Source organism: Harpia harpyja, chromosome 1 (assembly GCF_026419915.1).
Source record: "Harpia harpyja isolate bHarHar1 chromosome 1, bHarHar1 primary haplotype, whole genome shotgun sequence".
Lineage (NCBI taxonomy): Eukaryota > Metazoa > Chordata > Aves > Accipitriformes > Accipitridae > Harpia > Harpia harpyja.
The window spans coordinates 86,496,356-86,619,976 of NC_068940.1; the positions used below are offsets into that span (position 1 = coordinate 86,496,356).

Below are 123,621 nucleotides of genomic sequence, written 5' to 3' on the forward strand. Positions count from 1 at the left end.
TTCTCCTTCCTAAAACATTTTATTATATTTTGTTTTTAGAAATCAGAAGCCTCAAAATCAATTTTTGAATAACATTTCAGAGAAATCTGATTTGCATAAAAAGGAAATATTAACTTTGCTAATTTGTATTTTTTTTCCCCTACTCAATGTCTTGTTTATGTAGCTTCTTAATATAGTATAGGTAGTGCGGTAATAGTGAGGATACAAATGATGCCCATTTTGTTCTTGAGTATGTGTTTATTACGTATGACTATGCAAACATTAGAAATGTATAGAAAACTACTGAATGCCATCTGAGAGGTACAGGTTCCCATGTGAAACATCAAAAACTAGCTTGGATGCAAATGTGAAAAAACGGATAATAATCCAGTTGTTTTGCTTCAACACAAACAAAATAGGCATATAATGTTTCGGGTCTGGATATGATTTCATTTAGACTGAACTTTCCATCTTGTTGACTACCAAAGACAAGGGCCACTGTGACTTCAGGATTTCAGGGTATTTTGCCAGTGCCAGAATCAGAGAGGGTCCGACCTGTTTCAGAGGAATTTAGGCCTTTCTGTTCCAAGTGTAAATGGCAGCTGGCTTGCTACCCACAGAGAGAGTTGAAAACATATGTCTATCTAGGGCACGTATCCTGTCATTAGTTATTTAGCAGATTGGACTTCTGGTAACTATTTCCCTACAAATCACTATAGCCTGAGACTTTGCTGAATCCTTTTGTCTCAAAAGTCAGAAAATCTTTCCCTTGGACTGTATCAGATCAGAATATATGATTCATGTATTTGCGTGATAATTCCCAAAGAGCAAGCCAGATCCAGACATAATTGTTGAGGAGTATGCTGCAGACGAGACATGGAGGCTACGTGAATAATCTCATCGAGACCTGTCCTGCTCTAGACAGTGTGTGTGTGTATATATATATATATATATATACACCCCCCCCGCCCCCCAAATGGCTTTGAAGTGGTAGTGTCTCCAGTGTGTGCAGGGGAAAATGAGAAAAAGGCAGTTTTCAGATCAGGAAGGGAGCTAATTTGGTGAGGCACAGATGCCAAGAAAGAATGGAATACTCGTTTTGGAAGTTGCTCTTCTGAGGTCTGATTTCGGTTGGAAGGGACCTCTGGAAGTCATCTAGTATGACCCTCTCCCCAAAGCAGGGCTAACTTGAAACTTAGATCAGGTTGCTTAGCTCCTTGTCCAGTTCAAAGAATGGCCTAATGCAGTTCCTTCTGTCACTTCAGAGTATAGCTCATTCTTGGTGCAGCCACTGACTGCTGAACAGGTATAACTACTCATCTACTTCCATTTTTCTGCCTATTTGTGTGACACACATATGCAATTAAGGTATGTGCAGTCCTTTGATACTTGAATCATCTCGGTTTAATCTAAAGACCTTTGTGGCAGTTGTACTTATATTGAGACAACTTCACACAGTGTCTTCCCTTCTCTGTTTATCTTGGGCCAAAAGAATACCATGAATTCCCAAACTTTCAGTGATGGTCTTACAAATAACATTATTCTGTTGGGGCAGCAGCATTATTCTCCATCTTCTGACTTGTTCCTTCTAGCACTAGATGCTTTCCTGGTCTTCCAGGTGTTGCTAACTGCTAGTGAAATAAATATGTAAACAAATATTAAGGTGACTTAGGAAAATATTTTTTCTTCCATCTCTAAAAACACTTTTCATACATGCTTTGAATGCCTAAATCTTTTGAAAGTGGTAGTGCTAGAATATGGAGGAATTCTTAATTTCTGAATTATAATTATGATTGTTTGAATTAGCTATAATCTTAGTGTAAGCACTCAGACCTTCTGGTTGTTTGGCATAAAGGCCAGTGCAAATAGTTAGCGAATAATAAATATCTGCCATATGCTGCAGCAAGAGATGAAGTTTCCCAGATGAGAATTCATCAACATAACAATACAGAACATTGCCGATTATGGCCGAAATACTTCCCACCTCCTGTCCCTGGGCCAGGCTGTGCCTGACCTTTACACAGGTCCGCAGATGTCATGAGAAATTATGAAGCACTTCCTCTTCACTCCCTGCACGTAGTCCACAGGAGGGCCCAGCACAGCTGAAGTGCCTCCTGGAATCCCTTCCGATGTTAATGGGAGTTTCATCATTGACTTCAAATGAGCTTGGACTTCATATCCATTGTTTCTTCTCCTCTAATAATATTGCCAAATTACCTTCTCACTCTGCCCTGCCTCCTTCCACATTAATCTCACACTGGTGTTTCCCTGGACATGTTCTACTCTTCCACCCAGACCTTCCAGCAAGGAGGCTTTTGAAGATGTTCAATACTTACCAGAGATTTCCGAGTGCATGACAGTACAGGGATAGCTGCTGTACAACGTGCTTCACACACACAGTGGGTTTGATGCTTTGCAAATTCATGTATGCTGTATCACAATGCTCAGTAAGTCCCATATGTTACAAATGCCTCTATATGTAAAACAGCAGTAAGACTGATGTTTAAAATCCATTTGGGACCCTTCAGACTGTATATTGGTAACAGCCTCTGAGGAATAACATGCTGCTCCCCACAAAAAAGCACACGGGGAGGTATCATACCCAGCACAGCAAGAAGCCATAAAAACCTCAAGGGTCTAAAGGTGCTCTAAAGGCACCTTCCTTTTCAGAAGGATTATTTAATTCCACGTAGGTGCTTCAGTTTGTGAAAACCCAGCTAGCAAGCAAGGTTCTGTTTTTCTCACACTCTGATTCACGAGCAAGATTTGAATCCTGTTAACAGCAGATATAGCCACCACAGTCAGAAGAATAAATAAATAATTTCATTTATTGGAGCTCAGAAAAGTGCCTCGTTAAGAGTTTTTAAGCCCGTGCGTCCCCTCAGGCTCTTCCTTTCCGCCCCCCCCGCCCCGAGGGCCAGGCTGTGCCTCCCGCCCCGGCCCCGCGTTCCGCTCCCCGCCGGTCGTTGGAGCAACCTGCTCGCACGTGGGGGAGGAGTGATGGGGACGGGCGGGGGGGGGGTAACCCAAATCCTGGTTTCCCAAAAGTAGGTCTCTGCTACTCCCGCAGTCCTCGCTCTCGAGAGAAACCCGGTCGTTCGAGCGGGGGTTTTGTTTGAGGCTTGAGTTCACCTCAGAAAGAGAGGAGGAGGAAGGATGTCCTGCTCCCTCGGTGCGGGTTTGGCTAATTTTCTTGGAAAACAAACCAGTGACACACATGCGACGCTGACAAGGTAGCAAAGGGCATTAAAAAAAAAAAGAACCAGCACCACAACGACAACAACAAAGAAACCCCAGCCCTCCTCTCAGCTATCACCACTTTATCACCTGCATGTGCCTGGAAGGAGGCTCTTCCCTCCGCTGAGGGGAAAAAAAAAAAAATCAGCTTAGGAAAGCAAAGTTTGAACAGCGAATTCCTGTTATTTCAAAACGCCCCATGTGACAGGATATTTCCTTATCATTTCGAGCCCAGAGCTTTCCCCTGATCTGCCAGCCCTTCACAAGTGCGGAGGACCTGCCCGGCGGGAAACCCTCTCCTCACAGCGGCGGGGCGCCACGGGCGAAGCCGCGGCGATGGCTCCTTCCCCGCTCCTGCTTCTCCTTGCACTTCTCCCCCGGGTTTTTCCGCTGCTGGGTAAGTGCCCGCAGGGGCTGTGCGGGATAAGACGTGCCGAGAAAGGAGCGGGGCCGTGGCGGGCACCGAGCCCAGCCAGACCATGGAGGGGGGTAGGTAGAAAACGTCCGCGCAGGTAGACAAGCCCGCGGCCATTTTAACCCCCTCGGTGCTGCCTGAGAAGAGCCTCGATGCGGTGGGGCGGGCGGCTGAGGGAGGGCCCGAGGGGAGGCGGTAGCCACCACAGTGTGGTGGGTGAAGAAAAATGAAAGCCCGGGAGAAAAATTCTATTATGATCTACTTGGGACATTTGAGGGAAAAGATGCTAGATCTCCCTGTATGGGTTATAATGGTGAGGTAAGTTGGTTCCTGTGCCTGGCATGTTCCTATGCATTTTAAAGAACCTCCTTTCAGGGCTAAGTTTCAAAATATGGATTACTCTGTTAGAAATTGGTGTAATCCAAAGTACCAAGACTGTGGTACTCATGATCGTGCTGTGGTGGACCTTTAAGCGTACCACCTACAGCTCATCTATAGTGAAGAATTGCACCCTGCTATGGGAGCTCTATAACAAATGTTGCTACAGAACATTGAAACACAGTTAATGGTTATATAAGTAATTCTGCTCAGCCCATTTTACAGATACAACTCACCATGTTGACAGGAATGGTATCAAATGTTTACAGAGGAGAGTTGGCAGGGCATAGAAAGTGTTGCACAAATACCTGGCTTGTTTCGTATTCTTCTAGACTATCTAATAACTCACACAGAAAGTGTTGTATGGGAATCTCCTTTGGTGTCCCAGCAGGCAGAGCAAACACAGAAATAAAGCTGTAAACTAGAGCAATACAGGACCGTGCTACAAATCTGCTGTATGGTCATGGATGAGACAGGAGCAACTCTGGGGGGAAGGAAATCCTGCAACTACAGTCTCAGCCACAGTTGCTCCTGCATCCTGCTACCTCCTGTTCTGTCCTCCTGTTTTGTTGCCAACTTCAATGTCTGCTTGGCTGTGTTGGCCCTTTAGCTGCTTACCTATGTATTATTCCCTGTCAGAGCCCTGTGTGTGCTGGGGCACTTGTACAAGCAGCCGTGCTGTGTTTACACACTGCTAACGCTTTGTAAAGGTGCAGTCAGAATAGCAGAGGGCCAAAGATTTGTCTCTTTTTTTTTTTTTCCCCCACTGGCCAGACCTCTTTGTTCAGCTTTCTATCCTTGTTTCTGAAGCCAAAACTCTGCACCCTTTCAGGCTTGGGTGAAACAATCCAGGCTTTTGACTTTGGGGTACCTTTTTCACATATGTAGCATCCTGTCTTTAACACCATAAGCTGCATAAAATAAGGAATGTTATTTTAGGTCACAAATACAATTGTAGCAGTTTGAAAGATCAGGCAGTGTTTTCCACACATGTGAAAGTGTCTGACATGTCTTTTACCCAGAAACTTTAAATAAGATTTCAGGAAAAGGAGAGTTGCAAGCATTGCATATATCAGTTTACAATAACATTGTGCTAAATGCTAGTAGAAAAGCAGAATAAAAAAAGTTATCACCAGCAGTGATAATTATACATTTCCTTGTATTGTCTGTGAGTAAAACAGATTGGCAAAAGGCAACAATTTCTGTCTCCAGTGCTCATCAGTTTTACACTACTTCCCAGTGAGTTGGAAGCCAAAGGACAGGAGAAGGAAACTGAACCATGGATGAGATAAGTCTAGGTCAGCTCTTTCTCTGAGAGAGAGGTTATTTGTTCCCAGCTTGTTCTTCTGCAGAAAAGTACGATCATTTCCACATTGGAGCCTCAGCAGAGAAGGGAAAATTTTCTGTGGTTAACCTGTTTTCCTCTTAAATATTTCTCCATTATAGAATTTGTTTAATTTGGTAATCATACACTAAAATAAATAATGTTTTAATTAGCTTCAATCCCCAGAGTCACATATATTAGTATTTCTCTTTCCTAGCTTGTAGCCCAGTTAAAATATAGTTTTAAGACCTCGTGCATCCTGTTACGTTATGTGATCCAATATCAGAGAGAACTATTAAGTTACCATGCTAAAATGTATCTCAAGGGGATCAGAGAGGAGAAATTCTCAGTCCCTGGGCAAGACCAGCTCAGAAATGTTGCACTCCATAGTACATCCAAGTGTAAGAGATGCTAAAAACTTTTCTAGTGGTTAGGATTTTGAAATAAACCTTGAATACATGAAAATGCATGCTGTAAAGCACTATTTGCTAAGAGGGAGAAATAACATTGGGAGCTATGAAGAGCCTTGTAGATTTTCATGAGTCATTAAGAGACATAACTGATGATGGCAAATCCCACTGTTGTCAGTATTTTAAGAAAGGAGAAAGAAATCACTGATTACTCTAGTTGAGTGAAAAATGAATATGCTGTTCTAGGCCTACAAGTAGCTTGTGTATAAAGCTTAAAAAAAATATCCTTCCCCTCAGTTAAGACTTAAAGGATCTTAGCAGAGCTTATGGGAGCAGAACTCCCTGGTGTGGGGAAATGGAGCCTGAAGAAATTAGTGGCTATTGTCATCTCCTCACACCTGGAAGCCAGGATCAAGGAGCCAGTGCTGCTGGAGTGCTCAGTGTCAGGTTCTGCAGTGTGTGGTGTGCGTGCTCCCTTGCTTCAGTAACTCCCATGGGTGCAGTTTGGAATAATAACATGAGTGTGTTTTTTCTCTTCAGTTTCACACATGCTATAAAGTTACAGGAGACACTAGAGCTGCACCTATGCTGCCTTGTGCTTTTGCATGTAGATGCTTTCACTGACACAAATAGTTGAAATGTCCTCACATCTGAACTAGTTGCATTCTACGGTCACTTTAACAGGTGTATGCCATAGGAGTACCGCACCTTCTTTTGCTGAACAGATTATGAGATTTTAACCCCAAGAATAGTGTCTAGATTAATATTTCATTTAGATAGTATGTAAGATTACTTCAAACCAAATTATTCCAGTGTTTTTTGTCTTACAGATACTAGCATCTTCTTAATATATAATGAAGATCACAAGCGCTGTGTACTGGCTCAAAGTTCTAATTCAGTGACTACTGCTCCTTGCGTTCAAGAAAATGAGTCACAAAAATTCAGGTGGGTCTCAGATCACCAGCTTATGAGCATAGGATTCAAATTGTGCTTGGGAGTGCCTTCGAAGAAAGACTGGGTTCCGATCACTCTGTATCCTTGTGACAAGGCTAGTGAACTTCAGCGATGGGAATGCAGAAATGAGACTCTCTTTGCAATCCAAGGGGAAGATTTGTTTTTCAACTATGGAAACAGACAGGAAAGGAATATTATGCTGTACAAGGGATCTGGTTTATGGAGTAGGTGGAAAGTCTACGGAACCACAGACGATCTGTGTTCTCGAGGCTATGAAGGTAAAGTTCTGTAAATTAATTTCTGTATTTCAAACTCATTTCTATGTGTATCTAATTAAAATATTTAGAAGTGTAGGAGAATTTCCTTCATCTCGTTAATGATCAGTGAGTGTGACTTCTGGTGAAATCAGGAATACTTCAGTGTGTGTTTTATGTTTTTTGAGCGGTTCATTTTGCTTTTTTGTCAAAGTTGTCAAAGTTCTGACAGATAATTAACCGTGCATGGTAGTGATTCATTTGAAGAGGGGAAAAAAAGTCTATTGTTATTCAGAACGTGTATAACTATTACACAACAGTTAATGATAGCTTTTACTCTTTACATGTGTATGGAAAGACCTAGTGTAAGTGTATAGTCATGTTGATTATGTTTTTTTCTTTTTCCTTGAGGAGAAAATATTAATTATGCTGTAAGGATTTAGTTAACTCTTGACATCTTAAGCTCCAGTATGTTGTAGATGCATTCCTAGGTGTTTGAAGTGAGTCTCAGAGTTGGTGCTGAAGTGTTAGACAAAGAAATAAGATATTTTAAATAGTTAAATTTGAAAAAGTTATGTATGATACATACATACAAACACACACATATATATATTTATGATAAGTATCTGGGAATATGTTTGGCTCCCATTTAGTATTCTTTAATAAAAAGAAATGGTCACAGAGGGATGTATGGATGCATTTTCCATGATTTACACAATGGCAGATTACAGTACTAGTCCTTGGTCTAAAGCCAGAATAAAAGAACCTTAGCAAAGCAAATTATGTGAAAGGAGGCGGGGGGAGATGGCGTGGTGGCCTGCCATTCCATCCTCCTTTGTTTTCTAGCAGCTCTGTGAGACAGTGACCTTGGTATGTCACCTCTCTAGCAGTCCCTGTCAAGTAGTGTTCCTCTGTATGTCCTCCCATCAATGCATGTACATTATATGTGCACTCACAGAAAACTGCTTTAGTTACTTTGATAAGTTTCATCGAGTCAGGCTTCCGATGAAACAAAAATTACCTTTAGATGCCAGTGGAGATTTTATTTGGGTGTAGTATATTGGAGTCACCTGTGGTATATATATTTCAATTTTATATGTACATGCTCTTCCCTGTGTAAAATGGTCCGCAATTGAGTGGGTTATTGACAGAAGAATCAGCAGTTGTTTGTGCTTAAAAAGAAAATTGCTTAGCTGTGTGGATTTTATACTTTTGATTGTTATACATGTAAAATTTAGCACAGGAATGTACTTGTCTTGGATCAGTCAGTTCTGGTCAGTGGTCTGCTTAACCAATAAAAAATTGTCTCATTGTGGACATGGTTGTCAGCTTAGACCCAGAGAGTAAAATTATCGATGTCCCATTTCTAGTACAGTTAAGCATTGCTTTCTATAATTTCCTATAATATGATCATAAAGCTGAACTGATGTATATCCCATGCTTATGACTGTTTATACATTTTTAAATTCTTGTGTCTCCTTAGATACCTACACAGTGAAAGGAAATGCCAATGGAGCACCTTGTGTATTCCCTTTTAAGTTTGGTGATAAATGGTATGCTGACTGCACAGATGCTGGCAGATCAGATGGCTGGTTCTGGTGTGGAACCACTTCAGACTTCGATGTTGACAAGATATATGGATTTTGCCCATTGAAATGTAAGTTTTGTATGTTCATGATTCTGTTGAACTGTTATTCAGCTGACTGGAAATATTGGTGTCTTCATCATGTGCTTTACTGTACAAAATACAGTCTGAAATGGTGCATTTTTCTGTCTTTACTCAGCCTGCTATCCTTTTAGGAACTACTTAAATACATAAATATAGGGCTCAGCATAAAAAAAAATTGACCAACTACATCCAGGTGAAAGTGTGTTAATCATATGCTGGAATCTGTAATTACACCATTTACTTAAATAGGCAGTTAATTAGATGTAAAGACATTACATTAGTATATGCAAAAGGCTGTGTAGAAATTTGTGCAGCAGAACTGGAAGCTAGAATATAGCTTAATTGAAAATTAAGACTACTTTGTAGAATGAGTTGCCTTTTAAACATGAAGGAGCTTACATGAACTTTTTACTAAATCCCAGTATTTCCCAAATCTGTGTGCTATGTTGTAGTTCTGTATTTAAAATCAATGAGAAATATTTATATTCTAAATTCCCTGGTTTGAGTACAGTTAGAGTTTCAACCGTAGTATTATGAATATAAAGATCTTTATTAAGAAATGTTGATATTACTTTAAGTAAATTGGAGTAATATGTCTGTATGTATTTGAATTCTTTTAAATTTGAATACAGTTTCTCTGAACTTCTGTGAAACATGTACTAAGCATTTTGTCTGCAAGCTGCTGCTTCTTCTGTCATGCTGAGAGAGGTAGCACTTCTCCCTCCCTTCTTCTTTTTTATCATGTTTTGCTGTAAAGCTCCAGCTGACCACAGTCAGAGCTAAAGAGAAAAGTATGTCTTTCCTTTGATGTGAAGAAAACAGTTTGGGTTGATCTTAACTGGTTTGGTGATGAAATATTAGTGTCCTTGCCTGATTTCCATGAATGTTGCATTCATTATTTCAGACAAATAAAAATTGCATGTTTGTTTGGTTGTTTTTTTTTTTTTTCCTATACCAGTATTATTTTCAAGATATTAAAACATGTTGGGAATATCAATCCCATCAATACAGCACATGCAAGGTCAACTTAAGAATGCTACCTGTCTCGTGTTCTCTGAGTATAGCAAATAGGAGGTATCATTAAAATTTCGTTTAATTCTTTGGCATAATGCAAGGAAATCCATTCAGATGGCTGTGATTGCTTTTGGAAAAAGCTGCTTCATGCTGATTGCCTGCATGTTTCCTTCCTGATTCTTCAGTACTGGCTATAAAATATTCAAGTTTGGGTCATGTATTTTAATGAGAGACAGGCTGTGCTAGCAGAAGTTTTAGTCAGCCCTATGAAAGAGGAATGCACTGCATGAAAGAGTGATAAGTTAATAAACTTCAACAGCACCTTTAAAAATAGAATGTTTAAGTCTTTTTATGTTAAAGTTTATTTAATAAGAGTGAAATGTTTGTTTTTTCTTAAACTGGCTGGGGGAGCAAAGGTGCGATATGAAAATATGTGATGCAACCTATTACAGCTGTTCATACTGAGGCCTGGACATAAGTGAAATTATCATGACTGAACCAGTCACTTTTTTTCATTGTGAGCAAAACCAGCTCAAATGTTCTCCAAAATAAAGAGGGCATAAGACTATAATTATAACAGTTATTATACTCAATAGAGGTGTAGAAATTTGACCAGTGAGGTAATGTAATTGTGAGTATGACCCTTTATTTGGTGCTTTAAAAAGAGATGCTGATACAGTGACAATAGAAACTTAAATGCCACAGGAAGAATCAGAAGTGTTGCTATATCAGACAATTTTTAGTAGCTTAGGAAATACCGGTTCTTTACAGGTTACACTCTGTCTTTTTGAGCTGTATGTTGCACTGCAATATAGAAGTAGGTGCTGGGGAAGAAAACAGGTTGTACAGTGTAAGACCATCAGGAGAGTGAGTCATGAGGTGTGCCTATAGCTGTATTCAAGTGAGCAAAAGTCTATTGAGGCCCCTTTCTTGACAGATGAAAGAGCTAGAATTTCTGTGAAGAATTTAGAAAGCCTTATAAGTGATGCATAAAACTTGCAGCTGACTAGGAAGGAAACAAAAAGTGCAGAGAATGAGGAAATATTTAAATAGTCATAGCCTGGTATGTTAATTATTGGGCAAATCTACATCTTTGTATTCATTCACAAATACTGAATTTATTTTTTTATGACAGGCTTTTTCCCCATGCTGGTGTTTCAAGATATTTTGCAGGGGTTTTCATTGTGGTTCTATGGCTGGTTCAAAATGCCTGGTGAATTGGTCAACTAAGTTATATGGGGTTAATTGCGTTGTTTCTTCTGATTTATCTGGAACTCATAACCTGACTTTGGACCTCACAATTTTGTCTAGGAAAGAGAAAGAGAGGAGCACTTTGGGAAAAGATATCTAAGTGAAGATAAGCATGTGAAGGAAGTTTAGTATAATTCGGACTTTTTTACTATTGACAGCATTGTATCTTTATATACTATATTATAAATTCACATAAACTGTAATGTCTTTATTATGAGATTCCTTCCCTGCTATATGCTCAGAGAGGAAGTGATGGCAGTTATTTTATAGATTGTCTAACACGATTTATATTCAGTTTTTGTTTGCCATGATTTTATTCATGCGGTTTCCAAGGATATTGGACTAAGACTCCTACTTGCTTTGGATGGATAACTAAACAAACAAGAACACTTTATTGTTACTGCTAGTCAAAGGCCAGATTTCAGCTTGCAATTTTGAAATTAAAATCTCTCAAGATTCTTCCATTTCCTAATTCAGGAGAAAGACCGTATTTTGATATGGTAATCATGTTGACTTTTTTTTAATTATAAATGTCATAAATGTCTGCATTGGTCAAGACTTTGTGCCTTTCCTGTAAGTTTGAACTTGTCTGTCAAGGGCTATAGCAGAAATTCAATGCATTTTTGGTCTGCTTTGCTTTGTTTTAAAGACTGAGAACTTTCAAAGACACAAGTGAAATTTTCCAATTTACTATATCATACTTCTGGGGTTTTGATAGTAATCATAGCGGAAATAGCTAGTTCTCACTAATTTCAGTGTATACAAAAAGCATGCTGAATTCATCTGTGTAGGGATAAAGTTCAGCTTTCTAATTCTTTTTCCAGTTATGTACTAAAGACAGGTGGGGTTTAACATTAATTTAGTTTAGATGCTAAAATATATCATTCCAGAAAAATGATTCATCTTCTGGTTTCTTGGGATACTAAACTTTAAACAATAGTATATAGATTTTCCAAAATCCTGCTCTGTGAAGGTATTTGACCTCACAGAACTCAAAAATCTTAAAAACAAATTTGCCAAGGATCATAAATGAACTTTATTTTTGTGAAAGACAAAAGTTCTACAGGAGAGCACCATATGCAAGTCAGCTATAAATTATGAGACTGGGAGTGTGAGGCGGAAGGTTGGATGAATGCCTGAGACTTGTTTACCTCTTCCTCTGTAATAATTGTAGAAGATTTATAAAACCCTTTCTATCAAGTCAGAGGCAGTTTTATTTACTGAATTATAGATTGTACTATTTTTGCAATCTCCATTTTATCCTAGGCTTGTGCTTGTGCACAGGAATTTATGTTCTTGTAGAACACAGTGTAGCGAAGAAATTTTGCCTTCTGATAGTCATAAAATATTTTGGACAGAAGTTGGTTTGTGGATAATGATAATGGGATGAAAGTTCCCATTTTTAGTCAAGTGTCATTATTACAGTAGGTTATATTAGATTTTTTTTAATAAGGATAATTTGAAAAGAAGCACTTCATTTTATCTATAGACTTTCAGATTTAATACAGGAAAAAGTGGAACTAGTTACTGACCTGCTGACATTTAACATGTATCATCCTTTGTCTTGAGTTTTGTTTATTGTACTGTTTTCCTCTTATTTGCACACTTAAGTTTTCTGAGCTCTCTGAATTCGGAAAAGGAAAAGACCTCTTTCTCAAATTTTTCACAGCTTGCAACTTCAGAAACTTTGATACAGGCTACAGGATTTTCAGTCATTTTCCCATTGTCAGCAGACATACAGTGACCTCTGCTATACTCTGCTTTTGTCATGCAACTTTAATCTCTTTATGTGATATGTTGCTCAGTATTGGGGCCTCCTGTAGGTTCCATTTTTGGCAGAGCAAGATCATACTTGTGGGGATTCAACTGAGACAAGCCAGGAGAGACTGCACCAATGTAAGGAGTGTGGTACCTTCTGGGGCCACTTCTAATGTTGGGCCCTGCTGGATGATGTTTTCACTGGTTTAGCATTGCCTAAATGTGCCAAGTTCAGGTATTCAAGGAGATCACAGTCAGGTCACATGGCAGAGAAGAAAGCGTGATGGTATGTCAGATATATGTATAAGACAAATCAGGAATTGAAGAAAAATGTGAAATGGATGCTAGTAATGTAAGTTTTGCCTTCAGCGCTTGGGTCTGATTACCTCTGTCACAGTAAGAAAATACATAGTCACTTTACATAGTGCCCAAAATTAGTAAAAAATTGGGGTTTCTAATCTCAGAAAAGTGGTCAGCTTGATATACACTTTAGCTAGCATAAATCTGGAATTTTTTAGTCTTTTTCTCCACAGTGACAATCAACTCTTTTAGCATGACTTTAGCCACTCAACTTCCACCTTAAACAGCAATTTTGTTATACCGGAGAAAATGGTGACCTTGTTTCATTACCTGTGTACTGTCCAACACAGCTGTCATGGTTTAGCTCTGCTCTGGATTTACTAACACATTAGAGAGCCTCAAGACTCCTTTCAAACCAGTTGTCTATAGCAGTGTTTAGGTTTTGTGTATTTTTGCTATGCAATTTATTATGTATTTTACCTGGCTCCGTCTTCATGATCAGTAACAGCATTTCTTTTTCTCCCTACAGTTAATAGTATTGATTTGTTGTGGAATACAGATCCTTTAACAAATGTCCAGTATCAGATAAACTCTGAGGCAGCTCTGAAATGGCACCAGGCAAGAAAAAGCTGTCAACAACAGAAGGCAGAGTTATTAAGCATCACAGAGTTGCATGAACAAACATACCTGACAGGTAGGGTAGTATTATCCATCAGGCTTTTTTAAAAGAGCATTATTGTAACAGTGACACTTATATAGCATGTTACATTTTGAAAATTGCTATTTGTTCAATTCTAGTAATTAGTAAATTTAAATTGTTATCTTGAATGATTCAGCTGGGAAAATCGGACAGATAATGATTATTTTATCTTGATTAAATATTGCCAGAAGCTTAGAGTAATATAAAAAATACAGCAATTAAGTAATGCAAACAATGAAGAATGAATGTTGGAATGCAGAAAAATGCAAAATAGTTTGTAAACCAAAAATGTAGATACCAAGATTGCATCCTTTTTGTGCTCTACTTGTGTGCACTAGTCAGCATTTTTGGCCTATCTCATTGAAGCTGTTGTATCATCAGTATGTGCTAAAATATGAAAAGAAAGAAAAAGAAGTAATAAACAAAAGGACTCACAAATAGCTTGTTTTATTTTTGATCTCCTTCAGTGTTTTTTGAAGTAATTTCCAAACTTCTCTGAGAAAATTCTCTTCTGAATTTGTACTTGAATATATTTACATTCTACAGTGAGACAGTCTCCTCTTTATTACCTTCTTAGCTTGTGTACACACATGAAATAGTCCACTAATTCATCTATTAAATAGATTAGAAAATATTTTGAGTATGTTACATCAGTTGGAAGATAAACTATTCTATGCCATAAGCTATATGTTGTACTATGTAAGTTCACAGAATCAGAGAATTAGAGAATGGTTTGGGTTGGAAGGGACACTTAAAGATCATCTAGTCCACCCTCCCTGCCATGGGCAGGGACATATTGCACTAGATCAGGTTGCTCAAAGCCCCATCCAACCTGACCTTGAACACTTCCAGGGATGGAGCATCCACAACCTCTCTGGGCAACCTGTTCCAGTGTCTCACCACCCTCATCGTAAAAAATTTCTTCATTATGTCTGACCTAAATCTACGCTCTTTCATTTTAAAACCGTTGCACCTTGTCCTGTCACTACAGGCCCTTGTAAAAAGTCTCCCTCCATCTTTCTTATAAGTGCCCTTTAAATATTGAAAGGCTGTGATAAGGTCTCCCCAGAGCCTTCTCTTCTCCAGGCTGAACAACCCCAGCTCTCAGCCATTCTTCATAGGAGGGGTGTTCCAGCCCTCTGATGAATTTCCATGCCCTCCTCTGGACCTGCTCTAACAGGTCCATGTCTGTCTTGTACTGGGGACCTAAGAACTGGATGCAGTACTCCAGGGGGGTCTCACCAGAGCAGAGTAGAGGGGCAGAATCACCTCCCTTGACCTGCTGGTCACACTTCTTTTGATGCAGCCCAGGATACAGTTGGCTTTGTGGGCTGCAAGCACACATCGCCAGGTCATGTCCAGCTTTTCATCCACCGGTACCCCCAAGTCCTTCTCCACAGGGCTGCTCTCAGTCCATTCACCTCCCAGTCTGTATTGATATTGGGGATTGCCCTGACCTAGGTGCAGGGCCTTGCACTTGGTCTTGCTGAACTTAGTGAGGTTCACATGGGCCTACTCCTCGAGCCTGTCAAGGGCCTGCTGGATGCCATCCTCTCCCTCAAGCGAATCAACCACAGCACTCAGCTTGGTGTCATCTGCAAACTTGCTGAGGGTGCACTCATTCCCACTGTCTATGTCATTGATGAAGACATTTAACAGTATTGGTCCCAATGCAGACCTTAGAGGGATACCACCTCTTATTGGTTTCCACTTGGATATTGAGCTGTTGTCTGTAACTCTTTGGATGCAGACATTCAGCCAATTCCTTATCCATCTAATAGTCCATCCATCAAATCCATATTTCTCCAATTTAGAGGAATGATAAATGTATTTTTAATGCTATGAACAGTCTGTTCTGTCTAAACTTTTGTTTTCAATTTAAGGATTTGGTCAAGACATGGGTCTTTTTTTTTTTTTACTGAGTGTGATGAAATTATTGTTGAAATTAGTGCTCAAGGGCCCAATCTGGCACTAACATATAGAAGTGAGTTATTAGTAGGTGTGTTTTAATTGCAAACTAGTAGATATAGCTGCCAAATATATGTGAAAATCAGTTTTTCATTCTGCAGCTACCCTGGCACTACCAGGATTTCCTGTCATACTCAGTTCTTGATTGTTTTAACCACAACTTGTTTGTATAGAAGTAGTACTGGAATGCATTAATATGTTGGTGCCAAATCAGGCTCTGGTATGACATTCCAGTCCTTTCCAGTGCTTAACTACCCCACCTTTTAACCTTGCCATGTTTCAAGTGCTGCCCATAATCATGGTGTCAAAGACAACTAAAATACGTAGAGCAAAATTACATACTGGCATGATGCCATGGTAGAAGCAGAAATGAATAAAATATATAGCACAATGATTTTCTGTGAGCTATGCACAAATACATTTAATTAAAAAAAATCAGCAGCCATCTAGCTGGGCTTCCAAGTCTTATATGAAATGCAGAGGTAGACAATTGATTAATAATGACTATAAATAATGCTAGAGAATTCAGCAGGGCCATACATGAGCATGATATTTCTAGGTGCTTTTCAAAACTAGAGCAATAAGTTGGAACTGGTTTTGGAAGCCTGACTTATCATTGGCTAAAAGAAGTGAAATCAGATGAGTCTGAAAAATGTACAAGATGTGCTGTTAAAAAGACGATGTTTGGAATGATGGCATTTTAGTGTACTTTGATAAAATGTGAACAGATTTTTTGCTTTACAATATTTTGTAAATTTGAAACTCACGCTTGTTAATTTTATTGGAAGAGAAAATCCACAATAGGAAACTATTCACGTTTCATTTTAGAATACTGATTTTTGGTTTTGTGAACTTTTGTGCAACTTTATCAATTTAATATTTTATAATTCTGGAAAAAAATGATTTGTTTAATATTTATGATCATTGGTTTACCAAGAGCATGCAGAAGTGTTTGTTTTCTATTGTAATAAAATTCTCCACACCTAAAAATGTGAAAACTCTAAAACTGAAGTGACCCATGTAAAATGACATGTTTTGCAGGTTTAGCATAGCCACCTTAACTAAAAGGCTAAAAGTTGTTAAAATTTGTACTGGGAAAAAGGAGAAGCAGATGGTTTAGCTAGAATTCATCTGTCATGTTTTGAGAAAGTGTTTGCTCTTGCTGTGCACTTCCAGTATCGCTTTGTCTCTGTTACCTAGGTTTGACTGGCAGACTGAGTTCTGCTCTCTGGTTTGGTCTTAACAGTTTGAATTTCAACAGTGGATGGCAATGGGTTGGTGGTGCTCCTTTTCGATACTTAAACTGGGTTCCAGGTAAGGTTAAATATGTTGCTACTCAGTTAAAAGGGCAAAAATTTTGTCATTGTGTAACATATTTCTTTTCTAGTACTCTGTTCTCCTGCAATTATTGAGCTTGTTTTGATGTTGAAAGATTCTGATTGTAGCTATAAACCCTGTGAGTAATGGCCCTTATGCTAGGGATACACACTGGTGTTAATTTATTATTCACAATGGAAATGGTAGCCTCAAAATCCAGAGGAAAGTTTTAAAATTAATCTATTTACACTTCATATGTATATCTTCTTAATTTACTTTATTTCTATATGAATACAGAATAAATCTGATGCTACGTCTTCATTTGTGAGATTAGACTGCTCAGTGTATGGTCTGGGTTGGTTTTTTTTTTTTTTTTTTTAAAAATTCTTTTCCTTTCCAATTTGTTTTGGTTATTTACTTAAAGATTAGATTTTCATTTTCATCTGAGATGAACCTACCCATGGTAGTAACATGTATCAGACTGAACATGTTAGGCTAGTCTACTTTGAAGCAAACTCAGCTACTTCACACCTGTAGTTGCAATGTTGAACTCTGGTGCCATTATTAAAAAGCTAGTCTCTATGCCATCTGTACACACGGTGAAGAAGAGGTGCTTTTCTGGTTTACCACTCAGAGTGCCTATATTAAGGTGTCTTTTTGCAGGACCCTTGTACCCTTGCACTGGCTATTCAGGAAGCCTTTGGATACTAAAGTAGATGTCTGAAGTTATGCAGTGTAAACATTCTTCTTTATCTTCATTGAACATGTCACATGTATTTAATCTGCAGTAATTATAAATGCATGCTCCATCATATCACCTAGTGGCTTGCTTGTGTAGTTAAGGCCAAAAGTACATTTTAGGTGGACAAAATTCTTGAGTAGGTAAGCTTTGACGAGTGAATTGAACTACTTTATTGAATAAATAGCTCTCCAATGGAGTGAGCACACAAGGCAAACAGATGGGCTGAACTGCAAGTTGCTGTGAAGGTATTTATAGGTCTGTCATCCAAGTGTACTGATGAGGATCTGCATGTAATGAAGAGCGGGGGAAAACTGATTGTGATGTAAAGCCAAAGCAGCAAGGGGAGCTGTTCATGACTGTTAAAACTACAGACAACTCTCAGCTGTCCTGTAAAGAATTAGATGGGGTTTGGTGTAACCAAAATGGGCTCCATTTGTCTTTAACTCCTTATTTTCCTTAATTTCATTCAAAGATAATACTCTTAAATCCATATAATATATTTTATATTTGTGCTAGCTCCTTCATGACTTTGCTTTAGTCAGCCTACCTCTATCTCATCCCCATTACCCTGGATGTTCAAGAGCTGTCTGTTCTTCCACTAGTATATTTTAAAAGAATTTGTGGAAGCTTCGTATTCTTCCATCTCACTAGCCCTAAATAAATAACAAAAAAAACCATGGGAACTAAGTTATCAACATTTAAACCAGAATTATGCTCGTTAGGCATTTGGGAGAGCTAACTGCCAACAGCTGAACATTTTTGTGCATTAAAACAATTTAAATTTGTATTTTTGAAGTAAGCATTTCTTTTTCTCCTATGGGAAGAAGATATAACATGACCTCAAATATAAGACTAACTGTAATCTAAGGTAATGAAATTGTAGTGTTATAAGAAAATTTTCAGTGAACAATCTTGCATACTAAAAAATATTGTTTTGCTGTGTTTATTGCTGAGCAGTACTGACACTTGCTTGTTATGTAGTATAGTGGTATGTGTTCAGAAATGAAAGAAAATCGATGTGAAGCTTAATCACATTAGACCAGATCTTGAAAAGTTCATCCGGTTTATTGCAGAAATTTGTTCTCCTCTACAGGTTCTACTTTTCTTCTAGATGTTTCTGTCAGTGCTAATGCTAATCTTCAGCTGAAAACATCCAAATATCCTGCAATTGTTGTATTGTTTAGATATGTGGACAAGAAGTTCACCTTAGCAAAATAATTACTTATTATTTTTCTGCCTTTACTGTTATACTTAGTACAGAATTTGACTAGCTTACTGAACAGTTTTTTCACCTAAAGATTTTGCTGTGGAGTTTAGACATTCTTAATTTAGAAAGGGAAAGTACTCAAACAAAATAAATAGGTGCACTGTAATACTTTCCATCAAGACTTTGACCCTGTGAAGAGGCTGTTAAATTGTAAACTGGATAAATATCTCAACTCCTGGTTGCTGTGAAAAAATATCTCTTAAGGGAATGAACTGCCCTGTTCAGTCTAAACGACTGTGGAGTATCACAATTGTCTATATGTTAATGTATCTTATAATTAAAGCATGGAGCAGATTAGAATGTGAGAGTAATTGGGAGGGTAATCGTGATGTGCTTATACTTTGTTGTTGTTGATGTTTTGTTTTGGTTTTTTTTAAAGGACACCCTTCTCCAGAACCTGGAAAAATCTGTGCAGCATTAAATCCTGGCAAAGGTGCTAAGTGGGAGAATCGGGAATGTGATCAGAAACTTGGCTATATTTGTAAACGAGGAAATGCTACTTTAGAATCTTTCATTATTCCTACAGGTAGGTTTGGTAATAAACCCTCAACAAATTAGTAATGACCAGTGTTTTTTATCTGTAATTCTAATAGGTATTTGTTATTGCACATGGTAAAACCACACAAAGGTCTCTGCAGACTGTGGCTTGACCAAGATTCCCTGTAAAAGTGAACAGTGTGTACTTCCTTTTTGTTCTGGCCTCCCTAATTCCTCTGTAGTAATCTTTCTTTGGTAGCATTGAGTTCTAAATTGCAGAAATGGTGGAGTTCTCTTTTCCAAAACCAAGCAGAACTATCAGATTTTTTTCATAAAATAAAAAGAGAAATAAAGATGTAATTATCTAAAGCCCCATGTACTCACTGAAACTAATCTATTTCTTCTTGCTGTCATTTTTACTACTTATGAAAGTAAGAAAAGAAAGTTTGCCAGTACAGGTTGGTACTGGACTAGAGGAATTTTTTAAATTCTTTTGAGAGGGTTAAATAATTTATATATATATGTTTATGAATAAATATATATAGAGATATATTAAAAATATTTAACTTTTAAATGGAATTATTTAAATTATATATATACAGACACTTTTTCAGAAGAAATGTAATTCTGGCACTTGCCTAATATATATAGGAAAGACAAAACAGGGATAAGTTTTCATAGCTTTATTTAGACTTGTTTCCTTGTTATTATCTCTCTGTGTACTATAAAAACCTTGTAACTTATTCCTTTGTTTCATCACTCCTTCTTTCTGTTCTTTCCAAGTTTCTTTCTCTTTCCAGGACATACAGGTATCTCCTAAATCCACTGACATGATTTTGTATAGGTTTTAGAAGCAGAAAGCTAAACCATTAATGGATTTCCACTCCATTTATTAATATGCATTATTGGCAAACCAGATGTTTTGGAAACTCAGTGTTTGACATTTGGCTTAAAAAACATGTTTTTGAATGTTTTTCCTGCTTTTGCCAATATGTAACCAGTCCAGTCAAAAACACTTAGGACAGAGACTTCTGCCTAATTGTTTGGCTTTATTGCTAAGAGAAAAAAAACCACAAGAATGAGCTAGTGTCTGGTTAATTAAATATTGAAATCAATATTTAATACTTAAATTAATTAAATTAATACTTCAGTATTGAAATCAAGCATATTTGTTGCCTTAGCTGAGAAGGACTTCAGTGCATATTTTAATTATTTCCTAAATTAAGATGTAAAGTTTTGTAAGGATTTGTATACTGCTGATAACCAGACAGCTAATTTATATAGGTTGTCTTAGATTGTTCAGTTGGCTACTGCTCAGCTTTTCAGGTTTCATACATCGGTTCTTAAACACTGATGCCTATAAATATACTATCAATTCAATACTGGCTGCTGTCTTATTTAGATTTAAATTCAGTTTTGGGGGGTCTAATGGCCATTTCTTTCTTATGCTTTAGGCTTTTGATTCTTCCCCCTGCCCCCTCCAGCCTCCCATTTTCCTAGTAATTTGGAGGAAGAACAGAAATGAGACAAAAGTTTTCAATTGTACAGAAATTGCTGAGTAAACATGGTGACAGATTAACCAGAAATTGGCAGTGATTCTCTTCATAAAATATTTTCCAAAATGTCCCATGGGGGGAAGTCATAAAAGGAATAAGCATGCAATCATGCAAGGTGTTAAGTGCCCTCAGCTTCTAATGATGTAAAGGAAAACTCATGGCAGATGATGTTTTCCTGACTAGGGCTCCTGAGTCAAGAAATAAATTAATCACAAATTCATACATACACTTAGTTGTGCATTTAACATTAAATACAGAGGCAAGCCTTTGAAATTTTAACCCTAGAAGTTACAATTAAGTCTAACAAGGCAGTATGCAAGGACTGTGTGACAGAAGAACACTTTACAACAGAATATAATCATGCTTGTGTCCAAAACAAAGTAGAGAAAAATTGTTACACAATATTTATTTTTGTTGCAGATGAAGATTTTCACAAAGCCAACAGCTGTACATTTTTTTGTAGCAGAAGTGTTTTTTCCAGCAGGGGGCCACATCATTGTATACATCTGAGTAATGCAGACTCTTAGGGCTTCAAAGCATTTGCCCTGTAATACAGCAAAGTGGATTAATAGGAACCTGTTACTTTCACCTGCAAAACTTGCTTATTTTTTAACTTAATTGTCGAAGGAAAGGCTGTCTGTCTGTCTACCTCCACCAAGTGACTTCCAAAATAGATTTCATTCCAATCCAACAGGGTGTAGCGACCTTAAAGTATTGTTTCTAAATGTTTCATGAAACATTCAGTTAGAGGAAATAAATGCTCTTAGCGTCACTGTTGTGACTGCTGTGTGAGGTGTCTCTTATCAAGCCACAGAAGATGGGTGCGAGAGGTAGAAATTTGAATCCCTGAATTACAAGACAAACTTCAGCTAGTGCTTTCACCCTTTTAGATGCCCAAGGCAATCACTGTGAGATCTTCAGACTTCAGGAAGCCAAGCTTACAGTTTACAAAAGTATTTGCTCTCTATTTGCGAAATAATCATTCTATGCTTGCATACATCATTTCTGTATCTTGATCTATTCCACAGTAAATTAATCAGCTAGACATTTGGGATAACATTTTTTACACATCAATGTGATTTCCTTTGTTACATCTTACCTGTAATTTGCATTGCTTCTTTTGCTTAAGTCAAATGAAGTTCAGGGAGTAGTACTTATTTCCATTAGGACGAAAAAATAGATTGTATGGCTTTGTGTTCTCATGTATTGTCTTTAAAGAAAGAATAGGGAAGCACAGACTTCATTTTTGCTAAATACTGGAAATGAAGAACTGAAGACTTTCTCTTACTGAGAAATCCCCAGCTATGTCATTCAATAAGACTTGCACCAAAGAAACTAGACTGTCAGCTGCTTTTCTTGTTTTGTGGCCTGCAACAAATTCCCTGCTGTTACTGGATTTACAGACAAAAGATTCTCCCACCTTGCCATAGCTGTTTTAGTGTTTACAGTAATAGTCTCAGTCTCCTTTGGTCTGAAAAAGAGACTCTCATGGACTCACTCGGGAATAAATACCTTTGTGACTGTCTTTGTAGCTATGTCTGAACTGCTGATGTCTGTTCTATTCAGTGTTTACAGTTAGCAGAAGGGTGCACTAAGTGTGTTGGAGGTGGATATATGCCTAGATTTTTTTTCAGAGCTGTTCTCTGACTGTTATAGCAAAGTGTCATGACCCAGACTGGACAGACCAGGGAGTTGTGTTTAATTCAAAATTCCCTCGGGCTAAATCAAGGTGGAATGACACCAAACAATCAGTTAAAGATTTTATTCATGACAGAAGCAAACTGAACTGGGGAGGCGTGGTAGTAGGTGGCAGGGTTTCTCACAACAGGAATTGGCATAAGACTACTTCCGTAAACCGTGTAACCCAGGGTAACCATATACATCAATTCAGGGAGTAAGGAGATCCCACCCATCAAGTCATGAGGCTCAGAGCAGACCCCCTTTCTTTCTAGACTCCTCATCAGAGAAGGGCCCAGGTGTGGCTGGATCCACTCTTAGTCTCAGACTTGGTCAACAGTTTATATCTTGAAACGGATGAGGTGTAGGGATTGTGGAAAAGGAAAAAGAAAGAGAGAAGAAGACAGAGAAAAAGGAAGAGAGAAAGATTTTACCGGTCCTGGGTCCAGCATTGGTTCAGTCAGCTGAGGGGTCCAGTTCTGGTGGGCTTGCACACCTGGGGCTTCAGTTTGTGTCCTTTTTGATAAAAGGACAACCTTGCCCCTCCTTCGGGCGGGCACTCGAATTTATTAGGCTAATGAGCAGTTTGTGAGCCTTTGGGCTTGAGGGTAGTTTGGGGAGTAACTTCTCCTTCCTTGCAGACGTGGCCGTTGTTTGATATTTGTATCAGAACAGCTTATCAGAACAGGGAGCTGTGCACCCTCCAGCACGCCCTCCCCCTCCTGTGAACTTGCCCCACCACAATTTTTGAGTCATTAACTCAGTCTCTCACACAAAGCACTGTAAAATGCATACGTTCAGAGCTGAGACCAGACATAGGACAAATTAGGCAGCTGTCTGAAGCATCAGACTAACCTCTTTTACCTTAACAGAGGTTAAAACCTTAACAGCATTTGCCACCTCTGTCCTCTCTCACTTCTCTCACCACCACTACATCCATAGAGTTTGTTTTTCCAGGGTTCCCCCACTCACTATTCCAGTTCTTCCTCTCCTGTGGCAGGATTGACAGGACTCTGACCAAGCACTGAGCCCCTTCTCATGGGCTGACAAAGTTCAGTTTTACTTAAACTTTGTGAGAACATGCTAGCACTTTTTTGAGGCAGGTCTGCAAACTGCAGCAGACACTGTTTATAGCTGTGCTAGAAATCTGCATTGTGACACCAAGTATCTACTAATCATCAACATATTCCAGTTGAAACAGGATATGTGCTTGCAATGTGGGCCTGACTGGTCATGACTTTGGATGCCTACTTAAATATTTCTACAGAATGTATCCCACTGTTATACACAAACACATTGCTTCTCCTTCCCCGACATACACAAATTTTTTTTGCCAACAGAATTTCTGCAAAACTGCTGTCCTTGTTCTACTCTATGTGTTGGTGTTTGCTAAACCCATCTGCTGATTATAAATAAAGTGCGGCAAGAATCAGAATTTGTTTCTGCAACAGCAATATTCTGTTTATTTTATGTTCGGGTGGCACTCCTTGCAAGGCTGAATTGTTTGCTGAACAGCAATGTGGTTGTTGGCAGTACTCTGGTGTTGTTCTGCTGAACTTTTAAAAGCGAGTTTTAAGCATAAATCATTTACTTTGACAGTATAATTTTCTCAATGAAGCTTTTAAAAAGGATTCCTAAAAGCAGTATTCTTATTCAGGTTCTCTTGTGATCTTGTAGAACCAGTTGTTTTTCCTTTGCTAGTCTAGCAAATGGGGCTAACCCGTAAAATGCCTAAGGTTTGTGGAAAAAAATTACCCTCATAAATATGTTTTGTAAGCCTAGGTTCTTAACATATAGCTATACAGCATGGAGGAGAAAGAGTAATGCTGACATGAGTGCAGAAAAATGATAAAGCACAGCTCTGCAAACCTTACCTTTTAGTATGTATGTATGCATGCATATAAAAGTAAAAACTGTGTTTTATGGTAATTTTTAATTCTGTCTTTTCACAAGATGCAAGCACTTGTTTGCAACTGTAGTAGTGTTTGAAAATCTGAAAGTTTCAACTTTTAATCATGCATGCAGATTATTATCCCTGTACATATTTTTCAGCTGTGCTGTTCTTCATGAAGAAAATATATAATTAATTTTTGTGTTAAATCTTTCCTTATGAGCTTTTCAGTCTTTAGTTAAGAATAGAATTCTGAAACCCTTCATGGTAATTTTTCTTTTCAGAGACTAATGTCCCTATTAGATGTCCTGATCAATGGATGTCATATGCTGGTCACTGCTACATAATTCACAGGGACCCCAAAATATGGAAAGATGCCTTAACATCTTGCAGGAAAGAGGATGGGGATCTGGCGAGCATCCATAATGTTGAAGAGTACAGCTTTATTATTTCTCAGCTTGGGTACCGTGAGTATTTTTTTACTATAACTTATATATATGTATACTAAGAAAATAAAGAGTTTTGAATATGTCTTACCTATCAGAAAAAGGAGGAGACTGTTTAAAAAAAATAATTTTCCTGATCACAGGGTGAAGAAGGAGATAAATTTTAAATTTAAAAAAATCTTTGGAAGAAAAGAAACACAATAAGAGCACAAAACCCAAACTCTACTGTCACAGAAAAGCTGTGGTCAATGTTGTGGATTGCATCAACCCCAAACTCTATTTCTTAGGGTCTGCTTCTACCTCCTTTTATACAGATTAAAACAATTTTCAACCTTTTCAGAAGCTGGAAGGATTTTTACTATTGGTCTGCAAAGATAGATGAGGGGAAGCAAAGTCTGTTGGTCAAAGACAGTTTGGGAAGATCTGGGTCCTACTACCAGCACTGTCATGTCCTTATTTTTCAAGTCACGCTGCTTGGGTTTCTTTTGAAAAAGGAAGCTGTTTGTCCCAGTATGTGGATTCAGATGTGCCCCAAATTAAACATGGTACTTAGGTGCTTGGTTTCTGAGCACACATTCGAGTTGTTGCAAGGCAAGTTATGCTACAGATGCTGTGTGTTCATTAGGGGAGATGCAACCATGCTGATGCTGAGGCAATTTTGTGGTTGGTATTGCTTTACATGAACTTGATTTTGCATGTAGGATCAGTTACTGCTTTTTGTTGGGAGGAGCATGTTCGCACCTATGTATGCTTCTTTGCAGTAACTGATCCTGTGCATGCTTTTAGTGCCAGATAAGTGTGAGTTAGTTTATCCTTCACTGAAAGTGCAGTAAGCTGCTTTGAGCTGCAGTGTAACAGCAATCTTGGTGTGGCAATCATAAAATAGCTTTAGTTTTGTATCCTAGCCAACTCCATGGCAACTTGTGCTTGTCCTCACACTCCTGAAAGAGTGATTTGTTGTTCTTTCATGAACAATATGAAACTTTTACTCTTTTTCAAAGGACATTATTAGGAAAGGTGGGACCTCTTGACGAGACATTAGGACATGTGAAAGAAATTAGGCTTTAAAGGAATTTTTCTGTATTTTCACCTTACTCCTTCAAAGTAGACTATTTCATAGTTTAATGCATTCTCCAGAGACCCTTCCTGAACTGACTACGCTGCACTGTTTTTGTAGAAGTGAATGTTTCTGAAAGGCAAATAGTCCTGAAGGAAACCAGGCTTCTCACATATGGCACACTCACTGCAACAGGCTATTTTGAAAGCATTCTTTTCAGAGGAGTAAAACTGGAACAAGTAAAGAAGTCTTTTAAGGGAGTTTATGACAGTATCAGATCACCCTTGTTCACCACTGAGATGAGAACACCATGTATTGCAGTGCCTAGAAAATCTTGTCTGCATCAGAACTCTGCTGCAATAAGTGCTGTACAGAAAGAACAAATATCTATCTTTGTGCCAAACAATTCACAGTCCCATGATAAAACAAAGGAAGAAGGGGTACAATAAAATGAGTATTGTCATAGTAGCTGAGCTTTTGTTGGCATCACCCACAAGGAGAACTTTAGAGAGGAACATGAAGAAGAATAAAGAAGTGCATTCTGGATATTTACACAGAAGTCCAGCATGTGATATAGCACAAAAGTGGCCCAGTGCATGTCTGAGAGAGTGGGAAACAGCTTATTTACAAGTGGCTGGGAAAAAAACCCCTTGGTATTTAGTCACCCAGCTTTAGAGATGAGTGCAATACTCTATGACAGCATTTCTTCTTCAGAGGAGAAAATGTTATGTAGGAGGAAGGTCCACAGAACCAGAAATGGCTCTTGGCCATTTCTGATTTGCATGGCTTATTTAGATGACTTTGATGTAATCATTTTGTTAAAGAATGCTGTTCATATAACCATGGTGTGAGCCCACCACAGTAGGAGGTCTGGCCATGGATGAGGCCTTTGCTATGCTAGGTGCTCAATAAACACAGTCAGAAAAATTTTAACAAATAACTAAACAAAAAAGAAATTAGAGAGCATGGATGGAGGTAGCTAAGGAGGGAATGAGAGCATGATGGGCAGTGGAATTGGAACAGGTTACAATTTTGGTTGCAGAGGAGAGTTTAAAGGAGGATACTGAGATGTGATGTTAATGAAAATGGAGCCTGATGTCCTGTGAATCTGAGCCCTTCTTATTGGGGGAGGGATGGTAAGGACAGTATGGATGACCGATGAGGGCTGATCATACTTAGGTATAATAAAGATGGGAGAGACAAGGGAGGGAAAGAGAAAGGAGAGAGAGTTGACTCCATTAAACTGACAGGCTGGGAGGGTGACTTTTGTAGCAGCTTGGTTGGTCAAAATGGGAAGCCTCCATGTTCCTGTAACTAGCAGATGGGAGAAATGTCACAAGAGTTTTAAGTTGTGGGAGTATCTAGGAAAACCTCCATCTGAAGTGTGTTAATCAGAAAGGATTGCCTTGACGGCAATGACTTTTAACTCTTTTACAGTCACTTCTGTGTCTAGTGACAGCAGCAACAGAAAAGAAATAATTATAGTTCCATTGAGAGACCCACTCCTGCAGCTGATGTCTTTTCCCGGTGGGCTCACAATCCCATTTTTAATTTCCTGGGTGACTTCATTATCAGGTTGTCTGTGGTCAGTCTGGATATAGGATGTTAGAGGAAGACTTATGGAAGAAGGCAAAAACTATGACAACAAACTGAACAGGAGAAACCTCTGAGGGCTGTAGATGGGTTGTAGAAATGCAAGGTCATAAGTGGTGGAAAAATGTTAAAAAGTAAAGTAGTCTCCCTATCATTCATGAAAAATACTCATGAGTAAGTTCTAGGAACCAAGTAGTTCATACTCTGCTTGGAAAGACTGCTATCTAAGGAAAGGACTGTGCATGTAGTTGGTCAGTGTGATCTGAGCCATGGTGTTGTAAAAAAAAGGAAAACCTGCTGCCTTTAGCATAGGCTGGATGACAGACTATAAATAAATAATTAAATAATAATTAAAGAAATGCCAATTGCACTGAACAAAGTCATAAAATCAGTTCTAGAGAGGAATACTCTTTGATGATGATGGAGTTCAGACTGATTATAAATGCCCAAATTTTAATCCTCCTTATTCAAATAGTCTATTCAGAACAAAACTAGGTATGAACATTATAGTAGCAATAGAGTCGAGAATTTTAAGCACAGGCAAATAAACCGCTAAGAAACAGCTGCCATAAAGTAACATCCTTGATCAGTCCTGCACTTTCATTCCAGCCAAAAACCAGCAGTTAACTCCATTAACTGTAAACTGAAAATTCCAACAACTACATGAATTTCATTTTGCTCTGAAATGAAATAAAATATGGGAACACCTGTAATGGGAAAACTTGCAGGTACTCTAGTTGTCAGCTGTAAAAGTCAACACTGGGTGTCTGAGCATTAGAAAAGAAGGCACTTCTTTCTTCACTATACTAAAGGTAGGAGGCAAAGGGGAGGTAGCATTTTATTTAAGTGTTTATTCATCCCGTTACAAGAGTTGTGAACTGGAAAAAAGGAATGAACCTAGTTGTATTGTAATATAATTCAACAAAGAGAGTATTTTTGCTGTTTTATACAAAGTTAAACACTCGTATTGCCACTATAATGAGTGGCCTTTCCTCATAACTGGAGTGGGTATATGAGGAACAGTCTGCCCTCTTTATGAAACAGGGAGCCTTAATTTCCTTTGACTGCCTTTTAAACTTCCTGAGAATAAATTATTTTCTGTTCCGTGAAGATAAGGGTTCACATCATATAAAAGGACTGTTATCAACCTTGTTAATTGTATGTTTTAGAGCCAGCTGATGAGCTGTGGATTGGGTTGAATGACCTCAAAGTTCAGATGTATTTTGAATGGAGCGATGGGACACCCGTCACCTATGCCAAGTGGCTTCGTGGAGAACCCACTCATGCAAACAACAGGCAAGAGGACTGTGTTGTTATGAAGGGAAAGGTAAAGTCATGTGGCTATTGACTTAATTATCTTATCATTTCATTTATCATTTGGGCTTTTTTCTATGCCAGAGCAAAAAGGTAGGGGATATTACTGTTTGAAGCAGCCTATTTTAGAGTCTTACAGGTGTTACTTTTTTGAGAAAGGACCCCTGTTCAAGGTCGCCAGAAAGTTGTTTTTATTGTCTTGCCTGAGAAGCAGGCAAGTGGTGGCTTTCCTTGGAGGGAACTGCTCCCCAAGATCCATATTTCTGGATTTCAGTTTGTGCATGTGGGCTTTTTTGAAGAAGCTTTTAATTACACTGTGAACCACATGAACATGTAAATGCTTTTCTTCAGGAAGCTACAAAGACATTTTGGATATGTTTGGATTTTTTCTGCTTTGTCTGAGTATGGGATATACACCTACCTTAAAAAATTGCACTAGCAATTTTTAATGATGTTAGAGAGAAATACTATCTTTAGAAGAAAATAGAAGCTTTCATTTTCTTTTTCTCGGCAAAGTTATAAATCTCAGATCTAGGTGGATTAGATGTTATGCTTGTATCTGCACTGCACATGAAGAGCTGTGAGAAAAGTAGTTAGCAGTGGCATTAGTGGAAGCCTTTACTGAGTGACTGTATATCTACAATTAAAAGGTTGCTTTGAAAAGGCTGCCTTTTGGAATATGGCAATGATCGATGATGTAGGTGTACTACAGGAACTGAGATAATACCTGGTATAAAAGTCAGTCTGTGTGTGATGTTGCAAAATGGTATTTTTCATCTTTCTGATAATTAAAAATATTGAACTTACCACTTCCTTCAGGGTTTACCTATTTTATCAGGAGGAAAAAAAGTATTTACCCATACCAAAAGCATTTCATTATTTTGCAAAATTAAAACTTGAGGGTTGTACTTTTGGTGAGTGCACTTATAAATTGAAAAGGAGAACTAAAAATTTTTTCCCAGTTGGCCTGAACACTATACAGAGCTTTCCTCATAGGGCAAGTCTGCACTCAAGCCCCAATAGACCTAGTTTTCTAACTTGCTTCACTTAGGTGCAATCATCAACAACAGTGGCATGTATGCATGCAGCTCGTTCATGTGCCTCCATCATTCTGGTGCAAAACCACTCAAGTTCAGAAATTAAGATTGAGTGCAGCGGGAGAGTGCTGAGCCAGCTCTGCAGCAGGAAGAAGCTGTAGAGGACATAGAGGAGTTAGCAGGTGCAGCACTAGCAGAAAAAGGGACCACGTCATCAGTTCCAGAAAGGAATGAGGAAGAGAAGTAGAACAGCATCCTTGGGAGAGCAAAACCACAGTAGTATCCATGGAAGAGGCAAGCCTGTGCAGGGTATAGCATATTAATCTCCCCAAATTGAGCGGAGCTATGTGTGTTTGTGGAGGTGTTCTCTGGCTGGGCCAAAGTTCATGACTATAGTTTCATTGCTGTATGAACTGAGCAGGGAGAAGAAACTTAATGTACAGTCAGATGTGTCCAGAAGGTTAGAATTTGATCTCTATTTTAGTGAAGAATTTTGCACTGGTCAGAAGCATGAGTAAGATTATAATCTATTAAAAATTCCTCTCCATTGTATTAGTGGACACGCTCTGGTGAGAAGACCATAAATGTATACTTCTTCCATGGCAACCAGGCCATGGTACACATGGTAATTGAACAGACAGATTTTTAAGGGTGTGAGGATTTTTGTGCTCCATTGTCTGTGCAGTGGCTATGCCAGTGCTGGTTGAGGATGTAGTAGATGCTTTGTCTAACAGAAATATAGGGTCAGACAGTGGAAGGAAGCTGAATGCTCAAATGTGAGGATCAGTCAATTGAGGTTGTAAATAGCAGTTGCTTCAAGGACTTGTATAATGGTCAAGGCTGGAGAACGTGCTCAGGAATGAGAGGTTTGCAAGGTAGCCAGTCTTGGTGCATGTGGGTGGTGCAAGGAACACATAGCTGAGATTTTGTCTCATCTACCATCCTGTGCCCTTTAGCCACCTTCACCTGTTGGTGTGAACTTTGGGGTTTTATGGTACTGTACATGGAAGTATTGGTGCAGGAAGTATTAGAGGAGGTTAGAGGCTGACAAGCATTTAATAATTTGGCTAGTACTTTAAAAAAAGTGCTAAGATTGCTCTTGATATTCATAGTTTCTTGATGCAATTTTTTTTTTTTAAATCTTTTTTTAGTCTTTTGGAACATACAGGGCAGCTTAAATGCATTGGTAAACCCATGATTTTTATCAGAACAACTTGACTGCCTTCAAACCAAGAGTTTCAAGAAAAAACAACAAGGGGAAGAATTTGTTTTGTGGCTCTCTGAGGATCTGGATGACATTTTCTGGCCAAGCCAAGTGTTATAGCATTTTGGGGAACTTGGATTCAGGTTAAAAATCTCTATTTGTGTACAGAAGCTGAGATCCGCTAGCTTCTAATTTTCTGCAAACCTAAGCAAATCGCTTCTTGTGATACTTTGAATTCTACCACCTGTTGCATTTCTCTAGGAAAGAGACAGCTACCTCAGTTTCTCTTGCAAGATTAGAGGAAAGGCACATCTGGTTAATTACATAAGACTTTAGGAGAAAGGTGAAGCAGGGAGAGATTGCAACTAACCCTAGCAGTATCCTCTGGTGGAGGGCAGGAACAGCATGGTCCAGAATAAATTCATGCCACTCTGCAATGCCAAGCCCTGAAAGAACCACTGTTGGTCTATCTAATGTTTCCCCCCCTCCATGTGGCCATTCATTGAAACCTACTGGATAAGGAAATGGATGGAAAAATAGGAGTCGTTGCTATTTATATCCTCACCCTCACTTTGTATGGTCTGTAAAGTCCTGAAGTGTCCGCCCAGACTGAACCACTGGAACACACAAACAGTTAAATTACAAAGAGGCAAGAATAGTTACAGATATATGCAGTGGCGTATGATTGCTTGTATGTGTCCAGGCAGATCTGTTGATACAAGATGACCTAAGATTATAAAAGGGTTCTAACATATGGTTGGGTATTAAAATAAAATTAATTCAATGGCTGGGGTCTCAAAGCATTAAGATTTCAATTCACTGGTCATGTCTTATGTGCCATGCTAAAAGTGGCAGCATTCAGTGCAGTCAGATGACCCATGATCATTCCTCAGAAGTAGAGTTTCTGATGGCAGGCTGGCATGCTTAATACTATGGTCAAGAACCAGCTGAAAATACCAGTGCAGGCTGCTGGGTCTTGACTTTGGGAGGGGAGGAAGCAGAAGACTCCATCCTCTGGTAGACCAAGTCTTCTCTTCCTTCACCTAACACAGTGTCTGTCAGTACAGAAGGATCTTGGGGTCCTCCAGCACTGAATATGTATTAAGTGAGACTTGTATCTAAACCCTAGAGGCCCTTTTAATTCCAACAGCAGTAGAAAGTTAGATATATCTGTGGCTGTAGCTATAAATAAAAGTAGCAGCCTGCTGTTCCATTCTGCTGCTTTAGAAAAGCTGTCATCCTTTTGCTTGTATCAGCACTCAAAAGCAATACAGAAAGCATGTAGTTTTTGGCTGAAGAAATAAAGGGGGTTTTGATTTGTGAAAGAGAAATCTGAAAAAGCAAAAGTCTTCAAGTATACACAGCTTGTTACAGAGGTTGCAATCAATTCTTCCAGTTGTTTATTTAGTAAAAAAGCAGAACGAGCTACTCTAGGGTGGGGTTTTTTTGTGTAGAACAGGTTAGCTGGAAGCCAGCAGGGATATTAAAATTAAATTAAAATTGAGAGGAGCCGCAAGCCAAGCCTAATAGACCAGCTTGCAGGGACGGAGCCTGTCCAGTTAGACCCTGTCCCACTGTCCCCAGAGAGGGAGCAGGGCAGGTGGGGTAGGCAGCTGGTGGCAGACCAGAGCCCACATTTGGGATGATGAGGCAGGTCCAAGGTCAAGCCAAGTAGCTGAGTCAGGATCAGGTCTGGAGAGAGTAACCAGGGTCAGACACAATCCAGTCATTGCTGGGCAAGTGCATAGTGAGTGACAAGGTGAGTCCAAGATCAAGCCAGGAAGACAGTCCAAAGGTCAGGGTCTGGATCAACAAGGCCCATAACCAGGTAGAGACATTGGGGCAACTGGAAACAAGTACTTCTGTTACAGCATGGACAGGGATTGAAGGCCTTGATTTTAAGGATTGAAGCTTAAGTGGAGCCCCAGGGCCCATGGGCAGGCAGGTGGGTGGAGGCCCCAATTGAAGGTGGTGGGGGTCATTTAGGTCTATTGGTGTTCTCAGCCTGCTAATGGAAGGTTAGAAATGAATTATAAAGTAAGGCATGCAACAATGCCATCAAAAAGGACTTCTATTTATAACATGCTTGTTCATTGTGTTACGATTTTTGTCTATTTTTCATTGAATTTGGTGGTTGTAGATGCGGTTTTATTTTAACTCCTCCTTCATAGAATCATAGAATCATAGAATCCTTTCAGTTGGAAAAGACCTTCAAGATCATCAAGTCCAACCATTAACCATGCCCCCTAAACCATGCCCTGGAGTACCCTGTCCACTCGCTTTTTGAATACCTCCAGGGATGGTGACTCAACCACTTCCCTGGGCAGCCCATTCCAATGTTTGACAACCCTCTCAGTAAAAAAATTTTTCCTACTATCTAACCTAAATCTCCCTTGCCTCAACTTGAGGCCATTTCCTCTTGTCCTATGTCCAGACACCTGACAGAAGAGACCAGCACCCACCTCACTACAACCCCCTTTCAGGTAGTTGTAGAGAGCGATAAGGTCTCCCCTCAGCCTCCTCTTTTCTAGACTGAACAACCCCAGATCCCTCAGCCGCTCCTCATAAGACTTGTGCTCAAGGCCCCTCACCAACTTGGTTGCCTTCATTACATTGTTTTTACTTTTCATTTTAATTTGACTCTATACCTTTTGGACAGTGATCCAAATTAATGTGTTACAAATTTTCTACAATGTAAAGAAGCTACCATTGGTCCAGTTTAACATTTTGAAAGGGTAGCTGTTGACATATGCTATGCTTTAGTTTTTCCACCATTTATTTGATGGGAAGACTCTTTTGCTTTCTATACCAAGTAGTAAGTAAGACTGGTAAATGTTTCTTTCAAGGCTAAATTTTAAGGGCTTGATGCTTGCCATCAGACCAGGTTTTCCCTTGGGTTCAAAAGTCAGTAACTAGAGAGCCAAAGCTTCAGGGTAAGTTTTCCTGTGTTAAAGAACTCTAAAAGTTGTGAAAGTTGTGCTGATTTCTTCCAGGCTGTGACGGTCAGAGTTTTGGGTGGTTATCTGAAGTGCCTACCAGTCTAGTGAGGCTGAGGAAGAAATGGTAGGAGATTATGAGACACCCACCAATAGACTTGCCTTGTGGTCAGCATAGGACAGAGAAGAGACAAGCATGAGCTGAACATCCTAGGGTTCTTCATTGTTGTAGGCAGTAGTATTGAGCTTTGGGAGTTTTTGCTGGAAGTGGGGTTTGTTTAGGCTCTTGAGGACTTGGCATATTGTGGCACAAGGGACTGTGTATTACCATGATGATTATTTTACATTTCGGGGCGGGGGGGGAGAAAGAAATTGCCACCAACTGCTATGATTTTACTTTTACAAAAGTGGAGTCTTTAAGGCACAGGCGAGAAAGTGTTTTGCACAGGTGTTTCTCCTCATCTCCCAATACCTTAGTTCATCTGTTGAACCAAAATGTATGTAAAATATAGTGGGAACATGGTGTGAGGTTCCTTACTTTCAGTACAGCTCCCACTGAATGTCATTGTTTCTTCTGAGAATCTGTAGTAAGAGGAGTAACAATGTTAATTCTAACTTTGACAAGGAACTTTTTGCATCTTCAAAGTTTTATATAGGTACTAACTAAGAAATGTAGTCTTCTGGTTTTTTTTCTGTTGCAACTGGATTTCTGCGGGGAGAGATGACACCTCCCTTTCCTCCTGCATGCTTATTAAATCAGTAGTTGTAGAGATGGTGTATTACTGTCACCTCCAAGGGTTCGCTTTTCAGAAGGCTAAATAATTGAAGAAGGTGTAAGTCAATGGTGAATCAGCCCCAGTAGAAGTGAGGTTGGAATGAGGTTGGAATTAAGTACTGAACTTAGATGTAGGTTTTGCTTCTTTTAAAGCTGCAAAAAATAATTGAATACTTAAAAGCATAAAGTGCCTTTTTTGAAGACTAAATCCCACTTGACTGTGATGTTCTGTTCTTATGTTCAGGATGGATTTTGGGCAGACCATTCTTGTGAAAAGAAAATTGGCTACATCTGTAAAAGGAAACCCATGTCAGAAGCTCCTACAGAAGAGGAAACTATTGACATGGGCTGCCAGAGAGTAAGTGAAGAAAAAGCTGTCTGATCTGAATAGGCTTCTAGGAATGATTAAGAGGAGAAAATGCCACCTAGGTGACAGATAAAACAGGAAAAATGGGTTCTGTGTTGTCATCATCAGAACAGTTGGCCTTCTCATTTCTATGGCAGACAGGATAGGTGGTACATATGAATAAATCTAAGCTCTGACTGTCATTTGGCTCTTGATGCTCCCTTTCTTTTTCCAGAACTTAAACCAAAACTCAAACCTGTAGTCCCTGCAGCAGGCCATTTTTCCTTGATCGGCATTCAAGCTGTCCTAAGGAATTTGCCTGTGCCAGCAGTTGCTCTTCAGCTCTGCCTACAATTTTCTTCAAAATTATTCACAGCAGGAAGGGTGTGCTTCTCTACATACTATTCTCAAGGCTTTGCTGTGGTCTCTGGCAGTGCTCTCTACTTTGAAGAATTTGTAGGAGTGCCTGAACAAAATGAATCCATTGTGCTCCTTCTGAACTGCCAGCAGATCTATTGTTTATTTGGTAATGCTGGCCTTCTGGTAACATAACACTCAGTAATTCCGAAAAGCCTACTGTAATTTGTTATGTCATAGGGAATCTTACTGGGTTTTTGTCTTCCATGAAGAAATTGCCTTTTCCCCCCAAGTCTGCTTTACACAGCTGCAGAGGAAGTCTTTGATGTTTATTCCCAGTATTCGTAAAAGAGTACCTGGGAACCTTACAAGTATTCAACTGTTGCAGAAGATAAAGGGATCCTAATGCTTATGGATATTATCCTTGCCTAGAGAACTAAGTGCATGGTTGCAGAAAAAAAGTCTCTCATAGGTGAGAAATTGAAAATCATCAGAAGAAAATTTGTTTGAATTGGGGCTGGTCACAGCAAACTCTCCCTCTGTAAGCATATTCCTGCGTTAATGGCACTTGAATGACAAAACATTAGAAGAGAGTGTTAATGTTAGTTAATAATAAACAAACTTGTCTGAAGTGTCATTCCCTTTCTGAAAAGCCAAGCTGAAATTTGCTTCTCAAGACCATTCTCATGATTGCACAATGCCTATGTGCTAGTTATAATCCTATACTGAGCACTAAAGGTGTACAGCAAAGTCTCTCATGCCTTTATAAGTGGAATGCACTGGTTAAAAATTCATTATATGTGAAAAATTGTTCTATGAAACAAAATTTTAAAAAACTTTGATCCTGCCTGTTTCCAGTCTGGCTTTTTTCAGTTCGGTTGTTCCTTTGTCTAATGGTTAGGTGACAGTGGGATAAATCAGTTTGGTTTTGTTGGGTTTCTTTTCTTTTCTTTTCTTTTCTTTTCTTTTCTTTTCTTTTCTTTTCTTTTCTTTTCTTTTCTTTTCTTTTCTTTTCTTTTCTTTTCTTTTCTTTTCTTTTCTTTTCTTTTCTTTTCTCTTCTCTTCTCTTCTCTTTTCTCTTCTCTTCTCTTCTCTTCTCTTCTCTTCTCTTCTCTTCTCTATCTCTTCTTTTCTTTTCTTTTCTTTTCTTTCTTTTCTTTTCTTTTCTTTTCTTTTCTTTTCTTTTCTTTTCTTTTCTTCTCTTCTCTTCTCTTCTCTTCTCTTCTCTTCTCTTCTCTTCTTTTCTTTTCTTTTCTTCTCTTTTCTTCTCTTTTCTCTTTTCTCCTTTCCTTTCCTTTCCTTTCCTTTCCTTTCCTTTCCTTTCCTTTCCTTTCCTTTCCTTTCCTTTCCTTTCCTTTCCTTTCCTTTCCTTTCCTTTCCTTTCCTTTCCTTTCCTTTCCTTTCCTTTCCTTTCTTTCCTTTCCTTTCCTTTCCTTTCCTTTCCTTTCCTAAAAGCTGCAACATACATGATCACTTAATGTTTATTTTGACAGGGTTGGAAAAGACATGGTTTTTATTGTTACTTCATTGGAAATACATTTGTATCTTTTTCTCAAGCAAATCAAACCTGTGGAAGGCATCAGGCCTTTTTAGCAACTATTGAAGACAGGTATGTAAAAGACTACATGCATGAGGGGATCACATAAGGATTTAACATCTAGCGTCATCTGAATATCAAAATAAACACTCTGATCTGGACAAAAATCTTGCTTTAGAGGACAGCTATCTGTAGATACAGAACTTCTCACAGTTTTTGCATTATATTCAAATCCAGGAATTCAGTTTATAATAAAAGTAGGTGATGGCTGTGAAATCAGTATTGATATAGATGGTTATGTCAAGGAAAAAAATAGAATTATGTTTTCTATTTCCTTAATTGTAGTGGCTTGAGGATGGGTTTTACTTGAGTGAGGGATGCAGAATCCAATTTTGATTATTAAGGGAAGAGATACAACTCTGAATTCCTTTCAAAAGGTACTTCAAATGAGCAAGAGGATGTAATTTTCACCCACCTGGTCTTCTCAGAATTGAGCTACTTTTAAAAAAATTAAATAAAAAACCAAATGATGATAGAAGTGCTTGGTATCTGAAAATCCATCACAGTTCAGCCAGGGTTCAGTGTGTGCTAAATTTCCGAACAGCTTTTGCACATTATTAAATATGGAATATTGGGAAAATGAAAGTTAGGGTTAAGAAACAAAGCTTATTTTGCTTGCAGTTGACTCGATGCTTTACACTTTCTTACTTGTTTCTATATAATCTAAATAGATATGTTCTAGTGTGAAAGCTCTAGCTGTCATGAATGGTAGCTCTCTAAATGTAGGTAGCACTGTAGCTGTCATACAAATGGTTTAACATTAATGTGGTCTTCAGACTATACCTTGTTAAGGGGAGACTTCTTTTATTTGCTTTGATTTCTTGAGCTGTTTGTTTAAACACCATAATGAACTATGACAGGCTTTACCTCTACATAGGTTTGTTTCCCAAACATAATTTTTCTTGCATGATCATTGGATCTAATTTGCGGTGTTCCTTATTTTGATAATTTAGTATCATACTACTTTAGCCTTTATTTTTGTATATCTCTTCAATAATGCTGAGATTCCTTTTCCAGTTTTGGATTTACCTGAAACAAGAAGTCATTAAAATAGAAGGATACTAGGAACTCTCAAAAAATACAGTGGTATAACACATAAGTCATGTCAGGGTTATTCTTTTCCACCAATTTCATTTTAGTCCACGATTATGTCACTTTCTTTACCGGACATCCGAAGAGAAGGCAGAATACTCTGGTACTGAAGCTTACAAAATATCTATTATGTAATGTTTTGTTATGTGCTTTGTTCAAGTAAATTCATCCAAGCTATGCTTTCAAGAAGGTACAGTGGCAATTCTGAGAAAATAACAAGCCTTTTACAACTTTAAAAAATAAATTTAACAATATTAATGTAACAGTTGTGTTCTTTTAAACAGATATGAACAAGCCTATCTGACTAGCCTGGTTGGGCTGAGAACAGAAAGATACTTTTGGATTGGACTTTCAGATGTAGAAGAAAAGGGAACGTTCAAGTGGGCTAATGGCGAATCTGTCTTATTTACACATTGGAATTCTGAAATGCCTGGTGGGTACGGCTCTATACTGTTTAATGAGTCCAGTGCCCAGAATACTTTGCTCACTACTTTAATTTTATTTCATTCCTTAGCCCTTACTTGATGGTATAATGACTAATTGATCTCAAATATATCTGGCTGCTTTCTCAGGCATGTAGTGCTGTTGCTAACTTCCTGCTTAGTGCTGAAATGAGTTTTTAATATGAGTTTGGGAAGAAACTTTAAATTGAGATCAAGTTTCTGATTTGTGTCTGTTCTGGGAACGTCTGTGTCTGTACTACTCTGGAGGAGCAATATCTGCAGGCATATTGCGCCCTGCTTGCAAGTCCTGCCTGTTCAGCCATATGTCATAGTGCACTTGCTCACTGCATGTTCTGAGGTGTGTGAGATCACAGCATGCATGAAGCACCTCTGGTCCTAGAAAAAATGGAATTGTAGGGAAGGACAAGAGGCCCAAGGGAAGATTTGTGTTTAATCTTCTTTTAGTTGATATATTTGCTAGATTAATTGTGATTTCTTTATTTACTAAGTTTTGTTAATGAAAACATTGCTGGTTTTTTCTGTTCTGATAAAATTATGGGGGTGCGAGGTCATTTCACCTCTGACATGATCACATCAGAAAGGGGATGGTCATCAGCCTTCAAGGTTCTGGTGTGTTGCATTTGCCTTTCGGGAGATCCTCTGATTCATTTTAGTTTCAGTGTCTAAATGTTGATTTGAATGTGTCAGGTGGAGTGGTAAGGCTATGTAGACCATGAAGCCAATACTAGGCCTATATATAGTAAGTCCATTTTTTCTAAATCATAGTCAAATTAGACAAATTTGAGAAACTAGCTCTAACCACAACTTCAGTTTTAGGGAAGAATATATTGGATCACAGGTTATGATGTTGCTAGAGTCAGCCACTGGAGGTGATTTGATGTGAGGCACAATTCAGTATCTCAGGTGTGGATGAACCACAGATTTTTTTGCTTGTTTTTTTTCCTTCATGAATTAAAATCATAGAATCATAGAATCACAGAATGGTTTGGGTTGGAAGGGACACTTAAAGATCATCTAGTCCTACCTGCCCTGCCATTGGCAGGGACATCTTGCACTAGATGAAGTGGTTCAAAGTCCCATCCAACCTGACCTCAAACATTTCCAATGATGAGGCATCCACAACTTCTCTGGGCAACCTGCTCCAGTGTCTCACCACCCTCATAGTAAAAAAAATTCCTCATTATGTCCAATCTAAACCTACTCTCTTTCATTTTAAAACCATTGCCCCTTGTCCTGTCACTACAGGCCCTGGTAAAAAGTCTTTCTCCATCTTCCTTATAAACCCCCATTATGTATTGAATGGACGTGATAATGTTCTCCAGGCTGAACAACCCCACTCCCTCAGCCTTTCTTCATAGCAGAGGTGTTCCAGCCCTCTGATGATTTTTGTGGCCCTCCTCTGGACCTACTCTAACGTTAGAAACATTTTTGGCTCTGTACAAAGACTTAATTTCCATCAATATAGAATATGAAGTTTTCTAAATTCTTATGACCCCCTAAACATTGCTTTTGTGCATTCCTGTTTTCAACCAGGAAGAAAGCCAGGCTGCGTTGCCATGAGGACTGGAATTGCAGGTGGATTATGGGATTTAATAAAATGTGAAGAAAAGGCAAAGTTCCTATGCAAAGTGTGGGCAGAGGGAGTGACACTTCCACCTCTTCCTACAACAACTCCTATTCCTCGGTGTCCAGAAGGTTGGGACTCAAACAATCGTATTAGCTTCTGTTTCAAAGTAAGTATGTTGCTTATTTCTGCATTAAGGTAGTTTGTATTTGCTGCACATACATGCAATAAAAATTGGTATACATATATCTTACTGTTTCATAAGCTTATTTACAGATTATATGTAGAGGTCTTGTTCCCTTCTATTGAAATGCTCATGGTTTTGTTTATTCTGTTAAAGTCTGATCTTCAGGTCTGATCTTCTGAACTTAATTTCCAACTCTTTTAAGACTGAATTTCCCATTCTTTTAACATTAAAAGTGCCTTTCTCCTAGTTGTTTTGCAGCAGATACTCCTGTCAGCAATGCAGTTTGCTAACTTGGCTTAAAGACATTTATACTAAGCCTGTGTTTCACGGAGGTGAACACTCATAAACCCTGTATTCAAAGTTTCTGTAATCCTCCCAGAACAAATTAACTGTAAATAAATTGCTTTTGGGTAGCTGATGTTTCTTGATCTTGTCATCAATATGGTCTATTTTGTCTGATTGCAAAATGCTCTCTTTAGCCTTTTTCAAGAGGAGAGCAAAAGAAAACATGGCTTGAATCTCAAGAGTTTTGTCGAGCTATAGGAGGAGATCTGGCATCCATTAATGGTAAAGAAGAACAGTATGTGATATGGCGTTCTATTGCGTGAGTATCTGTAGTGTCATTGTCCATTTACTTTAATTAGCCTTTTGATCTTTCTGAAATATTTAATTTTAGGTGTAAGTTTTTACTTCAGTATAAGCCAGTCTGGATTCATTGTCTGCATCTGTATCAAACACATAGCAAAAAAAGTAGAGCTGATGAAATAGCAGAGTTGTATGACTAGCAGCAATCACTCCAGAAGCTAATGCTAAAATGAGATTGGCAAGATATCTAGTTGAGGCTACATTTATCATGATGTAAAAATATTTACTGTGGTTTGGGGATATTATAAAATTACCACAGATGCCAGTTGTTTTCACATAAGCACATGTACAAGACATAAATCTGGTCAATATGTTGATTGTTTGTCATTTTTATGAACTAATCAGAAAGCAGAAGCAACTTCAGAGTAATTTTTTCCTACACAGGGAATGTAAATAAGGTTAGTAAATCCCTGAACTGTAAAAATCACATGTGGGTTTTCTGAATGAGATCAAATACTCTTAAAAAGGTAACACTTGCCATATGACCTGAATAGACCGGGCTCAATGAACTTGTACATCCCTGTCTAACTAGGAAGCAAGACTGAAACGTGGCAGCCTTGCAAAATGCTACAACCGTACTAGAATCCCAGCTACGTACTTACAGTAAGGAAGAAGTCTCAGATGCTGCATTACCACAAATTGACTCAATAAATTCAGATAAATCAGTAAAGTGTGTCTGCTTGCAGACAAGAATTAGCTTAAGGTGCTATTTTTCCAATGTGATTCAACTGCAGCAAGTAACTTTGTGTTTGGAAACCGTAAATGCCTTTACAGAGAAGACGGAGAGTTGATAAATGGAGCAACAGTAGCTATTGACCTATTATACAAAAGTATTAAGCCACTTTATTTTCAGGAGCTGGATTGGATCTGGACATTTTCTTGGTCAGTATTTCAATCTGTCTGAGTTAATGTGTAGTGGTAACACCTAGAAGTGGTTGCATTTTAATTAATTTCCACCCTGGTTGTTATTGTTTCTAACAGCTTTAAGGATTATTTTTAAAGAAGCTTATTAACTGTTGTGAATGATAGATTATTAAAAATATTGTAATGCCCTTATTAGTTTTGGTTTTATGTTTAAACTACTTATAAATGGGACACTTATTTTGGGGTGGGGTTTTTTGGTTTTTTTTAGGAACAATGGCTATTACCACCAGCATTTCTGGATGGGGTTATATTACTTGAATCCTGATGATGGCTTTGTCTGGAGTGATGGATCTCCAGTGAGTGATTTAATTTTCCACAGCTGTTTGCATTCCCTGTGCTTATCAAGTGTGTGTGGTGTATGTGTTTCTGTGTAATTTTATGCTTAATCATAACCCTCTACTGTATCATGCTCTTTTTAGGAAAGCTTATGAATAGCAATTTCATGGCTTGATTTTTTGGCTAAAACATACTGATTTTTGATAAGAAAATGTGCATTGAAACAACAAGAAAATTAAATCCATGTGGACTAAAAGGATGCTATTATAAATGCAAGGATTTTTTAAGGAAAAAAAATCCATCTTTAGTATTTCTCTTCCTTACTAATTTGATCTTTATCTGAAATGGCCTACATTCCATAGAGCTGAATGAAAACAATTGTTTTATGTCAGTGTGACTTGACTGTACTTTAGACTAAGACATAAAAATGTACGAAAAAAAGTGGTTTTGGAGGTGTGAGTGTATTTCATGCAAGGTTGGTCAAAATATATTGATGGAAGTTTACCATACAGAAAACTGAAATTGGAATTTATACAGGAAAATTAGAATAGCAGTAATATTTTTCTAAGAAAAATGTCAACATTTTTGTTGTACCTCAATAATGTCCTACTATTTTACTCATACAGGATATTTACTTAAATTAATATCAACATGTAGCATGCCCCATCATTGTTATTAGATGAATTTTACAGAATTTAGGTCCTATAAAAAGTCAATATTCTTCCAAGTGCGATCGAAACCAACTGTTATTTAAGCTGCAGTCCAGTTGCAATCTGAAAAAAAGTTTGAAATGTCAGCATTTGCACAGGGAGATTCTGGTTTCCTTTTATCTAAGTTTTTAAACTGTCAGTAGGAAGAAGTTGTGGGTCTGTGGTTTAATGCTGTCTCCTCCCTCTCTCCATTGTTTTCTTTCTATATAACAGAATTTCACAAAACCTTTTCTGTCGTAGGTAAGGTATGAAAACTGGGGCTTTGGAGAACCCAATAATTATCAAGGAATTGAACTTTGTGCAGAGATCAGTGGTGATTCCAGCATGCTTTGGAATGACAGGCACTGTGATTATCTATATGGATGGATTTGCCAGATAAAAAAAGGTATCACTTCTGTGTATTAGTAAAATCAGAAAAGATTCTGAGTTGATTTTTTCCTTAACTTTAAGAAATAAAAAATTTCAAAACCTGTTTATCAGAATAGTTCTGGTGGAATGTGAAATATCTAAGTGGTATAAGGGTTTCCATGTGTTCGATGCATTTAAAGATACAGAGCCTTTGGTGCTCTGCTGGGACTTCTCACTGATCTTTCTCTATGATTTCAGAAAGGGAAATGTGATACTTGAAAAATAGGAAATGTTACTTTGAATATTCACATTCACTTTTGACTTTTCATTTAGAGAAGTTCATGCCTTCTCCAACAAATCCTATTTTGGAATTTTTTTTCTGAGTTGAGTTTCAAGTTATTAGAAAATAGTTTGCAAATCAGTTCATATACCTGAATTTTTATGTGTGAAAACTCCCTCCTTACAGCTCAGGTACTGTTTTGTCAACTAACTGAATCTGTAGTTGCAAGATGGGGCCTGGTTTTGAGATACTTTATTTTGCTTTGGCTGGGTTTTATATTCACATGTCGGTTTCTTGCTAAATGCTTTTGAGATCTGAGTTCAGATGCTTTTTATTTTCTGAAGACATCAAGACTAAATTTATGATTTAGAGAAATCTTGAGTTCCACGCAGTGCATCTACCTAAGTTTGAGTATTTTAGAAAGTGCTTATTTAAACATTTTACTATATTCTTATATTGGGAGGGAGGGGAGCAAAATAAAGATGCTGCATTAGATTATTGACAATAAAGTATCAGCTCTGCTTCATATTGGTAAAAGAATTTCTTAGGCAGAGAATTTCTTATTAAATGCTGGTATCTGTGAGATCATAATTTAGCACAGAGACAGCATAAAGACAGAGATCTCCTGTGTTAGAAATTGTTTTGCTGAGATGCTAATGATGCCATCCAGGATGCTATCTCCATGATGCCATAGCAAAAATAAACTGGGGAATTCTTTAGCTTGAGGTCTTCTTTTCAGAAAGGACCAGTTAATTTCTTGGGATCTTTTCCAGTGAGATTTTATCTGGGGACTTTTTAAAGATCCAGATAGCAGTTCTTCTCAACCAGGGAAAGATGGAAAGAACCTCACTCTGTAGTAGCTAGGGCACCACAGAAGAAGATAACCCAGCCTGCATTCCTGCTGTCTGTGGTTTAAGCCAGAATTCTTGTATCAGTGACCTGGGGAAAGGAAGGAACGGGACATGCAGGACTGTCTTAATAGAGTTAATGCTTTGGGACATAAGGTTTTCTGTATCCAGTGGATACCAAAAATAATTACTTAATTCAGGTAAATGTTTTTTATAATACCTTGCACATAAGGAATAGCTTCAGGGAACAAGAATATTTATTTAAAATCAAATAGTGTAACCAAATTAAGAGATTAAGGCTATTTAGTTCCTTCTAGGTTTTGGTGTTAAATCTGTTGCTAGCTGTAGAATTCAATGTCAATAGAAAAACATGCCTATCAATTATGGTAAATATTTTCTCTTACAGCAGAAAGTGTACAATCATAATAAATATTTTTTTCTTACAGGGGCAAGTGTAAAGCCTGAACCAACAGAATCTCCTGCACCCAGTAAGTGTTATTGCTATTACTATGTGTGTGTGTGTGTTTAAAAGCATTTTTTAAATTTCACTAATGAGAATGTCTTATATCTCAGGAACAATGTAATTAGCTTAGCATTTATCTTACAGAGTACAAGACTACTGAGGATGGATGGATTATACATGAAGACAAACAATATTATTTCAGCACAGAGAGTGTTCCTATGGAAAAAGGTCGGGAGTTCTGCAAAAGGAACTTTGGAGACCTTGCCGTCATTGAGAATGAAAGTGAAAGAAAGTTCCTCTGGCGATATGTAAGAAAAATCATTAATACTATGGAATAAATCATCCAAAATAAGTGAGCATGGTCACAAATCCTTTTCACTCTGGTGTTTTATGGTAGTTATGTATGGTAGTACAAGTTTTATGGTAGTGAAATTGCAGTAGCATTAAGCCAGATTAATACAAAGAACAAACTCAAGTCTTTTTTTAGATTGTTTCATAGCTGAGATGAGGACAATTTAGTTTCGTATTTTGTATAGAAATAAGCACAGTGAACATTAAACAGATCATTATCTGCTTTTCCTGTTCAGTGTGGCAGTTCCACCACATTGTATCTATCTGCAACTGGTAATGTGCTAAGGTAAATCTTAATGCTTACTTTTAATTGATCTGTGGCTTCATTTTAGCAACAAGTCTTGTACTTGTGAGCTATGATTCTGTAAGGCAGGTGAGTTAACTGAAAGTAAAGTTTATCAACAGATAAGATAGCTTAAGTAGTGGATCAAAAGAGATACTGGTTTACATGCAACACTCAGAACATTGGCTTTTGATCTTGTCAGTGTATCTTGCATGTAGTCTACCTAGCAGCCTCTTTTTGGTCCTCAAGTTTGCTCCTTTGCCTCCTTCTTCTTGTGGGGAAAATATAATTATGCAGGAAGAACAACTTGAGGCATGGATTATGCCATGAGAAAGAGCTTTTAAATGATATTTCCTAGGTGGCTGGGGTTGTTTGCCTGTTTATACTGTATTGAGACCAACTTCTTTCAATCAGGAATGTGCTCAAAAGTCAGATTTGAACTACAGAGAACTTTTCCTGAGCTAGCTGAAGAGTGGCTGTGAATTGACACAAAGGCCTATATCAATTTATATCCAAATTGTAGGAAGGCTTGTCCCTTGCAAAAAATGTGTCAGATGATGTCCACTGCAGAGACTGTGCAAGAGGTGCTGATTTCAGTGGCTTTCAAGTAAGACTGTGAGAAATGTTGATATAGTGACCACACCTTTTGGCCAATGGTGAAGTTTGACTGTGGACTGTCAGTTGTGAGCTGATTTAACTTAAATGTTGCAGCTAGAGAATATAGCAGTTCATATCCTCTGTCAGACATATATTACTCATTATTAACATAACAGATTTCTATGATAAAAAGAGGACATCTATACAATTTTAATCTTTACATTCTAGATCTTGAAAAATGGCAGAGAGGATTCCTATTTCATTGGTTTACAACTGAGTGTTGACCAACGGACAAGGTAGGCCAACTAGAACCATCAAGCTTGCATTGTGCTTTAAAATAAAGAAATCTACAGAGCAGAGCAAAAATAATGAAGTGCTTGAATGAAATTGTGGCCTGTCAAAGCAAGTGAGAATGTTTTTCCCCTGAATTCACCCAAAGCTATCAGAAAAATTACACTGCAGATAATGTATTTTGAATTTTTATTCAGGAATTCTAGTTTCCTTTTTTCCGTGATTTATATTGAAAATATAAATAGATGCCCCAACTCAAAATATGTAGGATTTTTGGTAGGTAAAAACATTCTTTTTCCCTGTCCTTAACTGTTGGGAACAGACTGTAATAAAGAAAAAAATGCAACATATTTTCTTTTTGTAGAACAGAGATAGCTCTTGCCATTATATGGCTTCAGGTGCACTTTGAGGATAAGCAGGTTTTCTGTAAGCCTTTCTGGATGTCAGTATGCAGCACCATATTGATTTTTACATGTGATGTTAATTTAGGCCTGGATTCAGTTCAGTCTGGGTCTTGAAGTGCCTGGATAGATGCCTAGTAGTTCTTGGTTCTCCTCATAGTCTGCAGTAACAATGAGGAACCTCCACGATGTTAGGTGAACCAGATCACCTTCTGAAAATGAGGTGTCTGAGCTATTCCATTGTTTTTGTATGGACCCTAAGATGGATATGCTTTTAAGTGAAGTACCTTGTGTATGAGCATCTCTGTCACTTGCAGTCCAGTAGGAACATGTCTCCTAATAAGTGTTTGGTTGCCTGGTTATGATTTTTTTCTTTATTGTTTAGTCTACATGGATGTACAAGTTTTTCGATATTTGTATTTTACCTTATGGTAAGGCACATTGTCACAGGAATTTCCTTGTAGGTGGTTTGTCATGCCTTTTTCCTCTGCATGGGGGAAAGATCAAGCATTTTGCCAGTGTTACAAATAAAATCTCTTATCTCTGTAATAGGCACAGGGAATGTATGACTTGGGGGAAATGGTGAGCAACTGGGGTCTCTCATGCTGAAATGATGTCTGGCTTTCACATTGGCCCGAATGGTTATTTTGAGTATTGTCCTATCAGTTGCAAAAGTGTCAGCATATTGCTTAAATGTAAACACAACTTCAACACATACACCTACATCTTTGTGCAGAGAGGAAGGTTAGTGCAATTAGCAAAGAGGCAAATTGGTCAAAAAACCTTGTACACCTTAAGCTATGAATGGTTATATTAAACATATTGCAAAATTACTTTTTGTAGCATGGAAGCAATTCTGTTTGTATGTTAAAGAAGTGTTTTGTTGGATTGTTTTTCTTAAGCTGGATGGATGGCACTCCAGTGAATTATTTGGCATGGGCACCACATGAACCTAACTTTGCAAATAATGATGAAAACTGTGTTGTTATGTATAAGAATTTAGGTGAGTTTTGTATGTTTGTTCCTGAATTTAGTTATGTCTGTGTTTGTGTCACAACTTTTTTTTCTTCTGAGAGGCACCCCTTCCCCCTTTTTTTTGCTCTTTCGCAAAATGTCATAGAAGTAGACCATAGTATTGTTTTCAGGACTTAACAGTTTTGTGGTCTTGTGTTTGCCTTAAGCCTAGCATGGGGAAGCTCAGATAGAGGTCTGTGGTTGTGATTGCTATACAACTGGTTTATATTTTTTATTAAAATTGGCCTAATGTACCACTAAGAAATTGATATTTCTAGTACCTGGTTCTACACTGTTTTTAACATTCTGTAATCACAGTGTTTATAAAGTGATATATTTCTCCTGGATGCTGATATAGAATGATAATAAACTGAGATACTCTAAGGATTTGATCTTGCCTTTCAACTAAAAGCACTTTGTATAAGAACGAGTGAAACTGATCTCCATTTAACCAGCTCTGGATGTGGTGTCATACAGTTCCCTATTTATCTTACATTCAGGATTTTGGAATGATATAAACTGTGGTTATCCAAATCCCTACATATGTGAAAGGCACAACAGTTCCATTAATTCAACTGTTCCTCCAACAACATTTTCAACTCCAAGAGGATGTCATCCAACTTGGCTTTCCTTTCATAATAAGGTACTAGAACAAATACAGTGCGTGTTGGATGTTTGGCAGCATTAAATAGAAAACAGGGAATTATTTAATAATATTGTTTCTTATTAAAGTAAAATATTATTATTTTTTGCAAAGCCCTGGTTGACGCCTGCATGCTTTTTTTTGTTTGCCCATCCACTGTTTTGCAGGAAAGGTGCTTTTTTGATGCTTCTAATGAAGTGGCAGATGAACATATTCAGTTGCAGTTGACGAAAGTAATTCTCTAGTCATCTCTTCAAACCTTTGGATATGCATTTCCTAAAGAGTTTAGACAGAGTTCCTGAAGTATTGATGCTTTGACCTTGATGTTTTTTAACCAAACCATAATGCTTTGTCAGTACTGAATACATTTTGCCTTCCTTAACTTTACTAACATAGTATGCTTTGTAGAGTCAAATAAATAAACAGGCAGACTAATATCAGTCATGCAGAACTTACCACTGTTAGTTGACTGTCTATAAAAAGTCAGTTTTTGCTCATTTTCTAGGGATTTCAGATCAAATCTAGTATGTGTCTTGTTAAGCAAAACACTTTCTTGAGAACTTTAATTTTATATAGAACAAGGATCAGCACAAAAAGCTCATTTTAAGCTGAAAGTGTTTTTTTTCAGATAAATGCATTATTTTACTGCCTTTTCTCCGTCCTGCTTTGCTTAAAGCAGTGGTTTTCAATCTGTGAGGGATATTGGAGTAAAGATAATATACAGAGAATTTGTTCATGTTTTAGTGTTACAAAATATTTGGATCTACAGAAGATGAACGTGTCACTTGGCATGCTGCACGAACAGCTTGCATGAATTTAGGAGGAAACCTGGCCACTATCCCTAATGAACAAGTGCAAGGTACTGTGTATAGTTTTGTAGCAACTAGATGAGATTACATTTAATCTTTACAGGATGGCTGTTATATTTTTCTGAATATAGATGGGATTTGACTAATGGTTCTATGATCTGATTTTTGTTCCAAAACGTATAATTTTTAGAAATTTACAATGAAGTCTTTACCTGACTGTACCAAATCTTAATATTGTAATGTTGGCTTAGATATATATATACACATGTATATTGTCCTGGCAGCCAAAGTAGTGCTTTTTCTGCTTACACATGATGCCAGCTGGACCCAGCAAGTTCCATTCCAAATGATGTAGTTTCACTAGGTGGCATTAACATGCTGCATGGCTTTCATATTAACTCAAGCAGAACACCTTTAGGATGAGAACTTGCTGTCTCTGGGCAGCTTGGGACAGAGGTTTGACTGCTCATACACTTACCCACAACTCACCACATAGATGTACCATTCTTTTCACTAGAGGAGCTTATTTTAATGAACCTAACAGCTACATCCATGACTGGGGGAGATGAGCAGAGGGAAATTACCTCATGCTTGAATAAACATGGCACACATTCAAATTAAAAATCGGTGAAGATTTTGATAGATGTTAATAACACCCTCTTTTTAGAAATACTGTTTTATACTACAGTGATGAGAAAGAGATGTTGCACAACACATACTGTTTGTGAACTCAAAAGAGCATACTGAAAAATCAACCATAGTAAAACAAGTCCGTGTTGTAGTCTGAACAATTAAATAGTTTAAATTTAGACTGCTGTCATGAACTTAGTACTACTTATGTTTCCACATGTGAAGAGATGAAGAATCAAACTTTCACTTTTCAAACACAGTTAAATTCTTCTCCAGCATAATTTCTGCAGTACAGATTTCAGGTGATTGGTTCATGCACAGGGCTTGAATTCTAGGTAAAAGAGAAATGAGCAATAAAGTTATTAGCACAAAACTATTGTTATTGCTGGCAACGTAGGCATAAAGGCTTGGGTTCCTGCTACAGTTTCTAGCAGAACAGCAATGCTAACATTTGGCAAAGAAATCTACAGGTTTCATTCCTGGAAGTGTAAGTTACATTCATGTTAAAAGACTAAAGGAAGGTGAATGGTTGGTAGAGCAGACAGAAATTCATCTATTGTTTGCAGAGAAAAGTAAGCTCATAACAATGACTGTAGCAGTTGGCAAAAGCCATTATATGTTCATTTTATCACAGTGTTTGATGTATCTTGGATTAGTGGGTTGATGAATGCCAGCTGACCTAGCCTGCTCTATTTGTGAGCTAGCCATGCTAGCTAAGACACATAAGCACCTTCCTGGACTGTGCAAAGCTGTGGTAGTTAATTTACTTGTGATGAACAGTTCTGTTGAGGCTCATTTTAAGCACGTTGCTTGCGCATTCTGCTCCCTGCTAAGACAGTGCAGGCTATTGCTCAGGTTTTCCAGGGAGAGAGGAAACACTCTCGCAGTTCTATAACAGCACTACTTGTGCAGATGCACAAGTGGTAGGTGCTCAGTGGTGTTGTCTGATGCCACGGGGGGGTAACCACTCTGGTGGGATTAACAAAAATGTATGTGATCTACATGGCTGTATATTTCTAAGTCAATTGTGGGACTAGGATTTAAAAATATCTGGAGACATTTCTGTCATGCTTTTGGGAATCATCCCAGTACCAGGTTAGATACTTAGCTGAAGTATTTTGCCCAAAGCCACAGTTATATATGGTTCCTTGTTGATTAAACTCAAAAGTCACCTCCTTTTCATCTAACCTGCTTGTGTTGTCAACAATGAAGTGTTCTGTATTTCAGAAAAAATATTTAATATCACTAATCTCAGTGAGGCCAGACATTTCAATTGTCCTTCATTAAAAGTATTTCTCTTTTTCTTTGCCTTTTTTTACTCTAGCTTTCCTCACCTTCCACATGAAAGATTTTGTTACTGATACATGGATTGGATTAAATGATATAAATCATGAACTGAGGTTCCTCTGGACAGACGGAACAGGAGTTTACTTTACAAACTGGGCCAAAGGCTTCCCATCGGGACATATGGATTTATACTCATATGATGGCCAGGTAAATAGCAATCACAAATTGTTCACTGAAATTTGATTTTAGATTGCATTTATGGATTTGTTGGGATTTGAGACATGTTACTGCTTGACTTACTACTTTCATACTTTTATACATGTCGAATATAAATCCAAGTAGAGTGAATGGTTTTGAGCCCTTGTCAGTTGTTGTATTAGCTGGTGACAGGATCTGTAGAGTACTCATATGAAGTCTGGTTTCAGATTTCAATTCTCTGTGTCCATGAAGGCTACACTGTTTCTGTGTTCACCCCGCGTTCTCTCATAGGCTCTGGTAAAGAGGATAATGGGATTCCTGTCTCATGGCATTTTCCCCAGAAGCACACTGAATGAGCACATCCTCCTAGTCCTCTGACCACCATTGGGCCTGAACTTAGCAGGTTTCTCAGTTGGCATGTAGCTTGCAAGGGCCACTTACAAACATCCACCTCAAACAGCCATGTCTTACATAGAAACAAATTCTGTCAGTCACATTTGCAGAAAGGACATGCTTTATAAAAAGACAGCCATTCAGTTTTTATGAAAAAAAAAAAAAAAAAAAAAGAAAATCACTTCCCCTATTTATTTGTCATACAAACTGATCTGATAGGTCATGGAGTTCCTCTCTCTGATCTTACATGTTTAGATAGTTCTGTTCTATGGAACTACAGCACATTATAGTACTTGCTCTATTTCTCTTGAATGCCATTTTTAATGTAGAAAACTCATTTTTATGTATAATGTCCTTTTTCCTGTTTTTGAAAGTAGCACCTCTCACCTTGTTATTTCTAATGGAGGGAGAAAATTTGAGAGAATTCAGAGTGTAAAAGAGAAAGCATCTTTAAAATGTTACTTTGGGGAGGAACAATATATATTTTTCTCTTTTTATGAAAAGTAGTAGGATTTCTATGAAGTCTTCTGGGAAAACTTATAAAGTCCCTATTTTATAAATTTCAGATTTATTTTTAAGTTTACTTGACCTTAGCAAAAAATAAGTTATCATAGTTAATACAAAATACCATGCAACTGTTCAGTTTGAAAGATTTAAATCTCAATGCATTTCACTCACAAATGAAGTGTTTCTCTGTGAATCTCGTCCTGGACAGCAAAACCAAATAAGTAAATAGAATAAAGTAAATATGGATGCTTCATTGCACAAAACCATTTGTACCCATGCAGTCTTTTGCATTCATCACTGTTTGTTTAATATGTGCTAACATAGGTTCTAGCTATCGTGTCCATGTCAGAGAAGTTGAAATGTCACTGTAAGGGTGGTACTGACAGATCAATGGCTGCCTTTGGGCAGGAGCAGTTCTAATTTTGCTGTGTGTACTATTACAGCTTGCAACAATACATTTGGAGACTGATATGTCAGAAATGTTGCGTTGCCCATTGAGGGTCCAGGGTTTTTTCTGGGGCGAAGTTAACAGGTCTTTTCTACAATAGTTGATTTCACTTCTCTTGTGACATTGTCTGTGGCTTTCCTTCTCTCCATGCTGTATGTCTGGAGATATGACAATACTGGAATTTCTCTGGTCTGCTTATCCACCTCAATGTTGTGCAAGAGAGAGCAACATTAAGAAAGCTATGATGTGCAAGAGGAACAGAACCTCCACATCACAAAGCTTATGCTCTTAAATGTTACAGGGATATGAGACTAAAACTACAGCATTACTTGTGTCTGAAGATGTAAAAGGGGGACAAAAGTTTTGTATTTGCTTCTTCTAGCTATTTGTAACTGATTTTATATCTTTTTGCCTCGAGGCTGATTGTGTTGTCATGAGAAACAATCCTGTTAAGGAAGCAGGGAAGTGGGCTGATGAGAGTTGTGATAACAACAGAGGATATATATGCCAAATTAATGCAGGTACTTGTCTTTTTAGTTAAAACACAATCAAACATTATGGTTTTTCAGGGAATTGCTTGTGTGTGTGGATTTCAACATCATTTCACTTCCAATAAAGATACATCCAGAAATTGTTTTTCAGGCAGGAACATGAGGGTTATATGTGTCAGAGGTCCAGTTAGAGTCACTACTCTCAGCTGACCCTTCCCAGTAACTGCCGTGTTGCTACCTTCCTGAGCTGGAATTTGTATCTGCATCTTTGTGTTTAGTATGACCCTTGACATAATATTTGTTCCATGATTTTGCCTGTCATTTTCTGAACACATTGGCTTTCAAAACATGTTCTGGAAAATACTGGCTTGTAAATGTAACGTGAACTGTCTGGAGTGTAACTGTAACTCACCTGCACTGAACTTGAGCTAATTCACCTCCAAAAAGGAAATTTAAAAGCAATGAAAACCTGGATTTAAATATCTGATTGATTTTTAAGGACCGGTCTGTTGTGTAGTTTTTCTTTTCTCTGGCAAAAAAAATCCCTGGAAAACAACACAGTCTCTGCAAAACATTTCTTTTGATGAAAAAATATTTTATTAAAGAAATTGTGACCTAATCTAACCCTAATTAATTTCAGTAATACTATTCTGGAAGATTATACAGAATGGTCCTTTACTCCTTGTCAGAGGTTGCTTTAAGCAGCTCTTTTCCTTTCTACAGCTTTGTAATTGATTTTTACTACTGATGTTGGCTTAAAGAATAGCACATCTAACCCATGCTGATCAAAAGTCAGGGAATATGAAATCAAGAAAAAAGGCTTTTTGTTGAATTCTATTTGCAACCACAGTGAGATCATAATCCCCTTTTGAACAAGTATGTGAGTCTTTTTTCATCCTTTATTTTACAGATGCTGAGTTTCTGCCTTCTATAAGTTCATCCCCATCTAGCATTATCCGTTATGGTAACAGCAGTTATTTGTTCATCCATACCAAAATGAAATGGGAGGATGCACGAAAGAACTGCAGACGTGATCAATTTGACCTTTCCAGCATCTTAGACCCCTACAGTCATTCGTTCCTGTGGCTAAAGATGTTGAAGTATGGGGTGCCTATGTGGATTGGTCTTAACAGTAATATGGTAAGAACATCAAACTAATTGAACATGATGCTGTTTCTCTTATGGACAAATCAGGAACTGAAAAGTCTTACTATGTCACTTTACTTTAGCCTATTAGTTTTTATCTTGGTCCTAAATACTTTTATGTGCTGTCAGATTTACAGGTAGGAATCCGTCCTCTTCCATTATTCTGATTAAATTGTATATACTACATATCTTTTTCAGACTTTTTCTGTGATATTACACTCTGTGCACTTCCAAACAAGACATTTTAGTCTAGCATCTTGAAATATCTCTTTGCATGTATGGCGTAGTTAAGATAAAATCCACATATTTTAAGATGTACAGTGGAAAGCATTTATGCTAAATAACAATACTTAATTTTCAGAAATAGAATAAGGTGCTGTTGCTATGACTTTTTCAACATTTTTGAGGATAGTTAGCCAAATAATTAATTGGTTTACCTAATTTAATTTTATTTATCTCCCCTCTCCCAGTTCTTTGATATTTTGATACTTTCTGGATGTTAAAATACACAACCCTTTCTTCTTGGCACAGACACTTGTCCCACATTCACTCCATTTGGCTGAGCGCATGAAAGAAATAGAAATGAGTGAACATCCCTAAAACCCAAAAGACTCCCCTAACCTAATCAACAGGATGATTCACTGAGTTCACCAGCTTTGGTGGGAAATTATTAAGTTTTTAAATATGCTTTAAGTTAAAATAATCTACATTTCTTGAAGTTTGGGTGAAACAGATGGTACAAAAGTTAGTCATCAGACTTTCATTCCTACAAATTATTTTAAATGAAATTTTTATTAGTCCCAAATTAACAGTTTTCTGAAGTTCAAAATTAATTCAGTGTCACTTACTCTGCATTTCCTTTTGCTGAAAAGCATTTGTGGCACTGCTGTATTTCTCAATGAATAGCTGCTTGTCACAACATAAATTTAAAAGTTTGAGCCATTTGTATTTGTTACTGATTTCTAAAAAAAACCTTCTAGCACAAAGTGCTGCATAGACAGACATTTGACTGATGAAGGAATGGTTAATTCTTAGAATTTAATCATTTCTGTTGATTTGTTTTGTTCTTAGACCAATGGGCGTTATGAATGGATTGATAACTGGAGAATGAAGTATACTAAATGGGCTGAAGGGGAGCCAAAACAGAAAATAGGCTGTGTCTATCTAGACATTGCTGGAGCCTGGAAGACAGGATCCTGCAATGAAAGTTACTTCTCTGTTTGCAAAAAACCTGATGGTAAGAACTTGAATCTAACCATTGTAATTACAATGATTTTCTCTTTAGAGTTCATTGTGCTGGGTGGTCTGCTGATATATACTTAGATGCTGTTTTTTATTTCAAGACCTAAATAGATGAAACTATTAAAATTTACTTGGTTGAATGGGGCTGCTTTAAAATGAGGGCTAACACATACTAAGAAAGAGCTAGTGTGACTGTGAATAGCCATCACATTAATAATGTTACATATATTTTGCAAAGTTTAGACTAATGTTACTCTGCTATTTATTCTGAGTTTGAGTAAGCATGCAAGACCAAAAACCTCAAAAATGAAAAGGCAGTGGATGTTAGGTAGTAGTCACATGGGTATGGTGTTGAAGGGGGAAGAGCTGAATGACCAGGCCATAAGGTGTCACAAGGAATGTTTACCCCTAACAGCTTTCCAGGTTTTCCTTTTATTACTGAATAACAAACTACAGGTGGTATAGAAATGTTTAAGGATACTTCTTCAGGCTGCCTTCTCTTATGTTTTTGACCTGAAACTCCTGTTACTGTCATCTGATAATGCCTTCTGCCTTCCATGATATTAGAACACAGCCCACATGATCAAGTTCATATGGGCCCTAATTCAGCAAAGCAGTCAGGTGTGAAAATAACGTTTGTGAGTAAAAAGTGTTGAGCTGAACTTAAGAATGTGTTAAAAGATAAAAGTATGCTTGGATTCTTTGCTAAATTAGATTTCTTGAGACTACAGTTGCAGTACTTTCTGTTCATAGATTTAGGACTTTTTTGCATTACTGTGTTGTAGTAAGCAGTACAGACTACCAAGATTACTTTTTTTTTTTTAAACACCTGAGTGAGTTTTCCAACATTCAGTTAGAATAACCTATTCATGATAAAAGAACATATAAGAAGCTGTTTCTTTAAATTTTGTGCTTTCTTTGTTTAAATTTCTTTTTTTAAACAGTTCAAGCTCCCACAGAGCCCCCTCAGCTTCCAGGAAAGTGCCCTGAATCAGAAGGACACAAGTCTTGGATCCCTTTCCGAGGTCATTGCTACTACATTGAATCTTCATCTACAAGAAACTGGGCCCAGGCATCTTTAGAATGTCTTCGACTAGGTAAGTATCCTCCTTAAAAAAAGAGCACATCTTTCTGACTTGTTTTTCCTCTCTGTGGAAAGCTGAACATGTGCTATGTATTTTTGTGATTTCAAGGATGGTCCAAGTGTCCATGGACAGGACAGTTGCATCCAACTGTTGCCTTGATTTGGGAGGAGATGAAAAATAGTTGCCTACATGTCTTTCATGTGGGTGGGACCAGGCATTAGAGGAGCTGTGTGGCCTGGAGTGGAGATCACAAAAGTGGAAACTCTGTCCTTTGACCCTGCTAGGAGGTAGTCAGCCTCATCCACAGCAGTGACTAAATCTTATTTTAATGGCATTTTATATCTTTTGTATTCCTGATCTAATTCACCCCTTGATTATTGCAGTTTTATGTCACTGGAATGACAGTTAGAACTCTCTAGACTGGATAGTATATTAGTAAACTAGGGTTGTTGTGTTGTTTCATTCTTGCAACTTCCTTCTCCGGGAAAGTGATGTAAGATTCATTATGCTAGAATTCATATGTCTATAGCATTGGTGTATATAGCATTGCTGGTAATGTGACTTAGGTGTCTAACCTCCCATTAGAGTATGCAGAGATCTTGCTCATGCGGTCAGTGGAACTGAATACAGATTCATCTTCACTGGAAGTATGTATTGGCATTTGGTCAGGTGAATTGCACCCTAAACTCCACTGACTGGGTTGATTAAGTCTCCACTGATAATAAACCTACCAGTGAAACTGATGTCAAATATAGACACCTAGAGCTGGGTAAGAAGAATCTCACTCTTTCTGCTGGTACTCAGGTTCATTGTTGAGTTCTCATGAGCTAGTATGTTGCCATCTCTCATTTGAGAAACTAGTATTTCTGAGGGAAGGTTCAAGTTTGGTATATGTTGTTTAAATCTCACTATATATTCTCCACATCAACATTTGCATAACATTTGAATGAAGATACTTGATAATATACTTTTAAATATAGAAAACACTCCATAATAGAAGACTTTTGCTGTAGCTCAGTCTTTAAGACTATGACAATTGTTACAGTGTGAGCCATTTCCATACAGTCTTCTGAGTTCTTTTGTTGGCATGACAGATAGTCTTTGAAAGCTGCAATGTATGTTCTTAGTTATGCATAGTCAAAAGAACCTTGACAGCTGTGCACACAACAGCTGTTGTCTGTTATCTGCAGTTCTCTGCTTTAAGTGGAATGGTTATAACTTTGAATAAATAACATTTCTTTTCTTTGGAGGACTGAGTTTCTGAAACAGACTTTCAATAAGAAGAGTGGGGCAAATAAATGGACGAGTTTTAAGGTGAAGTTTGAGAGGAATTGAATGATGATATTGCATGTGATAGCAGGTGCCTCCGCTCACTAACTCAGGTTGTCCACAGCTGTCCCATATCTTTGTTGTTGGAATCTGCAGTTACCTCAGAATTGCCTTTTTCTGTTGAACTAAGATTCCTGAAAAAAGGCACTGACCATTTGTTTCAGCATATGTGGTCAAAGACTGGTGTTATGTGGAATTTAAAATTTGAATGCTAGTATACTTAAGACTTCACATCACTGACAGCCCTTTCCCTTCAGTGCTAACCTTAATCTTTCACAGTAATTGTTAGGGCAGGCTGAATCCAACAGCCCAGCAGAAGCAAGGTTGCCATGGCTCTATGCTCCCAAGTCCAACCAGTGACAAGGCTGAAAATGTGTTTCCTGTAGGTGCACACACACATGTACAACACATCTATACATACGTTCATGGCTGGCCACAGAGTAGTCAATCCCCCATGGTGTCTCCCGTAGATACACACAGGGGCACACACACATACAGATCTAGCTGGAACTCCCCTGTTCCCCCAGTAGCCATCCCCTCCTTGGTCTCACACTTAGAGATGCACGCACACCAGCTGATTCAGCAAAAGAGGAACAATTAGAAAAACATAAAGACTTTAGTGAAAAAAGAGGAACGTTCCATGTTCTCTTATATTCTTCTGTCCCTGCTTGCACTCTGGGTTTTGTTTGCAGTTGGACATTTGCCAATTATATCTTACCCATAGTAGAATTCTGAACCATAGTAGAATTTATCAGTAGCTCAGCAGTGATTCAAATGACTTTTATATTTTCATTCTCTGGAACTGTGCCTTCCTTACCTGAGAAAAAATAACTTCAAAAATTGAACAGCCAAATCAAATGCCAAACACAGGTATTGCTCCATACCTACGGACTGGATTCCAGCCCGACGCTAAAGAGAACTGAAGAGGCACTTTCTCCAGTGTTTAATGCCCCTCCATACAAAGTCACATTGCTCATTCTGTCTTCTGGCTCCATGCTGTGACTTCTTGACTTTGCTAGAGCATCATACAGAATGAATTATGGCAGAATGCCTAGTGTTGTATGTGGATAACTAACAGGGTATTACACTGACTGGGCAAGAGATGACCAAGATGATCATTCTTTCTGATGGCTACAAAGAGAATGTAGGAAAATAAACAAGACCTGGTTAAAGAGTTACACTAAGGACCGTGCTTCAGAAAGTCAGCAAAGTCTGTGCTGTACATGAGCTATAGAAAGGATCAGAAAACATTTAATCATTAATGTGTGAAGTTACATTATGCACAGACTGAAGTCGTGTACTTTTTACTAAAAACCTTTACATTTTTTAGAGTGCTTTTGTTTTCTTTTAAATAGTAACACATCAGTAGAAATTTATGCTAGTTACCATATTAGCCTGTTGTATTTTGCCTAGAGTTGTTTTTCAGTTATGTTGCTATTTCCCAGTGGATGGGGGAACAAATAAAATGCTAGTGCAACGTCATGGAAATGATAAGAAATGCATCAGCAAGAATGCTAGAGTCCTTCATAAGATATTATCCAAAGTTAGTTTCTGTTTTGAACTTCAAACTCTGTTTAGAATTTGGCACAGATAATCAGTGGCAAAAATAAGACTCACATTTGACAGGACAATGAGAATGCTTTCCACTGTGAAACTTATGTCTCTAAGAGAGGTTTTTTTTTTCTTTGTGTCTTCCAGGTGCCTCTTTGGTATCAGTTGAAGACTCAGCTGAAGCCAACTTTCTGGCATACACCATTGAACCACTTGAAGGGAAAACATCAACTTTTTGGACAGGAATGTACAGAAATGTGGATGGTAATTTCTTTACTTTTGACATCTTTTTGTTTGGTGAATAATTGTCACAAGCTGTTTGACATGGGTGTTGAAAATGTCACGTTATACTTCTGTAATACATAAAAAGTGAAATTAGAAAAGGCAATATATTCTCATCATAGGGGAAGCTGGTCAATTGTAATCAAGGAATAACCAGTAATATATAACAGAAAGACCAGGCACAGAAAGTTCATTTTAAAGCAAGAAAAATAATTCACAACAAAATAAGGCACAAAAGTGCATATAGCAGAGTACAGACAGGACCATGCTGGGAGTTGAGCCAAACTCAGATGTTTCTTGTCAAATGTGGAGAGGCCCTGGGTTGATGGGCTTGAGATACTCCAATTTTTGAGCTAGACAATAATATGGCTAACATTACCTCTAGTCTTTGGAATCACCATCCTGGAATGACCAGTCACCCATCTGTAGTTACAGCTGGCCCTCAGAACAGCTTCACCTTGAAGCTGGAATTGTTTGTGTCTTTGGAATTGTGTATCACAAGTTTTTCTATTTTCTCTCTCACTGTGAGGAAGGTAAGGTAAGAGAGAACAGGCAATAGGCTGCTTTAATTAAATCTTAAACTTGCTGATTATTGCTTTTTCATTAATACAATTAGTATTCAATTAAACAGATATTTCTGTTGTTACGATAGACCTAAAAGTTACTTCAGTCTTGTGCTGTTCAGACTAAAGGGTCCAGTATAACAATGTGAAAGGCAGGACTGCGAAATTGTTCAGGTGACTTGGGGTGGGGTTTTCTTGAGTTTTGCAAGGTTTTTTTCGCAACTTCCTGCTCAACCACTTCAATGACAAACTAGTTGGGGAGAAGACAACTGTTCAATTACAGTACTTGAATCTTAACCAGGAAAAGTTTTCAGTAGAGGATGAAAGAATTTGAAGAGAGTAATGATTTATAAGCGTAACACATAAAGAAAAGCTGAAGTTTACTCATGTGGTTAATTGACACATAAAATGTTTTTTGAAGTGGGTCTAAAGCAGGTGCAGAACAATACAGCTCTCAGTGATCACAAACACAAGAGCTGCTTCAGCAAGTACATGTCATTATATTACTAGATAGTGATTATAGTGGTTTCAGCATAACTGCATAACTAGATTTCATATCTTTGGAAAAGCGATTGTATCCAGATGCCATGCCCTGACACAAAGGGTGGCAGGCATTTAAAAAAAAAAAGGCAGCAAAATATGAAGACTCTTATAAGAAAACAAAACATAGCTTTCATGCTGAGTCTAAGAATTTTCTTGTTTGAGTACAATTTAAGAGTCACAAGGGGCACATTTATTCTAAATAAATAATACTATTAAAAGAAAGAAAGAAAAAAAGGAACCGGAAGGAAGAGACAGAAAGTCCCAGCATAGTTGAACAAGAGTGATCACAAGATTTTTGAAGCAGATATTTAAAGAGGAAAATCGTGTGCGTAAAGTCAGTGCAAAGCAGCAGAAACTGAAAACCAAATGGAATAAAATTGGTCTTAGAAGGACTTCAGTGGGGGCTTTGAAAAAAATAATACAAAACCTCCCTACAAATTACTGAAACAAAGGACATTCTGGTGAAGATAAATTAAGTTTTGACATCAGTAATTTCTATAAACTGAATAAATAATTGACACTGCACCATTGCAATAAATTGTGGGAGATACTTCTTTAAACTTTCTTGCTTTTGTAACATCATAAGCCAGATTAGCCTGCCATTTTCCAAAAATTGATGTTGTATCATTTGCATAAAAACTTAAGGGCAACATGATGTATCAGATTAAAAATCTAAATGTCTAGTGGCCTGTCTCCAAGAGTGGCCACAAGTAGATTTCTCAGGAAGGCAATAAATGTGGAGCAGGTGTCAACATGGAAATGAATACGATCTTGTTTTTCCATATTCAATGTTTTTCCAATTAGGAGAATGGTTGTGGTTAGACAACACTGCAGTGAATTTTGTCAACTGGAATGTAGGAGAACCTTCCCCTCAACAAAATGAGCACTGTGTTGAAATGTACGCAAACTCTGGGTACTGGAATAATATCTATTGCTCTTCATACAAAGGCTATGTTTGTAAAAAACCAAAAAGTAAGTGCTGCTTTTATGAATTTGTTTTGTGTATGGAGTATGCTCCTTGTGTGCTAGTATTAGTAGATGGCAATTACACACAGTGCACTTTAACTGGGTGTTTTGAGGTTTTATAAATGCCAAGGAATGCACATTTGCATGCCAACATAAAGACAGAATAACTCTTGTCACAAAGTAGAAGTTCTGGCCTCTGCTCAAGTCCCTTCAGAATTGTTTTAAAAAGATTGTGTTCCTATCTTAACTGTACCTAGTGTATACACTTAATAAGTTTGCCTGTTCTGTATCAATAATTGTTCAGTAATCACAATGTTAGTACTGTGCCTTGCACACACAAATTTATCTCATCTATTTGAAAATATGTTCCTTAGGGTATCCCCTCTGCTCAGCCCAGGGAGTACTCTTTGCTTCTTTCCCTCTGGCAGTCTCACATGCATGCATTTTCTGAGTATGAAGTAGTGTTTCTGTGAACTGAATATTTATGCATTGTGAATTAGTGAACAGTTTTGGACCTTTTGTCTCTGTGTTCTCCTGTTTTGAGAAGATGAATGAATGAAAATCAAAGCAAATAGCATAGTCTGAATATGCTAAACTGAAAGTGTCCTGAAATAGTTGAACATGCGAATTTGACGGTAAGGACTTCTACTGCACAGGTGTTCCTAAGAGCCATCCTAATAATTTCTTCCAGCATGTACTGCAATATCAAAATCTCTTACTAATGTTTACTGAGAAAAGTGAAATGCATGTAGTAGCTGAAATATGCCTACTTCCTCTACAAGACTGGAAATGAGAGAAATTCTGCTATCCTTTCTATAAATTTGCTGTCATGCAAAATTATTCTTACTTACTCAGATGCTTGTAATGATGACTGTATCTTCTACAGGAAATACTGCAGAACTGTCAGATGTAACCATCCATTCACAATCTACTTATCTGTCTTTTTACATTGTGATTGACAAACAAAAAGGCACTTTATTTTCATTCTCTATCCAGAATAGTCATAGATGTAGGTAACAAGTGTTAAAATCAATGGCCACCCTTCCTTTTCAACCATTCAATTCACCTGTTTGTGCTCGTACCGGCATTCACCTGTTTTGATGCTGAGCCATTTCAAGGAGCTGAAGCAGATGAAAGCTAGTTACTTTTTCTAGGATTAGCTTCAGCCAGTCTAGCCTCCTAAGCTGGAATGCCATGGAATCTGCCAAATGCCAGTGTCAATGCAAGGACTATATAGTTGCTCACTCAAGAACAGGACACAATTGAGTCAGTCTGACATTTCTGTCACAGGAATGCAGCTTGGCTTGGCACAGTTCTGCAAAGCTGTCATAATGCTCCCTTTGCAGAATTGAAAAAGATGTATTCAATAGCTATAGGGTAATAAATGGGGTGTTAGAAGCATGATTTTACCTAGTTGCACTTGCTATGGCTTGTTATGTTTGCTGTTTTCTGAAGAGGCTGCAAATGCAAAACTGTGACTGAAATCTTCCTGTAGAATAGGTGTTATTTTCTGTTCCATTTATTGAGGTAATTTTTACCATAGTAATTTGAAATTCTGTAGCAGGTCTATTTCATGAATAATCTAACTTTATTTCGTGAGTAAGGAGGTGGTCTAAAGAACTATTCAGCAGTTCAACAGGTGCTAGTTGATCGTGCTACAAATAGTGACTAGGTATATTATGTTCATGACATCTCACTCTTCAGGAATAGCAGATTCATATCCCTAAATATACTGCTTGTTTAACATGTAGGTAGGTTTAGCATGCAGTCATCTCATACCAAAACCCAACAGTGATGTGCATAATATGCATGATCAGTGCTATACCAAAATTGGTCAGTCAGTTTTGGTGAGGAACAAGGAATAAGTGTCTATGTTATTATATTCCAAAAATTTTCCAGTCAAATGAAGCAGTGCAGCCAGAGGATTATTTTCGAAATTTGCATAATGTAAATTATTCCTCCTATTCCTTGTCACATTTCTGAGACTGTTTCTTTACACTGTGCTTTTGGACATCAGATAGCATTATCTTCACAGAATCACAGAACGATTGAGGTTGGAAGGGATGTCTGGAGGTCATCTGGTCCAATCCCCTGCTCAAGCAGGGCAACCTACAGCCAGGTGCCCAGAACCATGTCCAGATGGGTTTTGAGTATCTCCATGCACGGAGACTCCACAACCTTCCTGGACAACCTGTGCCAGTGCTTAGTCATCCTCATAGTGAAAAAGTGTTTCCTGATGTTCAGAGGAAACCTCCTGTGTTTCAGCTGGTGCCCATTGTCTCTGGTCCTGTCACTGTGCGCCACTGAGAAAAGCCTGGCTCCATCATCTTTACACTCTCCTTTCAGATACTTGTATACATTGATAACATCCCCTGTGAACCTTCTCTTCGAGGCTAAACAGTTCCAGATCTTTCAGCCTTTCCTCACATTAATTGATGCTCAAGTCCCTTCATCATCTTATTGGCCCTTTGCTGGACTCCCTCCAGCAGCGCTCTTATTCTCTTGTACTGGGGAGTCCAGAACTGGACACGACATGTCATGTAGCAAACATGCAATGCCTCCAGAAAGCACTTCATCTTAAATGATGGCCCACTTTTCCCAGCAAGCCAGATTTTGTGGTCCAGAAATTAAATTTTAAATGAGCTACAAACATTTTAGTTTGGATGTGGTATGTGCTAAGACACTTTGGAGTTCATGAGTGATTCCAATTGTCTATGTACGTAGAGAATTAGTCTTCTGACAAACCAAATTTGTTACATTTGCTATGTTTATGTAAGATAACAAGTACTGCAAGAATTTGTAATTATATTGAGGATTGTGTTTGATCATCTCTGTCTTGAAGATGCTGTGTAGATTTTCTTGTGGTTTTACACTGATGTCAGCATCTGTCTCCATGGAGCTCTTTTTGATGTTTCCTCTTTTCTGCTAGGCTATGTAAATAACTACATGTGAGACCAGAATACAATAGACCATTGTGCTATGGCTTTTGATAGGTGTATATAGCTTTGTATGGACTAAACCCAAGTGTTTTCAGTATTTAGTGGTATGTATTACAATATATTTCTCTGAATATAATTGTCAGTATGTTCCAAATATAGAAATAAATAATAAATAATATAGAAATAAATAACAGAATAATGCAATAACATAATTCTTTTTCAATGTTTTGAAATGCCAGCAACCGAAATGCCACCAGAAGCTGAAATGCCACCAGCTGAAATGCCTACAAAGGGTAAAAACATTGTCTTTCAAGTACACAAAACCTAGTCCTGTGTAAGATCATAAACAGAACAAATCATATTCTGTATTATCTCTCCTACATTTTCTGACATACTTGAGTACCATATCTGTTTCCTAGGAGCATATTATTTCCTAGTAGAATGCAATATACTCCATTCAGTGTCCAAATGAAGTTTTAAAAAAATAATAATTTGTGATAGAGCATGCAATGTTAGCATTTTAAAATCAATTAATTTTATGTTGCTACCTTTGTTTCTCATTATTTTGAAACAAATGGAACACTTTTCCCTAAAACATCATGCTTTCTAAAGAGTTTCCAGTAATCAGATAAAGAGTATGTAGCGTCCTCTTGATTTCTTTGTATTTGTTTTCAGCAATGACAAAGGACGAGAAGGCTCCTACACTGAACCATGGTAAAACAGGAGTTGTAGTTATTGTTGTCATCCTCATCCTAATGGGAAGTGGCCTTGCAGGCTATCTCTTCTACAAAAGAAGAAAGAATCGCTTGTCAACAAATGACAGCTTTGAGAACAATTTGTATTTTAATAGTGATGCAGTTCCTGGAACTAGTGACACAAAGGATCTTGTGACCAACATAGAACAGAATGAACATGCGACACTGTAATGTAATAAAATGAAATGTAATGTAATATGTAATGTAAAATGTAATGTAATAAAATGAAATGTGCCTTGTTTTAATAAAATTATGCAATTAGAATTAAGCCAAAGCTATTTTCTCATGTGCAAATACTGTAGCAGCCAGTTTCAGTGTGTGTGTAATGCTATACACAGCAGTTACTTTTATTTTGTAACCATTGTATAATGTGTAAGATTTCAGAACTCAATGATTTGGTGACCCACGCTGGTGAGTGCAGGTCTTAAGAAAAGAGGTGATATTGACTAATTATTAAGTGGAACAATAGAAATGGATGCAATAAGGGAGGTAAAATGTAGATAGATCCACTTGAGAAAGCTCCCAAGATTTGAAGTTTCTGCACCAGAGTTATTTCAAGCCATGCTAATGCACAGATTCCGCAAGCTATTCAGCAAACATATCTCTAATTCTACCACCTTTCAAGTATTCCTAGGGACTTAACTACAGGGCTGGTTGCTAGATGACAAGTCTGTATGTAGGCACATCCTCTTTGAACCACGTGGGGAAAAAATCCTTTTATGATATAATTTCAGTTCCCACAATTTCACACAACACAGAGAACCAAGTATGTAGTTCTTGTAGTTTATGTATTCTAGGATTTAATCGGGTAAAATCTGGGTGCAGGCCTGTGGAATGGGAAAGTGTGGTTGGCGTTAACTGCCAGTGTTCTGGCTGGCCACAAGTGGGTTTGTCTGGGAGAGGTGATGAAGGTCACAGCAAAACTTCCTTCTTATCAGGACAACAGCTACTGAGGAGCGGGAGGAACATTACCTACACATGTTCTGAAAGTTTACAGGAGCACTGGATAGCTGTTATGGTGATCACATATTGGTACTGCTCTCCTACTGCCTCTCAATAAGTACCATAGGTTTGTGGGGTGTGTGCTGGAAGTCAAGAACAATTTATCTTTACCAACCTATTAGTTACTACTGATTTTAATTCCTTTCCAAAATGGCTAGACCAGTTACCATTCATGGAAGTCTTAGATTCCCCAATGTGGAGCTTATATTCCTAATTTTTGTAAATCTTGTAAAATGTAATTCATACATGATTCCTCACTTGCATACAAAGGTTTGCAAGGTTTGGTTTTGTGGTTTCAGATTTTGTTCTGTGAAATAAATAGTAACTAGCTTTGATTTTTTAAATAGTTTTTCATTTTGTAGTCTTGTATATATAAGACTAACAGGATAAAGTTAAAAAGGAGATGATAAAACCATGGAGACACTCCATCCAAAGTTGTGATCAAGTAATATATTGACCATATTTTCCTGAATCGGTCCCAGGATTGTCTGCTCAAAAGCAAGACAAAAATGTCAGCTGATTTATTAAAAATCTTGAATTACATATGCGTGTAGGTAAGATGGGGAAATTCATCCTGGGACTCCTTTTCTCTGGCTCTGCTCCCTTTCTCCCAGTTATTTCCTTGCCTCTGTTCCTACTGCTCTTTCCATTTTTAATGCACAGCTGTTTGAGCATGTCTTTTCAAGGAGTAGTACCTCTAATGGTTCTTCATGCCACCTGATGTGGCTTCTGCCAGAAACCTCCCGACTGACTGATTCATGATGTTAAGGATGACACCGTTTCAATTATATGGAGAAGTGGTGCCAGCTAGAAAGGTATGTGAAAGGGACAGTGAACGGTCAAGAGGCCGAGATTGGAATCTCAGCCTCACTGCACTGGCTGTTGTGCAAACAACAAACAAGTGCGGTTTCTACCCAAAAGAAGTTCAGTCCTGTTCTGGGGGACTGCACAATCTTAAGGCAGTATCTGCACAGTGAGTGATTCTTCCAGATAACTTTTTATCACATGTATCACATATGAAAATGTATGATTGGAAAGAAAAGAAAGATTGAGGGGATGTCTCATTTCTGGTGCTTTGCCATACTTATCAGGTACATCTCTACAGCTGAAAAGTGTCAGGGAGAGAATCCAGGTACTACAGCCTGGATGGTCTTGAACTCATTCACCCATTTATACTGCCTGAAATCCAGCATCATCTTTGAGTTGAAGACAATTAAAAATGCCATGCTAGTTAATAGCTGGCAGTTGGTGTAGCTGCTTCTGTGAAAGGCTGTGTCTGTTCTGCTCTCCTGTTCAAATGGGTACAGAAAAAATAGAGGATCCAAATCAGAAGCTCTACTCTAAAGATGGATCTACTTGGCTTGCTCATTTTAGAAAAAGCGTGAGTGAAAAAGATTTGAAAGATTTTCGGAAGAGGAGGAAATTTAAATTTACTGTCCCTCCTATTGCAATACAATGGGATTGAAGCAAATTTCCCATTAAAAAGAGGAAACATGGAAGCAGTGGCATTTACAGGACAGGAAATCATTACGGTTCCATGTAGTAAGCTGAAGATGAGCACTGATACTTTATACACAAACTCTAACAGGAATTTTTGAATGGAAGGTAGAGAAACAAACAAGCTTGAACACTTTAAACAATACCTCATTAATATAAGAGTAAATTGAAGTCTTTTACCTAGGGAGTTGTAATTATAAAAAGTCAGATTTCTTGGTTTTTTTTTTGTTTTGGTGGTGTTTGCTTGGGTTTGGTTGTTTGGGTTTTTTTGTTTGTTTGGTTTTTTTTGTTGTTTGGGTTTTTTTTTTTCTCCCCCCCCCCCCCCCCCCCCCGCTAGTACCTTTCAGTGATGGCAACCAATTTATTAGACTGTCTGAATACAGAGTCCAGTCCCAGGTTTTTAGCATCATATTTCCTTTGGTCATACTTGTGACAATAATGATCATACAATTTCAAGAAAAATTGAGAGAGTAGTTTCCAAACTAGTATTCCCTTTCCACACCCTCATGTTAATTCCATCTTCTCTGGACTGAGTTGTTGTGTAATGGTTTTACCAAACATCATTTGGTGATCTGGCATTATGTCGTCTTTTTCTGCTACCAAGCTGCAATGCTCCTGACAAGTGATTGACTACATCAAAAAAGTTTTGAAGATTGGGCTGGGAAAATTATACATGCTGCTCTATTTGACTGAAAAAAAGCAGTGTGTCTTCTTGGAAATGATTCATATTCATATGGATGCAATATAATTTGTTACTTAATGTATTCTGATCCTTCACCAATTCTTTCAGCCATTTTCTACTGCCAGCTGCTATTGCTGTCGGGATCGGTCAGTTGCCTTAGAACCCCCCTGTTGCTCTTGTGATCTCTTATTTTGTCTCCTGAGTAGATGCCACTACTTAGGGGAGGTTTCAGGCTGTATGCTGCATAAATATACATTCACAGAGGAATTGGGATCTCGCTTTTCTGAATATTCTTGCTATAAAACCAAGGAAAATATTTTCTTGATAAACAAGATGAAACAGAAGTGATGGATAGAAAAGCAAAGGAAATTTTTAACTGATCACTAGTAATTCATATCCATAATCCTCTGATTCTGCCAAGATTTCTTACGTTTGATCTTGTTGGTTTAGATAAATGAAAGAAAAAATAACATTGATTATGTGGCATGAAAATATAGCATGAAAGCGCGAGGTGCCTTATGTTGCTCTTTCAATATGTTTTGGGCCTGTCTAAAGAAATGGAAAGCTTGTTCAGTATCTGCATTTTTTTAGACTAGAATGTTTCTACTGAGGTTTAGACCATGTCTTTTTTAAAAAAAAAAATGTTTTCAATTAGAAACTGCAATTGTGGTATATGTGGGGATTCTGGGTTGAAATCTTATATCAAGTTATAGCAGGCTAAATGATCACAAAATTCCTTTCAGATTTTAATACCAGTGGTTTTTTGAAAATGAATTATTTAACTTCTGTAGGGAAGCATCTGGCTGAACCTGGATGGACTCACCCATGCATTTCCGCCGGCAGCTGAGGAATGACTTGATGGCAATATTTGATAGCGTGTAAAGGTTTGTCTCTGCACATTGCTACGTTTCTTGATGCCCTTGTGCTTAATTTTCATTTCCCCTTTTCTCCAGAAGAGTTCAGACTTCAGAGAAAAGGTGGCGAATCTGCACACTGTGAGTGTAACTTCCTGCCCACGAGCAGAGATTGCCAAAGGAACAATGCTGACTCAACACAAAACCCAGCAGCCTTTCTTCCTCGCCACTTCTAAACTGTCAGGCTGTGCCTTGCCAAGTGGAAGATGCTGGAGTGCATCTTTGCAATCTTCTGATTTTCTTTCCCACTTTGTGGGCTGTGATGGGGTCTGCTCAGACAACCATACAAACACTAAGGTGAAGGTGACCTTAGTATGTTTTGCTCTCTTTCAGCCTCTCTCAGCAGATCATCAATAGCAGTCCTTCACCAAACACCGATCTTTCTTCAGAACAGAACTAGTTTCTTTTTTCCTGTTGTAATTGTACTTGTTGCCTCCCGGTAGCTTTGGAGATGCTGAGATGTTGTATACAGCAGAACGACAAGACACTACATTCCTCCTGCCTAAATAATGAATAAGAATATTTTTCCATCTACACATCTGGAGCTCCTGAACAAGGAAGCATGGAAAGTTGGAAACTTGAGGTTGCAGAGCCAAGCATTCCTATGTTGGGGAATACCAGAACGCCTTACTTCAGACTCAGTGCAGCCATCCTTGCATACGCATCATACTTACTGAGTAATTGACCATCTGCTGCTTTGTTGAGGCAGCCCTCTCTTTTCTCCCACTTTCCTCAGGTCTCAGTGCCTTTCTCAGGCTCCCATTCTTTCCATGTTTTTGGTCTAGCTGTACCTGCCGGCCTTCAGGTCCCACTATTTTCTCTTACTGTTGTAATTCTTGTTCTGCTGTAATTCCTTGTGTACCTTTTTAGACCTAGTGAGTTGTCCATCTGCATCTGAGTCAGAACAATAGAAGCAGGATCCCACATCTTCATGTAGGCGTCCAGGGTTTTCATTGCCTGCAACAGCAGAAATTTTAACCGAAAGACCCTAAAGAGTATTTGCTGCAAATACAATATTGGGGAAGTTATCCCAAACCAGCCTCTCCTGAAGATATGGGAACTGAAATTTTTCAAAGGCCATAAGCAAAAGGGATGTAAAAATTCCACAGGAGTGCCTTTTCTCTTCCCTACCCTCTACGTTTTTCTAATTCTTTTACCTATCATGAAGGAGAAAGCTTTTTCAAAGCAAACATCAGAATTTTGTCAGAATGCCTGAAGGGTGTGCACTTTAAGGGGTGCAAACTTCTACAGACTAGTGGGATGAAAAATGTGGCAGTATTTCTTATCAGTTTAGTTTTCCTCTCTAGCAATAATTGAAAATCCACTGTTCTCCAATTACAGGTTCTCTTCTTCCTAGAATGGTTGCTTTTCAGAATTTCTTCAACTGTTGCTGTCAGTTTGGGTACATTGCTCCTGCATATAGTCAGGAATGGAGCAAAAGAAGGGACAGGTGCCTTCTGAAGAACACAGGTCCTATTTTATGCAGCTTTTCTCTTTTCTGTGGAACTGCAGACATGGGAAATTGTGGTTCTCTCTGATTCCAAGGTCATAGTTACTTGATTTGCATGGTGTCCCAGCCAATTTTTCACAGTACTGCCTTGCACTTTGGCTTTTTTTTTAATAATTTATTGATACAGACAAATCTTCCTCTTGTTTTTTACCTTTTCCCTTTATTTCTGGTAAAGAGACATTCATGTCACATTTTCATAAAAATAATGATCCTGATTTTTTTGTAAGGTATGTCTCCAAAAATCCTCACTAAAATATTACTTCTTAGATCTCATACTTCCATGAAAGAGAAAACTTTTATCAGTAGAAAAACTAGCTTAGAAAGCAAAGTTTATTCATTAATGTATTATTTCAAAATTACTCATGTGACATGATACAGTTCCTTATTTGCAGCTCAGAACTTCCCTGTATCTGTTGGGTCTTAAAAACCAAAAAGGATTTGCTAATCCAGTTCAGTGCAGAAGAGTTTTCCTGCAAGGCACAGATTTGGTCTTCAGCATCAATTTCAGGTGAAGGGGAGAAGGGACTGAAACATTTGGCAATGGCTGTCTACCTGCTCCTGATTTTTCTCTTTTCCTTTGGTACATCTCTTCAAATGTCTGGTAAGTCTTGGTCCTCTGCTGTGTATGGAGGTTTGCAAGTTGTTTCTCATGCTTTCCTGATGTCCTCCTTGGTGGACAGTGAGTTTAGATCTAGTCAGAGCATGTAATTTGAAACAGTTTTATTCAGCTCTTAAACCTGGTGGTATCTGTATAGGCATTCTGCTTCCTTAACCCGGTTTTCAAAGTGGTGTATGAGTGAAAGAAATATGCCAACAGATGTGGGCATAACCTAGACAGTGTTGATTCTGGAAAATCAGCCAGCTGAATGCAGGCAGAAGTTGATCCAAAATTACTCCATTGGAGGTTAGAACAGCTCAGAAGTACAGGGCAGTGAACTCTCAGCATGCACGGAACCACTGTCTGATGTGTGCTTCGAGTTTCTTAGACAGCCCATACAGACTATGGCATACTGATCGTTGAGTATTGGAGTCCTGTTTCCAAGATGACAGCTTTAGGAAGGGCCTTAAAAGCTTCTGTCTGTTAAATTTCAGACATTGCTACTGCTGAGAGGAAAGCAAATGATGCTGTGTCTGCAGCTCTTTCCTGCAGGAAGCTCCCAACTAGAGAACTGCAGGAGACCAGTGCTATCACTTGAATGGCAGCAGGGACTAGCCAACACTGATCTAATCCACTACATAAGAATTTCTTCTGTTCGTGTTTTTGGGCGAGACCACGCTGGCTCTGACCCAGCCTCTGCTAACCTTCTCAAGAACCACTGCAGCAGGAGAGCAGTGCCAGGGGAAATGCCATCTGGCTTGTTCAGGTCTGCAGCCTTTCAGAGAAACATCACTGAGGCTGCTTGACCACTACCTGGCAACTCTGGGATGGCGGGGGGTCATGAAGCCCCATTTAACTGTCCCACCCCTGGCAAGAAACCTTGGGTGGCAGTAAAGCTCAATGGCAGAGCAGAGCTATTTGGATGATGTTGCTGTCGCATAGCGGGGACCTAAGGGATGCAAGGCAAGCTGCAAAAATGGTCAAGGTTTGGAGCAGGCTGAAGTTGTGCCCCTTTTTTGAAGCTGGTCTTAAGAAACAAAACCCTGTTGTGCAGTATCTCACATTTCTATTTACAAGTGTAGCTATTAATGGCACTTAGGATACTTACTTAGCTTAACTGTGCTCAGAACTGAAGTGATGATGCTGCAAGTTGTGGCTTCCCTCCTTAGAAACTCACAAGTTGAACTTTGTGAAGAAACGACTTTTTGCACAGTTGCCAAAAATTTCCAAAATAATTAACCAAAAATAAAAAATACCCCACTTGCTTGATGAGCTGAAAACCACAATGTCATTCTCGGCCAAATATAAAAATGGTTGAATTTTGAGTATGTATGTAAACCATTTTTGATAGCTCTAAAGCAAAAAGTCCTTTTACTTGCAAAATTGAAGCCTGTTTAATATGCTGCGTGGTGGCGGAACTTTGAAGAACTCATGAAATTTAATGAAGGTCATTTTTGAATGGCATTTTGAGAACAGTGTGCTTTAAGGACGGATGTGAAGAAGAGCAATTTCTCTTGAAAGAGCTATATTTTCAACTTCTGTGTTGCTTGCATCTTAAGAACATTTTGATGAATATCCTTCATACTGATGATTAACCTCCTCTGATTTCTTTCTCTATGGACTCCATATGTTCAATTTTTTGTTGTAGCAGACTGTCAAATAGCAACTGACTGACTTGTCTCCTACAAAATCTCTCCTCAGATGTTTACATTCTCATTTTATTTTATAGATAGCAGAATATTTTCAATCTATAATGAAGACAGCAAGCTTTGCGCCCAAGCTCAAAACTCTAGCTCGGTCATAACCACCACTTGTGACGAGCACAACGAGTTTCAAAAGTTCAGGTGGGTCTCTGCCACGCAGCTGCTGAGCATGGCCCTCAAGCTGTGCCTGGGAGTGCTCACCAAGGACGACGAGGCTGCCATCACGTTGGAATCCTGTAACAGGACGAATGAACTCCAGTGGTGGGAATGTAGAAATGAGACGCTCGCAACCCACAGCAAGGATTTCTTTTTCAACTATGGCAAAGGGAAGGGGAAGAAAATCAGGTTGTCCAAAGGATCAGGCAAAGGGAGCAGGTGGAAAATTCATGGAACTGCAGACAGCCTGTGCTCTCAGCGCTATGAGGGTGAGTACTGAAAATTAATCTCTATTTCTAGGTAACTTGACTGCCCCTATTTACAAAGCATTCCGCTGCTTGCTTGTCATGCAGCAACCCTTTTCTTACACTGATGTCAGTAGGGGAGCTAACCACAAACAGGGTGTAGAAATGCAAGGCAAATATGACTACATATTTCTGTGTAACTCAGAAAGTGCAATTCTTTCAAATGATAGAATAAAATGACAAAGGCCTATGATGTAATCATACGGGATAATGGGAATTTTGTTTGTACAGCAAGAGCAGGAGGAAATCTATGACTGTTTCAAAATATGTCTGATCAATTTGTAGAATAAGTGGTGATTGTGTTGTATTTAAATATTTATTGTTGCTATTACTTGGTTTGACCATGTGCTATTTCTAAGAAGTTAATTTCTAGTTAACATAGACGTAATCCACTTTTAATAGTGTTTACCTGGCTCAGGTATCCCAGGCCCCGCAAGAAGAAAAAGTAGGAAAAAGCAAAAGGAAAAACAGTGCTTAATCATTCAGGATGTAATAAGTCCTAACACCCTGACAAAGGAACACTGGAGAGTCAGATCTCCTTTTCCTGCATTATTATCCCTCTTGGATTATGTAGAGTGGGCATCCAGGCTCAAGTGTTCAACCTCCTTTCTACTGTAACACTGGTAAGGTGGGAAGTTAAATAACAAGGGATGAAATTTTTGCTGTGCCCCACAGCAGGTCCAGATGGAATGAAGTTTGTCATAATTTTGTTCAGATAGCCGCAAATTAGACTGCATAGAGATGGGAGGATCACTTCCCAGCAGAGTCACTTGCAAATTTAGGATATAACTTCCTCTTATGAAGACTAATAAAAATATTCTGATATCTTCTTTCCAAGCTGCTTCAACCATATGGGGAAAAAAAAAAAAAGAACCTAAACATCATCCACTGACAGGAGTATGTATACAATGGGAGCAGCTGAGTCACGAGCACCTCTGACACAGTAGTCCAGATAGAAATGAAAAGAAAAAGATAGACAAAAGTTAGTCTGAGGGCCAGTTAAGGGTTGTTTGAGAGTCTTAATTCTGAATATCTTGCCATAGTCATACCTGATTGGCACAACAGCCTTGGAAGGCTTTGTGGTAATGAAGTACTGATATGTTGAGCTCTTGCACAACTCAACTGTGTCCATGGGGAGCTGGCTACGAGCAAACACTGTGGTGAACATCTGATACCAACTGACCAACTGATACCGATCTATGTTTCTCTCTGTAGATATCTATACACTGGGAGGAAATGCCTTTGGTGCACCTTGTGTGTTCCCTTTTAAGCTCAAAGGTAAATGGTACGCTGAGTGCATCCCTCGGAGTGATGGTGCAGGCTCTCTCTGGTGTGCAACTTCTTCAGATTTTGATAAAGACCAATTTTTTGGCAATTGTCCACTAAAAGGTAATTTATTCATAAAGATTTCAGGAAAGTCATTAAGCAAATTTTCTTCCACTCTCATGGTCAAAATCTCCTTGGGATGTGGAAGTAGCATTGGACAGCGAGCTGGATTCTGGCCAGCCTAGTTCACTGGTGAACGATGCAATGATAAAATGAGGTATCTGCTCTTCACTCTCACTGTTTCTCCAGCAGAGATGAGTAGTGGTCCTACAGTCCTACATATGGGGAGTATTCTGTGGGTGGTGACTGGGACTGATGGAAAAAGGAAGAAAAAACCCCTAGCACCAGGTGAGAAGAAAGTCAGGGCAAATGGAAGGCAGAAAGAAGTGCAATGGATGAGGAAGGTGAGACACAGGGAAGCAGGACAGTTGTGTATCATGGGATGGAGCAGAGAACAGGAGAGCTGCAGTGAATGGAAGGGTGCAGGGACACGGGCAGTGACCTTCACCTGCCTTTGGTGCTCTAGTGCTCCTTACACCTACAAATCATCCAACACAGCTTTCCAATAACCCCAGCACAAATTCCTTACCCCTTCACCCCCACTTCACATCTGGTTGATAGGAAATGATAATTTCCGTCATGTTGAGAGGTCTGGGAGAGCGTAAGAGGGGTCCCAAGGTAAGAAATGGGTGTGGAGACCAAAATTTTCTGTATGGGGAATAGAGAAATGCGTGTGTACATGTAGAATATATCAGCAAGTGGGTTAGTGTAGAGTAAACTGTGAGAGAAGTAGGTGACTCATATAAATAAAAAGGAACAGTGTCAATGTAGAAAAAATCAGGTTTGTAAGGAGAAATAATTCCTTATGTCATTAATGTATTATTAATATTGGAAAAAGTGTATTTAAGTGGGGCAAACTATATGTAAAAAATTAGCAAATCATACAGTTAGATAGTTTTAGTCTGCAATGAAGATTTTATTTCCTGTGTTAGCAAGTATGATTATCTTGTCAAGTTGCTGTTATGTTTTATAGACACCATCCACAACAACCTTTGGAAAACAAATCCTGTGACAGAAACTCACTATCAGATAAACTCAGAATCACTTTTGACATGGCACCAAGCAAGAAAAAGCTGCCAGCAGCAGAATGCAGAATTATTAAGTATCACAGACCTTCATGAAGAAATGTATTTATTAGGTAAAGTAAAAAAAAAAAAAAGTTAATGCATATGTTTAAAATGTACGTCAGCTCCAAGAGCTTTAACATGGTTACTTGTATTTACCTTGTGCAAATAGGTCTTAGTGACATTCTTAAAAAAGCTTGTCCCTTTCTCAAAAAAAAATTATTAAAATAGTGGAAAAAATCTAACCTATGTTAAGAAAAAGATATCTACTATGACACTTTTTCTGTTTCCATGCTTTAAAATTTTATTTCAAGTTTTATTGCATAACTTACAAAATCAGAGGCATTTAATAACTTGACTGTTTCTTTTGACCATTTAGGGCTCACTAGTGACCTGGGTGTCAATGTGAAGCTCTGGACTGGTCTTTTCAGTGCACTTGACAGTGGCTGGCAATGGATTGGGGGCAGTCCTTTGAGATACCTAAACTGGGGTCCAGGTAAGTGCACTTTTCTGAAACGATGATCAGCATCTGGGCCAAAATTCTCTTCTCTTCCCCAAATTACTGTTACCTAATTCCTTTGGTTTCATAGAATTTTCACAGGTTACAGGGATTATGGGGAAGGTAGGATATTACAGTAATAGGGATCACACCCGAGATGGATCATCATTAATTCTGAATTTCCCAGAGAAAGCAGATAGCTCATCCAAGAAAACAGTTAAAACCAAATATGTACACCTCATTCTATTTTTTTTTCCATCCACAATTTTCTCATCAGACATGTTATTCAATCCAAACAAAAAAACCTCATGAAAAATAATATAAAGAGAATTTAAAGAAAAGAGAAAAAAATTAAAGAGAAACATTACAGTAAAAATACTTTCAATTGCTCTCAGTTACTGCTTATGACATTTATCTGATGTACTTTATCTTAATAAGTTTCCACTCTTTTCTTAGGATCTAAGTCACCATCTTGCATGTTGCCATATTAGGTATTTTCACAATAGTTGTTGTGACTACAGGGAATTCCAAAGGGCAAGCACTCCCATGGAATTAAATACGCATTTCATGTCCACTGTTCAGCTGTAAAGGATGTTGAGTTGTTTCCAATACTACCACCCCATAAGGAATTAGATGAACTTTTATAAGGCTTTTTTCTGCATACTGCCATACTTCAAATACACTGAATTTCTTCTTAAGCAGTGCATGGGAGAAAAGGGGCAAGTCTCATGTTTGAAATCTCAGCCCTCTTGACCATCCCAGTGGTGGTCCCTTGTCACCTCTCCTGGGAATTATCACTGTGAAGAATAATACGCCAGTGGCTTTGCAGCTCCAAAAGACCTGCACCTTCCCTCCTGTGATGAGGTGAAAATTTTCAATGTTAACAGAGGGATTCTGTGCCTCTTTCCTAAAGGAAACCCATCTGTGGAATCTGGAAAAATATGTGGGACCTTCCAAGGTAGGAATGGCAAATGGGAAAACCAGGTGTGTGATCGGAAACTGGGATATATCTGCCAAAAGAGAAACTCCTCCTTAGATTCCTCCATTATTGCCTCAGGTAAGCGGTCAAAAAATAAGGCTATTTTTGCAGTGAGTGAGAAATACTGGGAGAATGCCATATATGAAATAAGAATATATTGTCAAAACAAAACGATTACACTTGTTGACCTGGGTCAAATACTGAGAAAACTTTAATTTTCTGGCTCATTTTAAAGTTGATGTCTGGATGTTGTTCATCATTTTGAAAAGATCCCAGGGTACTAAAGAAGGTAGGATTATGTGCTTAGTCATGTTATCCAGACCATGAAATACTGAGGAATATCCTGTGCTCTGAAAAATACACTGAAGATGTGTCCTGCTAAAAGATGTGAGTCAGAGTTCATGCTCCCCCTGCTCTCTCTGACCCTTTTTGTTCTATTCTGAAAGGAAAAATTCAGAATATGGGGCTGGCACCTTTTCCCAATTGAATTCCCTCTCCACCTGAGGCAGACTAGGTCTTATCTATGTAAAGGAAAAGGTGTGCAGTTACTTCACCTGGGAATTCCCAGCATGCAACTAACTCTACAGTAACTCCCTCAACTACATATATACTAGTATTTAAGATTATTCTCTGGCTCAGGGGATGAATGGCACGTCATAGCTGGTATTCTGTACTTTCTGGCACCATCCAGACAGCTCACTGGGAATGGTTTATGATCCATGCTAACCTCCAAACCATGCCTGGATGTTGTTTAAGGGAATGCAAGTTTGCGCAGGTCAAAACCATGTCCAGGGAGCATTGACCAATGTGGCTGATCACACGCCAATGCCAGGCACACATCCTGCCCTCTTCAGTTTACTACATAGGTGCAGACCGTGTGAACCTTCAAAGCAATGGAAGATGGCTGGCCATTCTAAATTCACACCAAGAAATAGCTGCTGAACAAAGTGCCCGGCATTTCTGTGCAGCTGGGATTTCTGACATGTCTGGTATAACATAAATGTGTCTGGGCTCTCTGTTACATGATTTGGGCTGTGCAGGAGCTCCAACTGGCTCCCGAGCACCTGGTGTTTCCAGTGAAAAAATGTACAAAATCTCCAAAATTCAGCAAGATAAAGTCCCTGTGTGGGAAAAGAGGCTCTCTTCTGTAAAACATGGCTGTACTCAGAGCCTTGCTGGGGGGGATTTAGCATGGAGTTGTGCCCTGCAAGTTTGCATACCAAATTACTTAGTATTTATTTAATCCTGTAAAGGAGGTTTTTGGTAGCTCCCAGCACAACTGGGATGGAAAAAACTGTTTCGATTCTTTGTGATCCTCAGACTTGTGCTTCTCTCCTCTGCCAGTATGTGCTCCAATATTTCAAATTCATGTCAGTACACGTCATTTTCTTTTTGGTTAAAAGAAAGTGCTGAACAGGACTGCTCATTAGTTGTTTGAAATATTTTTTTTAGGTGACTTAAAGCCTTTTAAATGCCCCAGGCAATGGGTGGCCTATGCAGGTCATTGTTATAGAATTTACAGAACACCCAAAATATGGAAAGAAGCCCAGTCTTCCTGTAGGAAAGAAGATGGAGAGCTGGCGAGTATTCATAATATTGAGGAATACAGTTTTACAGTGTCTCAGCTTGGGTACAGTGAGTATTCCTGCAGGTCACTTTTTTATCTGGAATTATACTGTTGCTTTTAAAAAGTCCTTCTTCAGTCAAAAATGGCTGTGAGATGTGGTTGTTCCATTTTAAGACATACCCATACCTACAATTACCTTTGTGTTCCCAGAGCCAGACGATGAGCTGTGGATTGGTCTAAATGACTTCAGGGTTCAAATGTATTTTGAATGGAGTGATGGGACACCCGTGACTTATACCAAATGGCATCACGGAGAGCCGACCCACACAGGGAATAAGGCAGACTGCATTGTTATGAAGGGAGAGGTAAAAATCCCTCTCCCACTTTCATCCTTTCTTCTGTCCTTTTTGCCCCCCAAAAGGAAAACATCTGTGACAAAAATAAAATAATAAAAAAGGAAAAAGGGACAAGGGTATTAAAGGTTTTTATGAACTTGGTTTAATTCAGAATATCTTAGTGTGGAGGGAGACTGGAGACCAGATCTAGGAAGGTGGATGGTGGAGCACCAGAAGCAGTGCACTGCGCTGAGACTTGGCCTGCTCTGCAACAGCTAGGATGAATCTCCTATCTAAAATTGGTTGAAGTAATTCATCATCCACATTCAACATGGCTGGTCATAGCTGCATAGCATGATTCTTAGGTTTCCCATAAAGCACCTAAAATACAGGTTTACTGGAGCTACTTTGGAGGCTCATATTACTGGAGACACAAAAAATTAGGTACAAAAAATTCTATCTTGTTTTATACACAGCATAAACAAAGATAATACTATGGAAAAAGACTTAAAAAACACATTTTTCATATTTTATGTTTAGTTTATCCAGCATTTCCTTGCTATTGTCATCTGGTTATATGAACATAATAAATACTATGCTGATGAGAATAGAGTGGAACAGCATATTTCCTTCCTGCTCTCACCAGCCACTGAATGTTTAATACATGCAACCTTCATTCTCACACCTCGGAGGAAATGTGGCCCTTACTGTTGTTATTGTGTTTCCTATTTGAGAGTTTTGGAGAAAGCAGGAAGGCAAGGAAGAGAGCTGAAACAGCCTCATCCATACAAAGAGAGAAGGGCTCTTCTCTAAAAGGGATTTTCTCTAGATTTCACTTCTCTTTGTGGTTTCTTCTTACCATGCTCAGGATGGATCCTGGGCTGACAGTGCTTGTGAAATGAAACTCGGTTACATCTGTAAAAGGAAACCTTTGGCAGAAGAACCAGGGGCAGAAGAGGTTACTTACCCAGGCTGCCAGAAAGTAAGTGTAAAACAAAAGCAGTGAAAGGTCGTTACATCTTACTTTCACACCCATGATGGTAAGAATCACAGAAGCCAATTATTTTGACGTTCTTGGTGGAGCCCTCAAAAACTGTTAATTTTATATGTACTGATACTTCTTAGACTAATGGGGAAGTTTTTTCTTTATTTAACCAAAATAGATTGACTTCTTTTTTGCATTCCTTTACACGTGCACTTCACTCAGGTCTCTTCTAATGCAGAACTGGTCACTGCACCCGTAAAAGACACTGTCTGCAGAGCATGTCAGTATTTTTTCATGCTGTAACTCACTGGTCTTGGGTTGCACACAGCCTTCTCTGTTCAGTCAGTTTGCCACAGGAGGCAGGAACATTTGAGCTGATTGGTTTGCAGATTGCTCATAGCCTTTTGCAACAGCTACACTTACAGAACGAGAAGGCAGAACAGGTTTTACACAAGGAGCTGCAAAGTGCCTGTGAGTGTGCTTGCCAGCTCTGAGTCATAACCACCGCTCGCAAATACTCCTTGCGTGTCCTTTATCAAGGGGCAAGACACAGAGCTGTGGTTATAAAAGCTATGCTTGATTATCCTCTTCATTTCTTCTCATGGCTTCTGAGATTAATTTTGACTTGGGGTGTGGTATTAATGTGGCTTTTGGAAGTGTACTCTGCTGCGCAACCTGACAGCCCCTCTGTGTATCTCTGCTGTTGACACTGACAGGGCTGGATGAAGCACGGCTTTTACTGTTACTCCGTCGGGCAGTTACCAGCAACATTTTCAGAAGCAAAACAGATCTGTAAAGAAAACAAAGGTTTCCTGGCTACTGTGACAGACAGGTACGGAAACATAATTCTTGTCCTTTCATATGTGCAACCGGGATGGAAGGGCCAAACAGAAATCCCTTCTCACTTTACAGTTATTCATAGTGTCTAGTGTGATACCACTCCTTTGCTGGAAAATCTGTGGTAGAACTGAAGAAGTATTGCAAAATACACGTGGGGCTTGCATGTCATCAATACAAACATTCAAGCCATTGCTACTGCACACCTACACTGTTGTTGACTCCAGGAATTAAAAAATTGAGTCAACCCCCCAACAACCCCAAATTGCCAGATTGTTTTAAAACTTATTGAACCAGAGATAAACAGATAAACATGAAACTATTTCTTTCTTCTGCATTTGAGTTTTTCAGCAACAAGCGGATCTGGAAACTTACCCTTTTTAGAATAAAAGTAGATTTTTTTCCCCAGAGTAACAAGAGTTAAAGATCTAGACCTTATCATAAAGCTCAGTAAAACACTGTAGCCCTTATTTATATGAATGAATAACATATATGCATTAACACAAGTATTGTTCGGCTTGCATTGTTCATTGTGCAGTACAAAAGGAGAATAGAATCACTCTGAATTCTAAACATGATTTACATTACCAAAATATAAAATAAAATTTAATTTATATGACAATTAGAACTATAGAAGTGAGACATTACCCTTGCTTCAATCCATCCTTATCTTTTCCCACGTATTAACAAATCACCTTAACTTTACCAGATTTGCTACCATGAGCTGTTTGGAGAAATGAACAAATTAGATAAAATGTGATACATCAGTTTGGTACTTATTCTTCACAGATATGAACAAGCTTTTTTGACTTCTGTAATTGGATTCAATCCAGCAAAGTATTTCTGGATTGGTCTCTCAGACACGGAGGAGCAGGGGACGTTCAGGTGGGCCAGTGGGGATGCGGTCACCTTCACTCACTGGAACACAGGAATGCCTGGTAGGTGCCACAGGGGCCACCGAGCTTCTGCTCTGGGGACCCAAGAAGTGAGGGTTTGAAAGCTAAAAAGTGGTTTAGAAACTCTTCTGTCATAAAGTGGCAGAAACGACAGTGCAACTTTCCACTTGTGTTAAGGAGATTAAATGAGGGATCGTGGTAACTCCTTCCAGTAGACCACCTGGGACTGCATGTGTCTGTTGGTATCATTTGCTCTTTGTTGTCTGATGGTTTTGATAAGTGATTCATAGTATAATGTAAAAGGAATTTGATAAAATTGCTTTTTATGATTTAATTGAAGTGCATGTGAGCTACTGTGAGTTATTGGCATCCAAACACTGGGGGCAGGTGCTCTTAAGTAGCATATGCTTTGGGAAGATGCAGCCATTTATCAATAAGGTTTAAAAATTTTATGTTTCATGAAGGAAGGGAGTCGGGCTGCGTGGCCATGATAACAGGAACTTCAGCTGGATTATGGGATATTTTGAACTGTGAAGAAACAAACATGTTTCTCTGCAAGCAGCTGGTGGAGGGAGTGACCCCCCCTCCTCCTCCAGCGACGACCCCTCTCCCGTCGTGCCCAGAAGGATGGCAGTCCATTCCTCAGAGCAGCTCCTGCTTCAAAGTAGGTGTTTAATTTCTGAATGCAAACGCTTGTCATTTCAAATGAGAATAAGTTTCGTGTATGCATGGAAGGTGCATTTTACCCTGCCTTCCTGATAGGTAGTCTGTGGTAACATGTCTCCAGCCATCCCCAGGTGGTGTGGCTGGGAAGTGCTGGAAAGTGCTGTATGTAGGTTGAACTGAAGTCTGGAGTCACAGGGACTCTGAGATGATAGGAAAAGCGAAGTTGATTTAATAATAATTAAATAATTTAATAATAATTAAATTTGATAGATGACCACAGGCTTGTGGTTGTACAATTAAATAGGAAGTGATAAAACCAGAGACCAGGAGACCAGAAGAAAGATAGAAGCCCAGAATTCTGTTTCTAAAGTTCTGTAATACCCAGTACAGTATTTAATTGTTCGCTTTTTATAGATTTTTCAGGGAGGAAGGGAGAAAATGCAAACGTGGTTTGGTGCAAGAGATTTTTGCAGAGCCATTGGAGGAGATTTGGCATGTATCCACAGTGAAGAAGAACAAAACCTGATAGCTGGCTTGTAAGTATCTGCACAGTCCATTGTTTAGGAGAAAAAAAAACCATTTAAAAATTACCTTTCTGAAAGACATAAGGGATTTCTGGTGATCAGTTTCTACATTGCAAAGATGGTGTATATCTTTGCAAAGTGGCAGAAGGAAATGGGTAGAAATTGGTGAGAAAAGTTTTTTTTGGCAGGTCTCTGGGAAGGTGGTGCTATGCATTGAAGTAACCTGAGCATACACAAAAATGAAAGAAGGATCACCAAAATTGGTTTCAACTGAGTTTAGTTCAAAGAGATAAAACTGATCTTTTTAGCTCATTTGTAGTTGATCAGTAGATGAAATACTCTTGATTAAAGGAATAGTTTGTGCTGCTTTTCTTCCTTAGTTAAGGGGAAAAATTGGGAGACTAAGGAAAACCTGACCTACTGATGTGCTTATATAAATGTTTAAATTAAGCCTATGAGGACAGACAGGTCTGAATTTGGATGCCTAAGCTATTTGGTGGAACCAAGACCTTAAAATATATTTTCATTTAACTTGGTATTTGTGGACTCATGACACCTGTGATCTTTCCCATGAAGCTCTGTGTTTCACTGCTTCCTGCCACATGCAGTGCCAGGGTGTTTCCCCCCACACGGCAATTGAATGATAACTATCTCAAATGATATTTCAAGCATCAAAACACTGAGAATAATGTAATGATATACATTCTCCTTCTCTATTTCACACTGTGTCTGATTGTCTATATTTGTAATAATTCAGAAAAAGAGATTATCTTCACCTATCTTACTGGATGGGTTTAAGTGCCTTGGACTCCGACAGCGGATTTATATGGAGTGATGGCTCACCAGTGAGTAAATAGTTTATTGTTCCAGATTTCTGTCTAATTTTCCATGTATATCTTGGCAGACAGCTGTCACAAGTCCTCCTATACAAGCTGCAAGTGACCTTAAGTCTTTACTACCCAATTACACTCTAGGAATTAGTTTTTATCTTTTGATAGTTCATAGTTATAGATAACAGTATGACATTTAGAGTAATGAAGTAACGCCAAAGGTGATGGAATATCTCTTTTGATCTAAGCAAATCTGGTTGTACTAATCTCTATATTCCCATTTGTCATTTACTGTTAGAAATAATTTTGCGTGTCTACACGAGCTAGGCTTTGTTGCCCTCACCATCTTAAGTAGATCAAGGTCTGCAAGGCCCAAGTCCATACGGCAGCACTGATGGATTATCTTAGGTTGAAACATCAGAGCAGGATAACCAACCCAGGCGTCAGAGCGCGGTACTTAGATACTTCTTTCTAAAGTTGACAGGACAACTTAATCTCTCCTGATAACAAAGAGGGCAATAACTTCTTGGTTTACTAATATGGCTTATAAATACACAGATGAATCATTATGCTATGCAAGGGTCATGTCCTTCTCCTTACAAGGTCTGGCACCAAAGCACAAGACAGACCATGAAATCAAATGAAGTACATTCTTATTTAACAGGATGATGTAAGACAGTTATTTCACTTTAAAAGGAAAATAGTAACAAGGCTGTGTTTCTACTATAGGTAAATTTTGAAAAATGGGCAAATGGAGAACCAAACAATTATGATGGAAATGAAAAATGTGGCGTGTTTAATGGCTACAATAATATGAACTGGAATGATTTATTCTGTGAACATATGCAGGACTATGTTTGCCAAATAAAAAAAGGTAGGATTACTTTCTTCCTTGAGACAGATAAGAACATCCTTTCCAGGTCAGATCGCACTATCTGCATGTATTAGAGCCAGCTGTGCCATCAAGCACAATGAAACACTTAATATATTTTAATTTAAATAAAAGCAGTTGAAAACTATGAATTCATCCATGGGATACACATGTAAGTTTGGGATGTTGATTAAGTGAAATCCAGCAGCCTAAAGTTGTGCATAGCTTCTGTAAACTTAACTTGTGATCAGCTGTAACATTGTATTTTGCTGAGTGTAATACCTTTTTTTCAGATATTCTGAGAAATTCTGTGACAAAAATAAGCATATTGAGTAACCCTTATGATTAATTTTATTCCTTGGAATTAAAATGCTAACAACAACTGTATAAAAATATTTAATTGAGAGATGTCTGAGAAACATAATATACTCAGATGCTGATTTACATTGCAGGAGCGTCACTGAAACCAGAGCCTACTTCCACATTCAGTAAGTCTTGTACTTCCAATAACAGAAATAAATTAACATATAATGATGTTAATTTCTATTACAGACTGCTTAATGTTTTACTTTGCAGATTATGAATATATTGTTAGTGAAGATGACTGGATAATATATAATCACAAGGAATACTACTTCAGCAAGGAACCAATGCCTATGGAAAAAGCCAGGAACTTTTGCAAGAAGAATGGCGGTGATCTTGCTGTCATTGAGAGTGAAAGTGAAAAAAATTTTCTCTGGAAATATGTAAGAAACATGTTTTACTTCAAAAATTCACCGTTCTGTCCTGCACTGAGGCACCTTTTTCAGCTGGCTTGTGAAATATTAGAAAGTAGTCCACATCATAAAAAAAATCAGTGCCACCTTTCATGGGCTTATCTACTTAGGAGCTTTACCATAATCATTATTTTCATACATTGCTACATATAGACAAACCCTCACCTTCTCTTCAAGAACACTCTCAGGGTGCAACTTTTGAAAACCTTGCTCTGTTTAGCTGAAAGCTATGGTTGCTGAGTATGTTTTGTTTTCCAACTCATTCTCTTCACAGAATTCAAGAAAAGATTTTCCCTTTTTTTTGCCAAAACAGATTTCAGATTTTCAGTAAAAGGTTTAAGCCAGAATATTTTCTAATAGGAAGAGAATAACCTCATGGTGATATACTCTTCTGGAAATAGTTTCATACTATTAAAACCAAATGTGATTCCATCCTTTCCTCCACATGACTAAGTACTAAACCCCACCATTTACTTGTAGCCTTTTGGCAAATTCTAACTATGCTTTCCTAAAACTCTTAAAAATACTGCTTTATTTTATACCTTGCTTAAGAGGTTGTTCTTACCTTCTTAACATAGCTTTTTGCTCCATTTCTTTTTCATCCCATTCTCCTTTTTTTTTTGTTTTTAAATTTAAATGCTGGAAATTGGAGGAAAATTTTTCATTTAGCAGTTCAGGCACATAATCCCAGCAACTCCTTGCACGTTGCATACTATGCAATTGTACAACTGCAACTAAAGTGTTTTTTTGAGATCCTGCTTATTTTATTCGAAATCTGTTTTCTTACAGCTCATTAAAATTCTAATTTTTTGTGTTTCAGACTTTCTATAAAGACTGGGGAAATAACTTTTATATTGGCTTAAGTGTGAGCCTTGACAAGACATTCGGGTAAGTAAAAACAAATGAAATTTGTCAGACTCATAAAATGAATATGTGGCATGGCTGTCTAAGAGACTGTTGAAGTTCAATGACTAACAAAATTTGCCTACAGCCATGCCTTGACATAAAGTTTTGAAATATGATTCTGCTCCTCAGGGGAACACTTCTCCTATAATATTTGCACTACCTATTTCCCCTTTTTTTGGTTGTATACTCTGCTTTTGTATTGTGTGGCTGAGATGTTCCCTCACAGTCAGTGCAGTGTCATCCCCTTTTCCTTGTTAGATGAAAGATAAAATCAGTTGGAGGTCTCTAGGATGTTCCAGATGGTACTTGCAGATGTTACTGAATATTAAAATGATCAAAGAAAAAGAACCCTTAAAACCTGCAGTGAGGGGCATCATGGTGGTTTTAAAAGGTGAAATATCAATACTAGAGAGGCCTTGTCTGGAAGGTAATTTCCAGGTGGTTGTACCGTTAGAGGCCAGGGCAGGACAGCTTCAGGCTACATAGAGTCATTACATTTCTACAAATGTCTTTGGAAACAAAGTTCTCTGGGAATGTCCTAAACCTTCCTTGGAGCCTTAGATGAGTTACAGATGTATTTCTCCTGTGGTACTCTTCTCTCCTCCCCACTTTGCTTCCCCCCACACCTTTTCTAGTGCCTTCTCCTGGGATTTGAATCTTGGTCAGATGAGTTTCAGCCTCTTCATCTCAGTCTTTCTTCTCTTGCCTCTGGATGTCTTTCTTGGCCACAAGCCACAGAGACCGGATAGTTTCATCTCCTGGAGCTCCTGCTTTCTGCATCACATCCACTGCTCAGAAAACACTGTTGGTTGTCCAGTTCTCCCTTGCTCCCTCACTAGTTTCATCCTCCTTCCTGTTGGATGGTGCTGCTGCTATTTGTCTTTATATTATTCCTCCTGGTTTATTGTGTACTGTTTTTTCCTATTTGGCTCAGGAAGATTTGCAAGTGGGAACAGCTAGGCATCCTTTTTGAATTCCATATTTGTATTTTACTTGCAAAAACACATATACAGTTGCTTAGTCTCCAAAACACTAAATTGCCCTGGAGCTGATGTCGTCTGAAGGCTCTCAGTCTTGGCAGATTCTCCACTTGACCCTCCTCCTTGCAGCACACTGAGGATTTTTCACTTTTTTCTTGGCTACTTTTTGAGAATAAATTTGTGAATCACCAAACTAGGAAATGGTTGTTGCACAACTGAAAGTAATAGCTGGATAGTATTAAAGACTTTCTTTATTTAACAAAATGGTTCCCAGTGGTCCCCAGTAGGTGGTTCAAGGCTCTCTCTTACCCTATGAGATTTTATATTATTGCTTTTAGACCCAGGAAGTTGCTAAACTAGGCTCATATTTCTGTTTCTGTGCTCCAGGGAAAGCCAGGTCCAGTGTTACACCGGTCTGTTTCCTGTAGGCCATCAATGCTCAGAGACCAAGAAAAGCTGGGACCACCAGTTGAGATGATTAGTTCAGATGTGGTACAGGTCAGCAGAGTAGGCAGTTGACATAATGATATTTTTTACTAATACTGAGTGGAAGCTCTTGTTTTTCTTTTACCAGAGAACATGTGTTTGTCAGCTAGGATATAGGAAACTCTAATATGTCCTTTTCAAAGAAATATTAACTAATTCAAATGCGAATTATTATGCCCCCAAATGACTTCTTTCAGATGGATGGATGGAACTCCAGTGAACTATGTTGCCTGGGCTCCAAATGAACCCAATTTTGCAAATAATGATGAAAACTGTGTGGTCATGTATACCCAAACAGGTGGGTGCTGTGACAACATTCAGTCTGCATGGTGTGGCATAGGCTTGGGAGGGCTGCATGTGCAAGGGTGGGTAAGTTATAATACTGAGCAGGCTGATGTTTGATAGACTGTTTAAAAAGCATAGGAAAATAAATCATGTTGTCTTCTTCCATTTATGAACTTTTTAAAAGTTCAGATCTGTGTAGCTAACACATTGGATTACATCTGCAATTTGATTCCTAGCTTTGTCAGAAAATTTCAACGTGAACAAATCAGTTAAGTATCAGACCATCTGTAGACAGAGTCAGTATTGTTTTGCCTCTAATCTCTGCCCATTTTATGACTACCTCCCAAAGACATCAGCTGTCTGTTATTGCTTGTGCAGTTCCTAAAAATCTAGGGCTTGGGCATGGCTTTGATTATTACTACACAATGTTATACACTATTTTAATTAAAATAAATACAAATATCCTTTAATACAGCGAGTTGGAAATAACTGTGCTTACCCTAGCCGAGCATTTAGTCTCATTTGGAGCAGTTAATCTCTTCTACTTTAAACATTTTTTGTCTCAAAATCTAAAGCTGAGGTGATCTTCGTAGGGTCTGTTAGAGGTCAATGGAAGGAAGTGGACAACTTTGGGGAGTAAATACTATGTCCTGTTTTGGAGATCTTCTTTAAGATAAGATGAATTATGTCCTTAACTTCATTGAATTATAATGACAATATCTCCATTAAACACTATTATTAGCTTTGCTGTAGATAGCTACCTTGTAACTGTCTGCAGCTAATGAAATGAATGCCATTTTCTTATTCATTCCTGATCTGTAAAATAGGGATGGTGATGTTAATGTTACCTTCTTACATCACACTCCTATAGGGAGAAATATACCCAGAAGACTATAAGACTTAGGTAGTAAGGTAACAAGGCCCAAGTACCTTATATAGACAGAGTGATCCTAGAGATCTTAATGATCTGAGAGAGGTGAATTAAGCATTTGAACTAAAACTCCCCTTTGGCAATGCTATGGGTTTTCAATATTGAAATATTTCTGTTCTCAGACAAAATATTTGTATTTTGAATTTTGCTGGAAACCTGAATATTTCCAAGGAACATACATAAAAAATACTCATTATTTCTGGGGAGATAAATACAAATATGGTTTTCAGTTCTACTTCCTGCAATAGATTTGCTTTAGGAAAGGAGACTTTTTATCCCAGTCTCAGTTGCATTTAGTTTTTCTTTTATTCTAATTTGCTTTCAGGTACATGGAATGATCTCAACTGTGGCAGTGTTGAGTTATTCATCTGTGAAAGGCTTAACAATACTGTTCGTCCAACAATTGCTCCCACTTCACCACCACCAAAGGGCGGGTGTCCAGAAGACTGGTTCCTCTTTGATAACAAGGTGCAGTATGAAGTGTCAGTATATTGTATTTTAAGAAGAGCAGAATAACAAGCATTTTTGGTTCAGTTTTTCAGCTGTAGCAGGGTTTTCAGTTATCACAACATATGTTCTGATTGTGCATATTTAAAGACTCTAAAAATACGATTCCTGAAATAGCAGTTACAGCCTCTATTGCGATCACAGCTGTTATGCGAGAGGTCATGAGACATACCAGAAGAAAGCTTTGTCTTATATTTTTGCTAATGTTTAATGTTGCAAAAGATGGCTGAGCAACTTTCCTTGTGTGGAGATGTTATAAGTTCTTGTTTACTGTGCTAGGCTTATCTGGCTGTCACATGTTGCCTGGACAATTATTCATCCCTCACTTGCTATGCACTGGCTCTCAAGCCACAAAGGCACCTTCCCTTGAGCAAATTTATCAGGTTTTTTTATATAATCAAATACCTGTTAAGGTTGTTAAGTAATTCAGTTATAAGCTTCACCACACTTTATTATGGAAGATCACTCTTCGCCTTCTCAAAAGACAAAATTTCAGGATGAGAGAGTGTATGTATTTAAAATCCATAGATTGTCATCAATGAATCTATAAAAGCTATAAAACAAGAGTGTACACTGTTGAGAATACAGCTAGCAATGAAGATAATCCTTGATTACATTGCCTCGTCTAGCTCTGTCTCTCTTTCCGTTGGCTAAGCCAAAATATGACCTCAGTTTGATAGAGCTCCTTTGTTTGAGACACACTGGCTACCTCCTCCTTTTTCCTTCCCTTTCTCAGCCCTGGGGAAAAGAGTCACAAACTCAGAGTTTGTTCCATTTCGTAGTTCTCTCTCAAGCTAAAATGTCTGCCTCTTCCTCACCTCCTGGAAAAGGAGCTTCCAGAGGTTCCATCCTTGACTCCTCTCTGAGTGTTTAGACACCACTTCTGACTGTCACGGAGCTACCTCCCTTTTGCTCAACTTTTTCCCCACATTGCCTGATTAACTGTTCAGTTGCATCCTTTAATCAACACATTTATGTTGCTTGACTCTGGCAAAGCTGTCTAATGACATCTTGGTTAAATCTCATAGATCATATTACACGAAATGGTAAATACCTGGGTTTCTTTGTAGTATCGGAATCATTCTCTTTCGGTGATTATCCTGTGATAATCAAACCTGGTATGACAAACAGGGCAACAGAAGCTGACATGTTTAGCTTCAATAACATGTCTTATCCTTGTTTGTTTTCTGAGGTCTTCTTAGGCATTCCTCCCACAAAGTCACACCTCAGAAGTGTGCTCAGAAGCTTTAACATGATTTCTACTGAAATCATTAGACTGACATATTCCTTCTTCTAAGTGCATGCTAAAATATTGGGGTTTATGCTAGTTTTCTAGTATAGGTCTTCTCTTTCATAAAGACCTAAAGGTAAGCTAGAAAGGGTTATTAAATCAGTTAATCTCCTTTTTTTGCTTAAAATACCCAGTTTATCTTGTTTGGTACAAACAGAGGTGTTTTAATTGGAAATTAAAATGCCATCCAGTTACCAATTTGGCACATTTCTCTTTTTCAGTGTTTCAAAGAATTTGGCTTTAATGAAAATGATACATTGACATGGCATGCTGCACGGAACAATTGTATTAATTTTGGAGGAAACCTGGCTACTATATCAAAAAAGGAAACACAAGGTATAAAATACTAATGTTTTGATGCTGGATGAGACATCAAGTAATTCCTGATAAACAGATTAAAACACATGTTATAACTTCTGCAATATATGCTATTATTTTTGCCATATTAATATCAAGTTATGTCAAATGAGAAATTGCACCTTTTGAAAAATGCAGAGGTTTTAGTGTCTTGATTAACTTCTAAAATCATAGCTCTGGGTCTAATATGGGATGTACAATGGAATTCATACTGTTCAAATATTAAGATTTTGTATTAGGGGCTTGTCATATAATAAAATATCCATATTTTGATTTTTTTAAGTGTACATGTAAAAATAGCACACAAAGGGAGTAACATCCAAACCAAATCACCGTGCACCTAGCTGCTGAGCCAAATGCTGTGGGTGTCAGTGGCGGATGCAACCTCAGGCAGCAGAAGGCTCCAGTGCTGGAGTCCCAACTTCACCCTGTTCCCCTTGCTCTGCTGGACCTCAGCCTGCTGGTCTTGCTGTTCAGCACGTTGCAGTTTTTCTAGTGAGGCCTCATGTTTGTTCAGGAAATGTAGTCGTCCTGAGGGCTGCACACAGACCATTGCCTAGCTCACACCATCAGTGCTTGTGGTTTATGCTTTTTCTATAGCAGAGCAAGGACAGTCAAAGGACAGTCTTTTAGTGGAAAGTCAGTCTAGGCAGGAGCTAAGGGAAACAGCATCTGGCCTTCCAAAAAGCTGAGGTCTCAGGATATATATACTTGGTTAATAAGTATTTTTATTTGTGTTATGCCTGTTTAGAAACCAAGTTAGTAAGTCTGGTTAACAAAGAAGTTACCAAAGAAGAAAATGGAGTGCACAGTCCACAGACTCATTTTCTATGTATGTGCCAAGGTGTAGAGTACTCATGTTAATTTCTGTAATACAATTAAAACATTTTCCTCCCTGTTTCCTCAGATGATCAACAACACAGAAGGGGGTACACATAAATTCCTTAAAAAATGTTGAAAACAATTTTATGTATCAAAATTTGCCCATCTTTCTTTGAGTTTGTAAATACTTTTTCGGACTTTTAAGATCAGATGACTATCTATTCTTTTTATTTTTTATCAGATGATTTTTTATCATCTTATTAAAAAGAGAAAACCAAAACTCATCATCCTGGTTACAGGCACTCTAGAGTCTGCACTCTTGGGGAAAGGTACATTCAGTTTCCCTCCTTGTACAATTTTTTTTTTTTTCCCTTCAGCTTTCCTCATGTCCCTCTTAAAAAATGCTGCAACTGATGCTTGGATTGGACTGAATGACATAAATCAGGAGCACACATACTTATGGACAGATGGAAGCCCAGTTTACTATACAAATTGGGCGAAAGGTTCCCGAAGTTATTATAGTAAGGTAAACATTAATTTCTGATTATCACTCAAACATTATAACTTTGGTAGGTGATTGTATATAGCTACAACTGTATTTTCTGTAAAGTTTGCTTTATGAAGATTTTTAGTGATCTTGTTGCTTTTGAAAGTGGAGTAAATAGGTGGGAGATCTACCTTCACACATTTTTTTCAACTTCTGTGTTTTGTCATAAATCCAGGCAGACATTTGAAAACATTATGAAAAACTTAGGCACATGAGCATTTCGCTCACTTTACAATGACTGACCAGGAGACTCAAACAAACCATAGCATAGCAGTAACTGTGTAATTTTGGGATACAGTGAATGTTATTTAGACTTGAGGAAAATACTTAGATAACTGTATATTTGCATATCTTGGCACTGAGCTTATTAAGATAAATGTGTTGAACAAAATACTCAAAAGAAGGAGACTCTGGATCTTCCTTTCTCATTTTTATCTTCTCCCTCTATACCTTCTATCAAATCTTCCTTTTGAAAGATCTCTTCTGCACGCTTTGAACCTTTCAGCACTGCTATGCCATTTTCTGTTTAATTGCAAGACAAACCTGAATGTTATTCAATAATTGTAAAATGGCTAATGTAGATTACTGTACTTGAGAGTACTAATTCAGTACTCCTGTGCAAGCTTTACCAAGTTTCTCTCTTTTTGATAGCAGAATTGCTTTAAGTCCAGCTAAAATGGGAAAAAGCTATGTGAGGTCCAACCTCTGCTGCCATCGAGGCTAGAGCTGGGTTTTGGGATCTCCGGGACTTCCACATCTCACACATGCATATGCTTTCTGTAGATGCTATGCCCATTTCCCTGCACAAGATGCTCCACATACACCTTCCTTCACTTGCAGCCAAGACCTCGGCTACTGTCCCTGAGGGGTTTGAAGGTAGCATGAGGTCAGGCTGATATGAGGTGGGGAGAGCTGCTCCCTCCTGCTGCAGAAAGTCAAGCAGTGTCTTCGCATGCTGTGGGAGGAAAAGGCAGAAGATAAAGAGCCCACACTGCTGTGGAAAGGGTTTGGGAAGAGTCCCCCCCACTGATCTCTACCTCTATGTTACTGCACTGTGGTGACAGCTTTGGATCCTAGTGCCGGATCAGGGCAGGAGGAGGATTTCAGCTCTCCAGGCAAGCTTCAGTGCTGAGGAGAGTTTCCCTATAACCTCCAGGAAAACGGCAACAGAGCTGAAATGTCCTGTCGGCCAGACCTAGCCCACGCATCTCTACCTGCACGCACACACTCACATATTGTGCGTGCACAGAGATTATGTACATACAGCTAGACCCAGATGCTTCTTCCTGCCTCTGTGCTGTGCTTTACAACTCCATCCATCATCCAAGTACAAACTTTCCTAGGGCTGAATAGTAAATACTTATTGTCATATTACTGCTCCTGACATTGCTTGTATGAGTTCATATATATGACCTTCATATTATCCATCTGTGTGTGCCTGCGTGTGATAGGTGAGTCTGTATATCCAGCAGGAGCAGGAATGTTTCCTATCTATACACATTTTTCTTGTTAATCTCATTTCCCCTGTAGGATGACTGTGTCTTTATGATGAAGAACCCTACTGAACAGGCAGGGAAATGGAAAGATCAAGAATGTAAAACAAGCAAAAGCTACATATGCCAGAAAAATTCTGGTGAGTTTTCTTTCACTGCTTTCTAGTACAGCTGATTTATTGTGGTTGTGTCAAACTGGTGTTAAAAGTGACTTTCCCTATTTTAACTGAAATTAATCTGACAGTATCACATGCACTACAGACCATTTTAACAAAATGACCACACATTTTATTTTTTGGAGAAAAACTCTTAACCTTTCCTATTTTAAGGACCAGACCAGTAAAAAAAAAAAAAAATCTATGGATCATTATGTATTTTACTATTTTTGGCAATCAGGTGAGAGAGGGAGAGAACAGTGCTTTGTCTTTTTATGGGTAAATTCTTCAAAACTGAAATTCTACTGTTATACTTAAAAGCAGTGCAACTTCTTTATTTTGAAAATCTGCCCTGCTTGATTTCCTTTACAGTCTTACTCAGACAGTTTCATCAACAGCAGTTGTATCCCTCTGCTTGCTCATGGCATGCTTACCGTACCCTGTTCCTTGTTAGAAATACAACAGATGCCAATATATCATGGAAAAAGTGGAGAAATTGTTCCCTTTAATGCCCTACATTGTTACAGTGCGCTTTGGAAAAGTCTAGAGCTTGCAAGGCATGTTCCTGGAGGCAATACAGATATTTATGCTAAAAGGTCATTCTGACAAGAATTAGAAAATTTTGTCACAGAACATGAAAACATGACTTTCATCACTGCAGTGATAGTTGGGACACATCTTAATTTGTTATTCCAGCCTCTCTTAATTACTTGACTACTCCAGTACACTAGATCTTCTCCCAGTGTTATATGTCTAGCCAATATAATGCATTTGACTTCTTTTTGTTTGTTTGTTTGTTACAGATGCCAAACTGCAAAACTCCCAACCCATAGTTCCGATGTTTGGCTTTAACAATTATGGTAAAGACCGCTATGCAGTCATCAACTACAAAATGGTCTGGGAAGAAGCAGAGAAGAACTGCAGAGACCAGTTTGCAGAACTTGCCAGCATTTTGGATCCTTATGCTGAATCTTACCTGTGGTTACAAATGTTAAAGCATGGGGAGCCTGTATGGATTGGTCTTAACAGCAACACGGTGAGTCCATCAAATGCTTGTGACAATCATGCCGCTACCCTAGATCGGCATAGATCAGCCATATTTCTTGCTCGGAGGTTGACGGGATCCACTGCTGTGGGCGCTGTTTGCTTCCACGTGAGTGCTATTGGTCAGATCTGTGAATATGTGGCAGGCATCAAAACTTTGCTGAGGTACCTGGCTTCAGGGGTTTTACATGTCTAAATGTTTGGCCATAATGTAAGTGAGAACTGCCATAGTCCACATTTCAAAGGCCACCAAGGATGTAGCTGCAGTAGACAGTGGCTTCAGCGGTAGAAATGGCTATGGAGTTTCCACTTCCTATACCACCATCTACCACACGCTCATGTGGGGGAGCATTGCTCTTTCTGAAGCACACCATGGAAACAACTGGGATTAAAAATAGTTCTTTATTTGTGAGGTTATTTTAAGTTTTGTTTTAATTCACAGCCTAGCACTATAAGAGCTTGTGCTGGACAACAGGGGAAATGCCAAGGTGCAGCACAGAGGTGGGAGCAGGCCTCTGGCAACGGGGACACCTTAGGCTGGTTTTTGGAGCTGAAGCCAGTGCCTTGTGAAAAACTGCCAACAAAGTCAGTCAGCAAAGTGTGTAAAGGTCTGAAAGGCGAAGCATCTATTAGAGACATGTAAAAAACCCATGTAGCTGGATGATGTAGCTGGGTATCTGTGGAACAGGAGCTGTGAGGAAATCAAGAGGAGAGAGGTAGAGTCGGAGCTTGGTGGGACACAGGACTGAGAGAGGGCACAGGTGCTGAGGTGAGAGGAGCTGGAGCTGCACTTCAGTGAGAGCAGGCACTGGGAAACCAGGATTAGATGGGAAGCTGGGATGAAACGTGGTTAAGGACTTAAAAGGAAAAAGGACAGGAAAGGAACTGGCACAAAAAACTGGATGGGAGCCTGCCTCCAAAGATCACAGGAAGAAGGGGCTAGGCTGTGCAGGACGGGTTGACAGGAGCCACGAATATGACTAATGTTGGTCATCCTCTGCAAATACTGGTGAAATCCACTGAAAAAATACATGCTTAGCTCTTCTCTAGTAGCTGGTCCTTGCAAGAACTAGAAACCTATCACAAGCCCTGTTAGCATGGGTGGCAGAAGTCTGTGGTGTGTGCTCCATGAAGAACGTCGTCAGTATTCGTCTCTCCAGTGGAACATCTGCTTTTTCTATTTGCTTTCTGAATATGTAGAGAAGCCTGTGTTAGAAGAATGCTAACAATAGTTTATCTGCAATCTTTATTTGATCTGTGTGTATATGTGGGCTCCTTTGATAAACTCTTCAACTATATCTTCACATTTGTTACCGCAAGGCCCTTTGCCCATTTAGTGCATGAGATAGATGATGTGAATTGAATAATGCAGGTTGCGTACCAAATAAACATCTGTAGGACCACTGCCCTAACTGTTGTGGAGAGTGGAAGTCTGGACCAGGCTGTTATGTAATCATGACAGAGGAAAAATTAATTTTGTGTGAGAAACCATGATTCTAATTTTTCCTAATTTTTACATACCTTCAAGTGCAATCTTAATGTTCTTTCAGTCTAATTCTTGTATGTGACTTAATCTTTATTGTAATTTGCTTTTAGACTCGTGGCCATTACGTATGGTCAGATAGAAGGAGGAGCAGGTATCATAACTGGGCCAGTGGAGAACCAAATAAGAACACAGCCTGTGTCTATTTAGATTTGGATGGTTTTTGGAAGACAGCATCTTGCAACGAAACATTTTTTTCTCTCTGTAAACAATCTGATGGTAAGTTGTGAATGGTGGGAGGCTGGAATTTAAATCAATGGCTTTATTTTAATTTAGCTTTTCCACACATGCAAAGATTGTGATCGATGGTGTATGCCTTGTGATGAGCTATTGCTTTTGTTAAGAAAAAAATCCCAGATCCAGTCTGTCTTGAGTGATTTCCAGACATTTCATGTCACAGGCCAGTCAACACATGCACATCATAAGGACAACTGCAATATTTCATGCCACATGCAATAGTTCTTTTCTGCATCCTTGTTTGTCAAGAACTGCAGAATTGATCAACTTTAGCCTAACTATAAATATATTAATGATATATTTTTACATTTAAAAGTATCTTTTGTAATATTGTAAGATAAGAAACTTCTGTCAGTGTAGCAGCTGAATTGATTAATTTATATTTGCTATAAGTATAAGATCCTGGGAAGCTTCTGCTGAGATACTTTAGAGCTCAAATATTGCACCCAATTTTCAAACATATTTTAAATTAGATATGAAATTTATGATCTCTGCATCATACTTCACAGCAAATTTTATATTCATTTAAGCTCTGCTTTGGCTTTAATCAGGCGATGCAGTAGGCTACTAATTTTACTTTTACATAGTTTAGGATGTGTGTACAAGGGCAGGTACAGACAGCTTCTCTGATTGACCTTGCTACAAACTGGCTGGGCACAAGCCACTGGCTTGTGGTGGTGGTGTCAAGACCCTGTATATATACCAACTCATTCCTCATTCTGTTTCACAAGTTTAAAGTAAAAAATTGCCTTGCCTAAGACAATTGCAGTTAGACTGGTGCAAGTCTTCTTTAGCAGATTGGAGAACCAGCTCCAACCAGTATAATTTATTACTAGCTTACCATGTTTAGTTCACTCTTTTATCATTAGTTAAGTCTATGGGATATTCCTTTTCCTGGAATCACTGTCAGACTGGGAGGGCTGATGTGTGGTGCAGGAGTACACGTTTCCCTTGGCTTTTAAGACCCCACTGAAATGTGTGTGTCTTCTTAATAGAGTTAATTCCTAGTGAACCACCACAGCTTCCTGGGAAGTGTCCTGAACCAAAGCGTGGTAGGTCTTGGATTCCCTTCCGTGGTCATTGCTACTATGTTCACACCAGTTCTGAGGAAAGCTGGCCTGATGCTTCCATGACGTGTATCCAGATGGGTAACTGCCTTTTTTTATTAGGATGTTTTACAGGTTGTTTGTGTGTTTGTTTTTTTAATCCAGAACCAAGAGATAATGCATAGATGTGTGTGTGTATGTATATCAATTATAAGCTACACCTAATGTAAATTTATTATCAAGCATTTCTACTATATGAAAAAGCTGATCATGAAACATGTAATGATTGTTTACTGAGATAATTAATTTCTAATGGAAAATCTTGCTGAAATTATATGTAATATTTAATTGATATTTTTAGGTGCTTCTCTGGTTTCCATAGAAGATTCAGCTGAAATGAACTTTCTCTTACTTTATTTGTCTCCACTTGCAAGTGACTTCAGAAAGTTTTGGATAGGATTGTTCAAAAATATTGATGGTAATTATTTCACAATGCATACTGAGATGAAAGTAAATACTAAATAAACAGAGAGAATACTAAATAACACTAACATGCTGAATACTAATACTAATACACTAAATATTAAATAATCAGAGAGAAATAAACTGATAAATGTTTAATAGCTTTTCTGCTACAATACTTAAAACATAAACAACCAAGAGGTCTAGGCTTTTTGTATCTTTACTGTAATTAGAGTATATTTCGGTCTGTAAAAGGTTCGAGCTCAGCACTGCAGCAGTTGATTAAAATGTTTCCCCTTGCTTTTTTTAACTCAAATTGCTTGACATTTAACCAGTGTTAGTCTTTTAAGAAAAATGTTGTCTTGTAATTAAAAGATGAGGCAGCCTTAAATTGAAATTTATTTCTAAACAACTCAGAGGATAGCAGCTCATATGAGCTGCCTAGCAATATTTCTTAATCTAAATTTCAGGTTTTTTTAATAAATATTTTGGTAGAACTTTTTATTTTAATCCAAAAATATTTCAGCTTTTTTTTTTTTAACTGCAGATTTGATCCTTTTTTCTATGTCGTTTTAATTCTGAAGCCTGTTTTTCATGGCAGACTTTGAAAGTCCATCTCCAGAGCGAGTCTAGACTGGGCTGCAGTGAGCGGTTTTGGCCATGGCTGCCCAAGTCCCTGTCCCTCACCACCAGCAATGGCAGGCACCTTGTTGCATGGTGGGCCAGGTTCATCTGTTCTAGCTGAAAAGTAACAGTACAAAAGCAGCAATTTGTTCCTGACCTGGCCCACTACACTGCTACATGCAGTGCAAGCAGAGGCAAGAAGAAAGTGCACCTGCAGATGGGGGAACAGAGGAGGTGGCATTGAGGCAGTTGCGAAGTATATCAGGATGTGCTGCCATGAAAGCACACCCCGAGCGAACAGAGATGGCAATTATTCCTACTTGATGGGCCACAGCAGGACATGAGCAAGGAGTTATTATTAAAGAGACCCTATTCAGTCTGCAAAGATAATTGATTAATCTATCTGTAATAAAGCAGCTATTCACTGATCTTGGATACACACATAAAGAAAATCTCCTGACCAATCTGGATCCTTGAACTGCAGAGCATGGCTTACACAGGTGCTCTGTTTTTCTTAAGGCTCCCAGGCACAGGTGAGACCTGGGCATAAGCTTCAGTTAAAAGTCCTCGGGTAGCCTGGGCACGACTTCCTTACATCACTGACAGCCGAGGTCCTGAAGGCTAATGGAGTTAACTTTGTGAGCATTTATGTTTGGTACACTCCTATCTGAATACCTCTGGCTGTTAAAAGAATGAGAAATGAGCCCTCTGTGATGCTAATGTAATCAACTAATAAATTTCATATCTGATGTCATTGTGCCCAGTAGACTAGAAATGATTCCTACTTCATTCACTCACTAGGTAATACTTTAATTTTAGGGGAATGGCTATGGACAGACAGAAGTGCGGTAGAATTTGTCAACTGGGAGAAAGGAGAGCCTACAGTAATTTTTGATGAACACTGTGTTGACATGGATGTCTCAAGTGGAACCTGGAGGAACTATTACTGCTCTGTTGACCAGAATTTTATTTGCAAAATCCCCAAAAGTAAGTTCTGAATTTCTGTGCACTGGGTTATTTTAGCAGTAGTGGTTAATATACACCAAGCCAAAATGCTTATGCCCTGGGTACGCTTTATGCATTGATCCTGATGCATGTGCATCTGCATTAAAGCTGAGAGTAACTTCTGTTAAGGACAATGAGAAATAATGCTGGAGAATAACCTGAGTCACTGTTTCCTCCTCTCAGTTTAAAAGCACTGATTTCTTGGCATTGCTGTACCCTGGGGTAGGGGAGAATGTATCACCTGTTGAGAGTGCAGAGAAAATTTTCATAGTCATTATGGTTAGAGTGCAAGGGGCAGTAGATGATGAATAGATGACTAAACTAGTGCTGAGAAGAAAGGCAGACACTATCCTGATAGCTAAGCTGAGGGACAGCAGTGCAAAGTCACTGAGCTCCTGCAGAAAGAAGGTAGGTGCTGCCAGTGGGGTCGGTACCAGTGAAGTGTGCTGGGATCTGCTGGATGACCAAGCAGAAAGCGTCAAGTGAGGGTAGGCAGTAGGGCCCACTTAATTTCTCTGCTGACACAGGCATAGGGAGACATGCCAAGACAACCAAACAGCATAGTACATTTCAGTTTTAATGGTTCCTTGTGGCCCTGTGTTTTTTTGGATGTCAACCCATGTGAAATCTGAATGTGTCACAGGCTGGTGCGAGTCCCTCTTGTGTTTACAGCAGTGTTGCATAAAGCATGAAGGATGTAAATCTGCACACATGCAGCTAGTGTGAGTCACTGTATGCACGTGGATTCAGCTGTGTTGGCACACATCAACTGCGAGACAGCATGAAATAGGCCAGATTTGCTGTTGGCAAACAGATCCCTTGCACAAATATAATAGGTGCAATGTGGAACCAATTGAGTCTCCAGCTTGTGGATCTCCACGTGTTGGCAGGTTGGCAATGGAGTCATCCATGAGGTTTGTAGGGCCCAGCCAGACAGACCTGCAAGCAATTAACTGAATCATACTCCCCAAACAATGGAAGGAGGAAAAGGAAGTTGCCTAAAAATACAGCTTAAATGCTGTTAAGTACAAATGTGTTTTTCACTTTTGCAAGTGTAAAAAATTGAGTTCTTCAGTGTGAAGTGTGAAGCCTTACACCATGGAAGTGTAAAAACTTTGAACATCTGTCTCCCTACCAAAAAAAGCGTTCAAAGCAATTAATAGTGAGACAACAGTGTGGCTGGGGTTTTTTTTTGCAAATATTTTTAACCAAAATATTTGATGGATACAGCCTGAATTGTCAGGGAAAATGTTTTCATATATTTTTCATGTCCATGTACTGTGTTCAGCTCTGGGGGCCCCAGCATAAGAAAGACATGGACCTACTCAAGTGGGTCCAGAGGAGGACCATGAAGATGATCAGGGGGCTGGAGCACCTCTCCTATGAAGACAGGCTGAGAGAGTTGGGGTTGTTCAGCCTGCAGAAGAGAAGGCTCCAGGGAGACCTTATAGCAGCCTTCCAGTACCTAAAGGGGGCCTACAGGAAAGATGGGGAGGGATTCTTTATCTGGGAGTGTAGTGATAAGACAAGGGCTAACAGTTTTAAACTGAAAGAGCGCAGATTTAGATTAGATGTAAGGAAGAAGTCCTTCACTACGAGGGGGGTGAGACATTGGAACAGGTTGCCCAGAGAGGTTGTGGGTGCCCTATCCCTGGAAGTGTTCAAGGTCAGGTTGGATGGGGCTTTGAGCAACCTGGTGTAGTGGAAGGTGTTCCTGCCCATGGCAGGGGAGTTGGAACTAGATGCTCTTTAAGGTCCCTTCCAACCGAAGCCATTCTATGATTCTATAATTATTTAAAATTTCATAGAAATGCAAAGTAAAAATTATATATGCAGTATTTATTTAATCTTTGAATGGTTGCTTGCAAACTGTCTATAATATATATATATTTTTTAATTTTATAGTTATTGAAGTTGAGCCAACCCATGATTCACCTGTCAATAAAGGTAAGTTGGTTTCTTATAAGCCTGTTCAACAGAAATTTCAATAAGTTTATAGGCATTTATTATTTACAAGTAAAATTGCCTCCAGAAAAGTTTAATTTAAATACCCATTTAACTGTCACATATGATTTTATTTTAAAACTGTTTAAGAGGAGAGCTCTTCTCTGAAATTGGATCTTACTGATTTTTTTTTTTTTTGCTTTACAAATGGTATACTGTAGCACAATACAATGCTCCTTTTAAAAGGAACATAGAAGAGATTGAGCCCGATTTTGCATTGTCCATCCAGAACGTGCATCAATTTTAACTGCTGTTATGGTTGTTCAATACTTTTAGAGTTCACTTGGTTTACTTAGGGAGATGGTTGTTGTATGCAATAGCAGCCTGTGGCCATTTGTAGTACTTGTTCTGTTTTGTCTTTCACAGCATCAAAAAATGAAGCTGCTGCTTCGTCTGCGAATAGTTTAGGTGGGATGATTGTTATACTGATCTTCCTTCTGCTAACAGGAACTGGCCTTACATTCTATTTTTTCTATAAAAAAAGACATGATCGACAAACAGTTACAGCCAGTTTTGACAATGCCATATACCGTGGTGATGCTGACCCTGGAACTCATGAATCAAATTGTCTTGTAGCCAATATTGAAGAAAATGAGCAGGCAACAGTTTAATAAGCAGGGTAATCTTGGGCCTGATTTTGAAAGGAATTAAAGCACTGGAATACAAGAATTCTTAAGGCAAAGTGATTTTCTCCTACGGAAATTATAGTTCATTTTGCACAGGATGCTTCTTGCTTTCTGTACTAGCAGGAACAAGCAATCTTGCCAGGCAGATCCAGAGATCTGCTCACAAACTGTAGTACCTGGGAGGACTGCTGAGCATACACATGCTGTGTAAGTGAACACCCCAGCAGTTCCAGTCTCTGCATTGGTCCAGCATCACCTTTAGGCACAAGAAGAACCATGGTCACCACAGGCAACTGTGAGAATATGCTCCTTAGCACACTCCAAAAAGTATATCCAGGTCTGTAGATATCCTGAAAATGCCACCCCAATCTCCAGCACAGACTGTCAAATTGAGCAGGTTGGACGGGACCTCCAAGCTCACCTGGCACAGGTCCCTGCTCAAAGCAGGACCAGCTCCCTGCCTCAGCCAGGCAGCCTGCTCCAGTGCTGTGGGTCCACAGCTTCCTTCTGCTACTGAGGTACCCACAGAAACCCTTCATGTTGCCTGTAATACCTGAATTAACACATTTTCCTCCTCTGTATATGACTGATATAAAGGAAAGTGTAAATCGTTTTTCTTCTGCTAGAATTCTGTAACATAAGCATTGAAAGATCAAGTATAATAAGAGAGATCAAGTATAATAAGAGGGTGGAATGTATTGTGAATAGAAATAGTTTATCATTTAAATAATAGAATAGCTATCTCACAGGATTCTGCAAAAGGGGGGGAATAGGCGGGATGAGTTATACTTAATTCATACCTGAAAAAATAACATAAAATTTATTCTTGAAATCTCCAATACCAGTGAAGATTTCATACCTTTTTAGGCCCTTTTTTCAAAGCCTAATGAAACTTACCATTCGAAAGCCTTTTCTAATTTCTAAGCAAATCCCCCCTGTCCAAGTCTGGTTTAATTCTTTGAGTATCATTCCAGACTTCCATCATGATGGAGCTGATAGCATTGCATGTCATACTGGTCTACTGGTATATTCTCTGGTTTCATAAACCCTAAAAATATACAGTAGGGTCACATATAGGTGGTTTTTTTTTTTTTTACTTTTCCAGTGTATTTTATGCCAAATGTAAACAATCAAATGACTCAAAGCTCTTAGTCCAGAGAATGTCCTTATTTAATTTGATATTTTTTGATATTTTAATCTTTTGACAGATTTTAATTGTGTTTAAATTAAAATATTTGCGTGTGTATGAAATACATGTAAATAAGTTTTTATTCTATGTTGGTTCACTAAATGGGTATTAAAAGGCTGGTTCTAAGTAAAAGTTTGTGTGTCTTTTTAAACAGAACAATTTATCATAAAAGTAAAAATAAGGGAAGGAGGGATGGGGTTTTTAAATTTCTAAACACAAATGACCATCCACTTTTCCTAGTCTAGCATGTTCTTAAACGGCAGTAGCTATTTGTCTTTACCATCCTGTGAAACATGAGCCTCATTGCTTCTTTATCTCTGACATTTGAAAGTTTACCCTAATAAACATCTAATGAAAGTGGTCTAATTTAAGACTACTTATGTGCTGTACCGCTCTAGCAGTTTCTGAGACAGATTCTTATATATTTGATAGCTCTTGTCACATCTCCTCTCCATATTTTTCTGATAGCAACACTAGTTCTTCCCTTTTTACTTCACTGGCTACATCTAGATATGTAATCTCTGCTGTTCCCTTCTAGACCCTGCTCTATGGTACGTAGGCCCTTCTGACAGTACATTGCACCAGTGGATAAGGTGTTTCAGGTGAGATCCTAACAACACTGAGAAGATCAAAAAGATTAATCCACCATTGTAACACTTGCCATAAAGGACCCTTCTGTCTGAGTTGGTTCTACAGGATCTATAGGCTTGGCTAGAGAAATGGTTACCAGAAAACAATAGACCAAAGACAGGAAAGGTGCCTAATGAGAAATTAGTTTGTGAAAGTTTCCAAGGACTGATAAGCTGTATAGACTAGTAGTCCTGTTGCATCTGTGAGAACTGAACCAAGAGTTTGCTGGGACTGTACAAGGCAACTAGTGCACACAAGCATCAGCAGAGGATTGTGTAACTTGGACCACATCCAGGACAGCAGTGGCTGCTATCTGATAATGAAGAGTATGACAGCCTGAGGGACGTTGCAGACATCTCCCAAGAATCCCCTGGAGTGCCAGTATGGCGCTCTGCAACTGAGTATACAGCTGGGATTAGTTTCCAAATATGGCTCCAACCAGGTAGCTATGAGTGACTGTCTGCGAGTGAGCTCTGCAAGTGAAGAAGTGAATGCGTTGTGTGAATAGTTATTTGCTATTTATGATAATAGCTTGATTCTATTAGTAATAACAGCTTAGTGAAAAAAAACCCCAAAACTTGTTCTAAGAAATACTGGTTATGATCTGCATTTGCCCCCATCTTGATCCCCTGTCAGTGAAAAGGAAAATTCACAAACTTTCACAGTGAAAAGTACAAACTTCTTTTGTATACCCTGGCATGATGCTTTTCCTTCTCAAAGATTGTTTCCTCTCAGGTTTTTGATTCCAAATTCCCCTCCTGCAGCTAGATTTCTGAAGGAAAGCTGTGGCTGCCACTGTATTTCATACCAAATCCTATCTAATAGACCTACTCCAAGAATGCTCCTCAGATGAGACAGATCTAGTACCTAGTTTAAAGACACTGCTTATGTAGAGGTATGAAATAGGTGCTCATCGAGGTGCTTGGACACATACCCAGAAACAGATATGGGGGAAATTTAGTGCCAAAAGCAAGCTTTTTACCAGACCTAGGAACCTTTAGGGTTAAGCTGCTGTAAACAGAGGCTTGGGGGACCACAATTTGTCAATTTGTCCAGATTCCACATAGATTCTGGATTTGGGCTTACGTGCAACATAATAGCATTTATAAAATACCTCTGCACAGAGACAAGATGTGGAGAGCTACTTTCTCAGTTGCTTGCCCTTTCTTTCTCTGTATTAGTGTGGTATTTTAGAGACAATGTCCTGCCTTTTCTCACTATTTTCATTATATCCCTAGTAAATATAACATGGCTGAAAAAGTAATTGATTCTCAACTTGAATTTATTACAATGTAAGAAGTAGTAACTGCCTTTGGGGAAGGAAAAGCTGTGGAAGAATTCACCATTGTAACTTTCCGTAATGTCAGATGGTGACACAGCCACGGCAGACAGATGTACAAAGAAGAATGGAACATCCTCTTCTTCCAAAGGAATACCAATTTACAGAGAAACTATTTGCTAATATCGGTACCAGTAACTTGGAACAGAAAGGAAAATATTAGCTTCAGTTCCTTGGCTAAAGCAGGAATCTAAAAAGAAGTTTATGAACTGGAAGTGTTTAATTTTGTCATTTACATTTCTGAAAGTAGGAGACTGAAAAAGGAAGTGAAGAGTAATTTGGAACAAAATGTAAGAAAGATCTATAAATACAGAATAGATAGTTGTGAGATGAACTAGTGCCTTCAGGCCAGATTCCAATGGGCAAAAGCCAGATTTTCCGGGGTCAATAGGAAAGGTTTGAACTGCTCCATAAGCATAAAGTTGTCCTGATGTCACTGTATCCGGACACAGGAACAGTTAGGGTTCATTTTGTCTCTTCTCAGCTGTGTCCTTATCTAACATATCCAGCTTTCTCCCTTCTATGACATTCTGCAGGGCACAACTTTTAATTCACTATCTGTTAAATAATGATATCTAAAGCATTTTAAGGATATGGTTAGTGGTTGTGGTTCCTCTGAGGAAATATTTGCTCTCATTTCGGGACAATGCACACAGTGCAACCATTATACTGCCTTTTTATCCAGACTCTTGATCTAGACAGCTAGATGAAATTAATCTCACCTGCTTTTAGAACCAGTTGACATAATTCTCCTTTACAGTCAATAGTTAGGAATATACGTGTAGGACTTGCAGTTGTTCCATGGTCCACCAGAAGAGGCTAATGATGGGACAGAGGTTCTGGAGGTGGGAGGAAATAATATTCAATAATGGGAGGAACAGGGGCTCGTGCAGTGAGAAACATAGACTGCGGTTGGTAAGATGATGGTACAAAAATACAGTGTGAGGTGTCCAAACAAAGGGAGATCAAAGGGAAAGGCCAAAGTAGAAATGAAGGAGTTGTTTGAATTGGGCCAGAAGTGCTCACCATCCCTGGGAGAGCCAGACAAGGCTGGGCCGGTCATCAATGGCTCAGCAAAGCAGAGGTCTGGGAAATGCGGATGCTGCTGGGAGTGCAGGGGCTCTAAGGGACGGTTGGTTCCTGCAGGAAGATAGGCCTCCTGGTTATGGGGAAGCAATGGGGGAGTGAGCATGCTTTGCATAGGAGAGAGCCAAGAGAAAAAGCCAGCTGAAGTGAACTGTTGCCCTAGGAGCCCAGCTGCACTGTTCAGACCGGGGAAGAGGGCGCGTGTGTGGACGGGGAGGGTGTGGAGGGTGTAAGATGTGGGTATGTTTGTTCCTGTTTGCCTGTGTACTCTGTGTTCTTTGGAAAGGCCACAGCTGGGGATCAGGAAAGAAGGCAGGCTGCCTCTCTGCCTTGCCCTGTCTCCTGATGTCTTTCACAGGGCAGAGCTATGTAGAAAGATGAGGAGATGGCTTCTTCCTTGAGGGTGGCGAGTGTGCACAGAGGGGCAGGGAGGGGGATGCTTTGGAACATCGTGCTGGAATGCAGAGGATGGGAAGGAAACCAGGGTTTTCCCAAGACGAACAAGAAGTGGCCTTGTGGGGAAATCTCTGGGGTGATGGAGAGGAAGGGGTTTCTCCTAGAGAGCTACAGAGGAACTGTATGGGCTGTTTTGCAACCCAAGAAGTGACTGAGAGAAAGCTTATAGGCAAGCACTTTCTCTGCAAAGATACTGTGGAAAGTGGAGACATTTGTTTTTAAACAACTTGTTAGAGAACAAAACCCCCTCTGGTGTCCTGGGACATGTTCAGTTTGAAAAAAAAGTGCAGATAATTCCACCTGCTGGATCTGGCCAGCTTGGGGTCTACTCTCGGGGGTGGGGGGTGGGGGGCCGAGAAGCAAGAAAAACAGGAAGAAGAAAAGACATATTGGGTGTACGATGCCTGTGATCAGTGCGGGGAGTGAGGGGGATGAATCAGCTGTCAAAAGGCAGGTGGAATAGTAATGAGGCTTGATTACACATCTCCCATCCGCCCAAAGATTTCTCCTGCACCCCATGTTGCAAGAAAATCATTTTGTATTACTGGGCAGTGGGAACAGCAGCCTTTTCTCCTGGTGATTGATAGGACTTTTAATTTCGGAGCTACCACATGAGATGGTGATGGTTGTTAGGCTGTTATCTGAAAGTAAACTTCTGTTAAAGCACAGTTTGCTGTGTACTCTGACTTAAGGATGCATTTAAAAACAAGCAAAATTTAGCATCTATTCAGAGTTAAATCTGTTTACGACAAATTTTTAATGGGAAATGGGAAAGTAGAAATGTGCAATCTCCACACATTGCAAAGATAACAAATGTCTGGGAAAGAAGAGACCATTTCACTTCCTGACTGATTATTTGTCAAAGCAGCTACATTTAGAGCACATAACAGTGAAGCTGTTCATTCTTAGTTGTATTAAAAATGAGAGGGAATTGTTTATGCCACTAAAAACTGGGTACATTACAGTTACTTTACTGAAGATGTGAAATTTAATATGAAAACTTAGCATAGTGACACAAAATAGGGAAGGGATTTTAAATAAATAAGGAAGCTAGAAGTAAGATAAATAGGAAGGAAATCCTTAAATTTTGCATAAAAGCTATTTGCATTCAGCTAAAGAATCACAAGAGACAAGCACATTCTATGAATTTTCTTCCTTTACTTTCCATTGCTTCTTTCACACTTTTATAATTTGACTGAAATTGCACTGAATACTAGAATCATTTCAGTTCCAGAAGTTTAATATTTTATTGTAACCCACTCCAAATACTCATAAGGTGTTCTTTTGCTCAATTCTTCATACGGTGTTTGATAGCTCAAACAAAGTGTCATTTAGAGTGAATTTTGTAAACAGTTTCTGCCTGTTCTCACACTTAGTGTGTCAATACAGATAACTTTTTCTATGGAAATGTCACTCCTGGTTGTGAAAATACTCAAAACAGCTGGAAAATGTCCTGAGCAACCTTTGAAACAGTATATAGCTTTGAGCAAGGGGTTCAACAAAATGACCTCGAGAGGTCTCTTCCAGTGTAAACTATTTTATAATTCTGTGGTTGGTAGTGGCATACAGGATTATGCATTTAGGATGGTATACAGGATTATGCACTTTTGATGAGCTAAAGCCTGTGCTGTTGGAAAAAGTAAAGAAACTGAGCAGAAAATGTGGCAGAGGCAGGGAAGAGGCGTGGCCAGCACTGTATGAAGCAGCACTGCTCTCCTGGCTGCATGACTGATGGCCCTATGGGCCAGTGCTAGCACCCACGTCAGGCTTAAGCTTTCCACTAACATGAGATCAAAGCACAGATGCCACAAGCATCTTCCATCCATGTCATTTTTGTGGTGTCTAATCAGGTGCTACTAGCTCGAGAACTGTGGTTTATCCTTTTCACTGTTCTCATCCGTGTCTGGAAGTGGACCGATGTCACTCACTGTCCCTGCCAGCCTTGCATAGCGCAGTGGCAGGGACTGTACCAAAGGGAGCAAGAAGAAGACATGCTCCAAGACTACTCAGTCACAGCCATCATGTCCCTCTAGCAGCCCCTCATGCCATGCCAAATTAGAAAAGACAAAGGGATAGGCTCTCCCTCCTAGCTGTAGGTGACTGCGAAATAAGCTCTTAGATCCAAGAAAACCAGCGAGGCTGTTTGGTCCTCCTTCTCAGTAGGCATTTGATAGATGGCACAAGACCTGGGCCAGAGGAGCTCCTACTGGGGTAGAGAGGCCAGCAAACCAGCTGCCTGGGAGAGAGGTCAACAGCCTCCTGCCAATAACATTAGAGAAGGGATGAAAATGTATCCCTGGCTGCTCAAGGCATTGTTGGGAATGGCAAGTCCCAGCAACAAGTTCAGTCTTGTGCCCTGCCCTTTGAGGATGATGGCTTCTGCCTTGGGTTTGTGAGTCTAGCTTAGCTGATGAGGTGGTTTTTGGCTAATCAAAACCCTTAAAGTTTACCTTAGGGGCTAATTACAATGCCCAAAGCAAAGGGAAGTGGTCAGTTATGACCAAAAATTTCATCTGTAGAGTGTCCTGAAGTGACAAAGAAAGAACAGCAGAAAGGGCTGATTGAAAGTGTGTATATGACCCGTCTTCTGTGAGATGTTTTCTTCAGCTGTGGCAGCGTGGATCCCTGTAGAGCCCTATCAGGCCTACACAACAGAATTGACAGGGATATCTACTTGAATTAAGCCAGTAAATTTGGCTTTTTTTCACAGCTTAAGAAAACCTCTGCTGGGTCATATCAAAGGCTTGTTTAGCCTAGCATCCTGTCCCTGATGGTGTCCAAAAGTAGGTGCTAAATGAAGAGCACAAGAGTTGGCAAACATCAAGTGGTAGCTCCTTATTTGCCTCTTTTGGCCTCAACATTTGCAGCTCAGGGATTTCCTGAACCAAAAGTGGTGGTTTTGCATTCATCTGTATATAGAAATTAGCACGCAGTTAACCTTGGGTTTGAATTTTACAGTACTCTAGCAACTCCACAGTAAGCCCTCAAATAGACAAATTTTAACGTGTAATTAATGTGAGGTGATTTACTCTGATTTGCAAGGAATAGGAAAAAAAATCCACTTAGAGACTTATCAACAGGCTAGCTAATACACTCAGTGTATACTGTTACAAAATTTTCCTATATAAATAAGCCCCCAGAAAGCCAGCAGAGAAAAAAATTTAGTATTGCAATAATTCTTGGAAAGAAAAAAGTATTTAGTACTTCTTGGGCATGCTTACTTCTTTTTCCTTCCTATTGAATCCCTTTGGATGTACAGATACTTCACATGTATCAAGACAATTTCTGACAGCAGTCCCCTTCACTGTGTTTTTCTTACCATTTCAAAATTTTCATTTATTTTCTGACAAATTCATCCTATCAAATGCCCCACAGAGTGAACAGCCTAGAGCAGTGTAGCAGAACTTACAGAGTGTCAAAATAAGAAAAGATTTTCTAGTGATCTGTACATCAGATGGCAGAGATCTGGTGTCCTTGAAGAGACATACTGTTTTTTTTCCTCAGAGTTAAAGACATTCTGTAATCCTGCTTAATTCCTGTTCTCATGCCAACACAGCTTGACTCATGGTTTTTCAACTGATGACTTCTAAAAGAAAGCATCTTTGAAGAAAAAAATACTTCTCTTTTTGCAAGTAGCCTGATGGTAGACTATTCTGGTTTAGTTCAGAGAACTAAAACGTTGATTCACACCATGAAGAAGAGTGGTAGCTGTGTGTGTGTATTATCCTTTACTATTGTTTTCATTAAAGGAAACTTTCTCTGGTCAGTCTTGCCTTGCATAAGAATCTTCAATTTTGCATTTCATCTCACAAGCCAGCTACTGCATATTCTTTATGAAGTTGATCCTGCATTTTAGTTTATGGCTGTTTCCTGCCATCCCTCTGTGCCCCAGTGTTTGGGCTTCATCAGGAAATGTACGTGCCCAGAAGGTACAGGACTGGACCTCTTCTAAATACCGGTGAAAATAGTCCTCATACATTTTTATATGTAAAAATACCTGAGATGAAACAGCCACATTCATGCCAGTGTGAGTAATAAATACAGTTACTGATAAACAATAAGAATGGCAGAAATCTGGAATCATATCTAGAAAAGCCAGCCTATTTTGTGAATTTGTCTGTAGATAACATGAGCTAAAGATTTCATACCACTGGTAATGCTTTAGGACAAGTCCTGTGATTGCTGAAAAAGGGCCAGAGATAGTAGTGAAAGAAAGTAATTCCTTATCCTATGCTTTAAAGTATTCTCATGGGTTTTGCTGTGTTTCAGGGAAAGCTGTCTGTCCATTTAAGCCATGGTCTGCTCTTGATCAGTGAGTGTGTGACACTGCTGTAGCTCTGAGTCTGCTGGTGAGACCAGGCACGGGCATTCACAGCCCCTTCAGATGCAGAGCAGGTGTGAGGCATGGCTCACATGGCTCTCTGGCACCTTCCTCACTGTTTAAAGCACATCGGCCTGGGCACAAGGCTTTGGCTTGCAGACAGGAGCAAGGTGATGCTAGGCATGCTCGGATCGCTGGCTCTGGCACGTGGAACACAAGCATCTTCGCTGAAGTGCTGCCAACATTAAAGGCTGCAGCATATTTTATTTACCACTGAGTGGAGTCCTTATCAAGATTGCAGATGTGAAGGCTTGATTCCCCAATCTGCTGCATGACATTTTGCTCAGAGCAGCTTGGCACGGCAACGCAGCCAGACGGTCCAGGGCATGGGTGAGTGCGGGCTCATCAACAGGGTGCCACAAATACAGGGTTACCTTTTTGGGCACCAGTGTCAAATCCATAGTTTCTACCAACGGTTTAATACAGACATTTTTTTTATTTAGCAGCTGAGAGGCCTGCTTATAAAAGCATATTAATTTAAAAATACATGTATCTTTACTCATTATAGTTCACTGGCACTTTCTTTGGACAATGTCCTGTATCAGATACTCACCTTGGATCTCTTCCTGTGGCCATGATTACTACATTAACCCACTTGGAAAGCAGGGTTGATGCTCCCATATATTCAAGTCCTATGGTCAATTAGATGAGTGCTTCCAGTAGATTGTAAAAGTTGCAGCTGCTATTCCAAATCAGGGTCCAAACCAGATGTGAGGCTCCAAGCAGTTGGGCTCCCATGTCCTCAGGAAATTAATTATAGTATCAGCATGAAAAAAACCCCAAACAACCAAACAAACCAAAGAAATCAATTTAAAAAAGAAAGTAAGGAGGCAGGAGTTGAAAGCAATGTTTCCTCCTCTTCATATTGCTGAATGGCTGTGGGTACCTGTTGTTTGTCATCCTGCAGTCATTTATTTTCTGTCTCCCAGAATCAGATTCCCTCCCAAGACTGCCATCTACCTCTCAGTCCTCTGCTTCTTGTTAGTATCTTAACTCCTGCACATTTCTTGCCAATTCCTTGTTTTCCTCAATCTCTTCATGGTGAGACTGATGTGCAGGGACCCTCAGTGAGCACCCATTAGTTGCTGGTCTCTGCAAAAGCAAATTGCCGTGGAGGAGCACACATGGATCCAGTCTCTTCCTTCACATCGTTCCTGTCTGTGCGAAGAGACAGAGGCAACAGAGGAGAGAAAAGCATAGAGGTGCTTCATCTGGTATGTGAGGAAAAGTAGGTGATGGTGCTGCACATGGGGTGAAGCTGTTATCCAGCCATTCTAGTCTGTACACAGGAACAGCATCACTCAGAGATACTCAAAATGTGAAGTTCAGCAAGGTAATTGCAAAAATAACAATTATAATTCCTAACATACTGCATCTGTGCAAATCTGTTGTGATGCTGGAAATGTCAAGTTCTTAGCTGATAGAATTACAGTTTACTTCGGAGTCTTATAAAAACAATTAGTATATAAACCTTCAGTACACAGACACATTGTGTTCTCGTACTGGGATGTGTCACATCCATGTCACACTAGCTGTGTTGTGAAACAATGTGTCACTTCAGATTTGTAAGCTTCAAAAATAGCTAATTTTGTATTTAGGATGGATTTAAATCATGCTTGAATAAACACATTCTCTTTTGTTCTGGATGCCACTGAAAGAAAAGTGCGAACGGAGTTTCTTTCTTCTAATGCTAAAGTAAGCAATAGAAGGTATGACATAATTTAAAGGTTAAAGATCTTAGAATTTTATGTATCCTGTGAATAGGAACCTTTTATCATGTACATAATAGAAATAGGGAACTGAAAAGGTCCTGCCCAAAGGCAGTGTCAGCAAAAACTAAGCAGCTGCTGACAGATAAAACCTGTTACAAAGTTTCCAACAGTGATGGTGATTTCACCCCTTCTCTGGGCAACCTACCCTAAGTTTCTATACTAATAATGTCAGTGTGCTTTGTTTGCAATGTTGCCAGCTCCTGAGGTCAGCTGGGCTAGAGCGTTCCACATCTATGTTAGTAAAAGCTCTTGGTTGCTCCAGAACAGGCTGGCGGTGGCTGTGTTCCAGCGGCTTCATGGGAATGGTCCCTTGAATGCTGGACGTGCCAAACCAGACCTAGAAATCCCTTTGGGGGAGTGCTCGCTGGCATGGGTGAAGGACACATGCCTACATCCATTTACAGGATAGACAACTCTGTAATAATGCCTCGTCCTGAGCGCTGTTTAATTTAAGTCCATTTGCTAAGTTTTAATAATTTATTAGGTACACCTTTTGCCGTTATCTGAGCTGTTAACATACAGAACAGCAACAAATCTTTCCATAAAACCCTTGCCAGTACACCTTCCAGTTCAACATAAACTGTTAATTACTGCTTTTTCTTTAGGGATTGACTATGATTCCTTACTATCTAGTTATCCCCTCATGATTAACAAACAGTACCATTTTTTCTGCTACCTTTCCAGGAATTCAAATTAGTCTGCCTGCTTTATAACTCCTTGGTTCCTCTTTTTCCTCATACTGTTTGTTGTTTTCTGGTATGCTCAAACTCTGTCTAGCTTTCATCAGTGTTTACTGAGAATTGTAAATCTCTCCAGGTACTCCAGCCAGTCTCTCTAAGTGTTAAGACTAATCAAATTCATCTTCTTTTTTTAAAAAAAAGCTATATGTAGTAGATGAAAACAATGTATAGGGTTGTCCTGCAGCCCAAACATCACATTTGGTTTTGATCTTTAATCTGTACTGTTGTTTTATGCAAAGTTGGGCAGAACTTGTGCAGAACTAATCAATGTTCAAGATATAGGAAATGATCTTGCAAATATTTGCTCGTCTTCCATTGCTTACATGCCTCCTAATGAAGCATCTGACAAAATGTTACTGAAATGAAGAGCGTACTTTAAACAGTGCATGCATATGTTTTGGTATGAAGAATTAAGCTCATGAATGCAGTGACACTGCCTCATGTAAAATAACAAGGAAAATGTATTCTGCACTGAAGCTTTCCAGAGCAGACTTAAGTTTGAAACACCATGATGCTGCCAAGAAAAACAGCGAGATTACTAAAAATGTAGGCAGGAGTCCAAACTCATTTTAAATGCACATTAGCTTCATAAATATGGAAATTCAGCTAAGTTAAGAGCACTCTATACATGCAGTGATATGAACAGCATCCACAGAAGTGTACTTTGATGGATGATGTGCCTATTTAGACCAATGTTTAAAGATAAGTGTTAACTGAAAAAAGCATGACATTGACTGCAGAGAATGTGACCTTGGATAGTCCTTTAGTTGGGAACTGGCTGTGACTTGAATTCGAAGTTTTGACCAAGGCTTACCAGCTCTCTAGAGGTAGTTCTGGTCACCCTAGCAGTTTTTAGTGCTGTGCATCATGACACAAGGTCTTGTATCTGAGGAGCTGAAAACATTTTCCTAGATGTTGGTTAGATTTCATAATACCATCATTCTGTGCAGATGTAAAAATTAGAGGATGTATGGTTTGATTGGAAAGGAGGAGGGCCTGATAGGTTGCACAAGGGCAGAGCTGGGAGCAGAAACACTAACCTTTAACTTTTTCTGTGTCTGGATATGTTGAAAATCAGGGCAGGTTTGGGCAGTGCAAAATTTTCTTACTCACCATAGAGATTCTGATTTTGTCCATGGAAATCTGGCTGGAGATGACCAGCTCATTTCGAACCTGTCTATCAAATGGATGTTTCTACATATAGCTTGTTCCTACATTCTTAATTATTTTTCACTTCCTCTTCCATCCTCTTAACATACATTAGTTGCAGAGATAGGAATGGCAAGATTCAGCTTTGCAAGTTCCTAAGTTTCCTCTTTCTCTGTCTTTGCTTTAGTGAAGAAATTGCTAGGTTTTGGTTAGTAATGCAAAGGAGCACCTGGTAATTTTTTTCTGCATTAGATAATTCCCCAGGCTATTGAAACCAGTGGGTGTAATCCAGTTTTCCTGTCTGAAATGCCCAGGTTAAGCACTTTTTTCTCAATTTTCTCACTTTTTCTCAGTTTTCTTTTTAGCAGAGAGCTAAGTAGTATATTGGGTGCTTTTCCATTTCTCTTCACTTTGTTTGGGGTATATATCCCCAGAAAAACAGCTTGATACACTTACCCTAGGTGTTTACCTCTTCCCTGAGAAGGCAGGACTCAACGAGAAGCATTAGATGCCTTCAGCATTTTGTGCTCTGGTCTGCTGAAGTCTTTTTTAAGATGGTTGCATGGTGCTAGAAGTGGCTGCAGATTACCGACTGTATTGTTTGTAACACTCAAGGTGTTTGTGGAATACCAGTAGTGGGTAAAAGAAGTTGAATCTAAACGCTTCAAAGTTCCCTAAATGCGGTGCCTGGCTTACCTTCAGTGAGGACACTCACCACCACTCTTTTTGTGTCCATGCAGCGAGGAGGAGGTGAGTCAGAGAGAGAAGAGGCAAGAGGGAGGCCGGTCTAACTGCATGCCCGTGGCTGGCGGCTGGTCTAAAGCAGACCTGGAGCCCTGGCCTCAGCTCCCTGCGGCAGGTGTGGTTTGCATTGTCAGCACAAACTAGACAAACAAAACTTGTCCTGCAATGGGATCTGAACCATAAATCCCAAGCATGACCATGACCCTTGTATCTCTTTTCGAACTTGTTAGTGGAGCTCAGGTGACTGTCTGCCTAGATATGAATTACTTGAGGCAAGCAATAGGTGCCTTTCTCTCCAAAATAGGCAATTCTGCACAAATGGCGTGACCAAAGTAGTGTGCCCAGGGCGTGTTCAGTCTGAGTAAGGTGATAGCTTCAGGATTAGGCAGTCCTGAGTAGGTAAACTGAACTGATGACTGAGCCTTAAGCAAACCACTTTCCACTCCCATAGAATTATAAATTCAAACCCCAAAAAGAAAGAAAAGAAGAACAAATTGCATCGCAGTGATATTACAATGCTCAGACTATGCCTGGAAGAGCTGTGATAGATTTAGATGCCCTTCATAACAAAGAAATCTGGAAACTAATTCAGATTAAAGCCAGCCTTTAGAGCTGTTCACAGAGCTCTTTTTACTCTTTCTTTGAACTACTTCCCAGAAAAAAGAAGAAACCGAGCCCTACAGATCTTTTTATAGTTTTGTAGTGAAGAGATACCTTTGGTAACAGTCCTTGTGAATGTCTGCTCTCTCTATCTCCTTCTGTGCTGTTAATTATGAAATTTCCTTCCTCTTTCAGAAAATGGGTTTGATACAATTGTAGTTGGAAGGTGTGTGAGGAGGGGAAGAACTACAGTGTCTTCCTTGCCAGCTGAAGTAAAGAAACTTCAGTTACTACATACCTCCCACCCCCATAGAGACTGATGGGTAGGTCAGGCCATAAATCGGTGTTGGGGAGCTGGCATTAGGTTGTTTTTCAGATGTGACATTTTTCACACACCCTTGTTGCCCATATTTAAAATCATATTCTGAACCTCACCAATCCACAGGTAGTAGGGGAATAAAACAGTCTTAAATACATTTTCTGCCAACCTTTCTGCTTCAGTATGCTTCTTTTAAATATTCAAGTCATATGCTGCATTTAGATAAGGTAGGGAATTAACATAAAGGGATTAAAAAGGTGTAGAAAATTATCATAGACTTATAGATTATATCAAGTTGGAATGGACCCATAAGGATCATCAAGTCTGACTCCCTGCTCCTCACAGGACTACCTAACACTAAACCATATGACTAAGAGCATCGTCCAGATGTTCCTTGAAGTATTAGCCCATGGAAAATATTTTGAAGTATTTCTTTCTGGAAAGTGGTATATGTTTGTTTTATAAGGAAGGAAGCACTGATAAAGCAAAGGAAGGAAACAATGACTCATCATAGAGATAATATAAAGAACAGGCATTTTTCCAGTTATTTTTATGACTATATACTGTTATCCAGGAAGTATGGCTGGACTAGTTATTTTTTTCTTACACAATCCATTATTTAAACAATAGTCCAAAGATGCATGTTGATTACTTCCAATGATTACTGAGGCTCAGTTAACAAGAAGCAGTTAAAAGGTAGTACAAAAGGTTGACGAGTGTATCTGTAAATCAGGAGTCATGGAGCATATATTGGTCTCCTGTATCTCAGCCAAAATATTGAGGTTCAAATGCTCTTGGGTCATCAGGCAGGGCTAGGCAACATCTGTAACTGTGACGTGCACCCTTGGGCGCAGTCTCCCAGATGGGGGCCTTCCTTCCCCCAAATGTGGCACCTATGGCCCTGTCACTGGAAAAAAGGACTTAGACCTCCTGAGCTCCTGGTGTGCACTCAGATGTCTATCAGGATGGTGATGACTTTGGCTCTGCAGTTTACTCTCTCGTTTTAGCATGCTACTCTCATTTTAACACCCCATTCTCTTGTGGAAAATAAGAGAAATTTTCAAGCAGTCAGCTGCTGCTTCTTTCCAAGGGAGGCTTGGCTAGGTCTCCCCATCCCTTGTGAGTCCAAAGCTGATGTTGCAAGATGGACCTAGAGATTTCCCCTTCACACCAGAGCTTCTCAGCCCTCACCCCTGCTCTGGGTCTAGTTTGACCTTGTTATGAGCTGCTTCAGCACGTTAAGGAAAAAAGGACTACATGTCTGCTGTCTCAGTGTGCTGAAACAGCTCTGTATAGAAGCAGGCAGAGCCAGTGCCAGCTCCACGGTGAGGGTGGCCCTGCCCAGCTGGGCACAGGACATAGAGAGGCCATTGCAGGCCCTGGGGGAGCTGACTCAGGCTGTCGGTGAAGCTCAGCTTGAAATCTCCTCTCCTTCACTCTCTACTTTTCTTGTGCTCATATTGCAAAAGATGATTGAGTTTTATTTTTCACCAAATTTGCTCGCTTTTTAAATGGAGCCTGTGTCCCTTTGGTTATATGATTGGGTTCAGGAACCACAGACCCTCCAGCAACACCCCCCCCCCCCCCACCAAACTAGAGTAGCATTAGTGCCTGGGGGGCTGGTAAAGCAGCTGAGAGGCCACCGAAGTAGACAGGTCACCTGTGACAACTTCTCAGTGGAAGTCACACATGCCTTGTCATGCTCTTCCCCAGTGTCCCACATGTGCCCAAGACTTGCTTGTATTGAACTGCATTAACATGGAAGTTAAGGGTTACATTGGTTTAAGATTGCAAATCAACGTCACAATTATATTTCTTTTCATAAGCATATGTGAATGTTGAACCGAAACCTGGAAAATATTTCTTAATTTCTAGAGATAAGAACTTAAACTGGAAAACCCTGAAGATTACTCTTGGTAAAGACAAGTGATTCTGGTTGATTTCAGACAACTGCTTTCCTATTTTGTTTTTTAAAAGTCTCTCACTAAATAATCTGCCCAAGTACTTAATTATACTATTAAGAAGTTTTTTTCCTGATATCTAATTGTCCCTTGCTAAACCGATTCCATTGTTTCTTTTCCTGTATTTCTTGTCCTTCTCCAAGTAGATATGTGGAATAATTTATGACCTTCCTTCATGCAGCAACATTTTACATCTTTGCAAGCTGTTATCATGTCCTACTGCAGTCTTCCCTCCTGTGGACTAACTTCTTCCAGCATCTCCTCAGAGGTCATGTAATTCTTCTGCATCTTTCTGGGATTACGGTATTCCTTTAAAGGAGAAAAATTAGCAGGTTTGACATTATTTGCACTTGAAAAGTCTTCTCTCTCTATTGAAAGTGTTTTTTTGTTACAAAAAGAAAACAAATTTCTAGAAGACACAGATAGTAAAGAGTCTTTTTAAAGTTTGTAGAGCCGAAATAAGAGAGGAACCTTAAACACAGAAGACCACCTATGATTTTATGGATGGAATAATAAAGTGGCAAAGTAATGAATTGAGGTGTTAATTTGGAGTATGTTTAGGCAAGGCCCAAAGATGTTCTAGCCTCAGCTGTGCCTACAAATTGTTTATGAAATGAGGCTGGGCTGATACTGAACATTTCAAGAAGTGAGGGTCTGATAATGACCCAGTGGCTTCCTGTGTCAAATGTGTAAATGTACATCTCAGTGAACAGAATATATTACTCAAAGCATGTTTTGGGGTATATCACCTTACAGAGTTCAAAAGGGAATATATAAATTAGATGGTCCTATCAGATAAAGAGAATTTTTCGGTCTGAAACAGGTTTCCTCCACTCCTGCTCAATATGAGATCACTGATATTTGTTAATTGCACCTGCCAAATCTCAGAGTTAGATGAAAGGTAAGATGACTGGCAGGATCTTTACTTTAGTAAAATGCTTTATTGAATTGAGCAATAGTGTTACATTTACATCTTGTTCTTGGTGTACAAGCATACAATATATAATGAATCTAATAACTTTCTGGTAACTGCTAAAAAATAAAACCATTAGCAAAGTAGGTGTTAAAGGAACATCTCTTCATATCAGTCAAAATTCAATGTTATTTCCCACGACGTTTTTATTGAATTATGTGATCCACAGTTTTCCCCTCTTAAATCAAATTAAATTTATTGTTAAATCTGATTTAAGTTTGTGTAACTCTCTTTTCCAATATTCTAAGACATACATATTGCATAATTTCTAGGAGATTACCATTAATGATTTAGCATTGCTACGTAAAATTTTTCAGTCCTTCAGTCTGAATATAAGCACATAAGACAAAGCTGATTTAATTTCAGTACGCAACCTTTCCTTGCTCTATTTTCTGTTTTTTCTCAATTTAGTTAACACTGTTGACCATTCTACCACAACTAAAATATTTTGTGAAGATGAAAATAACAAAAACTTGATGTATTTCTGTCTTCTTTATGTTATCCCAGTACTTCATGGAGCTATACTTTCTCTGAATTTTGTTTTCCTTTTTGTTCTAGTATTTTTATAGGGTACATGACTTTTTCTTAATATGTAATAAATTCTAGGTGTGAAAACAATATTGCTATTTTTTATTACTAATTCCATTGTATTGCTGCTGGCATGGTATAGGCTAGATCATATGGACCCAATTATTCATCCCATCAGAAATATTCACACCATTTTTTGTAGAAAATGTAAGCCAATATTATGAAAATATAACAACTGGCTTTTCATTACTCCCCAAAAACTTGCTGACATTTTCAAATTTTAGTTTAGTTAATTTAATACTTCCTATTCTGGATAAAAATAAAGTGCAGACTTTTCATGCATTCCCTTGCTAACTAGTGAAGATTAATTTCATAATTCCATATTAGGAAGATTTTTTTCTTTTAAAATTTCATTTTACATTTGTTTGTCACTAAATGTGCTTTTAAAAAGTCTATTGTCTGTGTAGTTGTGATGGGTTGACCCAGGCTGGATGCCAGGTGCCCACCAAAGCTGCTCTATTACTCCCCCTCCTCAACTGGACAGGGGACAGAAAATATGAAAGGCTCACGGGTTGAGATAAGGAGAGGGAGAGATGACTCACCAATCACCATCAGGGGCAAAACAGACTCGACTTGGGGAAAATTAATTTAATTTATTTCTAATCAAAATCAGAATAGGGAAATGAGAAATAAAACCAAATCTCAGAACACCTTCCCTCCAGCCCTCCCTTATTCCAAGGCACAGCTTCACTCCCGAATTCTCTACCTACCCCCCCCAGCAGCACAGGGGGATGGGGAATGGGGGTTGTGGTCAGTTCATCATACATTGTCTCTGCTGCTCCTTCCTCCTCAGGGGGAGGACTCTTCACACTCTTCCTCTGCTCCAGGGTGGGGTCCCTCCCATGGGAGGCAGTCCTCCACGAGCTTCTCACAGAAGCTATCTCTGTACCCCCCCCCCCCCCCCGCTATCAAAACCTTCCCATGCAAACCCAATACAGTAGTACCCATATATGTAGTCTCTGGCAATGCATAATGGGCTTAAGATGCAAAGACATCATAATTGTGCTCTTCTGAGACTCTTTGGTAACTACTTATTTATGCAATACCATTTATTCACAAGGAATGCACATAAATCCTCATTCTTTAGAAAATGTTAATAAAGAAAAAATATCATCCCTCAAACAATGTTCAGACTTGGTTTTTCCCAGGGAAATCTTTCCCGTCTTCCTTTCATGATAAATTTAACTTTCTGCTTAATTACTCCATGCTTTGTGGTTGCTTTCACTAGGTACATACAAAAGTCAAATTAACACAATAGCCACAGTATTTTCAGTCCTGGGGTATGTTTCCCTAAGTTAGTTCTTATTTTGACCTGTGTAGATTTTATTGTCTGAACTTTTGATAAACAGAGGAGCTTTAAACTGATGACTTAACTGGCCTGAATGAGAAGGGTTACAAAGGGTGGCAAACAGTACCTGTGCCCCTTGCTAGAATCTGACCAGAAAAATAGCAGGCTCATCTCAACTCTGTATCAAAATATTCAACTAAATTTGGCACAAGAAGACCAATTAATGCTATAACCCATGAGAGCAATCCCCTTGCAATCAGTCCCCGATGGCTGGGGCTGGTCTGCAAGTGGAGGAGTACATCAGTTACTCTTAGCCACTGCAGCTGAGTGTGTGGGGAGACTTACCCTGGTGGGGATTGCTCTTTCAGCAGAGCAGATCCTAGAGGATCTTGGCTCTTGAAGGATCCCAAAGCACTCTGTGGGTCTTTTTACGTCACTGTAACTGTCTGTGAACACCTGGCATCAGTAATTGGCAAATTATCACCTGCAAAGCAACCATTGCATGTTACCTCTCACCTGTTACTCATTGAGACTCATCAGATAGATAGGCTGAGGTATATGGTGCTGTTGATATTGTGCTGCTCTTTTTGCCTTAATCTTTGAGTGAGTAGAAGTTTAATGAACTTGGTAGGATTTCCAGTGAATCCTCAGCAAATCAACTTACAGTATTGGTAACCTCTTTATGAGATTAGTGTCTAGGATGTAGGTCTAGCAATTGAATTTGAAGT

At 38.8% G+C, this 123,621-nt stretch overlaps 2 protein-coding genes across 2 annotated transcripts; both read left to right on the forward strand.

Moving 5' to 3' along the window:
• Positions 1-3,475: 3,475 nt before the first annotated feature.
• Positions 3,476-66,013, forward strand: MRC1 (mannose receptor C-type 1). Its single transcript, XM_052803602.1, has 30 exons — positions 3,476-3,613; positions 6,574-6,975; positions 8,435-8,608; positions 13,473-13,637; positions 16,812-16,925; positions 19,317-19,463; positions 24,823-25,005; positions 28,804-28,961; positions 35,145-35,258; positions 37,097-37,212; positions 38,577-38,725; positions 40,290-40,489; positions 40,987-41,111; positions 42,285-42,372; positions 43,303-43,447; positions 44,985-45,026; positions 45,146-45,309; positions 46,461-46,528; positions 47,827-47,927; positions 48,439-48,581; positions 49,326-49,440; positions 51,345-51,514; positions 53,272-53,374; positions 54,255-54,484; positions 55,562-55,727; positions 56,677-56,829; positions 59,845-59,961; positions 61,890-62,057; positions 65,230-65,283; positions 65,666-66,013. Exons 1-30 carry the CDS (start codon positions 3,553-3,555, stop codon positions 65,914-65,916), a joined length of 4,386 nt encoding a protein of 1,461 aa, XP_052659562.1. The 5' UTR covers positions 3,476-3,552; the 3' UTR covers positions 65,917-66,013.
• A 5,783-nt stretch (positions 66,014-71,796) lies between these two features.
• Positions 71,797-104,993, forward strand: LOC128148999 (macrophage mannose receptor 1-like). Its single transcript, XM_052803616.1, has 30 exons — positions 71,797-71,951; positions 73,678-74,076; positions 75,328-75,501; positions 76,472-76,636; positions 76,942-77,058; positions 77,975-78,118; positions 79,493-79,675; positions 79,818-79,972; positions 80,811-80,924; positions 81,644-81,759; positions 82,554-82,702; positions 83,125-83,324; positions 83,741-83,862; positions 84,608-84,695; positions 85,410-85,554; positions 86,004-86,039; positions 86,128-86,297; positions 87,148-87,215; positions 88,897-88,997; positions 90,241-90,383; positions 91,935-92,049; positions 93,270-93,418; positions 94,970-95,072; positions 95,891-96,123; positions 97,728-97,893; positions 98,907-99,059; positions 99,319-99,435; positions 100,863-101,030; positions 102,954-102,995; positions 103,419-104,993. Exons 1-30 carry the CDS (start codon positions 71,891-71,893, stop codon positions 103,661-103,663), a joined length of 4,341 nt encoding a protein of 1,446 aa, XP_052659576.1. The 5' UTR covers positions 71,797-71,890; the 3' UTR covers positions 103,664-104,993.
• Positions 104,994-123,621: the final 18,628 nt, after the last annotated feature.

Bases quoted from the DNA above. Each gene is read 5' to 3' on its own strand.
- MRC1 (XM_052803602.1), top strand. From the start codon at position 3,553: ATGGCTCCTTCCCCGCTCCTGCTTCTCCTTGCACTTCTCCCCCGGGTT. The intron at 35,259-37,096 runs GTAAGTGAAGAA...TTATTTTGACAG, and splicing joins TTGACATGGGCTGCCAGAGA to GGTTGGAAAAGACATGGTTT. The intron at 47,928-48,438 runs GTGAGTTTTGTA...TCTTACATTCAG, and splicing joins TGTTATGTATAAGAATTTAG to GATTTTGGAATGATATAAAC.
- LOC128148999 (XM_052803616.1), top strand. From the start codon at position 71,891: ATGGCTGTCTACCTGCTCCTGATTTTTCTCTTTTCCTTTGGTACATCT. The intron at 86,040-86,127 runs GTAAGTCTTGTA...TTTACTTTGCAG, and splicing joins AGAGCCTACTTCCACATTCA to ATTATGAATATATTGTTAGT. The intron at 101,031-102,953 runs GTAAGTTCTGAA...TTAATTTTATAG, and splicing joins TATTTGCAAAATCCCCAAAA to TTATTGAAGTTGAGCCAACC.